The following is a 144179-nucleotide window of genomic DNA, read 5'->3' as shown; positions in this document are numbered from 1 at the left end:
ACACAGCATAGCAGTGAGAATAGCAGGCAGCACATTAATCCATTAAAGGGATAGTTCACCCCAAAAAAAAAAAATCTATCAAAATAGTCACCCCATGGAGACTAGAATTCATGAATATCTTTTTGTTTTTGTCACATTCCTAAGACAATAATTTGATGACCAGCGGACCGGTAGGCAGCGGTTCCGGTAGGAGAAACAAGGGAGACTCTTTGTGTCTCCTACCGGAACCGCTACCGTCATCAAATTATTGGCTTAGGAATGAGACAAAACAACAAAATATCCACAAATTCAAGTCTTCAGGGGTGACAAATCGTTAGAAAATAAGTTATTTTTGGGGTGAACTATCCCTTTAAGACCGGTAACGCATCTGTGTCATTGTAAGATTTCTTTGGCTATTCAAAAATAGCAGATATACAAGCGCTATGAGCTTGTACTGTAGATCTGCCATTTTTGAAAAATCTTGAAAATTTGAGCAAATCTTTGAATATATAATTTTTTTTAACATTTGTAACTCAAATCTTTGCTTCTAGGGGTCCCTGGAACAAAACATTCTGAGATGGGGGTCCGTGGCCAAATACATATCTAAAAATTACCCCTTAGCTGAGAAAGAGAGATAAAGCGGGGATCCCTTAGCTGAGAGAGATGAAGCAGGGACCCCTTAGCTGAGAGAGAGATGAAGCAGGGACCCCTTAGCTGAGAGAGAGATGAAGCAGGGACCCCTTAGTTGAGAGAAAGATGAAGCAGGGACCCCTTAGCTGAGAGAGAGAAATGAAGCGGGGACCCCTTAGCTGAGAGAGAGAGATGAAGCGGGGACCCCTTAGCTGAGAGAGAGAGAGATGAAGCGGGGACCCCTTAGCTGAGAGAGAGAGAGATGAAGCGGGGACCCCTTAGCTGAGAGAGAGAGAGAGAGAGATGAAGCGGGGATCCCTTAGCTGAGAGAGAGAGATGAAGCGGGGACCCATTAGCTGAGAGAGAGAGATGAAGCAGGGACCCCTTAGCTGAGAGATCGATGAAGCGGGGACCCCTTAGCTGAGATAGAGATGAAGCAGGGACCCCTTAGCTGAGAGAGGGATGAAGCATATTGTATAACATTGTGTTGCAGATTAACCCATTAAGACTGGGAACGTGTCTGAGTGTCATGTTTTTAGATTTCTTTGGGCTATTAAAAAATAACAGTTCTACAAGCTCATAGTGCGACACCGAGTGCCACGCTATGAGCTTGTATATCTGCTTTTTTTTTAGAAAAATCCTGAAAATGTGTGCAAATCTTTGAATTAGATTTTTTTTAAACTGCATTTTTAATTCAAATATTTGCTTATGGGGGTCCCTGGAACAAAAAATGTATATCAAAGACCCCCAAAATTATACGTATTTGGCTGCGGATCTCAAAATGCGTTGTTCCAGGGACCCTCAGAAGCAAAGATTTGAGTCATGTTCTGCTCCATTGACTTCCTGGTTAAGGTATTTGGGAAATATTCTATCTTGGCTCTTGTGTTCTACCATGTATTTTTGGCGAGACATGCTATTTTCAACGTATAACAAACTTTCGCGGAAGCACAATGAAACCCTCCGTGATTAGCAACTATCAGGGGATCAATCATAGAGGAGATACATATTCTGCGACTACTTGAAAAGGTAAGAAAATCGAAGTGTTTGCCCACTGGCAGTGGGCAAACACCAGAAATAAGTCTAGCACTGAATGAGTTAACTTGGCAATATGGCAGCTGTGTGAATATGGTCTATTGACACAGAGAGTCAATGAATCTATGAAAAAACTTTAATCTGCAACATAATTTTACACAATATGTAGTGGGGGTCCCTGCTGTGGGGGTCCCTGCTTCATCTCTCAGCTAAGGGGTCCTTGGCCTGAAAAACGTTGAAGACTCTTGGTGTAAGCTATGCCTAGGGCTGTGACAATTAAAACATTTAAGTTGACGCCTGTCATACAAATACATGTGATTAACCATTTAGTTGTGTTTTTTGGCATTGGAACATATGGACAGTGGTGTAAAGTAAGTAAGTACATTTACTCAAGTAGGCAAGGCAACTTTATTTATATAGCACTTTTCATACACAGGGCAATTCAAAGTGCTTTACAGAATAAAAGTATTGTACTTAAGTACAGTTGCGAGGTATCTTCACTTTACTGGAGTATTTCCAATTTTCAGTACTTTTACTCCAGTACATCTCAGAGGCAAATATTGTACTTTAACCCCACAACAATTATTTGAAAACTTTAGTTTACTAGTTACTTTGCATATATAAATTATTATGTCATAAAACATACATTAACTGCTTTATCCATATTTTATACCTAGGCTATTTAGAAAATAGCCGATCTACAAGCTGTAGTGAGCTTGTAGACCTGCTATTTTCAAACATTTTAGTACTTTTACTTTTGGTACTTTAAGTATATTTTGATGCCAATACTGTTGTACTTTTACTCAAGTACATTTTGAATTCCAGGACTTTTACTTGTAAGGGCGCGCTCCCACCGCACTTTTATTTTACCTCTGGGGCAGAATCTGCCAATGCTTTGTCAATGCAAATGCGTGGATTCACGCAAGAGCAGATTTTTCCGCTTATCGCGCAGACCTTGCGTTTATCCGCTCTACACGAAGAAGCATAAAACTGCTGGAGGCAGGAGCTGAATTTCCCCCTCTGTCCAATCGGGTGAGTCGAAGGCGGACCGTCCCAAGACTCAGGAAGCAACATGGTGCTCTCAGTGGACCAACTGGTTGTAGCTGTTGCATCTCACCCAGTACTTTATGATTTGTGCACTTGGGGTTCGTACATCTACATACACATTCAGATTTAAAATATAAAGTGCTTACCACATGGCCACGGATTTTACAATCATGTACGGGCCCTCAGAAGTACCCGTATCTTCCGTATTGTTCAATAAAAAGCATTTTAATCCGATTGGTGGCCATTTTCCCATAGAGTTATAATGTACCAACAGTGCAATACACCTCTTTAACCGCTAGGGTCGCGCAGTTGAAAGCATACGGAGAAAATGACCACTGATTGGATTAAAATGCTTTTTATTGAACAATACGGAAGATACAGATACTTACAGGGATACCTACAGGGATGGTCATGAATGTGAGTGACAGGTTCGTCACAGCGTTTTTCTAGAATCCGCTGGCAGCCAACTTTTGATGAGAGCGCGCCCCAAAAGTTGGCTGGCCGCTGTTAAACGCAGGTTGTGCGCGGCCACAGTTTTTTTGCAGCCAGCGGATTCTAAAAAAACTTTTTATTGAACAATACGGAAGATACGGGTACTTCTGAGGGCCCGTACATGATTGTAAAATCCGTGGCCATGGGGTAAGCACTTTATATTTTAAATCTGAATGTGTATGTAGATGTACGAACCCCAAGTGCAAAAGTGAAGACTTTACTGACAAGGCTATTAAATATATAGTTAGAGTAATATTATTACACTAAATATATTACTACACTAACTTGAAGCCTTTGCGACCGCACTGACTTGTAACCAGGCCAGTTCTTTAATGTCATATGGAACTCTTTCATGGTCAAATCATAAAGTACTGGGTGAGATGCAACAGCTACAACCAGTTGGTCCACTGAGAGCACCTTGTTGCTTCCTGAGTCTTGGGACGGTCCGCCTTCGACTCACCCGATTGGACAGAGGAGGAAAATCAGCTCCTGCCTCCAGCTGTTTAATGCTTCTTCGTGTAGAGCGGATAAACGCAAGGTCTACGCGACAAGCGGAAAAATCTGCTCTTGCGTGAATCCACGCATTTGCATTGACAAAGCATTGGCAGATTCTGCCCCAGAGGTAAAATAAAAGTGTGGTGGGAGCGCGCCCTAACAGCGTATTTCTATATTGCAGTATTGATACTTTTCCTTAAGTAAAACATTTGAGTACTTTTTCCCACCACTGCATATGGATAAAATGTCATGTCTGTTTGGCTTTCAGGCTTCGTAATAAAACAAATTGCACATGACAAATAACCGTAAGGGGATATTACACTTACAAACTTCTTTGAGCTCATCTTAACGTCCACTCTGCTTTTGTGATTCACCCCAGACACTTTAAATTGCTTGATTCGGTATTTAGATATTAATGATATTCATTGTATCAGACACACCCCCTTCCTTTACAAACCCATTGTAACTTCAAACTCCATTTCAATTACTGTTTTTTATGTATTTACAAAATCTTTTCTCAAAAAGAACAAAACTGTTAAAAAAAAGTAAATAAATGAAAAAACTTATTGCAAAAACCCGGTCTACTCGCACACTAGAAGGGGGGTTTATTTGGGCTGTCACAATACGCCTAATCCACAATTCGATTTTAAGCTCACGATTCGATATTCAAAATGAGAATCTAGAATAATAAATTTGTTAACATATTAATAATATTGTAACGTTGCGGGGCAGCTGGAAAGACGAGGCGAGGAGACGATGTGCAAGTTGCCAGCCCAGATTTATTCCCTTGCCGCGGCACAAAGCTAACCCGAGGTTGAGGGTCACTGAACATAAAACAAAAAGAGGGTGGCTAGCCCAAGGCTAGTAATAATGAGGACGTGTGCCGTCTCTCAGTTCACTCAGTCCCGCTTACAGCACCCCAGAACAGCCCAACTTAACTCTTTTCCCTCCCCGGCACACATGTAGCCAAAACCCAAATCAGTGACACCTCCCTCGATGGAGGGAGGTGTGTAATAGTACCCCCAGCGTTACAATATAAACTTTGGGTTTTATCAACTGTCCTTTTCTGATTATTCCTTAAGAAGATTAGTTAACATTCTTTGAAAAGTTAAGTTTTTTTCCCATTCCAAAGTTTGTGGGCCCTGGGTAGACAACCCGGCCTGGCGGAGATTGGCGAAAATCTCTGCTATGAGGAGGAGCATTCTAGTTAAGACAGTCCATTAATTCTACATGGCTCAGCCCTTTAGTAACTCTTGCCTTAATTTCTCATACATCGCAGGGAACACACTTTTGCTGAAATGCGAACTGCTGCCATGGCCCTTTATAACATTCTAGATACACTGTTTGAATATTCAAATCCAGCGTTCTCCATCACTGAAAAGGTTTGCATGTCACGAGACTGCGCTCGTTTCGTTATTTCTTGAGTAAGATCCGCGGGTCGAATTATGTGAGAGTATGGGAAGAAACACGCGGTTTCTCTCTCTGTCAACCCGGCTGTGAGGCTTCCCTTTGCCCCGTCGGAAGGAGGAATGAACAGAAAAAACAGCGAACGCATGGCTTCCCTTGAACCAGCGTTGCAAGATATTGTGAGAGAAACAAGCAACCAGGTCTATAAAGAGAAGTCCAAAATAAGCGAGCCCAAAGTAGCTTATAATAAGCAGACTTGGCAACACTGCCTTGGACGCAGGACAGTGAGAATCGCGATACGGCTTTCAATTTCGGTACGTATCGTGACACCCTTAAAAAAAAAAAAAAAATATATATATATATATATATATATATATATATATATATATATATATATACATATATATATATATATACATATATATATATATATATATATACATATATATATATACATATATATATATATATATATATATATATATATATATATATATATATATATATATATATATATACATACACACACATAATTTCCTCAGGTAGTCACAAAAATCTCACCTGCACATTGTAGCTTCACCAGATAGTGAGTCATTAGAGGTGGATGTACTGGGAGGGTGTTATACTGTAGGCGAGAACCTCAGTCTTCTGGTGTCTGGGAGGTTATACTGTAGGCGAAAACCTCAGTCTCCTGGTGTCTGGGAGGGTGTTATACTGTAGGTGAGAGCCTCAGTCTTCTAGGCATTTATGGCACAAGGACAACCTCGGCACAGTCCGTCTCCACTCTGAGAAAGAAAGAAAGAAAGAAACAAATATTAATTCAAGAGAGACGAGAGCCAGATATATACGTAGATTGTATCCTGTCACAACATACACAGCTCACAACGAGGCGTTGTGAGCTTGTAGACCGGCTATTTTCGGCAAAGGAAGAGGGGAAAAGAGCAGACTAAGTACAGAGTGAAAGTTTACTTAGTGTTGATGGTTTAAGTTGTTAAATGTCTGAAAATACACATTAACATGAAACATCTATGAAAAGCTTTAATCTGCAACACAAGTTTATGCTATATATAGAGGGGGTCCCTGCTCCATCCCTCTCTCTCAGAGAGGGGGTCCTTGGCCTGAAAACGTTGAAGACCCCTGCATTAGAAGATCCAGTGACATTAAAATCCAAAGATAATAGGTGGGTTTTCACCCATTAAGACCGGGAAAGCATCTGTGTCATTTTAGATTTCTTTGGCTATTCAAAAATAGCAGATATACATAGTGCGGCCACCCCTGGTCTTTTTGCTAGTCTTTGCCAACGCCCAGTAACGACTGAGCGGCAAGACCTCAGAGCCCTGGCTAAGGGTGTAATGGTTCCAGGAGCTCAGCGAGGTACAGCGGAGCTATTACTACTAACCTGTTTAAAGATCTAAAAGCAAATAAAAAGGACCTTAAAATCAATTCTAAAATTGACAGGGAGACAGTGAAGTGAGGCAATACGTATACTGTATCCTGTCACAACTTGGTTCTCAGCCCAGGTTGCACAAACTGGCCTCACCCAGTATCACTCTTGGGGCCTGTCCTTTCCAGCTAAACCCTCAGTCAGCTACCTTGGTTGTCAGCTAGATCGCAGGCTGGGTGGTGAAACAATGGCTCTTAAGACCATCAGTAAGGTAAATGGCAGAACCAAATTCTTAGCCAGGGAAGCGCAGTTTCTGGACGCGGCCAGTCTTCGCATATTAGCAAACTCACTGGTTTTATGTTGTTTCGACTATGCTATTGGCTCATGGTACAGTGGCCTAACCAAAGCCCTAAAAGAGAAGTTGCAGGTTTCTCAAAATAGGTTGGTCAGGCTTGTCTTGGGGCTGTCTGCAAGGGACCATGTTGGAAAACATAATTCCCACCAACATAATTTCCACCAGTTGGGTTGGCTCCCTCTGGCAGCCAGGTCAGTTCAACTACAGCTGAACCTGGTGCATAACATCTACATAAACAGCGCCCCTGTGTACCTATGTAAGCTCTTTCAGAAGCGTAGCGAAGCCCATTCCAACCTAACCAAAGCCAGCATAGCAGACCTGACCATGCCCACGTTCACCACTGAAATGGGAAAACGCTCATTTAGATTTGGAGGAGCAGTCAACTGGAACCCTCTACCCCTGACTATAAAGAGCACCAGCAGCCATCTCCTTTTTAAGATAAGGGTCAAAGCATGGCTTTTAGAAAATGTTGCCGAATAGTAGGGTCACCTATGTGTTAGCAATGCGATTATATGTATTTATGCTGTAGGTAGTGTAGCTTTTGATTGTTTTATTTATTACTGTACTGTCTAACTGTATGTATTCTGTTGCAGTGCTGTCTGTTTGTCTCAGACCAAGGACCACAATGAAAATACTTTTATGCGTCTGTATCCTTGACGTTTCTACGATGAACATGATGTAACATATGTTTTTCCTGTATAACGTCTAATAAAATAAAATAAAATCAAGGGATGGGGCGATAATCGTTATCATTAAAAACACACACAATAATCGTAGAGATTTTAATTTATTGTGAAATTGTCCTCCGTCATACACAAGGATGAATTAGCTTTTGTTGAGCGTCAAATCCAGTACCACTTAAACCCTCTGTACTTGATAACACAGACCTGTAAAGACTGCATTTTATTTGGTATGCTCTTCTTTCACTCTACACAAATCGAGTCGCCAAAAATGGCCAATCTACAAGGTCACAACACGCTGCGTGCATTGTGAGCTTGTACTTAGTTTACACCACTGCACACTTTGTCCTTCAACGGTCAAGTGACAGGGGTTTGCACAATCATGTTTCTTCCAGCTCAGGAACGTTGCTAAAATCAAGTCAAATTTGCATTCATGCCTTCATGTCATCACACTTAATACTGCAATTAGTCCATGAGACAAGATTTCATTATCGAAAGAGTGGGCAAAACCATACCTATATAAATTGTTTATAGGGTCAATATAAGTAAATACATATATGATAACCTTTCCACAGGAGCAGCTTTTTCATATTTATCACACATTTTGTTATTTTCCCCATACGTACATGACAGGTGAAAAAATGTCAAAATTTAAAACATAGTTATCATAATGAAACTTCCCCAGTTGATTACTTACATGAAGACAATGATTTATCGTATTACAAGTTATGCATTAGGAAAATATGCCCGAATTTGCATAACTTTCCAGAATCAACATTGGACAAAGCCAGAGTCAACATTCTTATTTAATTTTGTTAAGATGTTGGAGTCAAAGGTTTTTTTAACGAGGGAATATTCAATATCTGGCTACATTTTGGGGCTCTGGGTCATGGACTAAATGCCCAATTTGCATATTTAAATATACAAATTCAGAAAACTTGTAGTACAATAAATCATTGTCTTCATGTAAGTAATCAACTGGGGAAGTTTCATTATTATAATTATTTTTTAAATGTTGTAATTTTTTCACCTGTCATGTACGGATGGGGAAAATAACAAAATGTGTGATAAATATGAAAAAGCTGCTCCTGTGGAAAGGTTATCATATATTTATTTACTTGTATTGACCCTATAAACAATTTAATATAGGTATGGTTTTGCCCACTCTTTCGATAATCATTGCTCAATTTTGGGGCTCTGGCTCATGGACTAAATGTACAAGTTACAAGTAAATGTCATTTCCAAACTTAGGACCAAGTTCTGCGAGACTGGTGAAGTCAACAAGGAAGATAACAACCAAAGACCCCTTAATTGCTTCACTGAGGAACCATAGATTTACAGGCAAGATTTGCACAACGGTACCAAAGACAGATGTCAAAGTTGCAGGACCCATGCTCAGGTGCCAGTCACACACACACACACACACACACACACACACACACACACACACCTACACACACACACACACACACACCTGTGCCTAGCACAGACCTGTGACTGGCACACACCTGTGCCTGGCACACACCTGCCTGCAAATGGTACCAGGGCTGACACCAAATAATGCGTAATCTGCATAACGGAACACCAGCATCACTTGCCCTTACACACAGCACATCTAACCAATTGAAGCCTGAGGTTCCGATTCTGCCAAATGTCAAAGGTTCTCTGAAAAACGTATGTTTCTATATCATTGGTTTTCAAACCTTTTCATGTGAAGGACCCCCAAAATGACATGAATTTGGCCGCGGACCCCCCCCCCCCCCCCACACACACACACACACACACACACACACACACACACCTCAAAATATTTTGTTCCAGGGACCCCCCAGAAGCAAAGATTTGAGTTAATGTTTGCTTTAAAAGAAAAATACATACATATACATACATACATACATATTCACGATTTTTCTAAAATAGCAGATCTACAAGCTCATAGCGCGGCACTCGGTGCCACGCTATGAGCTTGTATATCTGCTATTTTTGAAAAGCCAAAGAGTAAAATTATGCTTTTTAAGCTCAAATGAAAAAGTGACACAGATGCGTTCCAGGTCTTAATGGGTTCAAAACATCAGAAGCTGTGCAAAGTGCCGTACAATGTTTAGGCAAACAGCATCAACAGGCATCCATCGGTGCACACATGTGTGCATATTTATAAACCCATTAGAGCAGAGGTCTTCAACAGGGGGTCCGGGACCCCTAGGGGGTCCTCAGAGTTACTACAGGGGGTCCGCCAAATCTTTGTGTGATAGGATTTTTTTTTTTTTGTACATTAACCACTTGAATATTATATCGCTATTCTGAGGGGAACATTAGCCGAAAATAGCCGATCTACAAGCTTTGTGAGCTTGTAGATATTTTCGGCAAAGAGAGGGGGAAAAGAGCACACTAAGTACAGAGTGAAAGTTTACTTAGTGTTGATGGTTTAAGTGGTTAAATGTCTGAAAATACACATTAACATGAAACCAATGAAAAGCAACACAAGTTTATGCAATATAAGGATGAATTAGCTTTTGTTGAGCGTCAAATACAGTACCACTGGACTTGTACTTTACTTGAGTATTTCCAATACTCCACTACATCTCATATGCAAATATTGTACTTTTACTCCACAATTCCTACAATTATTTGAAAACATTAGTATAACTTTACTTTAGCTTTCATTTTGATTATTATTATTATTGCAAAAAATACATCCACTTCAGCCCTATATACATTTCGGCCATTTGAAAATAGCCCATCTACAAGCTCACAATGTGTCACATCATTACGAATTGTGAGCTTGTAGATCTGCTATTTTCATATGTTATACATTTGAGAACTTGAAATGGGACATTGTGCACAATGAGTACTTTACTTTTGGTACTTTAATGCCAATACTTTTGTACTTTTTGCATAAGTACATTTTGAATTCTGGACTTTTACTTGTAACAGAATAAGTCTCAATACCACAATGTAGAAATACAAGTAAAAGTACTGTATTAAAACATGCTTGAGTCAAAGTACAAAAGTATAAGCATCAAAAATATACTCAAAGTACCAAAGTAAAAGTACTCATTCTGCAGAAATGTCTCTTAAAGTTTTCAAAATGTATTCAAATATTTTGAAAATATCAAGAATGCAAGCTCACACCAAAGCAACACGTTGTGAGCTTGTAGATCTGCTATTTTTACTATCTCTCACACACACACACACACACACACACACACACACACACACACACACACACACACACACACACACACACACTAGTGTTTAGGGCTGAAGTGGTTAGTCCATGTTTTGTAATAATCAAAAGCTACAAAATAACTACTAACTCAAGTTTTCATATAATTGTAGTGGAGTAAAAGTACAATATTTATCTCTGAGATATAGTGGAGTAGAAGTAAATGTATTGAAAATTGGATCTCCAGTTAAGTAAAAGTTTCTCAAAATTGTACTCAAGTACAGTACTTGAGTACATGTACTTAGTTACTTTACACCGTACTAGGCCTGCAAAGCTGGTGTCAGCATCACGACCATCATGGATTAACTTCAACCTTGTGTTTTCACCTTCCCCATTTACGGCCTGTACATCTACATAAACATTCAAATTTCAAATATAAAGTGCTTACTTCATGGCCACGGATGTTATAATTATGTACGAGCCCTCCAACGTACCTGCATCTTCCGTATTGTTCATTAAAAAGCATTTTAATCCGATCGGTGGCCATTTTCCTCATAGAGTTATAATGTAGCATAGTGCAATACACCTCCCAGCCGATAGGGTAGCGTAGTTTAAAGCATGTGGTGAATAGACGGAGAAAATGGCCACCCATCAGATTAAAATGCTTTTTATTGAAAAATACGGAGGATATAGGTACTTCTGAGGGCCCGTACACTAGAATAACATCCGTGGCCATGAAGTAAGCACTTTATATTTGAAATATGATCGTTAATGTAGATGTACGGACCGTAAATGGAGAAATTGCAAACACCAGGTTGAAGTTAATCCATGACTGTCATGATATGACAGTCAGTCATGTTTCAGGACTAAAATAAAGACGGTTCATATTCACTTCACACAGCAATGCTTCATCCTCACTAGTTGTTGCTTTTTTACCAAGTCAAATAACAGTGAAATTATACGCAATTCCATCAATTCCTTAATGCTAAGCAGTTAATTAGCTAAGCTAAGTAGCTAACACACACCTGCAGAACACTTACCTGTTTTGTGGTCTGGATGGAGATGTTTTCACAGTCTGGTCACAGTGTGTTTTAACAGCTTTTTTCACCAACCTGTTAAACACTGATAACTCTACTCGACGTCCCTGTGGAGTAACGTTACTTTAGGAGTTGTTTATTTCACTATAAGAGTCTTTTTCCTTGTAAACAGAGTGGGTCCTTTTAGCTCTATGAGTGGGTCACAAACATTTGTGATTGCTGGAAGGTGTGAGGGGGAGGGGCTGACAATTAAAGGACTCTAATAGCCCCGCCCCTCCCTGCTTCCTAGAGCAGTGGTTCTCAACCTGTGGGTCTGGACCCCACATGATTTTTTTTGAGGGGGGGGGGGGGGTTCCCTGACAGTGAAGTGACAAATAAAGGACTTTTAAGACCTTTTTAATACCAAAAACACAAGTACTACATCAAAAGTAATCAACAAACCCAACATCAACAAAATACTATAAAAACTGGTCAAACATTGGCCAAATTGTCAAATAATATAAAATAGCCCAAAAAAATAGCCAATCTGCAAGCTCACAACGCCTCGCGTTGTGAGGCGTTGTGAGCTTTTACATCTGTTATTTTCACAACATTTATCTGTGGAATCAAACTAAATGTAACGCCTCAACTCCTACTTTCCAAGTTCTTGTCAGGGTGGGGGGTCCCCAGTTCAAATATGATTATTTTGGGGCGTCCCCAGTTCAAATATGATTATTTTGGGGGGTCCCCAGTTCAAATATGATTATTTTGGAAGGTCACGGCCTGAAAAAGTTGAGAACCACTGTCCAAGGGCAGGGTTTCTCAAAGTAGGTGCCCCGGCCCCCGTTGCACCCTAGGGTGCCGTGACACAAGTCCAGGGCCCAGGGTGGGCGCAGAATACGTTGATAATATTTGCAAATCATCAATATATCACTTCAGTTTAACCACTTCACCTCACTGCGTTCTTTTTCCATCTACTGTAGGCTACACCAAATCTCTTTGCCAAAAATAGCCGATCTACAAGCTCACAACACGTGATGTTCCCCCCACACAGTGGTGGAAAAAGTACTCAAATGTTTTACTTAAGTAAAAGTATCAATACTGCAATCTAGAAGTACTCTGTTACAAGTAAAAGTCCGGAATTCAAAATGTTACTTGAGTAAAAGTACAAAAGTATTGGCATCAAAATATACTTGAAGTACCAAAAGTAAAAGTACTCGAATGTTTGAAAATAGCAGATCTACAAGCTCACAACGCGTCGCAGATCAGCTATTTTCAAATAGCCTATGTATAAAATAGAGCTAAAGTGGTTCATGTATGTTTCATAATATCATAATCTATGTCTGAAAAGTAACTAGTAACTAAAGTTTTCAAATAATTGTTGTGGAGTAAAAGTACAATATTTGCCTCTGAGATGTAGTGGAGTAGAAGTAAAAGTACTGAAAATTGGAAATACTCCAGTGAAGTAAAAATTCCTCAAAAGTGTACTTAAGTACAGTACTTGAGTAAATGTACTTAGTTACTTTACACCACTGCCCCCACAATAGGGATGCTGGGGTTCAGGTGGTTAAACGACGAGTATAAAGTCCTTTTCAATCTGTCCTAATTTAAAGGAAACTGATATTCTGATATGAAGTTTTCCCTGTGACATGCTGTATCTTTGGGGGAAAGACTGTAAGAATGTAAGGCGCTTTAAAGTAACATTGTCATTCAGGTGGTGCCGTGGATGGAAAAGTTATTTACAGGATGCAAACAGAGCTACAGTATAACTACAGCAGTGGTGGAAAAAGTACTCAAATGTTTTAATTAAGTAAAGGTATCAATACTGCAATGTAGAAGTAGCCTACTCTGTTACAAGTAAAAGTCAGGAATTCAAAATTTTACTTGAGTAAAAGTACAAAAGTATTGGCATCAAAATATACTTAAAGTACCAAAAGTAAAAGTACTCGAATGTTTGAAAATAGCAGATCTACAAGCTCACAACGTGTCGCACCGCAACGCGTTGTGAGCTTGTAGATCGTCTATTTTCAAATAGCCTAGGTATAAAGTGGTTCATGTATGTTTTATAATGTAATAATTTATATCTGTGTTAAGTCCCAGATGGTGGTCCAGGAGGAAGGGACGGTAACATATACCCAGATTATATACTTGAGACAGACATAGGATGAGGTTAAAGTAGGGTTGTTTATTAACCAACTGAAGTGAACAGAAATAAATGCCAAGTAACAAATACAGGGAGGGTCAGGTGGTGCCAAAGGAAAGAATGTAGTAAACTCAAGAGAAACAAAAATCCTTCCTACTCCAACAATAAACGGAAAATACAATGGGTGGCACTCACCTCTAGACTAGTGGGATTAAACACGGGAATTACCTACATGCAATATGTACAGGGTACCCCAGAGCTAAACTACCCCCCCTGTACTAAACGTTTGGCAAAAAGGTCAACAAGTCTTTAAGAGACTGGAGGTGAATTAGTTAGGACATGTGCATGGAGCAAACAAATTATCTGGTGGAAGCATGATGGGGAAAGAGAAAGATGGCCGCCGTCACAGGTGCTTTATATCTGATGACGATGGAGGTGATTGGTGGAGTGATGAGGGGAAGGACCAACCGGTGGTGAGAGGCGGAGTTGAGTTGAGTGAATGGGCTGGACCTGAGAGTGAGTGAACAGAGAAGTAGGCAGAGTGTAGCAGGGAGAAAAACAGCATACACAGTCTCCCCATAAACATACAGTCTCCCCTTAACCATACCCGTAACAATCTGCAAAGTGACTAGTAACTTCAAATAATTGTACTGGAGTAAAAGTACAATATTTGCCTCTGAGATATAGTGAAGTAGAAGTAAAAGTATAGACAACTGGAAATACTTCGGTAAAATAAAAGTACCTCAACATTTTACTTAATTACAGTACTTGAGTAAATGTACTTAGTCACTTTACACCACTGCAAACCAGGAAGTACAAAAATAAGCTTTGGAAAATGCTTATCACCACACAGGAAGTACAGGATGCACAGGAAGTCACCATCAAGTCAAGTAATCTTTATGTACAGTATATAGCATACTTGAGCATAAAGAAACGATAGGAGTTGACCCAAAGTTCTTTCCAATCGAGGATGGCCAAATGAAACACACGATAACCATAATAAATTGTAAAATCCACAAAAGCAAGACTAAAATGTAAAACACATACCAGTAAATCACAAGACTATTAAGAGTAACTAAACAAAACAAACAACTGATTAAAACGCTGTAAGGTATTACAAATAAATTAAATTAAATACATTCAGTGGACTCGAGAAAACATCAAAGGTGGGGCAACCTCAAACTGAGCTAAAACCACGAGAAAAGGGTGGGTCTTTAGATTTGATTTAAAATCGTCAACGGGGCAGAACTTAACAGTGGTACAGAATGTGGTAATTCATGTGTAAAAGGTTTCGTGCAAATTGCTCAAAAATCCCAGGATTCCATAGATTTTAACTATTGCAGTTTTATGAAAATTATTCATCTATGCCTAAAACATACACGCAGACTCACATTTCTTTGAAACTTTGCAGAAATGTACAGGGTCATTCCAAATATCACTGAAACCAATCTTACTCCAATTGGCCAAAGGGGGGCGCTATAGCAATTTTTTGAAAATGCAAACTTTAAACAGGCATAAGTCATGCCTCGTTTGGCCGAAAGTCGTGAAACTTGCTTACACTTGTGCCTTGACTCATGAGGAACACATGTATCGCTTTGACCAGTAAGCTCCGCCCTTAGATTGTCCGCAATTTTGAGCAGTTTAAAAAATACTTGTTTTTGGCAGTTCTGGCTTAACCGTGCATGTGCTTTTTACGAAACTCGGCCATATGGTAGATGCTCATGAAAAACTACCAAGAAATAATTCTCACACTCATTCGTCAAAGGGTGGCACTATAGCACTCAATTGAAAGTGCCAACTTTGAACAGGTACAACTCATGCCCTGTTTGACCTACAACCATGAAACTTCGATACACACATGCGTCTCTTCATGCCCGACAACTTTCGTGGTCTGACTTTTGACCTCTAACCTTTAGATCGCCCACCATTTTGAATTATATGAAAAACAGCCATTGGCTCATAACTTCTGCATTTTTTCACTTATGGAAAATCTGCCGCTTTTGTTTTGTCGGCAAAGGTCCTAAGTTCATGTGTAAAATGTTTCGTGCAGATTACTCAAAAATCCCAGGAGGAAATAGATTTTAACTATTGCAGTTTTATGAAAATTATTCATCTGCCCCTAACACATACATGCAAGACTCACATTTCTTTGAAACGTTGCAGTAATGTAGAGAGTCATTCCAAATATCACTGAAACCAATCTCACTCCAATTGGGGGCGCTATAGCAATTTTTTGAAAATGCAAACTTTAAACAGGCAAATGTCATGCCTCGTTTGGCCGAAAGTCGTGAAACTTGCTTACACTTGTGCCTTGACTCATGAGGAACACATCTATCGCTTTGACCAGTAAGCTCCGCCCTTAGATTGTCCGCAATTTTGAGCAGTTTGAAAAACACTTAAACCCAGGATTTTTCAGCTATTTGCGTGAAACTGTATCATCTGTGTGATCTCCTTTTTCACAGTTCCTTGTCTGTTGGTCCAATGGCGTCTCCCTGTAGAGAAGCTTAACATTTCCCAGTAACTGGTAGAGGGTGCCTCACAATCTCAAGGTCGCCAGTTCAAGCCTCACTTGGTGCAGACTTCAAGTTGAATTGCAAACAACATGACTGTATCAATGAATACATGTGCAAATGGTAAAGATAACCTGAAATGCTTATTTGAGAGTACGTTTGTTCAATGTATGACATACTTCATTCTGAAAATAGCCGATCTACAATCTCAAAACTTTTCAGATAGCAACGTGTTTCTGAGCTTGTAGATCGGCTGCTTTCACTTGGTTGCGAGGAGACATACAATTTCTCTATTGGTAAATGGTTTGTGAACGAGTGATCTTAGTGTTGGCTTGGTTCATGATGACAGAAGGCAAGAGTTTATGATCTTCAACAGACAACATCAGCCTGGACAATTCTATAGCACTATAGGTAGTGTTGCAGCCTATTAGTCCAAAGGTTGAGAGTTCGATTCCTGTTAATGGCAATAGTAATGTCTCTCTCTCTCTCTCTCTCTCTCTCTCTCTCTCTCTCTCTCTCTCTCTCTCTCTCTCTCTCTCTCTCTCTCTCTCTCTCTCTCTCTCTCTCTCTCTCTCTCTCTCTCTCTCTCTCTCTCTCTCTCTCTCTCTCTCTCTCTCTCTCTCTCTCTCTTCAGTTTCCATGTCTCTCTCCAATCTATTCCGTTTCCATGTCTCTCTCTCTCTCTCCTGGCCCTGTATTATCGCTGCTTGCAGCTATATTATTAGATTTGTTATTAAATGTAGTTTGAATACGTACAGAAGGAAGTAGGAAGGGCTGGAACTGTGATTCATCAGGTGAACATCAGCGACTGATGCTTCTGCTCTGGCTTCAAGACTACAGAGAGAGAAATGAAAATTGTACATTTACTTTAAACAAGTACATTGTAAATGTACATCCTGCTGGTGAATTCCTCTGCCTCAATCTTGGCCTCAAGCAGGTTCTTAACCAGCTCTTTTGAATTAGACACCAGCTTGATCACAGTGAAAAGTAAGTTCTTACACTTCAGAGTGTAAGAAGGCCCCACCCTTTGTGTTATGGATGCAGTTCGGGGATGCATGGCAGCAGGAGCCTGGATGAGCTTCGGATGCCCATTCCCGCTATGAATCAGGACCTTGTTTGTCGAGGGCCAAACTGTCTGGGTCATTTCTTCCTCTCAGGGCCGTTTCTTCACCTTCAGCCTTGGCTTCCTGTCCTCTCTTGTCAGCTCCGAAGACAAGGATGATGATGAAGATTAGTCAGGACAATTTAATTAGTTAGGTTAGTTATCCAATATAATTATATTTGTTATGATATGTGACTGCTATGAACTTAACACTGGGAAGAGGCAGGGTGAAGGAAGGCATCCTTGTTCTTTTAAAAGTATTTTAGTTGTGATTTGAATGTTATTAGTATAGTCTGATGGCTGCGCATCAAAGACACAGTGATGTTGTGATGCACTTTGAGTAGCAGAACAACATCCATTCTGAGGCTGTGGTTCAACAAGATACATTGCAGTGCTTTGTACCTTTTCAGCTTAGCATCATTCATTCTCTCACACTGTTTTATATTACAGTTCATACAGTTACATGGTGTTCTAGATCTAGTACAGGCCCAGGGGCAGATTTAGGCATCGGTGACATGGGCAGCTGGCCAGGGAACTAACATGTGAGAGGCAGGACAAATGAAACAATAATAATAATAATAATAATAATAATAGTGCAACTGGGAGTGCAGATCTCCGCCAGGCTGGTTTTCCTCCTCCTCCTCCTCCATGGTACCATGGTAATCTCAGGCTAATGATGGAATAATGTAATGTTAAACACTAAGACATGTACCTCAGTGTGTTTAATGTTAAACACTAAGACATGTACCTCAGTGTGTTTAATGTTAAACACTAAGACATGTGCCTCTGTGCTTTCCAGCTTTGATCTTTAGCAAACATGTAGACACTTTCAAACAGACCAGATAACATCTTCAACAGGTCAATAGCAGCAGCATCCTCAGCACTGTAAACAGACAACGATAATTATTTTAGTAATCACAGCTATCAGGTAAGGCTCTCTTGGATCCTACAACCCGCCTCGCAACTCAGGATGATCGGAGCTTTTGGGGCCCGGGCCCCTAGGCTGTGGAACGCCAGCTGCATGACGAAAATATGTATCTGTATGCAGGGCAGGAGCGGCTACACTTTGTGTTATTTCTTAAACCTATTCAACATACTAGTGCATGTGGAGATTGCTTATGAAGCGCAGCAATCCTAATCCGTTGTCAGGGTAGCTCTCCTTCTTGCCCTCCATCTTCTGAACCACATCAGGTGGCAACTGTAAAACCAAAGAACTTAAAGATCAAATATACTATATATATATATATATATATATATATATATATATATATATATATATATATAACCATGGGATCATAAAATACAGAGAGACAGTATAGTGTCAAGTATTGACAGTATTGTCAAGAATTTGCACCCATTTCAACCACAAGACAACCTCAAGCCCTTTGAGTTGAGTGTGTCTTTCCGTGGAAGTGTGTTGCTTTTTATTAGGAATCGAGGTACATCTTACTTGACCTCCAGAGTGTCACCTCACCACCTGCTCCTCCCTGTAGTCTTCATGCATACGGACCTCCTCATCCATCTGAGCCTGCAGGTCCTGTGGACAGAGAGGGGAGTGTGTCGACTCGGTTGACCATGTTCACACGTCAACATCATTCATGTTCAGGTCTGTAACTCTGAGAGTAAAAATGGAACCAAATGGACCCTTACAGGTCTGTAACTCTAAGAGAGCAAATACAACCAAATGGACCCTTACGGGTCTGTAACTCTGAGTGTACACATGGAACCATATATATGTATAGTATATATTCATATATATATATATATATATATATATATATATACTTAAAGTACCAATAGTAAAAGTACTAAAATGTTTGAAAATAACAGATCTACAAGCTCACAACGCGTCACATCGCGACGTGTTGTGAGATTGTAGATCGGCTATTTTCAAATAGCCTATGTATAAAACAGGGCTAAAGTGGTTAATGTATATTTTATAATATAGTAATTTATATCTGTAGATGTTACAGTACCATTACTGTTGTTAACCCACAAATCATTAGGCATTACATTTATTTATTCAGCTACATTCTATAGGGAGTGTAGTGTCTCAGTAAACTATAGGATCATAGAATACAGAGAGACAGTGTAGTGTCTCAGTAAACTATAGGATCATAGAATACAGAGAGACAGTGTAGTGTCTCAGTAAACTATAGGATCATAGAATACAGAGAGACAGTGTAGTGTCTCAGTAAACTATAGGATCATAGAATACAGAGAGACAGTGTAGTGTCTCAGTAAACTATAGGATCATAGAATGAGGAAGGCTACGGCCGAAACGCGTTAGCGTTCTCGCAATAAAATGAGAAACTGAGCCACTGTCTTGCAGTATTTATTTTGGAGTGCCGCTTTTTCCACTTAGGTGGTTTTTGATTTAAGAGATACAGTCACTTTGAACGTACCATATGCACAGCATACTTTCTCAGCCTGGTTCCCTCGTGCCCTGTGGTCACCGGTCACTGGCTGCATGTCCGTGGTCTTGTCTGGTCATGTGTCTCATTCGTAGTTCATAGGTCACAGAATCAGTCCCAGCAGCCATCAGCCAAAAATCTAAAGGCACCAAGCATGACACCCAATAACACTTTTAACAGATAATACTAGTTGCTGTTTCTCTGTACCTGAACCAGTCTTTTTTTGGGTGTCATTTTTCAATGATATAAAACATGACAACAGTACAGCTCTTGTGTTTAAAAAAAGTCAGGTTAGTTTACGCACACACACACACACACGCACACACGCACACACGCACGCACGCACGCACGCACGCACGCCTTGACAACAAGGGGGTCCTTGACAACAAAATGTTGTCTATAAATGCTCCAAGAGACAGCTGTGGGTAAATGGATAAAGAGACTGACTATTGAGCCGAAGGTCAAAGGTTCAAGACCCGATCACAGCTATATGTCAGGATGTACCTGAGCAAGACATTTCTAATTGCTCCTCTGATGGCAGGCATCAACTGGGTGAAGCGGAAAGATGCCATTCCCCCATAGGATCTAATAAGTATTATTATTAGGAGTGAAATGGTTCTGTTTTTTCACCCTAACTGCACAGGACAGCAGTTTTATGTCTGGTATGTTATTTTCAGTGATGGAGACAAACCGCACAGACATTCACTGTACTTTAGTACATTTTGTAAACTTATAGTACCGTAATTTCCGGACTATAAGCCGCTACTTTTTTCCCATGCTTTGAACCCTGCAACAATGGTGCGGCTAATCTATGGATTTTTACAGCTAACGGCCACTAGGGGACCTTCTAAATCTATGGATTTTACACCTGTGGTTTATAGTCCAGTACAGAGTACACATTTGTTTTTTTCCCTAAATTTGGCTGGTGCGAGTACAGAAGTCCTGACGTCACTTGTTCATCCCCTGGTTCGTAAAGTAATTTCTCTATGGAGAAATTACTTTACGAACATTGGGTCATCTTAGAATCGTTTCATATAAGAATTGTGTTCCAAAAATAAACAAACTGTCTCGGCGATATTGTCAGGGAGGTGGCTCTGTATCGTTTATGATAGTCAGTCACTTATATTTGATACAGTCTGTTTCTGGCGAAAATGTAACTAATTCGGTGGAAGTAACATTAGCGTTTTCTCACCTTCAGTTGATGCTTCATATCCATAAGAGTCAAACCGCCGGGGTCATTTGTTTATTTTTGCAACACAGTTCTTATTTGACGCGATATTGGGTGCCAAAACCGTATATATACTTCTTTTCAAAAACTGACGTCGAGTGCCAAAACCGTATATATACGTTTTTTGAAAAGAAAAAAATTAAAGAGATATGATTTTTCAAAGATTTAGACTTTAATCCACTTGGTTAACTGGTTAACTTATGACTTCAAAAGCCTGTAGCCTATCTCTGCTCCTGTGTACTTTTTTTTTTTACAATGTATTTTGACTATTTTCAACTGGCTGCAACTATGGAACGGATTACCGAATGTTTTTAATTTTTTTCCCCCGATTGTACGAGACCTCTATGTGTGTAATGAGGGGATCACCGTGAGGATGGTGATCACTGAAAATATTTTGTGACTACTTGAAAAAGGTTCAAAAATGGTTAAAAATCCAGGCACTCAACGTACACTTTTTTAATAAAACTCTGGCACCCCAAGTGTTAAATACGACTATGGGGATTCAGAACGGGGGTGAAAAACCGCGAACCAGGTAGTATGTGTAAATTACGTCAGACTTCGGTGCTCTTATTAGTCCGGTATTGTCCGGTATATTGTCTGACTTTAAAAAAAAAAACTTAGTATAGTTTGACTTTTTTAATTTATTTAAACAACTTAGTATAGTCAGGCTTCAAATTTTGTGTTTTTTTACAACTTACATTTTGTAAAGCTTGACTCTGACTTAGTATAGTCTGCCTTTTGTTTCCTTTCATTTTTTTGACAATATTTTAATCAGAGTGCCTTAGCTGAGTGGTTAGTGGGCCTGCTTGGTAAACCAGAGGCCCTGGATGTCCCAAGACTCGTGGTGTCAAATCCAAAATACTTGATAGTCACGTGACGCCATGTACTCCATGTTTTGATTAGAATTATTTTGGGCCTACTGTTATTTATTGCTTTAAATTATGCAACATGTAGCCCATTATGTTCTTCTATGGTAGTCCATAGCAATCATATGTTTATATAATATTGATAGATTTGGAGGGAAGGGAAGGAATGTTTTAACATTCAGTTAAATAATTATATACACTATTCTACAATTTCTTAATTCAGTTTAAGTAATCACCAGGTAACCTCTTTGTTTTACAGGTGTTTAAAAGGGGTATATTATTAAATCACATTCAGACAGGACACATTAAAACATAATATATACAGTATATTTATACACAATTTTTCCAGCTTTGATCTTTAGCAAACATGTAGACACTTTCAAACAGACCAGATAACATCTTCAACAGGTCAATAGCAGCAGCATCCTCAGCACTGTAAACAGACAACGATAATTATTTTAGTAATCACAGCTATCAGGTAAGGCTCTCTTGGATCCTACAACCCGCCTCGCAACTCAGGATGATCGGAGCTTTTGGGGCCCGGGCCCCTAGGCTGTGGAACGCCAGCTGCATGACGAAAATATGTATCTGTATGCAGGGCAGGAGCGGCTACACTTTGTGTTATTTCTTAAACCTATTCAACATACTAGTGCATGTGGAGATTGCTTATGAAGCGCAGCAATCCTAATCCGTTGTCAGGGTAGCTCTCCTTCTTGCCCTCCATCTTCTGAACCACATCAGGTGGCAACTGTAAAACCAAAGAACTTAAAGATCAAATATACTATATATATATATATATATATATATATATATATATATATATATATATATATATATATATATATATATATATATATATATATAACCATGGGATCATAAAATACAGAGAGACAGTATAGTGTCAAGTATTGACAGTATTGTCAAGAATTTGCACCCATTTCAACCACAAGACAACCTCAAGCCCTTTGAGTTGAGTGTGTCTTTCCGTGGAAGTGTGTTGCTTTTTATTAGGAATCGAGGTACATCTTACTTGACCTCCAGAGTGTCACCTCACCACCTGCTCCTCCCTGTAGTCTTCATGCATACGGACCTCCTCATCCATCTGAGCCTGCAGGTCCTGTGGACAGAGAGGGGAGTGTGTCGACTCGGTTGACCATGTTCACACGTCAACATCATTCATGTTCAGGTCTGTAACTCTGAGAGTAAAAATGGAACCAAATGGACCCTTACAGGTCTGTAACTCTAAGAGAGCAAATACAACCAAATGGACCCTTACGGGTCTGTAACTCTGAGTGTACACATGGAACCATATATATGTATAGTATATATTCATATATATATATATATATATATATATATATACTTAAAGTACCAATAGTAAAAGTACTAAAATGTTTGAAAATAACAGATCTACAAGCTCACAACGCGTCACATCGCGACGTGTTGTGAGATTGTAGATCGGCTATTTTCAAATAGCCTATGTATAAAACAGGGCTAAAGTGGTTAATGTATATTTTATAATATAGTAATTTATATCTGTAGATGTTACAGTACCATTACTGTTGTTAACCCACAAATCATTAGGCATTACATTTATTTATTCAGCTACATTCTATAGGGAGTGTAGTGTCTCAGTAAACTATAGGATCATAGAATACAGAGAGACAGTGTAGTGTCTCAGTAAACTATAGGATCATAGAATACAGAGAGACAGTGTAGTGTCTCAGTAAACTATAGGATCATAGAATACAGAGAGACAGTGTAGTGTCTCAGTAAACTATAGGATCATAGAATACAGAGAGACAGTGTAGTGTCTCAGTAAACTATAGGATCATAGAATGAGGAAGGCTACGGCCGAAACGCGTTAGCGTTCTCGCAATAAAATGAGAAACTGAGCCACTGTCTTGCAGTATTTATTTTGGAGTGCCGCTTTTTCCACTTAGGTGGTTTTTGATTTAAGAGATACAGTCACTTTGAACGTACCATATGCACAGCATACTTTCTCAGCCTGGTTCCCTCGTGCCCTGTGGTCACCGGTCACTGGCTGCATGTCCGTGGTCTTGTCTGGTCATGTGTCTCATTCGTAGTTCATAGGTCACAGAATCAGTCCCAGCAGCCATCAGCCAAAAATCTAAAGGCACCAAGCATGACACCCAATAACACTTTTAACAGATAATACTAGTTGCTGTTTCTCTGTACCTGAACCAGTCTTTTTTTGGGTGTCATTTTTCAATGATATAAAACATGACAACAGTACAGCTCTTGTGTTTAAAAAAAGTCAGGTTAGTTTACGCACACACACACACACACGCACACACGCACACACGCACGCACGCACGCACGCACGCCTTGACAACAAGGGGGTCCTTGACAACAAAATGTTGTCTATAAATGCTCCAAGAGACAGCTGTGGGTAAATGGATAAAGAGACTGACTATTGAGCCGAAGGTCAAAGGTTCAAGACCCGATCACAGCTATATGTCAGGATGTACCTGAGCAAGACATTTCTAATTGCTCCTCTGATGGCAGGCATCAACTGGGTGAAGCGGAAAGATGCCATTCCCCCATAGGATCTAATAAGTATTATTATTAGGAGTGAAATGGTTCTGTTTTTTCACCCTAACTGCACAGGACAGCAGTTTTATGTCTGGTATGTTATTTTCAGTGATGGAGACAAACCGCACAGACATTCACTGTACTTTAGTACATTTTGTAAACTTATAGTACCGTAATTTCCGGACTATAAGCCGCTACTTTTTTCCCATGCTTTGAACCCTGCAACAATGGTGCGGCTAATCTATGGATTTTTACAGCTAACGGCCACTAGGGGACCTTCTAAATCTATGGATTTTACACCTGTGGTTTATAGTCCAGTACAGAGTACACATTTGTTTTTTTCCCTAAATTTGGCTGGTGCGAGTACAGAAGTCCTGACGTCACTTGTTCATCCCCTGGTTCGTAAAGTAATTTCTCTATGGAGAAATTACTTTACGAACATTGGGTCATCTTAGAATCGTTTCATATAAGAATTGTGTTCCAAAAATAAACAAACTGTCTCGGCGATATTGTCAGGGAGGTGGCTCTGTATCGTTTATGATAGTCAGTCACTTATATTTGATACAGTCTGTTTCTGGCGAAAATGTAACTAATTCGGTGGAAGTAACATTAGCGTTTTCTCACCTTCAGTTGATGCTTCATATCCATAAGAGTCAAACCGCCGGGGTCATTTGTTTATTTTTGCAACACAGTTCTTATTTGACGCGATATTGGGTGCCAAAACCGTATATATACTTCTTTTCAAAAACTGACGTCGAGTGCCAAAACCGTATATATACGTTTTTTGAAAAGAAAAAAATTAAAGAGATATGATTTTTCAAAGATTTAGACTTTAATCCACTTGGTTAACTGGTTAACTTATGACTTCAAAAGCCTGTAGCCTATCTCTGCTCCTGTGTACTTTTTTTTTTTACAATGTATTTTGACTATTTTCAACTGGCTGCAACTATGGAACGGATTACCGAATGTTTTTAATTTTTTTCCCCCGATTGTACGAGACCTCTATGTGTGTAATGAGGGGATCACCGTGAGGATGGTGATCACTGAAAATATTTTGTGACTACTTGAAAAAGGTTCAAAAATGGTTAAAAATCCAGGCACTCAACGTACACTTTTTTAATAAAACTCTGGCACCCCAAGTGTTAAATACGACTATGGGGATTCAGAACGGGGGTGAAAAACCGCGAACCAGGTAGTATGTGTAAATTACGTCAGACTTCGGTGCTCTTATTAGTCCGGTATTGTCCGGTATATTGTCTGACTTTAAAAAAAAAAACTTAGTATAGTTTGACTTTTTTAATTTATTTAAACAACTTAGTATAGTCAGGCTTCAAATTTTGTGTTTTTTTACAACTTACATTTTGTAAAGCTTGACTCTGACTTAGTATAGTCTGCCTTTTGTTTCCTTTCATTTTTTTGACAATATTTTAATCAGAGTGCCTTAGCTGAGTGGTTAGTGGGCCTGCTTGGTAAACCAGAGGCCCTGGATGTCCCAAGACTCGTGGTGTCAAATCCAAAATACTTGATAGTCACGTGACGCCATGTACTCCATGTTTTGATTAGAATTATTTTGGGCCTACTGTTATTTATTGCTTTAAATTATGCAACATGTAGCCCATTATGTTCTTCTATGGTAGTCCATAGCAATCATATGTTTATATAATATTGATAGATTTGGAGGGAAGGGAAGGAATGTTTTAACATTCAGTTAAATAATTATATACACTATTCTACAATTTCTTAATTCAGTTTAAGTAATCACCAGGTAACCTCTTTGTTTTACAGGTGTTTAAAAGGGGTATATTATTAAATCACATTCAGACAGGACACATTAAAACATAATATATACAGTATATTTATACACAATTTGATTTTTTTTTTTACTATGCACTTCTTTACCACAATGAATTGAATAGAGCTCTAATAAACTCAGATACCTGAATGGCATGTTATCAAGTAGCCTGGTATCCAGCCTGCTTCGCTACGTTCGGCGGACTTTTTTTTCTCTCTTCGCTTCTCAGTCTGGAATGCCTCCTATCTCCAAGGGAGGCGGCAGGCGGGACATGGCAAACGTTTCGAGTCGTGCCGTGGCTTCTGATTGGTCTGTGGTGCGGGGCGGGACAAAAAAAACAGTGTGATCGTTGTGATTCGTCATTCGTTTGAACAACATCCAATCAGCAACGACGTTGCCTAACGTAACATATGTAGTTCCAGTGTAGTTCTGCAAAACGAGTCAATGGGGTGCATTCCAGACTGAGAAGCGAAGAGAGAAAAAAAAGTCCACCGAACGTAGCGAAGCAGGCTGGATACCAGGCTAGTTATCAAGTAGTTTATGCCTTTTTCCTGATGTCCTCCAGCTTTCTGCAACTACCACCAGAGGCCACTGCTGAGACAGCAGGGTTACCTAGCCTAGCGGTAATGTTTTATAAAACCATCTTTGCCATTCACCTCTATTATTCTTTATTACTGTGTATCATGTAACGTGCAACAACTAGATTATACTACATAACAATGTAGCTTTTAATTGGTCTACTGTCAAATACAGAAAATGTTATACTTGTGCTGTTAATACTTTAGTCACTGAACAGGTTCTGGTGAATTTCCGTCATAGTCAATCCATACCAAGAGAGCAGATGTGGCAGGCTTGTAAATGACAATCTTTTATTTTACATTTTAAAATGTATTCTGTACTGATTGTACTTGATCGTCATCATTTTGTAAATGAGGGAACAATGGGGAAAACAAACAAAACAAAAAAAACATTCGCAAAATAAAACATTTACAGATACGTTCATACGTAGAGTATAATGATGTGATAAAAGACAGTAGCCTATCATATGAAATTGGAAAAGGAGAGGGGGGAGGGGTTGGTCAGTGCCAATAGACCCCCCCCTTCCCCCCCCCCCCAAATAAAAAAAAAACTTGGCCAAAGGAATTTATAGGAGAATCCATTTTCAAAGATATGATAAAGCATTCACACAAATGACTGTAGACGACATGTAGGGTCATTAAACTTCACTATTGTCGCTAACAGTTTGGACAGTGGACATGAACAGAAAGACTTACAATTCAGTCTTCAAAATAATAAAAACAAGGGCAAAATAGAGTTGCAGGGGCTCTACCATATCTTTCTCTTGGACTTCTGCTATAAATTCCTAAACAAAGGTTGATCGAACAAGCGTTTGTTGCCTTGGATATGTGTGTTTGTGATAGAATGTACACAGATGGCATTACCAACAGGGTCAAAAATACATCAGCTCACAACGGATGAACAACCACGAACAACCATCTTTACCACTCTGTTGAAAGTGCAGGGCAAACATCCTAGGTTTGTTGAACTGGAGAAAAATATACATAGGAAAATAGGGTGCAAAAGGAATCAATCGTTCGCCTGTTTGCAATCAAGGAAAAACAACTTTTAAAGATAAAATAAAGCCCTTTGGAACTGACAGGAGTTAACTGATGTTTTTTTCACTTTCTGATATAAACTGGAATGTTATGATTTCAGGTATGACACTTCAATTGTTGGCAGTCCATATGAATAATTTATTCTGTCCAAAATGCCTCCATATTTTATATAAAGATATCCTGTAATCTATTTTTTAGATTTAGATTTTTCTACAGTGCAACAACCAAACACATGAGCCTATTATGCAAACAGCAGTGGTAAAAACACAACTGCGCTGTGATGTCCAAACAGGTTTCTTCCATCGTGCGTGCGTATGTACGCATGTGCTTGTGTGTGAGTGAGTTTTTAGACTGCGGGGACAATAAATGAATCACTGTAATGCAAACATGTAAACACACACACACACACACACACACACACGCGCGCACGCATTGACCCGAAAATACTGCCATAACACAATATACTGTAGACTTTCCACATACAATAATATTTTTTCTTTTCTTTTATTATTGCTTCTTCTTCATGGCACAAATGATAGAAACAATACAATGGTACTCATACTAGTATTATTATGTTTTCTTTTGCCATGCAAGCCTACTACAGTACTGCATCTAGATTAGCTTATATTACACAGAAGGGGGGGGGCTGATTACTATCTGTCTGGCTGTCAAATCGCCAGGTCTAGCAACTACAGCTGCTTGTACAAGTGAGATTAGTATGAGGATACAAAAAGGATTATATTATAATCATACAAAATAATGGTTATGATAGTAATTGCAATAGAAAAACAAAAAAAACTAAAACACATTCTCAGGGTGTCTCAGAAACGGTGAAAATAAAAGAGGGAAGCCAAACGTGTCGTTTGAAATAATTTAAATGTTTCTGACATTCATTCCTTCGGAGATTTTATATATATATACACACATATATATACATACATATGTATATATATAGTAGTGCCTTTTTTAGAAATAAAAATGACAAACACACAAGGGCTGCATTCTCTGAATGCTGTGCAAATAACAGGTATATATACCCCACCCCGACCCACCCCCCCACTACCATGCTGACATTGCTCACCTACGCCACCACATACACACGTCTGTGTGCATTATGTATGCACGCACACACACACATTCACAGAGCCTCTGTTCGCAGGCTCGTTCAGAGCATTTTTCAAAGCCAGAAATGTCATAAGCCACCATACACAAGACAATGGGCTGCTAGGTTCTCAATCTCCATGGAGTGTATCAACAAACTATCAAAGTTGTGACACATACTGGCCAGTCCATACCCATCTCCAGGGTTGGCCTGCCTCACATGGGATCATTCTCCCAGCCCCTTTCCTGAATGTAATCATCGCTGGACAAACAGTAAAAAGCCTTTTTACTTTTAGTGTTACCCTTCCCCAGCCAGGGCAGGAAACGGATGCTTTTTTTCGTCAACTGACCACAGAGACCAGGGTATCCCAAAATTCACAAGCCACTTAAAAATATAATAAGACCTACAAATTAGAACTGGGTACCCGCCAAAGTGCTTGGCAGAGTAAATATACCCGCCACAGCCAAACAATACCAGCATTTGGCTCTAGCTAACAACGGGTGGAATAAACACCAGAATAAAGAAAAAGGAGAAGGCAATATGGAAAAAAAACGAAACTCTTTCAGACGTTGGGGCAGAACAAATAATATGCGTCTCACCCTCAACAAGTTGAACTTTTTGAGGGCATGAAGTTATCTGCAGTTCTTAACTGTGTTGTACCTCCACTTTGACTGTGTGATCTGCCTCACTCATTCCTCAAACCATCTCCAACCAGGGAATAAAAGCTCACAGGGGTGAGGCGTCTTTCCATGGACAGGATAGCCTGAGTTATACTTAGTTGCAACTACTAGCTCACAACACACTGCGACGCCCGTGTCACCTTGTAGGTCTGCTATTTTTGGTGCGTGACACCGACGTGCAACCAAGTGTAAAATCAGGCATATCTCGCTCTCCACTGATTCCAAAGACTCTTACCAAACCTCCCACATTGACATTTCCCGAGCAGCCGCTGACATCATTCTAGCCCTGCTATCACGCTGATCATCATCATCCCCCCGGCACTGAATGGGAGTCAGTGTGGGGGCACTGATAGCTGTTTGCAGTATTGACAAGAGAGGGGTAAAGGAAAACACCAGGACACCTAACACTAGAAGATATCAATGTGTCTTTTGTCAAATGGTACTCTTATTGTGTGAGCTGTAATTTTCTGTTCAAACTACCTGCCTTCGTCGACTAATAACAAAGTACAACTCTGCATTGGGAGCATTTGGCAAGATGACTTTAGAAGCTATGATCAAGTACTGAATGATGGATCATCCACGGATGCACTTTGACCATAGCAATCTTCACTGGCAACCATGTTAGCACCTCTATCTCCGTCCACGGCTGTTGCTAAATAACCGCTTGAATCTACTCCAGCTAGATTCTAGAATACTGGGAAACACGCAGTGATGATGTCAGGTAAGTCCTTACAAATTGGCACTCATTTAACAATAAGCAGGATGTGGTGCAAGTATGACTTTATATCACATTCTGCATACTGGTAAATAGCTAGGTTTTGTAGCTTTCAAGATAGTGTCCTCTGGTTCAATGTATGGAAAATATATATTGACCGTGGCCAACCATGCTTTAGTTTCAAAACCAGCCAAGTGCACTCAATCTACAGCTATGCGGAACCCACCTATCACCTGCTGACCCACCTATGTACCTACTGACCCCATAAGTCCTCTGCAGATTGACCACACCCACACACACACACACACACACACACACACACGCACACTAAATGAACCAAGGAAGAGAACACAAGTAAAAATGTGTTTAAGGGGGAAAAGAAATCATACTCATGCTAGTGGTAGCAGTTGCACAAGTCTTTGCCCCACCCTGGTTCTATCTTAAATCTCGCGCTGCACCATATTCCAAAAGACTGTACCAGAATGGAGCCACATTGAAGCAGCAGAAAGCAGAAAACAAAACAATGGGACTGCATTTCCCATGACCGCATTCTCATTAGGATATTGTCATAGACAATAGGACTTCACAGAAAAACAGTCCAGACTTATTTTGCAGACAGAATTGGACAGTGAAGAGATGACAGGACACTACTGCATGTGAACCTATGCTATTGTTTTTTTCTTCCTGAGAAAATAAAAACAGAGAACAGTGAAAGAAAAATACGGAAGAATGAGTTGTGAATTGAGTGAGCTGTGCCTTCAAATCGGTTTCATGTCAGCATCACTCAAACATAAGACTGTCTTTATCGCAGAGTTACAAGTGCTTATCACCTATCTACTCAAATGTAATTTGAGTGAAACTCAAAAGTAATTTTTCATTCAAGAAATGTGGACATTACAGTGTCTCGCATACAAACGTGTGTATACAGATTTAACAAGAACACACACACACACACACACACACACACACACACACAAACTCTATCACTGCGGGCTAGTCATAAAACAAATCAGACGGTCTAACATCCAGGATGTCCCATCCACACCAGTCTCAAAATCTGACAGATAAAAACAACCAATCGTATCGCTCTCGAGGCCCAAAGGCATTGCTTGGAAGGTGGCTCGTTTGACTGGTGCTGTCTCCCAAAAGGAAGGGGAAGCGAATGGAAGGACTTTTCCCTCCACTCGCGGCCTCCCCAAAACAAAGAACAATGAGTCTGAGTGAAAAGCGTTTAAAATGCCAGTTCTCAGTATGTCAAAAACAAACAAAAGAACACACATGAAAAAGAACGCAGATAAGAGTTAAAGTTTGTGAAACAGAAATTCTGGGTTCTGAGGTTTTGTTTCTCCTTTCTCTGGTGGAAGGAAATGGGAGATGACAACCGACAACAATGATGACAAATATTCCTCTGTAAGACGTGAGGGCCTGCGGCTTAGAGAGCAGGTGAGGAAGCGTTGGGATTGTGGGGGGAAAACGGGGGTCACGTAGGATGTGATGTCATATATGGTCAGCGGTGTGACTCGCGCAGCCCTCTCAACGGCTAATCTCGGACGACGAAGGCCATCGGAGGAGGGTGCATTCTCTCAGTGGTGATGATGCTCTCTGATTGGGAGTGCGACACTAGATGGACTTGGAGGAATCCTGTTTGCTGATGAGGACTTCGAGCAGGCGGAGTTTGGCCTTGATTCTCTTGTACTCCCTGTACTCCTCCAACATGGGCACACGGTCCTCCTTCTGAACATTCCTAGAGCAGGAAGACAAGGAGGAGAGAGAAGTGGGAGTGTTATGGGGAGAGGAAGTGAGAGATTATATTCACATAATGAATGTGTGGAAAATAAGATGCTCTGCCCTTTGAACAAGGCATTTCATCCCTGACTGATAGGTAACAGTCCTGAGACAAATGTACTTAGCCAACTCAACGTGTGGGTAATTAAGGGTTTTCCGAAGTGTGTGTTTTGTGTGTGAGTGTGTGTCTATAGTTAGTTACAGTATCGTTTTCAGCAGTTACAGTACACACTAAATCAATGACGTTGCAGTGGTACAAACTGTGGTACAGTCTTCTCCACCTACCTGCCGTTGTGCTGGTAGAAATCTTCTTCAAACTCTTTGATGGTTTTCCTTACTTTCTTCTTCTCCGCTCGGGCCTTCCACAGCTGTTCTAGCAGCTCCGGCCTGGGGAAAGATGGAATACAGCAGAATTCAGTCTCATGTGCACAGCTAGCCCTATGACAATTCTAACACAACATTCAGTCTAAAGGTGAGTCCACCGAAAAAAATCAGCTCATTCAACTCATTCAAATGTTTTTTTTTTTTATTGATTCAATACTTTATTAGCAAGTTTGGCCATTTCTACACTTTCGCTCATTATTGTAAATATATATACATGATTGATCACGATCATGTGCATGTTCCTGTGTGCTTAAATGTGTATTTGTGCAAGTTAAGTCAACATTTGCGTTTTAAGATCATGCGGAAGTGCATGGATAATGGTTATGCATAAAGAATAATGCATATGTGAGGTGCATGTGTGTCTAAACCATGTACGTGTTTGTAGTGTGCATATCTCCTTACATGGACGAGGCGTTGGAACTAGACAGCCTCAGGTCCAAAGCCAGTTTCCCCGAGCCCTCCTCGGGTTTTGCTTTCATTGGACGCTCCGTCTGGCCCTTGTCCCCGATTGGACAATCGCTCTGTCCATCAGGCAGGTTCTGGCTGCTCACTGTACCGGCATCGGTCAGGGGGGACACGGGGTCAAAAGCCATGACGACCTCTGAGCTGTCTCTGGGCACCTCTCCTCCTCCTTCCTCCTCCACCTCATCCTTCTTCTCCTCCTCCACTCCCTGACCTCCTGCCTTCACCTCCTCCTCCTCTTCTTCCTGGATCTCCTCGCAGAAGTGGGCGGTCTCTCCTTCGATGATTGGCTGGAGGATCTGGCCCCGCCTCTTACTTGTGGGAGACGCCTGGGAGAGAGAGAAGAGAGTGAGGCGAGGCAATTCTTTCTATCTATGTGTGGAAATAAAAGTTCAAGCAGTGATCTGAAGGTGATGTAAAAGGAATTTCTCCATTATTTTAATGACATTTATTGAGGCGAACAAAAATAAGATTTTCCAATGTGCAATTTTTGCCAAATGTTCGCCACAGAATAGGGGTGCTCGGGCTCATGTGGTTAGTGTACATTTGATATACTTCAGGTCTGTATATGGATGTGTGTGTGTGTATGTGTGTGTAATAAACATACTATAACAGGTGTGATGCTGACTCTGGTGAGCATCTGTTTGACCAGTCTGTAACGATCATACAGAGGTTTGACCACCAAACGATCCTCTCTGGTCGCCTGGGAGATGGAGAGAGAGACAAGAGAGACAGACAGCGATGGAGAGAGAGAGATAGAGAGAGAAACAGAGCGAGAGAGACAGCCATGTCGTATGTCAATTTAAGCTGGAGACAAAAATACACCGAAGACGTCTGATCGATACAGTCATGTTTATATGATGCATGATATGAGAGGACAATTAACAGATATAAACACAAGACAGTCAGTGAAGGTCTCTGAAGGCTATCAAGAGAAGGTCTACCCATTCATCTAATTAGGTTTAGGGTTGACGAAGGCTCTACGCCATTGGTTCTCAAAGTGGGGTCCGGGAGGGGTACTTGAGGGGGTTCCAGGGGGTCCCCAGCTAAATGATGGATAGGAATCAAATGGACCCTTATGGGTCTGTAACTCTGAGTGTCCAAATGGAACCAAATGGACCCTAACGGGTCCATTTGGTTCCATTTGGACACTCTCAGAGTTACGTCAACATTGATTTTACTATATGAATTGGGGTCCCAGAGATAGAAATGCCATTAAATGGGGGTCCGTAGCCTTAATGCATGTCAAAGTGGGGGTCCTTGAAATTAAAATGGTTGAGAATCACTGCTAGAGCTGTAAAAAAAATCTTCGCTTGTGGGGGTCCCTGGCATATCTTTTGAAATGGGGGTCCGCGGGCTAATAAGTGTCAATTTGGGGGTCCTTGACATGAAAAAGTTTGAGAACCACTGCTCGTGACTGGCAGGTGAGTCAGTAGGATACAACAGCAGAAATGTGTGTGGGGAGGAATCAATTGGCATAACAACTATATTGGGGAGGGAAAAAAAAGGTAATAACTTACAGGTCTTCCATGCAGGCCTTCATAGTGCAGTAGGTTCTTCTGTAGGACCATCTTCTCACACGACAGCTGTTCCTTGGTCATTGTCTACATGGACAACATAGATTCTTACAATGAAACACTGTTATACTGTAGTCACTCAGTCCACCCAGCTCTTTATACAAACATACATGTTAACCACTACAGCATTTGGTTCTCAAAGTGGGGTCCGGGGACCCCCAGGGGTACTTGAGGGGGTTCCAGGGGGTACCAAGCAAAATGTGTAAATATAGCATCAGAATAATTATGACCTTTTATACTTTGGCTATTCAAAAATAGCAGATATACAAGCTCATAGCGCGGCACCGAGCTTGTAGATCTGCTATTTTTGAAAAATCTTGAAAATTTGTGCAAATCTTTGAATAGATATTTTTTAAAGCGAACATTTGTAACTCAAATCTTTGCTTCTGGGGGGTCCCTGGAACAAAATATTTTTAGATGGGGTCCGCGGCCAAATACATATCATTTTGGGGGTCCTTGACATGAAAAAGTTTGAGAACCACTGCACAGTATATACTTTGACGTATGCAGAATAGCAAAAGTAGATATCTACAAGATCACAACATATCGCACTGTGATGCTATATGAGCTTGTAGAGTTGCTATCATATTCAGTCAGTCTGTCTAATCCTCATTTTTCTCCCTCAATGGGTTGAGCAATTGATCTGAACTCCATCGTGGCTATTGACCATTAGCACATGAAGACCGTGGACACGCCAACAGGATGAAATCACTAGTTTTCTGTATTTTAAAAAGTAAAAAATAAGAATTTGCGAATAATTAATAGGCAATTGGTTTTTCGCCTATAATGAGATGGTCAAAATAATAATTTTGATAGTCAAATAGGTTGATAGTCGTAACAATGTTTTATCTGTCAAATATGGCATGTCTACAATCACACGTCTACAATCATTGCTCGTGGAGCTCAGAACTGTATCGTGGTATGAAAAAAAGTCTGACCCCAGAACAGTATAATGGCCCACGCAGGGTCACTCTGCTAACCTTGACATCATCGGGCCAGCCATCCTCCTGTCTCTTCCCTCTGACCCTCCGCTGGATCAGCTCCAGGGTCTCCTCTTTGGTGGGCCGCTGACCTCGGGCCTCCCCCGGTGCATCGTGGGTGGCGTGGTCCAGCGTGGAGCCGAAGCTCTTGGGCAGGGTGTTGCTGCGAGGGCGAGTCAGCGGGCCGAGCTCACTCTCTGCACGGTGTTTAGCATCTGGAGAGAGAGAGAGCGAAAAGGAGAAAAGGTAGAAGAGAAGTGAGGGAGCAAAAGATAGAGATTAAAGAGATCGGTGAAAAGAAAGAAAGAATAGTGCAAGACAGAAGGCAGAAAGAGATGGAGGAGAGAAAGGGAGAGAGAGAGAGAGAGAATAATTTGAGCCCATCTTTGTCAGAAAGGGTCTCACTTCACAACTGGACGGCTGAGGCATGCAGGAGGTTGATGGACAGCTGCCATGGTGACAATAAGCCAATCACAATGCAGGGATAGAGGGAATGCCGCCCTCAGAGCACGCATGCACACACACACACACACACGTACATACACACACACACACACACACACACACACACACAGTGAATGAAACCACAGCTACCACACAGCCACACAACACCAAGTCCAAACCTCACCACCACAACGCTAACAAATCAACCAAACGAAACAAATCGAAACAAAAACAAGACATTCTCCCCACGGTGGTCGGTAAAACAATCAAAACTACTTCACGGGTCAGTGGAAGCCCTTGAAGTAGCGTGCGTGTCACAGAGTTACCACTTGGTAAGTTGTGGGTGTAGCAACATTGTAAAATAAGGGTACATATATTTATGGATGTTTTCTACTTACTGAGGGTTGGGTACTTACTGAGGTGGTACGGTTTAGAGCACAGGCCAGAGTAGGGGTGAGGCTGGGGGACAAGCGTGTGATGGGGGGGTGTGTGGGGAGAGGAGAAGGAGGGGAAGGAGGGAGGGTGGTGGCGTCTGTGTGAATGGAGCAACGCCTGGTGCCTCAAGGTGCTTCGGGGCAATAGGTGGTGCTGGCGTCCTGGTTGGCCCAATCAGTCAATCAATCAACCGGCCGGTGGGCGGGAGTAGGAGGGAGGAAGCAGGAGAGTGGGTGTTGCCGTTATTGGTCTGGTTTATTGATTTGTTTGTTTGTTTGTTTTAAACAGAGAGAGAAGAGAAATAGAGAGAGAGAAGCGCTTCGGCTCACGGAGTTCTACTTGCAAGGAGAGCTGCCGCCATCACAAGAAGGACAGACTAACTTGTACACCAGGAGTCTCTGTTGGGAAGGTGAAACCGCATACATTCGATCCCACCAAGTGTAGATCAAGGGTATTAAATTTGCTCACACGTAGCTAAATTACTAGAAGTGTAGAACAGACGACCGTTTAATGAGAGCAGACATCTCTGTAACTTAGGTAGACTCTGGTTTTAGACTTGCATTATAAGACCATTTTCAGAGCCTATCTCTTCTCATAGACGGATGTCAAATTTGGTATCTGGGGGGGTGACCCGAGTGGCTAGGGCGCATGCCACATGGGCACAATGCTCTGATCAGCAAGTCCCTGGTTCGATTTCCGTCCGGCCGGACCATTTGCTGAATGTCATCCCCTACTTTCTCTCCGCATTTCCTGTCTCTCTCCACTGTTGCTGTCAATAAACGCAAGGGAAAAAAATGTCGAAAAGTTTTTTTAAGAAATAAATAATAATTTGGTTTCTGGGGGGGGGTGTCAGCATCTAATTTTTAAGGTAGCTTCAGATCTACCAGCAGCTAAACATGATGCTAAAATAAAGAATACCCACAATTTCCAAGGTATTGTGTGTTTCGTTTTCAAACTCAGCCCATTCAAATAGTTTATAATACAATAGGTACCATTATGGTTGAGCATGCTGAATGCACGCCTGTGGAAGCAGATGATGGATTCACAAGGAAGCACCGCGATGATGGGTCCACGAAATGGAGCGTGTGTTTGTGTTTGTGTGTGTGTGCGTGTGTGTGAGGCCAGCATGCATGCAGTGTTGTACCGTCACAAAAGTCAAGGGTTAGAAGTGAGGGGGTCAAGCTGCCCGATGAGGAACAGGATGCCACACAGACGATCAACCCAGGACACACACGCACGCACACACACACACACACACACACACACACACACACACACACGCACACACACAGTGCACATACCTTTGATCTGCCTGCGTATCTTGGTGAGGTCAGTCATCCACTTGAGAACTTTGGGGTTAGCTGCCTTGTCTCCATGAGAGGGCTGCGGAAAGACAGAGAGAGAGAGAGAGAGAGAGAGAGAGAGAGAGACAGAGAGACAGGACAGGGGTGAGGAGTGGAGAAGGGGTGAGGACAAAATGAATGCCATGTTGGAAAAAGAGGCAACAGGTGAGTATCGTGAAGTACAACTGTCCAAGACAACAAAATGTCTCATACTTAGTTTGTCCAAATGTCAATAAAAAAAGACATTCTGTAAGATCTGAAGATGTATATTGTATAATGACAATATTCTGTGGGAAAAAATGCTTTTCTTTGGTCAGCACGTCACAGTCCACATGTAAAACGACTTTTAGATAGTTGTCGTTTTCTTTACCTTGTAGTTCCTCTCCTTCTCAAACTGATCTTCAAACTGTTTGATCTTCTTCTTCAGGTGCTGCAGTTTCTTGGTGAGCTGGTGGGACACAGAGTCCCCTCCTCTCATCGCCTCTTTGGAGCCAAATGATGCTCGGCGGGGCCTGGAAGACAAACACACACATGAATTCTATCTATCTATCTATCTATCTAATGACATTCAGATGCGCACACTTATGAACAGCAGAGGGAGGGGTTTTGCACCAACACCTGAAATAAGAGCTCAGTCCTACATGTTTTCAACTACTACTAGTGTGTGTGTGTGTGTGTGTGTGTGTGTGTGTGTGTGTGTGTGTGTGTGTGTGTGTGTGTGTGTGTGTGTGTGTGTGTGTGTGTGTGTGTGTGTGTGTGTGTGTGTGTGTGCGTGTGTGTAAACCGCGAAAGATGCGTTTAATGTTACATAATATACCGTAGAATATCTATTAGTATTTAGAGCTGCATTACATTTTATATATAGGACAGTGTTAAAGGTAGATATATAAGACTTAGAACAGAACTAAAGGTCATATATACAATATTTAAGGTTTAGGACAGTGTTCAGACCCTACTGCTATAATTAGCAGTTTTTTTTAAAGTGCAACTCCCATATTTTGTTACAACAACTGCAATATGTAATAATTTATTACAACAAAATGTAAGTGTTGTTATCACATGATGCAGCGTCACACTGCTCACCTCTGTGTCTTGGTGGGCGAGATGGCGTCAGGGTCCTGATGCAGGAACCGCTGGGCGCCATGTGCCCCGAAGTCCAGGAAGCGCCGCGCCAGGAGGTGCTCCTCGTCTTCCTCGTCCAGGGGCAGGGGAGGCAGGGGCACCATGCGACCAGCCAGGGGAGACAGCTGAGCTTCCCCGCTCTCGCTGTCGTCCTGCCAGGACGCCCTGTAGGCTGGCACTGGGTCTGTGAGGGAGAGAGACAGAGGGAATGACTGACAGGCCGCATTAAGTAGCTTAACGTATACAAATAAACACACACACACACACACACACACACACACACACACACACACACACACACACACACACACACACACACACACACACACAGACAGAGGTTAGGAATAAAAGCCAATTGTCCAGGGAGGGGGATTTGAGTCGGAGCAGACGGTCAAAAACACATGCATGCTCCTGTTCTGACTCACTCTTCAAACTGCACTACTTTTTCCACTCCACTACAGAGAGGCAGTAGAATACAAAGAGAGGATGAGGAATGGAAGAAAGGGGTGCGAAAAGACGAGAAAGATGGAAAGATTGGAGGAGAGGTTGTGGCCTGAGAGGAACTGCTTTAATGGGATAGAGGGATGTTCAGATGGAAGGTTACAGATGACTAGAGGGGATGATGGATATACAGTATAGATGAACCTGGATGGATAGATCAGTGGGATACAGTGAGGGAAAGAGAGATGGATGGATGTCATCCTACTTACCGTGGCCTTCCCTCTGCAGGTGCATACATGAGAAATCTATTAGGTGGAGATGGGAGGGGGGTGATGCTGGTCGGATGGAGGGAGATACAGATAAGAAAAGAGGAAAAGAGAGGGACAGGAGTAGAGAGAAACAAAGAAAGAAAAAGAAAGAAAGGACAGAGAGATAGTGGAGAATATTTGCAGTGAGGTGTCAATCATCATTCATTCATGGACATTCACTCACTGTGTGCACAGGCTGTCTTCATTTAAAGACAAACCATCTGCTCCTCCACAAACACACACCAGAACTCTAGATATCTAACCAGGCTTTATCTCGAGATATTTATTTATACAGCTAAAAGAACGCAATTGAATAGCATCATATCATTTTGCTTTCCTCAATCTCAAAGTCTGGAATTCAAAACACATTAGCCTAAATCAGTGGTTTTCAACCAGTGGTCCGGGGACCACCAGTGGTCCTTGAGGGGGTTCCAGGGGGTCCCCAGACAAATTAATAGTTAGGAACCAAATGGACCCTTTATGTGTCTGTAACTCTGAGAGTGTACAAATGGAACCAAATGGACCCTAACGGGTCCATTTGGTTCCATTTGTACACTCTCAGAGTTAAATGAACACTAATGGTGTGATGATACAGTGTAGATTAAGACCCCCAAGAAACCTAAATGGTTGAGTCCCTGGCATATCTTTTCAAATGGGGGTCCGTGGGCTAATATGTGTCAATGTGGGGGTCTTTGACGCGAAAAAGGTTGAAAACCACTGGCCTAAATGACATTGCCATTCAGCTTCTTCTACCGAGGGCTGGGAATGACCAATATAAAGAGCACTTGTTCTACTGTATCTAGCATGTCTGTGTGTGTGTGTAGATAATGTAGTGTTAACCCATTCAATCCGGGAACGCGTGCGGTGTCATTTCAGATTCTTAGCTTGAGCAAGACATTGAACAAGACATTGAACCCCTAATTGCTCCCGATGAGCAGGTTGGTGCCTTGCATGGTTTCCTCTGCCATGGGTGTGTGAATGGGTGAATGTAATGCACAATCTATGTAAAGCGCTTTGGATAAAAGTGCTATATAAATGCACCATTTACCATTTTAACATTTAGCTATAACCATTATTTTATACTTTGGACTATTCAAAAATAGCAGATGTACAAGCTCATAGCGCAACACCAAGTGCTACGAGCTTGTAGATCTACAATTGTTTGGAAAATCATGAACATTTGTGCAAATCAGAGCTTTGAGTTAAAAATGTATATATATACTAACAAAGATTTGCACAAATGCTAGCTTGTATAACTGCTATTTCTGAATAGCCAAATAAATCTTAAAATGACACAGATGCGTTGCCGGTCTAAATGGGTTAAAGGGACATGCCGCCACGTTGGAGGAGAATGAGGCGGAGTTATATCACCTTATATATTCAAAGATTTGTCCCAAAAAATGTCACGATTTTTCAAAAGTAGCAGATCTACAAGCTCATAGCGAGCTTGTATATCTGCTATTTTTCAATAGCCAAATAAATCTAAAATGACACAGATGCGTTCCCGGTCTTAAAGGGTTAACGTACTTCTCCCATGAGCTCATCGTATTAACCCATTAAAACAGGGAAAGCATCTGTGTCATTTTAGATTTTAGTGTTGGCTATTCAAAAATAGCAGATGTACAAGCTCACAGCTTGTACATCTGATATTGTGTTCAGAAAAAAATTAAGACAAATCATCTCTTCTGGGGGTCCTGGGCACAAAACATTTTTCAGATGGGGGTCCGCGGCCAAATATATATATATCATTTTGGGGGTCCTTAGCCACAAAAAAGTTTGAGAACTGACTGATCTAGAAGGCATTTGCAGAATCGGCCTCAGGTCTTATTGGGTTAAACTTCTTATCTTACAATGTGACGTGTCTCCGGCTCAGTTTGCTTCAACAATTGCTAATTGTTACAGACATTCCAAGACAGGATGGAGGAGTATTATGTACCTTCCCACTGATTGTCAGGGAAGAGCTGAAGGTGAGGGGAGTAGCCGATGTTTGGTTGGCATGGTGGCAAATGGTTCCTATTGGCCTCGCTGGTGTTGGCATTCTGGTCACACAGACGAGACTCTGGGTCCTAGAATGGGAGAGAGAGAGAGAGGGAAGGACATAATGTGAAAATGATGGAATATTCCCGAACATTTTAAAAGCACTTATGTTATGATTTGTCATTCTCAAAAATGTTGGAAAAGGGTGTTTGAACAAATAAATCTGTAGGAGACTCAAAGTTGACACTTTGAGTCTCCTACCGAAAAAAATCTGAATTCAAGTCTCCATGGAGTGTGTAATCGATAGGAAAAAGTAGTAGAGGCTTTCAGATCTGGTTTTGAATGCTAGAATGTTTTCAGTTTTTTTTTTAAAGTATATTAGTATAATATCTATAGGCCAATATTATACTCAAAGTCCTGGTAATGCAGTACATCTAGCAGCTTCCTCAACCTGTGAAGTAATCACTGTGCAGTTCCATTCTGCTACCTGTAGGGTCATCTCTTTCCATTTTTTACATTTCCATGCAATCATATGTAAAAAGAAACTGATATTTTAGATATGGACTAGAGTGTGTAAATAATATCAGAAGTTGTCCCTTATCTGTTGTCCTAGCTTTAATAATGTCATGCCATTCATCACATTAAAGAATACATCCATGAATATACATGAGTCTGCTTTAATTAAAGAATACATCCATGAATATACATGAGTCTGCTTTAATTAATTAACAACAACAACAATAATAATAAATAATTATACGTTTCTACTTACACAGCTCATGATATCAGACTGTCCCATGTTATCACAGGGTTGACTGTCCTTCCTACAAACACAGAAGAGTAATGTCATCAGCATACATGCAAGATAATGACTTCTGAAATGTGTCACAGTTTTGGGGACCCGTTTAAACCTTTCCACAATATAGGCATTTCCTGGGACGAATTTAATACCAAGAACACATTTCTTGTATTGTGTGAATCCCCCGAGCAATGTCAGGCATCAATACAACACAAACAATTAGTTGATCATTTTGTTTTCACAAACTGGCATGAAAAGGCATAATAGTGAATGTAGTTGTTTATCCCATTCAATCCGGGAACGCATCATCTGCAAATATTTGATTTTTTTTGGTAACTCAAATCTTTGCTTCTGGGGGTCCCTGGAACCAAAACGTTTTCAAACGCTTAAAAAAAATACATATTCCAAGATTTGCACAGATTTTCACCATTAGAAAAAATAGCAGATCTACAAGTTCGAGCTTGTGTATCTGTTATTTTTGAATAGCCAAATAAATCTTAAAATAACACAAACGATGCTTTCCCGGTCTTAAAGGGTTAAGCGAACAGCAGAGTGCGTCATGGCTTACCATACTGTCTGTGGCATACTGGCAAGGGCATGGTAGAGTCAGTGTGTGTGTGTGTGTGTGTGTGTGTGTGTGTGTGTGTGTGCGCGCACACACATATGTGTCAATGTTTCATTTGATCCAACAGACTATGTTAAATTGATGAGCCAACATGACATTTTGTCAAGTGATCCATGCATCTGGTTGGACCCAAGGCAAAATGGCTGCCTCATGTTTGTGCTCGTTTTTGTGAGAGATTCTAAGATTATGCGTGCGTCTGGCAACTCTGACGCTGACTGAAGACAGAACCTCCTCCTGTCACCTCTACAAGAATAAAGCTGTCTGCATCACTCACTGCCCTTAACAGAAAAAAAGATAAATCAATAAACATGGTGCCCCAGGCTGTTCCTTTGACCTTTAAGACTTCTGCACAAATAATACTAAATTGTCTGTATTTGAAAAAGAAGAAAAGGCATATGTACTGTATATGTTCTTTCTATATTTGCCCTATCACCTGTGCTGAATAAAAAATCTAAAAGAAAAAAAAAAGACCTGAGCACATGTAACCCAACCTGTGAATTTTGTCTTCTCTTGTTTCACCTGAAGTTAAACAACCACAGCCCCTGAAGCTAAAGATGATACTCTGGCCACCTATGCTTACGATCAAATAATACATCATATCCACCCACCTGGCAGTGTTGATGTTGTTCTCAGCGTCGATGAGGGCCTCTGTGTCCATATCCATCCCTGAGCTGTCCTCTAGGGCGGCGCTAGAGCCCTCCACAGCCTGCCAGAAAAGTCATTGATTTATTGTAATGAAAGACCAGATCAGTTTAGTGACACACACAGATATGAGATACAATGAGAGCATACAAAGGAGAAGTAAAACAAACAATCCCTGAGAGGATTGTATAAACTTCTCATCTCAAAGCAAACAAAAGACAAGACAGGGAAAGAAGAAAGAACTAGACGAGTTTAAGAACGGCGTCGCCTCCCTGTCCACTCCTCGCCTATATGTGTGTGTGAACAAATCACATTGCAGTGTTCAGTGACGAAGCCACAATATACAGACTGGCAGCTTGTCAGTGTGGTGAAGGTTTACGTCTTGTTTGGCCAAAAGTTCTTCACAAAAAACGAATAGATTTGATGAAAATGTTTGTTCTTTACATGCTTAGTTTCACTTTCCCATCACTTCCTCAGGCAATTCATGGCCAGAGGTGGCTTTCATGACATCATGCATGAAGTGACATAAGTTGTACTTTTGAGGGCACAGACCTACATACAGACAGACAGACAAAGAGAGGCCATCTGTTCTAGATGGCTTGGCCTTTGGCCACGTCGTAAAAACACCCACACACCAGAAGTCACGCCAATAAATGTAATTTTCAAATTTCCCTGCTTGTTTGGAGTGAAAATGAGAAAGCTCTTTCTGTTGCTGCTTGGCAGAGGGTATTTTAACCATACGTACTTTCTATGGTGGCCCAGTAGAACAAGGGCATACTGTGTTTATCAAATAGCCGTGGAATGGGCCGACAGACTGACAATACAGACTGGGAAATATGCAGCTAAACGACACATTATGAGTGACTGTGTGTTAGAGATGCATCTGTCCTGGATGCATCTTCGACTGATTTAACATTGAACTTTTTGCCCTTAACTCTGTGGGTGAGTGAGGAAGTATCTGTATGTTATTCACTGAGAGTGTGAGATTGTACGTGTTTGAATGAAAGACTACATGCTTTCAGCATGCCTCAGTTTCTTTCTGCCTGTGTTTGTATGCATGTGTGTATATCCTGTATGCATGCGTGTATATCCTGTATTCATGTGTGTATATCCTGTATTCATGCGTGTATATCCTGACCTGTGTGTCTTGCTGGCTGTGCTCTGCATGCTGTTCAGTCTGTGTGACTGGGGTCTCCCCATCAGTGTAGCAGGGGCTGTCCTCAGGGTCTGTCTGCTGTTCATTATCTTCATGGCTACTTTGGGGCGGAGGATCATCGGGGGCCGTCCTAAGAGACACACAGATAAAACAAATCAATGAAAAGATTAAATGAAATACGGAACAAAAAAGTATAAACAGATGTAAGTATTCAAAAAAAGTATAAAAATGCCTGTGAATGAGTATACGATTAAAACCGTTTGAAGTCCATAAAGCTCTCTAGCGTGATTTACTATACACTGTAAACACATACTGTAGGTTACTATGAGAGGGTAGCTGTGTGCGTCAGTAAAGGCCAAAATAGAGTCAGCTGACAACGGCAGGGGTCACAGTGGCAAGGGTCGGGAGTCATCCCTTCAATAACAATTCCATTTCTCTGGGTTGCATCAACAACAACCCAATTAGAAAATACCACCGCCCCACATCCCTTCTACTCAACTGTACACCGGTTCAGAATGTCTGAGTATTTTTTTAAATTGACCAATTAAGTAAAATTAAGCTGAAAGTGTGTATCTAACACAAAAAAAAAGTTCTGTGTGTGTGTTTGTGTGTGTGGTTGGGGGGGGTGCTCTTACTCCTGGTTTTCATAGCTGCTGAGGTCTTGGTCGATGGAGGTCTTCAGGTCCAACAAGTGCTGCTCCACTGCCGCCCTGATGGTCCGCTCAATGATGCTGAAACAGGAACGAACACACACACAAACACATTAACATACTGGCAACTAGAATAAAATGCATTAGGCACCAATGATCAGGACACTAAATGCCTACCTCACTCACTATAACACAACAGGGACACCAAGGATTTTAACATACTGTATGTAAAATAATGTTACTTTCCACTTTCATGGCAGCACCATCTATTTAAGTCCATTCATCTCGTGCTTTGGCTCTTAAAGCTCTTATCTCTGCTGAAGCTGCTGGTTTAAGTTGTACTTGTTATCTGTAGGTGTTTGCTGGCCACAGCAGCGAGAAGTTAAGTTTTGATGGATTTGTCAGGGCCAGGCGAACAAATACTACAGGAGCGCGCACACACACACACACACACACACACACACATACATACATACAGAGTGCTTGAGCCACGTGCCCATTTAGGACAGCAGCAGCTGTTTGGGCTCCTGCTGTTCAATGCGCAACAATTAATCATTATTATGCACTCAACACACTCATAGTGCATGCATTGCACGCACACACACCGACTCTAAACCAAGCTGTGGAGAGTTTTTGAACACAGCCTAGTAGCCGGAGGAAAGTGCAGACATTAATCACACACACACACACACACACACACACACACACACACACACACACACAGACCCGCGTGAACACATAATGCACCAAACGGTCTCCTACAGTAAGCTGGGAAATCAAGCCCTGCTTTTAATTTATTTATGAATAAACATCACTTATGTGCCATGCTTACCTCCAGGCTAATTAATTTCTAGCTGCAAACTAGCCAGCAGATCAACGTAGCTCCCACCACCACAAACTAATGTTGAACTGATATACCGTGTGGTAGTTCAATCATTTTTTAAATGGCATTATTTTAGTGCATTACCTTGTGTATTAACCAATGGACAGTATTCTAAGTACACAATAATAATGTGTATACCGTAATATAATATAGTACTGAATATAAATTCCTTAATACATAAAGCATACCACAAAAACATAAAACGGATCTGCTACTTTTGTGTGACGCTGCAGTATGATCAAGTAGGGTATTTATTTACGAAAAAGCACAAAAAGTTAGAATATGGAGAGGTTTCTGCCCGACAGCAACAATATACTAGTTATTTGAGAGGTTTTCATCAGTCATTTCTGTGTACTATTTGTACTATTATGACGTAAGTCAACAAAATGGCTGCCGCGTGAATATGGTCAGTTCATCTTAACACACAGGGATAAGGCCATTGTAAACAGACTGTTACCTTTAGTTTAACTACAAGCATTGACTTCTATGAAGGGCTGTCAGGAGAGGGAACCATGTGATGCTGAGCTCATGTCCTTGGATGAAAAAACAAGCCAGCTGTGCAAAAACGTTGCATTTTAGCGACGTCATCAAATTACCAAGAGCATGCATGCTCGCTTCCCTTGTTCCCTGCTTCTGTGTGTTTCCTGATTCCTTTAACTCTCTCTCTCCTTCACTGTATGTCCTCAATGTGTCCCGTTTCCCTCCATGTCCCTGTTAGACGTATTTTGCGTCCTTTGGTGTTGTGTAAAAATTGAGTGTGTGTGTGGAACGTTTTGTGTGTGTGTGTGTACTTACTTAGCAGAGCCAGCAGGCAGGATGGAGATGGGTGGGAGGTGGGAGCTAAAGGAACAGAAGAAAAGAGAGAATCAAGAAATGTGGTTAGAACATCACCAACTACTATCCACCAATTGCTGGCACACTATGACCTTGGGATCAGGTGTGTGTGTGAGTGAGAGAAATGAGGACAATTGTAATTGTATACGTGCATATGTACTGTAAGTGTGTGTGTGTATACAGTATATCAGGTTGAGCCACGAGTTCACTGGACTCCTAGGCACGTGCATGCACACACTTTGTGCACTGTCGACAGATGAGCTACAGAACCCTGTGTACTCCAATAATCACAAGTGTGTGTCTTGACATATGCTTTTTAACTATGTGCAACAATGTGTATATACTATGAGCATACATACATGCCTGCATACGTGTGAGCGGCTGTGTGTGTCCAATCCTCTTTATTTATAGAGCACATTTAAAACCACAGCATTAAACCAAAGTGCTGTACACTCAGTAAAACACAGTAAGTACTAAGAGTAAAACAATAAACAACAAACAGGGGTAAGGGCGCCTGAATCATCGAAAGCCAACATTTGTAACTCAAATCTTTGCTTCTGGGGGTCCCTGGAATAACATATTTTGAGATGGGGTCCACGGCCAGTAATTGTTTTGTGTGGTCCTTGACATGAAACCTTTTGAGAACCACTGATATTATAGCAATATACTTTTTCTTTTTTTTTCTAAAAACTGTTATGATTTAGATGACTTTTGTAGAATCTCCAGAAGCTACAAATGTTCGCATAAAAAAACATAACACAGACAAGGTTTGAGACGCTCCAACATGGGGTGGAAGATCGTTCCAGGGTTTGGGCGCTAAAGCGGAAAATGATCCGTCTCCCCTGGTCTTCAGCCTCGTTTGTGGGACCAAGAAATGACTGGTTGGTAGACCTCAAGACCCTTGAAGGGTTATTGGGAGGTAGAAGCTCAGATATGTACATTGGTGCCATGCCATGCATGTGTATGTATGCATAGTGCATACAGGTATGTGTTCGAATTGGTGGTGTGCCGCTGGCCTCATAAACACACACTCCAGGGCCCTCCAGGGACCTAGCCTTATGAAACAGTCACTTTCTCAAACTCTCTCTCGCACACACACACACACACACACACACAGTATGTGAGCACACCAACACAAAAAAATACACAAAGAATGTGTTTGTGAGTGTAAATGTGTGACTCTCCCTCGGACGGAAGTAGGTGGAACTGTTCAACTACTGTATGTTACTGCAGACACGGAGTCAAACACATCCCCACAATTGGCAGCTAAAGTTATGCACTGTCTGTGTGTGTGTGTGTGTGTGTGTGTGTGTGTGTGTGTGTGTGTGTGTGTGTGTGTGTGTGTGTGTGTGTGTGTGTGTGTGTTTTTGAGTGGGCAGCAACAAGGGCAACAAATGTGCTCTTTTTCATGCACACCCACATGCACATAAGGAGAGACGCCATCATCAGGTAGGTCGATAAAGACTGCATTATTAATGCCTGATAGCAAACCACGCTGCCTCCCTCATACCTCTCTCCTTATGACTGTTTTCTCCTCTCTCATTCCGACTTGTAATGTTCTGTCTCTCTCTCTAAATACCAGTACGTAGTCCTTCTTTCATTGTGTGCAAACCAGTGCTTTGAAATGTATTTTTTTGGTGGGACGCACCTATTCTAGTCCTGAGCCCAGCGTTTCCAGCTGATATTGTTTACATACGTTAATCTCATGCGATCTCAGATTCCCTTGTGCCACTGTGATCTTGAGACGTTTCTGTGCGTATGAGGATGTGCGTGTTTTGTAGAGATCAAACACTGAGCCTTGGACTATCTCGAATAAAAAGACACACACACACACCCCTACACGTTGAGAAATGCCCACGCCTGAGATATGTGTTCATAAACTCACGTGGGCACCCTCCCTTTGCCTCTATAGGCTGACCATAAATCCAGAGAAAGTGAGAGTAAAGGTTAGTCAAGCATGGGAATAAAAAAAGTAGAGGTCACTGAGGTCCCAGCCCCCCCTCTTCCCTCCAATGTGCTCTCCTTGTCCTTCTCTCTCGTTTCCTTTGAGATTACATAACAGCTGGGTCATTTCAGCATTTGATTTATACTCCATCGGGAAAAAAATAAACATAAACAGATTTTCAGGCAAACAATCGATGGGACGCTGTTTGGAGGTTATATCACATAGTATACATTAGAGCATTGGTTTTCAAAGTGGGGTCAGGGGACCCCCAGGGGTCCTTGGGGGGGCTCCAGGGGGTCCTGGGGAAAAGCAGTTAATATAGCGTCACAATCACAAACCACTTTATCCATTTATACCGTGGCTATTCAAAAATAGCAGATCCTATGGTGACTAGTGTCCCTCAGTACCACAGATAATATCTGTGGCAGGGCCTTCATAAGACATTTTGTGGACTGTGTTTTTATAGGTCCCTTTAGAGTTGGTGGCTACAATACCTTAACCTAGCTAAATGGAGGCTTGACATTATGTACATTATGCCCTTCTCTTTGGCTAACCACACCCACATTCAGCTGGCTGGTCTGAGGATTTGCCCTGGCAAAAGGCCTTATTCATGAACCTCAAATCTACCACCATGTAGCTATGTTATATTTACCATAAGGTTATTTTTTATGTGTAACCCATCATGTGGTTAAACAGCATCAACCATCTTCATCATAGAGGCTATAATATTGCCTCCGGCTACAAACACATCTTCCAAATATGCTGTTGTTGTACTCTCTTTCATGGAGAAGTCTGCATCTAAAGGAGTCATTCCTGGTGGAGGCCTAAAGCGGCACAAGGTGGCGGGTAGAGTATAAGCCTTTGACATTACTCTAAGCAGGCCAGGTAACATCGCACTGTTTTCCTACAGTAGCAGTGGCTAAGGGAGATAAGACCTTGATAAAGACTTAGTGAGTCACACCTTTAGCTAGCTGTTAACTGGCAGACACAGATTAAGTGCTCAGAGGTAGAGATTGTATTAATCTATAGGAATCTAGAGGAAATTTGTGTTATATTATTGGTCTTATTATTATTATTGTCTGACACGTCATGGCAGACCAATAATTTACGAGTCAATGTACCAATTTTGTCAATAAGACAATATTGTTACAGCCAGTGTTGGGCTTGTAACTTTACAAAAGTAATATACTACACAATACTTTTTTACTAAGTCGATAACGATAAGTAACTCATCAGATCGATCAGAAGTTACAATACTTTTGTGTTAACCGCCGTAAACGATCCTTGATAAACAGACAAGAACCCACAAATATTAGTATTAGAACAACAGAACAACATTACATTCATGATTATTTGACAGTATTCAGTCATCAGAATGAGCAGGTCCTATTGAGCCAAGGTGGGCAGTAGAGTTAATCTAGTGCTTGATGCCCTCATGAGTAATTCCCTCATGGCTAATTCTATCAGATCACAGTACGATAATCTGATGTGTGCTTAATGCTTACCAGATCCCTGAGATCACAACAGGAAGAGCTCTATTGAACAGCTTATTGTGGGAAGCCCGAGTTATCAAATGTAATAAACAAAAAAAGATTTCTTCCCGTTACCGATTCTGATTCCCATAACTTGTGTATCGGTCGATACCGAGTGCCGATCCGATAACAGTGTGTAATTTAAACAAATCTAGGACAGTGGTTCTTAAAGTGGGGGTCCAGGGACCACCTGGGTTCCTTGAGGGGTTTCCAAAAGGACCCTTACAGGTCTGTAACTCTGAGTTATGGGGCTCCTCTTGAAATTAAGGTTTGAGAACCACTGATCTAGGAGTAAGTACGAATCCCATTAATAATTGTTAATGTGCAGCTACAAGTTCGTAAAATTATAACGTAAACAGTTGCGCAACTTCAATTGAAGCAATCAAAATATGACTGTAGATGAAATATCATCATGTGATAAATAACGTGGTTTCAGACTGGCATACTCACCGATACCAGCATTTTAGGCAGTATCGGTACCTTTTCCGATACTAGTATCGGTATCGGAACAACTCTAAAAGAACTGCAGAAAAAGTTATCCCTTACAAGCTCAGTCAAGTGTTACGTTCAATTTCTTTCTTTGACATAGCATTCATTTGTGAATGCCTATTTCTAGTGCTTGTGCTGTTGCATAATATCTACGTATATATACACAGTTCACACACACACACCAGCATGGATGGTAGTAATATATCACATATATAGGTCAGACATATCACTGCCACATAGCTAAGGCAGAGTGAAACAGAACCCATAACAGAGACTGAGAGTGAAGTATCAGTGTGAGAGTGAGCTGACCTGTATTCACGGCAGTGGTGCAAAGTAACTAAGTACATTTACTCAAGTACTGTACTTCAGTACAACTTTGAAGTACTTTTACTTTACTGGAGGATTTCCAATTGTCTATACTTTTACTTCTACTCCACTACTCCATGAGGCAAATGTATGTTGTACTTTTACTCCACTAAAATGATTTGAAAACTTTAGTTACTAGTTACTTAAACATACATTAACCACTTTAGCCCTATTTTATACCTAGGCTATTTGAAAACAGCCAATCTAGCTCACAACGCAGTGTGAGCTTGTAGATCTGCTATTTTCAAACATTTTAGTACTTTTACTTTTGGTACTTTTAGTACATTTTGGTACCAATACTTTTGTACTTTTACTCAAGTCAATTTTGAATTCTGGACTTTCACTTGTAAAAGTATTTCTACATTGCAGTATACTTAAGTAAAACATTTGTGTACTTTTTCCACCACTAATTCACGGTATACGTTATCATCATGCCCCTAGTCAGCTGACTCGCAAGCCAGTACCAAATAGCAATGACTGAGCATTTTCTCTCTGCACTGAGAAAAGGACACAAGTACAAACGGCAGCTTTGATCTCAATGAGGTCAGATGGTCATGAGGAACATAAAAATGGATCCCATGTACTCCAATATTAGCTGGTGGTATTATTATTATTATAACATTTGTGCAAATCTTTGAATATGTAATTTTTAAAGCCAACATTTGTAAAATATTTTGTTCCAGGGACCCCTAGACTCAAAGATTTGAGTTACAAATGTTCACATAAAAACATTTTCACGATTTAAAAAAAAAGAAATCGATAATGACAGAGATGCGTTCCCAAATTGAACGGGTTAATGACAGCATACAATTCTACTACCTTAAAATATATACAAATTACTGCTTTTTTTCACTTTTTTAAACCATTTTTATAATCCAAAGATGCTTTACAACAGTAATACTTGTCAATATTGCTCGACCCCATCAACACACACCTCCCAGTATTATTAAGGCAATGGCTCAGGAGGTGGAGCAGATGCCTGGGATTCGGTTCGATCCCAGCTCCCAAGCTGGCATCATATATCGTTGCTGTCTGGCAGAAACCTCCTATCTCCATATCGCATTGGTTAAATGCAGAAGACAATATGTACTTGGCCAATGAAGGTTTGCCACTAGATAAAGGCCCAAGGCCTTCACTAACTAGACAGCTGGCATGTATACCTCCAGCTAGACTAGATACACATGCAAACACTCCCTTTCTGTAACACAGAGACGTACAGTATAAGGTCAGTGTGTGTGTGTGTGTGTGTGTGTGTGTGTGTGTGTGTGTGTGTGTGTGTGTGTGTGTGTGTGTGTGTGTGTGTGTGTGTGTCTGTGTACATGCCTTCCCTGTGTGACAGACCATGATTTGACACAGGTGCTGTAGTAAGCAATCCTTACTCTGGTACTATACGCATTACACACACACACACATTTTAACAATTTATTTGCCCATATAAAAAGGAGAGCACACACACACACACACACACACACACCACACACACCACACACACACACAGTCACACACACACACACACAAATCAATGTTTCAGCAGGTAATCTATTTTACACATCGTCCCCCTCCCTGACACACATACACGATGTATATATCACTGGTTGAGTATGTACCACCCCCGGAGTTCCACTACCAAACACATACTGACACTCTCCTGAGTATCATCTTACATCTTGTAAACAGCCGTACTGAACTCAGCCTTTAAGACAGTAAACATTTATAAACACTATCCTTCAGGCTTAAAAGTGGCTATCACACTGTTGACGTGCATTTCAGTTAATTGTTGTTGGCTTATCATAGTCTACACACAGAAAACAATGGTTAGGATTCAACCCGTAATGGCAGAAAACATTCCAATGTCTGTAAGTTTTGGCCTTTCTCAGGGTTCCTATAATCCCCATGATGCATTGATCCATGGGCACGCATTGACGTTCATTACATCAGCATGATTAACGTTTTCTGAAGTCAAGTTCGCTATGTCCGTAAGCACAATAAACAAGGACAATGTCACGGCCACTGTTAAAAAACAAAGTAAAGGACAAGGACGAGGTTGTAGTTGACATTCAGTCAACTTCAATGGAGATTCAGGCAACACACTAGTAGGGTGCAACAGTAAAACTAATAGATTATTTAAAAACAACCGATAATCAATAACATAATTAATAATCGATTCCTATTTTGTCATTTTAGTTGAAGTGAAAACAAAATAAATCAAAAATCAAAAACACTGAAAACAGCCAAGACTACAAGCTCACACAAAGTGTTGTGAACTTGTAGATCTGCTGTTATGAAATAACGCTTAAATGGTTCATCGATTTGTTGATATATTAAAAATGCCCTTCTCGATTATTCGAATGATCAAAAAAGTAATTGATAGAATAAGAAATCCATTCAGGTCATCCATTCCCTAATGCCTCTGTCCAATCCATCTACCAACTCATCCACTTTTTCCATTCATACATTAATAGATGCACATATTTTTTCTCATCCATACATTCATTCTTAAGATTTCATTCACTCATTTTGTCACATCAATCAAATTTGTATTCCATTCATTCATCATCCTTCATTCATCCCCGGCAGCGTGGAGAGATTGCATAACTCTGCAAAATCCTGAGTGTTAACTTAATCCATTAAGAATGGACCCAGCAAGGCTCCATTTTGATACTCATGAGAGTTTAATTCACACACAGGCTTTTATAGTGTACCTCTGGCCCCCAGCCCTCCCTGGTGCTGTTTACCTCTGCAGCAGAACGTCGCAATACATCCTCATCTTGGCTTGATTCAGTCAGCTGTGGTGCTTGGCGGGGTGGATCACTCGGTCCGTAGCTGTGTCAGTGCCGTCAGCAGGCTTAATGTCCCGGAGCTTCTTTCCACTGGTTTCTCTGTAGGTTATTACAGTTCTGTAAGTCTTTCAAGTTCCTTTTGTTGTCCTGTAGGATGTGTGTGCCAGTTCTGCAGTTATTTTCCCTACTCTCTCTGTCTGTAGCCAGTGAGCTTTTATTGCAGTTGCGTAGGGGTCTTGTGGTCCGTACACATCCAGCAGGTAGGTAGCCTGTCTGTCTGTCTCTCTTCTTTCTGTTGCTAGGCCACAGTACGACATAGAGCCTATAGGCTGCAGTAATCAGAATCAGATCCAGCTGGTAGATTACAGATGTAGGTCTTCAGGTGATAGGCTATCCACAGCAGTACTGTAGGTTATCCTAGTTGAGCACTTTGCAGCGTTTAAGTCTGTACCAGAAGGTCTAGCAGCAGAGCCAGGGTACTGTTGGGGTATGTCTGTATGTAATAGTGCATATGTGTGTGCATGTGTATGTATGTATGTATGTATGTGTGTGTGTGGGGGTGTGTGTGAGTGTGTGAGAGTGAGTGAGACAGCAATCTCACTCCTGCACTCTCTGTAAAAGTGCTGCAGTAAACATCCAGAGCTCTGCTCAAATATACAAGCCCCAGACAATTCCAGGCAACCACCCCCAGAGGGCCAATCGGATTGAAGGGGTTGAAGATGACAGCCAATCATATGCAGGGGCTGAGTTCTGAGAGCCAATCATGGGGCAGCAAGTGGGAGGGGGTTTGTGCTCAGCACTGACTATAACTCAGCAGTTATCCAGCGAGCCAGTCGGCCAGACAAACACACACGGCTGCAGATATACACTAAGGGGCACAAGCACAAAGGGATTCACAGGCAATACACGGACACGTGCACGCATACATAGACCTGTCTCTTTTATGTAAGACCATAAGCCCTTTGGTATGACAGTCAGAACAGAACAGAATCTCACTCTTATTAGTGTGAAAGACCGACTGGAGCCCTCAGCCACGGAGGGAAGGAGAGAGGACAGAGGAAGCTAACGCAGCGAGAAAGTGAGAGAAGAGCATGAGGGAAACAAGGAATTAGGGCTAGAGGCAGAGATCGGGCCAAAGAGGGAAAGGCAAAACTGACAAAGAGATACGAAGACAGAAGAAGGGGAGAGAAACGGGGCGCAAATGGAACTCATATTATGATGAATCTCACTGTCTGTTCCGTTTGATAACCTTGATCTCTGTTTGTAGATCTGTGATGAGGTTTTTATGCACACTGATAAACATGGCTGTGCATCTAATGACTCACTAAATATAATAATGACTCAATGAGTCAAGCAGCGTGTTCTCCAGTGGATCAACATCACTACAACCCGAGTTAAAAAGTTACACAAGAGCTTATGAGATCATAGCGGAGTTCTGCGGTATAATCTGGGTTCTCTGGGAGGGACATTAAATCTGCCATGCTACCGTTGGCTTAACAATAACATATTTGTTCGATAATTGACTGGACTGACCAGTACTGACCACTCGCCAGTACATCCTCTGGCGAGTGGTTATAGGGGATGACTGTTGGTGCTTTCAGAAATTATTGACACAAAAGAACGGTTTCAGGTAGTGGTGGAAAGCCACATTTACTCAAGTATTGTACTTTTGAGATATATTTAACTTTCTTTAGTATTTAAAATGTTCTATACTTTTACTTCTACTCCACTACATCTCAGAGGAAAATATTGTACTTTTACTTAACTACAATTATATGAAAACTTTAGTTACTAGTTACTTTGTAGATTTTGATTATTATTACAACACGCACTAACCACTTCAGACCTATATGTATTTCGGCCATTTGAAAATAGGAAAATCATCCAAGATGATATCTAATCTCATATCACAATGTGAGTGTCAACACAAGGAGAGACTGTGACGCTATTTCTGCACATACTGTATGCATACTTCCTTTTCTTCTGCAATGTTAATCACATGTGCAACAGAAGTAATCCGTCTTATTATTTGCATGTTATCATGGTTATCACTTTCCTTGTACATCATATACCACTTTTAGAAATAAAACAAGATAATAATAAGATAGCAAGTCAGAGAGAGAGAGATGGGGGGGGGGGTTCATAGCCCAGGGACCCATCTGAGAGATGTTTGTCTAGTATCTACAATTCAAAAGTCAAAAAGTGTTCAAAAGTGTTCAAGTTTGTCTATTCTTCTTCCAATTTTAGTAGATGGTCAGAAAACTTTTCTTTTTTTATTATTTATTTTACTATTTAGGATAGTGTCAGTCAACAACTGGTGATCTCTCCCATTACAAACTAGATCATATTTCAAATAGAAACAAATTCCCAAACAATGATTGATTGCGCTTAACATTTTGATTACTATACTGGCACGGCCTATTTTCAGGCTTTTGCTAGGCCTACATAATGACAGCAACAGCTTCACAAACTCCTCAGTGACAGTCAAAGGTGCATCAGTAAACAAATAAATAGTCTGGAACAAAGCCACCATTTATACTTTGCCACATGAATAATTGCTATGAGATGCAAAACCAGGGCAAATTGCACTCAGCTGCAAAACGTTATGGGAGTGTTATCATTAGCGCAATAGTTTTGGGAATCAGACCTTAAAACAGGGCAGATAGCAGTTCATGGTGCAATCAGCAGACGCAATACGTTCTCCTTCTTTTCCTTAACCGTCTTGAGAACAAACATTTGGGTACGCCTTCCATATTCAAGGTAAAATAGCAGTGCCAGTACTGTGGGTGACAACTGATAAGGTGTGAGTGTGTGTGTGTGTGTGTGTGTGTGTGTGTGTGTGTGTGTGTGTGTGTGTGTGTGTGTGTGTGTGTGTGTGTGTGTGTTATCTAGACTGGCTGGTATATCATATTCTGTAACTGTACCAGGTATCAGAGCCTTGGCATAATCTGAAGCCAGGGGGATGAGAGATGGGAGAGGGAAGAAGAAACATTGAAAGAAGAGGTCTGTCTACTGCTAGTGAGGAGTTATTGACACGCATAATCTGATGGGAGTCAACTAGCGCACTTGGTCAATCCCCACTCAGTGAGTGTACTAACTTCACTGCTGTGGCAACCTACTGAACTCACTAGTGATGCACAGGCCGACCCATAAACGGTGGGTAATGTTTACACATACTGCAAGTCAGGACGAACTTCTTCTTTAAAAAACAAAATAGGATATAACAATACATGAGCGCTCCAATTGTCCTCTACCTCCTGTGGGTGATGCAGCCGCAGGAAGGGGTTTTGCTCCTAAGCATACAGTATACTGTACTATATATATGCACTAGTCTGACACTGTGTGTGTGTGTGTGCGTATACTAGATTTTCAGCGTAGCCTGAAAATCTACTGTAGTAGCACTGACACAGTACTACATCACGCCAAGCTTGAATCTGGGTGTTCAATATAGGACACACGTCACTCACACACACACACACACACACACACACACACACACACACGATTGACGATTAATGGTCACTCAAATATTGCAATTAACGACTTAATTGTGTTTCTGTCGTTGAACATTATAGGAATATTATGAATAAAAAATACATTTCTGTTTGGCTTTTAGGCTTTGTAAACAAATGCAGCACTAGGCAGATATGACAAATAACACATATTTAATTACTTTATACTTAAGCTCAAAACGCGTTGCGCTGCAACACGTTTTCAGCTTGTAGATATGCTATTTCCACATTTTGGGATTTTTTGGGAAAATATGAAACATGTAAATTATTATGACGATTATGCAACAAATTATCACGATTATCTCTTATAACTGTGTTTAGGCGATTATGTAATAATTGTGACAGGCCTACCAGTTTGGCGCCCAAACTGGCTCTGTATACTTATAGGCATCTCAGCTGCAGTAAACAAGCAGGTGGGCTCAATGTAGACGGAAGAATTTGAGGGTCAGGACACTGCTATCTATAAACTGTACATAAGCAGATACACACACATGATAGATGTGTACACTGTAGGTCAGGACACAGCTATCTATAGGCCTGGGTACAATTCCCAGTACATGAATGTTTGCCCATGAACACACATTACAAGGAGGGCTGACCCAATTACTTCTAACCTTCAGAGCTTCGTTCGATGCCATGGGAAGGCATTTCAACCATGCACCTCCCTCTCCTTTAGTACAGGCTTGCGCCATATGGACGGAGAAGAGAGATGCGGTTGCACGTACTTGAGTGTTGTACTTGAGTACAATTTTGAGGTATTTTTTACTTTACTGGAGTATTTCCAATTTTCAGCAGCGTCGTAACGCAGCTCGCTTTAATCCATTAAATCCGGGAACACATCTGTCATTTTAGATTACTTTGGCTATTCAAAAATAGCAGATCTACAAGCTCATAGCGCGGCATATTTTTGAATAGCCCAAAGAAAGAAGAAAATGACAGATGCGTCCCCGGATTTAATGCGTTACAGTATAAGCTTTGTCGTCTAATGCATAAAATGTATATATTTTGTGCTTTACAGTCTGAGGCTGCAACTCATGTTTTATTTAACTTCTGCAGTTTCAAGCAGTTTAGAGCAGCAGACAAGCAAAGTGAGCTGGGACTCATTAATTCCTAAACTTATTAAGTTATAGAATTAGAATTTTGGGCCAATAGCTCAAACACCCCTAAAAAGCTATGAAGGTCAGCCCTACACTACAGACATAACACATACATGCATGCATTGCAAACTAGACAAAAAGCTTTGAAGGTCAGCCTTACATAATTATAGTCACTGTCGGGCAGAAACCTTGTATCTCCATGTCAACATTTTATGTTTTTTTTCATAAATGAAGGCCCCACTTCATCATACAAGAGTGTCGCACTAAAGTAGTAGCGATGCGTTGTGAGCTTGTAGATCTGCTACTACTATAACACTACAGTATATGTATATATAGCGCATGCATGCAGGCAAACAAGACACGCATAGGACGGGGAATGTACTGAGGTGTGAAAACAAGTGGGTGTGACCACATGTAATGTCGAGGTCAAGTCTGACACATTAGACGTAGATCTGCTGTCATGGAATGTTTAGAGTGACCCATGGTTACCCACGGTTACAAGGAGCATGGCACCATGTTGTAGAAGTGAGTGACCAAAATGAGTTACAGTGACAAGGAAGTCTTTTTTGCATGGTGGCAAAAACATGCAAATTACACTGTAAAATCATGGCGTAAGATCACCCAGGAAAGAGGAACTGCAGTATGTCCAGGGTGTTTTACTAAGTGTATTCAATGTCAAGCTGCTGAGTGGAAACATACATACAGTTTACATGCATTACTGTTATGTAAACTGACTTGACCCGCACCTCCTCCCACACTTGGGTCTGGATGTGCACATGCTTTTTTCTCGTACAGTATATTATTTGGTGTGTGTGTGTGTGTGTGTGTGTGTGTGTGTGTGTGTGTGTGTGTGTGTGTGTGTGTGTGTGTGTGTGTGTGTGTGTGTGTGTGTGTGTGTTTTAGTGAGTGACTGATGGATGGATCAGGTTCTGTCACAATAGGCCTATTATGTGTAAGACTTACTGTAGATTTTAAATAATCATATATAATTGTGTTTTTCTTAAATTAATGCCGTACTTCATCGTGGGTCTTGCAAAAGAAGCGAAAATAGCTGATCAAAAAGCTCACAACGCAGACATAATTAGTTAGATAATTAGATAGATAAATAGATACGATAGATGGATAGATAGATAGTTAGTTGCCTTTATTGATCCCGCAGAGGAAATTCAGGCACCAGAGTCAGCACAGCGGTAAAAGTTACAGATACAGGGCATTGTATCTGTAAGATTTTGAAAGTGAAAAGTGGTTACGTCTGCCTGTGGGTTTTCTAAATATTGAACCAATGAAAAATTATTAACAAGAGCTTGTGACTGAGTAATAAGTAAATTGCATCCTGCAACACAGCTTTTTATATATTTCCTGAAAAGTAACAGTTTGGACATACGGTATGTATAAGGTTTCAGCCAGACAGCAACGATATTCTACACAGCTGGGGCTCTTAGCTTTTTGAATACAAGGGGAGCACCAACATAGTTGGTGGCTGGACAAATGTGTCTGATAAGCGCACATAACTAGCAGTGAATTCTTTCGTTTTTGTGATATCGATGGGATGATCAGTCAATGTAGTTTTTGTGTTCGGCCATCCAGCCGGTGGCCGGCACTTGTGGGACACCCTGAATGTCACAACAACCCTTTTCTCTCTCTCTCTCATTGGTAACAACTCCCCAAACAGTCCATGTCCCTCTTGCTAACCCCCCTTCCTCCCTTACACAACCCCATCTGACCCCCCATCCCCAAAACAAACACACAAACACCTATTTATGTGCCCTCATGAGAAATAGTTTCCATGGAGAGAGACTACAGTCAATAGCCACAGACAGAGATGGATGGAGAATGGCAGAGAGAGCGAGACTAGAAAAAGTTGGAAATCCAGTGCCATGGTATTATATAAAGAACTGAGGTGAGCAATGACTGTCGAAATCTATGGTGTGTGTGTGTGTGTGTGTGTGTGTGTGTGTGTGTGTGTGTGTGTGTGTGTGTGTGTGTGTGTGTGTGTGTGTGCACGCACGCGCCCGTGCATGCGGCGGCTGTCAGAGTCTATTAAAGGAGCACAGCAATGGCCGTCAAGGGCACACTCCCCTGTCTGTCAAACACTGGACAAACAACATGAGCAGTTACTGCTGAGTGACTGAATGAGGTTTCTCTCCCGCTCTCCCAGAGCTGTCACAACCAGCTAAGCATAAAAACAAACAAACAAATATGTTCAAAGAACCACTTCACTTCCCCAACACATGCCTTTTGGGAGAGACAGACAAATTAAACACTAACCGGTTTTAAACACCCATACCAGTTGAGAGTGAATTAAAGAAAGTGCAGTTTTATAGGTTCAAGTCCATTCAATACAGATGAGAGCGCGTGCGCACACGGCTCTGGTTCTGGGCAGGGATTGGCATCTCAGTGACGCAGAGTGGGTGGGAAATATTGCCAGGAAATATTGTGGTGAGTAATAATGCAACAAATAAGACATCTCAGTCTGGCACATAGTGAGCTAGGCTCACTGCTGTATGAAATCTGTGGGGCTGCATGTAATACGGGGAGAGGGGTCACCATTAATAATCACAGTCTTTAAATCAGGATTATTCCAGAACCCATCTCCACTGTTATTGCTTAAAAAAATAGCAAGAATGGTCAATCTATGTGTCATACATATGTAACGCATTGTGACCTTGTACATTTTTTGGTAGGTTTTTTTAACATCCTTGAAAGTATAAAATAGGGCTTAAGTGGTTAAAGGTTTCAATATTGCCAATAAAATATGACTAATAGTGGACGAAAGATTATGCACAATGAATCACGCTGCATCCAAAATATCAATTGTCAAGAAAAACTCAGACTTTCTCTCAGTTTCAGAGTGCGAGAGAAGACCTGTGTTTTTTAAACACATCACGTTGTTGTGCCTGTTTGTCCATAATGACTCCATGAATATGCACAACTTTACAAGCGGTTAAGTTGTAAGTGTACATTACTTCAGTAAAACCTTTTTTGCATATACAAGATAAACCTCCATTCTTTATTTGCCAGAGTGTCAATCATCATTCAAATTATACAATGGGCTTTAACACGATAACATTTTTAAATTGCATATAAAAGAGGCTTCATTCACAAAACCATAGCAGCATTAGTAATACAGTATAGGTCAGTTGCAGAGGTGAGGTGTAGGCATAAGGTGGTTTCTGATACGTAAACATGGATTGCCACCTGGGGTTTTCCCCACCCACCTGTGTGTTTGAGTGCATATCAGTGCATACTGCAAAGTGACTTCTGGATGTGGGCAGACGCCAGACGGTTAAGTTTTATGGCACCGAGTAGTGCTCGAGTGGCGCAGAGGTAAAGTCCCTGCCCACCACAACGGAGGTTGTGGGTTCGAATCCACCGTGGTGCATCCGGCTTTGTCAAGCATCTACAACACGAACACAATTGGCCCGTGTTCGGAGGAGGGAAGCCGGGCAGGGAGGGTGATATTGGTCATTACACATAATCCTACGGGCTGGAGTGGCACCTGTCAGCAGGGAGTGTTGGGCGGGAGAAGTAAGACGAAGGTTCTACGTTCTCACTGACAGGTGAGTCAGTAGGATACGACAGCAGTGACAACACAGAAAATGTGTGTGGGGAGGAATCACTTGCCATAACGACTAAATTGGGGAGAACAAGGGTCCTCCCAGACTAGACAGTGCGGTACGGACTACTTTTACTGTAGATACCACATTAATAATACTGAATGATACTACATACAATTACCCACATGGTGGACCTCACACGACAAGTAATTGCTACAACACTTCTCCACTTCTATATACAACAATAAAAGTGTGTGTGTGTGTGTGTGTGTGTGTGTGTGTGTGTGTGTGTGTGTGTGTGTGTGTGTGTGTGTGTGTGTGTGTGTGTGTGTGTGTGTGTGTGTGTGTGTGTGTGTGTGTGTGTGTGTGTGTGTGTGTGTGTGTGTGTGTGTGTGTGTGTGTGTGTTTTATCTAAGCCCCAACTGGGCAGCAGCTACCTAAAGCTCACACACAAATGTACACATTCCATAACAGAAGTTGTTAAACCCAGGCCTGGTTTGGCAAATAAACATGTTCAGTGTTGTCTTATAAATAAGAAGCATGCATGAGGTTTGTGCGGATGTATGTTTGGGAGCTTTAGTGAGTGACTGCAGTACATGGATCCAAGAGGTTTGGGCTTATGCGTGTGTATGCAGTGATGTATGTGTACAAGCATGCTTTTAGCTCAGCTGGCCATGTACTTGGAGAGCCACAAAATTAGTGAGTGAGTGAGAGAGAGTGTCTACGTGAGACCTCAACGTTTATGGGGGTCAAAAGTATCTTTCATGCAAGCAGTGTTCTGCCAACTGTGCCAAGGCAAGCCTACGTGACTCTTGTGGGTACGTACGTGTATGCGCCTGTGGATTATGGATTAGTGCATGTAATCATCTTAAGGCCAGTGGAACATGGCTGGCAGCATGACCCTGACCTAATAAACCCCCCAGTGAAGCGCACGCACGCACACACACACACACGCACGGCTGTGATCAGACTCCTGCTCTAAAACAGACCCAATATTGCGATATAGAAAAACCACAGAGCAGTTCTAACTTCAAAGTGCTGCGTTTATAACTGTGTTTATCTTACAGGAAACTAGGTATTGAGTAACTAGAAATCAATGGCCATGTCAATGTGATTAATATGTATACTGTGCATGGTAAAGACAATACAATCCTTCATTTCTAATAGTTCGGTTTCTTCAGCTACGAGTAATATATGTATTTACTTATTTATTCATGTATATATCAATGAATCGATTAACCACTTGAGGTCTATTTTATACTTTGTCGCATAACGGTGTCGTGCAAAAACTGTGAAAATAGCAGATCTAAATGCTCACAATGCGTGGCAGTGAGCTTGTAGATCTGCCATTGTCACTACTTTAAAAATGTTTTGAAAATGTTTGCCTAAAACAGGGATAAATTATTTTTTTAATTGATTAACTGTTGCACCGCTACAAAGCCATGACCTACTTCAAAGGACAAGGAGACTAAATGTAATCTATGCCATGCCATTCTTTGAACAAGACAACCCACTTGTTACTGTCATTCAATCCAAATTAAGCACATAAAACCATCACCCTTGAGGTCAAAGTGGCAATAATAAAGTCGTTTTCATGATGGCATGTTTGTAATGAAAAGCCAACGCAGCTGTGAAGCCTGAAAGGATCTGTTTGGAATTTTGGGGAGGGAGGTGGTGACCATGCGCACTAGCTACAACAATGGCTACCCTAACTTTGTCCATAGATGTCGGGTGGAGGATTGGTGTAACATTCTAGAGCAGGGGTTTTCAAAAACTGCGACGAGTTTACATATTGCAGGGGAGGCGTATGGAGAAGTGAGGGTGAAAGAGACAGGCGGTTGGAATGATGGTGAAAGAGACAGGCGGTTGGAATGATGGTAAATGGACTGCATTTATATAGCAGCGCCTTTTTCCAAAGTACGTTACAATGTATTTCACATTCACACACCATGAAATGTCATTCTGGATGTGGTGTGGTGGTCTGTAGCCATTTAAAGCAGATCATCAAGGTCAGGAGAGCAGAGAGGATCAGCATATTTTTCCTGGGAGATTGAACCATGACCCTAGGACCCTCAGTCTGGAAGAATATACTCTTTATCCTATGTATGAGTCTGTGTAAGCTTGTCAGACTAGACAGTAGCCGTATGTCAACAGTTCGCAGCTCAGGTTTTCAGAATGTCTGCTTAACCCTAGCGTCCCTATTCTTGGCATGTTAAAGTAGGCATACATTTTGGCACAAATTGGCGGACAAACATTTGGCGAAAATGGGGCAAACATTCAGAACTAAAACCTCTCAACGCATCGCAACGTTGTGTTGTGAGGTTGTAGATTGGCTATTTTCAGTATCTGCCTGGCAACAATGAAGTATAAAGGGATTAAGTGGTGAACTAGGAAGACATTAACAGGAGCCGCAGCCTTTTCTGGAATAAAAAGCTGTCCTAAGTGTGCGTAGTTAGGGTGGTAATGATACAAAACAAATTTCAAGTATTACACCAAAAATAAGTGTTTAATGCATATTTCTCTCCATTTGGTTACAATTGAACTCTCTCTGAATACATTTAACACTGAGGATTTTACTGTGTGCATGTGGTGTCTGAGATGACCTGTCAAGTCAGTGGCCAAATTCTCAAACCAAGTCTGCCACTGGTTAACGATGCCAGAACATTATGTTGTCGGATTCTCTGGTGTTCTCAACTGTGCTTGACTTGCACATAATGAAACTGGGAAAATAATAGACCATAAGATTTGCACATGAAAACTAAAAAAACAATTAAGGTGATGGGTAAGGATGCAACAGTTAATTGAACTTAAAAGCTTTACAAATAATCAATTTAAATACAATTATCAATTAAAAAAAATACAGAAAATGGACGATTTACAAGCTAAAAATGCCTTGTGATGTGTTGTGAGCTTGTAGATCGGCTATATCTGTATTTCTGTGCAACATTTCTTGTACGATAAAGTATAAAATAGGGATATACAAAAGATATATCAATAGATTGATCAAACAAATTGATTAAGTCAATTATAAATAATCCATTATATTTTGTGTTGGATTGTTGATGAAAAATACACAATAAAAAAAGCACGCTTCTCGATAAGCGAAAGAATCATTGCTAAGAAGATAGTCGATAGTTGCATCCCTAGTGGTGGGTTCTGGATTCGGAACATGAGATAGCAATTTACTAGGTGTTGAATAGATTTATTATAGTTGTTCCAATTAAACAGTCCCATCAACTCCAACAGTACCAAGAAGTCTGCCTGTACAGTATGTAACTCAACCTCTAGGCTCTAGGCTCAGCAGAGACTGTACTGGCTCCGCCGCCTGAATAAGCTTGGAGTAGGACAGCGCATCCTCAAGCTGTACTACAACAGTTCGGTTGAAGGCGTCCTAACAGGCTGCATCACGGCCTGGTACGGGAACTGCACTGCCCGAGAGAAGATCAACCTACAGCGAGTAGTGCGATCGGCAGAGCGAATAATGGGAAGCGAGCTCCCAGCGCTTCAGGATCTGTACAAGAAGCGGTGCGTGGTCAAAGCCAAGCGCATCATCAAGGACAAGTACCACCCAAGTCACAGACTGTTCAGAACCCTACAACGACCGCGACCGGGCAAGGGGACCTACCACAGTATCAAGAGTTCCACCACCAGGTTCTGGAATAGTTTTAACCCGGCTGCTGTCAGAATGCTGAATGAAGCATGAGCCCTTTTCAGCAGCCTGACAACAGGCGGTACTGCCCAGCTGGTTGCAGACTTTTCTGGCTCTTCCTGAACACACCTGTGGATTATTATACCAGGAAAATGACTTGGACTTATGAGGAATCATACCAGCGAAAAAAAAAAAAAAAAAAAACCTTCAGCTGTACAGTTTGTGACAAAAGCTTTAGTCAAAATGCTAATCTTAAGAAACACATGTTGATACACACAGGAGAAAGGGCTTTAATTGTACTCTTTGTGGCAAAAGCTTTAGTCAAAATGCTAAAGATTACTTTTTGTTGCTCTCCTTCATGGAGCTACTTGCGGATTATACCAGGGTCAGTCCACCCTTTAGGTGAACACGCACTGACCCTCTGCACCTTAATCCCCATGTATAACGCACAAACTTTTTTTGATTTTTTATTATTGCGCTATTTTTCTCTCTAAGCACCTTAGCGTCTATAAGTATATCATGCACAGTATACATACATTGCTGCTATGCTCAGGCACCTTAGTTTGTCTCTTATCTCAGGTACTTTGTAAATATGTAGATAACTTGTTTTTGGCCTTCTATTGTTCTCTGTTGATCTCCTTCCCACTTAACCCCCTACCCCTCTTCTTTTTCTCTCTCCCCACTCTTCTTTCTACGGAATTTAACGTTGCGATGGGAGTGTTATACAAAAACGAATTTCACCCACTTTTTTACCTTGTAAACCTGTGATGTGACAATAAACCTGATTCTGATTCTGATTCTGATTTACCGGACCCTGAGCCAAAGAACTGTGGTTGAAGCACCCAGTAAAACACAGGCCTGTTTTGTTTTTGTTGTTCCTTTACTTGACTGACAGTAACATGTGTCCCCTCCTCAAGGTTAAGAAATGTTTTTACAGCTATGCACGAAAGCAAAAGCTTATCACACCTACATAATACTGTATGCATCTTAAGCTTGTAAGCTTACATATAAAAATGTGGTAAACTATTCCCACACTTGCTGACAAATTAAATCAATGAAAATGTCCTCGCCTCAGATGCCCACCATAGCCCCAAAGACAGCAGTTGTAGCCCTTTACACTTGTTCTCAACAGAATCCAATGGTTGCATAACTAAATTAGTGGCTGCCTTTGGCAGAGGGGACTTAACCTACAGTAAATTGAGAGGAACGTAACGCATAATCAGAGTGTTATGAACATGAATGCCTGGCCTGACAGGGCCTTGTCTGACAGGATTTAACTAATAATTGACAGCATAAATTACTACGGCGGATGGTTTACATTGCTTTGATGCTAATCGGAACGGTGGATGAGCACTGAGACCCAGAGGTGTTTGATGTGTGTGTGTGTGTGTGTGTGTGTGTGTGTGTGTGTGTGTGTGTGTGTGTGTGTGTGTGTGTGTGTGTGTGTGTGTGTGTGTGTGTGTGTGTGTGTGTGTGTGTGTGTGTGTGTGTGCGCGAGCGAGCGTGTGCGCTACCTGTCTGATGGGCTGCCGGTATCATGTGATTGGGAAGGGGCAGGGCCCTCCTCTCCGTCCTGAGGCAGCTCCTCGCACTCCGTCTCACCCTTCTCATCATCCAGCTCTGTGATCTACAGAGAGAGATAGAAAGAAACACCCTGGAGGTTAGCATCAAAAGGCATTATAATATTCATTACACTTAAATGCACTTGTGTCTCACTTTGGCTATGCAAGTTTAGAAATGTACAATTTCATGCACCAGTCAATTTATACCACTGATCTGTTGCTGGTTATTTAAAAACAATGATTTACCACTACTTCCACTTGCATAAGGTTTAACATATACCGTAGTTAAATTGTCTAGGACAAAGAAACAAAGTCACAAGCTGCGCCTGCCCGTACTGTATGTGCACACCTGTATGCTAACCTACAGAATAAAAATTAAGCCCAAAGTTGTCTCCAGAAATGGTACAGCGCTTAAGAGCCCAATCTGTGGAGCTACATGTAGCATTGATTGCTTGCCTGAGATCGATTCCCGCCAGGACCATCTAATTTCCTGGTCTCCATTTTTATGGCCCATCTCAGCTACTGGCTTGTAGAAACTAAAAGAGAAAATGGAGTGACCACTTCACCTTTAATAGAAGCACTGAAAGGTGCTTTCCATTCAGAATGTCAGGGACTTCCAAAACTACGGTTATTAACTGTATGGTGTGTGTGTGTATAATTACAGTTTTTCACGGAAGTGCATTCCTTCCTGTTTAATCCCTTTCCGGGGATTTATACAGTTTTAAAACAGGATTTAATAAGCTTTGTTGTTGAGGGAAAAATTCAGCACAAGCCAAACCGCTTATTGACACAGTTATTTAATAGTCTCAACATAAGTGTTGCCCAGTGGAGATGGTTTCATTTCCTGCTCGAGGACATTAGTTCTCTGAATTGGCAGCAAAATATCACAAGACCTCTGAAAACTAACTGGGCTCCATTGTTGCCAACCATGCCAAAATCCAAATCCTTAAGATATTATCTGATAATAATTGAGAAAGAAATGGACACAGTGGTGATGATTTTGTTTTCAACAAAACGCGTTCATCTTGGACGTGAAGTAATTGAGTGGTACGGAGGTGATGGGAGAGGATAATGTTTCCAGTTGGGGGATTTCTGCTCCCCTGAATTCATGAGTTGAAGGTGTTGATACACCCACGAATACTGATAGCTGGTAGAAGCTGTGCGTGTGTGTGTGTGTGTGTGTGTGTGTGTGTGTGTGTGTGTGTGTGTGTGTGTGTGTGTGTGTGTGTGTGTGTGTGTGTGTGTGGTAAGCGTTTTTGCATACGTGTTGGTCTAGGGATGTCTAAATATAGAAAAGCTAATGGCCAACACCAGTGTTGTGTTCTACTTTTTTTTTGAAGGTATACTATGATTATTCCCTGCCTCCCACAAAATGTGAACATTTTCGTGGCCCACAAAAATATTGAATGTGAAAACAAGAGCAACGCTGGAATCGACAGGCTGGTTTTCCTTATTGAGTGTAGTGTCAGCAGATGAGAGTAGCTCCAATCGGAACCTCACCCTCCGCTGTATAGCTCCGATATGAGGTTCCATATCGTTCTCTGCCGTTCGGCTGAAAAATGTCCGCACATTTGCCACTTTACATGTTTCTTACCCCTTTCTGCACATCGTATCCAAAAAGTAAAGGTATTCTGAAATGATCACAGATGTTTGAAAATTTAACTCACCATAAAATCCAACAAACGAGTTGAAAAAAGCACTTTATTCGCCTCTCTCCTCCGCCGGTTACATGTTTTTAAGACATTGCGCAAGAGTTGCGCCCATAGAGATAACATTACTGATTGCCCTACTGGTCAAATGTTGAATTGCATCTTCTAATGCATAATATTATTGAACCGGCTCAGGAGAGAAGCGATTTAAACACTTTTTTCAACTCGTTTGTTAGATTTTATGGTGAGTTAAAATTTCAAACATCTGTGATCATTTCAGAATACATTTACTTTTTGGATACGATGTGCAGAAAGGGGTAAGAAACATGTAAAGTGGCAAATGTGCGGACATTTTTCAGCCGAACGGCAGAGAACGATATAGGACCTCATCTCGGAGCTACATAGCGGAGGGAGAGGTACTATATGGGGCTACAGATGAGAGCAGAGAGAGCGATTCTGTCCGGGACAGTGGCCGTGTCTCTGCCTCTGGTGCAGCAGACGGAGGCTGTTCTGGAGACGCATCAGACGCGCCTGATTAAAGTACTTCATTAGTATTCGCGTCGTTGTTAATGTGTGAATTCCGTCGCAGCCATTACTTATCACCTCAAGAACAATAGCTTCACACTTGATAAGCCATCAACTCAGAGTTAGCCCACATTCTTGCTGCCCCCCCTGCCTTGGGCAGTTAGCGTATCACAGCGTATCACAGCGTATCAGATGCGCTGTTTTGAACAGTTTTTGAAGGTATACGATGGCGACGAAAAATAATCTCAAGGTGTACGCCGTACACAGCATCTGACGGTAGAACACACCACTGGCCAACACATTTACAACATAAGACAGACAGACATAAGATACATAGATAAGATAGACGTGAAATAAAATAGATAAGACCGTCAAGATACATAAGGTAGACATACGATAAAATAGACATGAGATACTGTAGATAAGTTAGACTAGATAGTTAGATAGACAGACAGACAGACAAAGAGGCAGACATTTAGACAGCTAGATAACAGACAAGATAGTTCAATAAGATAGATCAGGTAGACATAAGACAGATAAGATAGACATACGATAGGTCAGAGAGAACAGAGAGAACAGAGACAGAGGGGTGGTCGAGGATGAAGGTGACCAGAAAGGACAAGACAGAAAGCAAAGGTGGTAGAAGGAGCGAGCGAGGAAAGGAGGCAAGAAGGAAAGAGAAGGAGGGGGGAGGACAGAAGGGTAAAGCAGGGAGTGGCCGGGCCGGGCTGGGGAAGGGAGGGAGGGAAAGGAAGGTGGGACACAGTGAGTGATAGAGTGGAAGGGAAGCGAACAGCCTTTTTGCATGTAGTTGAAGCGCAAGGGGGTGGGGGGCGGGTGGGGAGAGAGCCTGGCAACGCGAGCTATGTTAGTGCACTGAGTGGCAGTTTGGGCAAACGCAGTCCCCACAACATCATTTACGATTCTGTGCCTATCGGTACATAACTCGGACAGCGCTTAGTCGACTAGCAGACCATCGGCCGGTCATCGCGGGCACTCGCGCGCGACTCATCGGCCTCAAGGTCTGCTGAGTCGGAGCGCCTCCGTCATTGTCCAAAACGATACTTTATCTGCGAAAAAAAGTAGTCTGCGGTTGTTTGAAAAAGTATTATCCCAAGCGGGAGTCGAACCCAGACTCCCAGTGGAAGTGGATTTAGAGTCTAATGATTAGCGAGGTGCGCCACTGAGGCCGGTGCTGAGATTGGGTATTCGCGCTGTATTAGAATGTGGCCGCGCCCCTGCTGTCCAGGCTCTGAGGCGAAGTCTCCCAGACTACCGCCCGCCCAATAGGGGAAACTACATGCAAACAGGCTGTTCACGGAAGGGAAGGAGGGATAGAAGCAGTGAGAAACAAATGGAGATGAAAAGTGGTACGTCCTTTTGTTTTGCGTTAGCGTTTCACAACAGGGCACACACACACACAATAGGTCCAAAACTGTTAAAAATATCAGATCTACAAGTTCAAAACGTTGTGCGAAGCAACACTTTTTGAGCTTGTAGATCTGCTATGTTTGATGCTATTGTGTGATGCTCTAGTATGATACTACTGGATCATTTATGAAAAAAAATATGGAGATAAGAGGTTTCTGTCTGACAGCAACGGTATTTTAGTTTAGTCAACATTAGAGAGATGATTAGGAAATAAATGAAAAGAGAGAGACAGACAGACAGAGAGGGAGAGAGAGAGAGTGGATGCGAGTGGGCTGAGGCAGAGAGAAACAGAGAGAACCCACAACACTAAAAATATAAGGGTCACCCAACAGATTTATCTCTATCTAACTCCTCTACTCTGGTCTAGTTCTGTCCTTCTTCCTTCTCTCAATGCCAACCCCAGCTGCTGCCCGTCACTGCCCCCATGTTGCTACGGCAACATCTTCATTCCCATTGGCTGATGGAGAATTCTTCTCGCACCGTGGCGCATGCAGATCTGTGGATGACTCATACTTCTGTGTGTGTGTGTGTGTGTGTGTGTGTGTGTGTGTGTGTGTGTGTGTGTGTGTGTGTGTGTGTGTGTGTGTGTGTGTGTGTGTGTGTGTGTGTGTGTGTGTGTGTGTGTGTGTGTGTGTGTGTGTGTGTGTAGTACAGAGAGAGGGCAAATGAACAAGCAGAATGTTGAGCATTTATGTGTTCATGGAATACAACCAAAATTACTCTTTTATTGGTTTACAAAATTAACAGCCCACAAAGCAGGCACTTATAGGCCAAATATGTATATCCATGTGTAGCTAACACACACACACACACACACACACACACACACACACACAGCTTACTTGATGCTACTTCTTCAACAACATTAATATGACCTTAAATTATTCAATGACCGCCTCGTTGTTGCCAAAACTGCTACTCGGGCGTAGTAAAAACTGGCTATAAATATCACTTTGAAATACATAATAGTCCCCTAGAGTGCATTTCTTCTTCTTCTTATAAGTGATTCATATTGACACAATGAATATCACCTTGAGTACATAAACGTCTGCTGGACCAGAGGGACTTTTTTCTTTGTAAATTGAGTGTCAGTCACATGGAGTGAATAGATAATCACCTTCACAAAGCCTTTCAGATGATGTAAAGATAAGAGAGCTTATGAGCAGGTTAACGATGTAAATTCCTATTTAGGATATTATATCATATAATATTATGATATCATATCATATTAGGAATGCCTGATGCAATGACAGAAAGAGAGAGGGGGGGGACTAAAGAGAGAACATTTTAAGATTCACATTTGTAAACGAGCAGACCTGACCAGAAACATCTAACACAATGAGAGTTTTATTAAGTGTGAGTGAGTGAGTGTGTGAGGCACGGATGCGGGTAGTATGAGCATGCAAGTGTGTTTTATCCGTGTGCACACTTGTGTGCGAGCACAACCCTATTTTAATTCTGCAAATGAGTGTGGTGCAAATGAGTGTGCATTTGTTTGTGTGCATTTGTGCGCCCACAGTGCAGTCACATGAGAGGGCAGGGAATGTAGTGTAGGAACAGAAGGTCGTAGCCTTGGCGCCAGTACTGTGGTCCAGTTCAGTGGTTCCGAGTTAAGGAAGATGAAAACAACATCCCCTGCTGATGCAAACCAGCTTGCCTATTGCCTACTGTCAGAGGTGGAAGTACTATAATGCCACAAGGTAGAAATACTTTGTTACAAGTAAAAGTCCTGTTTTCAAAATGAACTGTAAACATTTTATCCAGCCTGTATTTCATCATGAGGACATGGGCAAGCTATTTGGATCTCAATCAGTCAGTCCTCCTCCCCCCCAACAAAAGCAAAAACAAATAAAAAACTCCTCAGTGTTGCCTCATTCCAGCCCTCATGGGTGTGCCGTTTATTTCCTCAATAGCGATCAACCTGCTAGCCTTACGCTCCAGCAGGTTGTACACTGGGTGACTGGTCGGAAAAATGTTGTTCTACCTCTTTCGTCGCTCGCTCTGTGTGAGCCAGGCTCTCCGTTGGACACGTGACCAAGTTGCAAGACTTTGATCAACAGTTACACCTGGTAAATTCATCACAGGGTATAATGCTGTTTCTGACCCAAAAGATGCAGGTGTGACACGTTATCTGGACACGTTATAAAGTGCATAACAGATTACAGCGTGACTGCAGCTCGTGACCTGACACTGAACTATAGCATTCATATGGTCCCTTTACCACCCTGGATCCAGTCCAACTAGGCCGTCACACAGCCTTCAGCAAATGCCTGCACGTTCTCATTCTAAATTGATATACAATGCTGCTGCATAGTATTACACTGTGTTCCAGCAGTATGTAGTTCATTGGGTTCCAGCCTAGAATATATAGGACATCAACACCTTGCTTTACAAAAGTGATTATCAAAAAAAAAAATGTTTTAATGATCATAAGAGAAAAAAAAATATATATATGTAAAAGAAAAACTACAATGGTTTCTTTCTTTCTTGAAAAGTATGTTTTCATTGTGATTGTGATACAGATAAATAATAACGTAAATTGATCCAAGCCGGAACACAATTGATTGATTGATTATTAAAATAAAATGCATCTGGCCCACCCATCTGACCACTTAACACGGCTCAGATGGATGGGCCGGCAACGCTTTTGAGATTTTCAAGTGGGTCTGATCCAGAAAAGGTTGAGAACCACTGCTTTACAATGTGTTGTGATATTATGGAATTGTCCTAGTTCAAACCTAGCCGTGTAGGCCATGCCTGGTTTTGGATAACTGCTGTGGTAAAGTAGCAGACATACAGTAGTTAGTTCAAGGTTGTTTTTTTGTTACTATTAATGCACAGACTGAGTATAATAATTTTCCATTAACTCCAGCAACACATGATCTTGGCCAGCACAGTCCAACTCAGCTCAAGCCAAATAGCCAAACCAAGATTAGCAGTCACCCTGGATACAGAGAGGCAGGGTATTATTTCAATGGCACAGACAGAGCAAGCTTTCCACATTGGTTGCCATACTGGTGGCACACTGCCAAGAGGCGTGGTTCAGGGGGTCCCTCAGCCCATTTAGACCTGAGGCCGACTCAAAAAACAGTGGTTGTAATGGGGCCGACTCACAGGTGTGAACGTGGTTGATAGTGGAAAAACAATACATTTTCTGTCAACTTTACTTGATTAAACATTCTTTCACGGTGTATTTTTTAAATGTATTTTGATGCATCCACTTCACAGAAAAGTAAAAAGAAAAATAACATACTCAAAACAAATCCACTGATGTTACTGCTCTTACAACAAGCATAGCCTCAGCCACACACATGAACCTTGGCAGCAATACAGCTAACCCATTTTGTCAAACATAAACAAAACAAAAGCTCACTTCCTCATGTCAGTTAATACCAAAGCCTTTTGGAGTTTATAAAGCTTTCTTAACCACTCAAACCGTATATACTTAATTGACCCGAGTCCCCCAAAGGTCTATAACAGGCCCCTTTTTTCCCTTCACATCAAATCTCTTGGCTGACATTGCATCGCAACGTGATGCGTTGTGAGCTTGTAGATCAGCTATTTTCACAGGACGCTTGTCCCAGAATAGGGACAAATAGGGTTCATCTGGATGTATCGACATGTAGCAAAAGCATGGGAAAGGACTGTCCAATCACAGTTATGCAAAAATGACTCCATCTACCTCCTCTTTCCTAGCAAGTTGTGGGTCTTTGTGCTGCATAGCTTATTTACAGATTGCTTCATGCGTGTTAATCTCCTTCTCAAGGGTCTGTTCTGACAGGGAGCTGATCCCAGTGGAAAAGCTGGAGGTGTCAGTTCCATGGTTACATCATCATCACCTCAAAGACCCCCCTCTCTTTCTCCTTCTCACATCGTTGCTGTCTGGCAGAAACCTTGTATATTCAACTTTATTCGTCTTGTTTTTTCGTCAATATGCCCCGCCTTTCGTCATACTACAGTTTCACACAATAGTAGCAAAAATAGCCGATCTACAAGGCTAAATAATAACCACGTTGGATGCATCGGAACACAGGGTCCTTTTTCCATTTCCTAAAAAAGTAAACGTTTTTTTTAGAACATACAAGGTTTCCACCCGACAGCGACGATATCGTTCTCCATCTCCCTCCCTCCTCCTGGTTTCCCTGCCCCCCCCCTCTCTCCTTCCCCTCCATTACTCTCTCTGCCTCTCTCTTATGTAACACACATGGAGGCATTTTCTTTCCGAATGACTGCTCTCATTCATATTGTCTGCTTTCTTCTTCAACTCTCTCCCTCTCTGTTAACATTAAGTGAAAGACAGAAAAAGGAGTAACATGGATGGACTGTAATGGATTACTATATTATACTGGGCTCTATTTAAGCTCAACTGTCTTTTCCCCACTGAAATAACAGAGCAAAGCCGCCCTCCACAGGGGAGATTGGAGAATAAAATAAAAACTCAGTTAATTAAAATATAATGTCAACGTATGATTTACAATTACCATTCAAGCAGAAAGAAAGACAGGAAGAGAGGGACAGAGAGAGAAAGAGAGAGAGAGAAAGAGAGAGAGAAGATGAATGCAATTTATGGAAACGAGTGTCAATGACGAGGAAAAGCCAAAATGAGCCAGGGACCCATAAGTTTGTACTCAGCACATTACATCACATAGGCTGGAGGGATGATTGATCTGCATCCAGCTAGTTACTGTAGTGTTAGGCCAAATGAGGAAAGACTACATCCCAAAGTCTGGAAGTATGATTGCTCTGCTATTCTGCTATTGACTAGTCTGTTGTTGAGCCAACTGGACAACCAATATTCTAACTCCATCACTCTTTGAGTCAGTCAGTCAGTAAAAGACATGCTTGTCTCTAGTGCTGGCCTGGGACTAATGGGGAAGGACGGAAGACATCCATAATTTTTCACTATACTCTCTCTACATATACTGTACACATACAGTATAGTGTATATACAGTATGTACTGTATGTGTATTAAACATAGTGTACATACATACACCATATTGTTAAAAAATATGATATATTCTTGCTTTGTTATGGCCTTTGTGCATTAAGTTAAAAGGGTGTATGCATGATTCAATTGACAGTTGGACATACAAACTGTACTTTCTTTTCAGGAATTCAGGGGACACTTAAAGTCACTTAATGTGTCTTTATAATTATTAATCACATATAAGCAAATAATATTGCGTGAACAGAAACATTATGTTTCTAATGATTATAATAACTTAAGAGTTCTAAGGACATAATGCAACTTCAGCTTAGTGTACAATAGAATCACTTGCACTTACAAATCGTGAGGGGGATTTCCATTAGGTAATTCCATAGTATTACTGTGTACTTACCATAGTGCCCCAAAAGGTTAATACACCGATTAATACACAGCGATAATAATCTATTTTATTTTATGAGTAGCCCACTGTATGGATTTCAAAGCCTATGGCAGACATGGATTTCAAAGGCTATGGCAGATAAGGCTTTTGTGTGATGCCCACAAAAACATGTCATCAACTAATGGTTTTCTAATGGCTGTGCTAGTGCTCATTAAAAGGCAAGGAGTGTCAATTTGCCAGCCTCCCACCATCTAAATCAATGGTCTTCAAATGCCTTTGTTGCTGCTCTTTACGGTATGCAGAGAAACCAGTCATTAACCCATTCAATCCGGGAATGCATCTCTGTCATTTTAGATTTCTTTGGCTATTCAAAAATAACAGATCTACAAGCTCGCGCTATGAGCTGAAAATGTGTGCAAATCTTTGAATATGTTTTTTAAGCAAACATTTGTAACTGTCACATGTCTCAACAAATGTCTTCATATTTCTTAAAAACTATTGTTACTATATAATATATCAGTGGTGCTCAAACTTTTTCTTGTCAAGGACCACCCAAAATTATATTTTTTGGCCGCCGATCCCCATCAAAATATGTTGTTCCAGGGACCCCCCAAAAGCAAAGATTTGAGTTAAAAAATGTTTAAAAAACGATGTATTCAAAGATTTGCACAAATGTTCCAAGATTTTTCAAAAATAGCAGTCATTCGTAGCGGTATGAGCTTGTAGATCTGCTACTTTTCAATAGCCAAAGTATAAAAATAATGGTTATAGCTAAATATGCGTTCCCGGATTGAATGGGTTAAACTGTATAGACACAACACTAGGTGGGGAATCACATCACTCAGCACTAAGTGAATGCTTTTGTATTTGTTTAGTCTGGCACTTACATTCCTTAGACACAATGTAGGTTTCTAGAACAATGCACAGACCTAAAATGCATATGGAAACAACTGTAACCTGTAACGAAAGACGTGTGTCAGCAAAAGGGTTTGGGAAAATAATCATGTCACCACATGTTCATTATTTACCTGGCAACGCATTAGGCTATATCTTCATCTAAAATCAGTGGCCCACTTGAACATCATCATGAAAGCGTTCGCGGGCCCACCCATCTGGGCCACTTAACACGGCAGCCGTTAAGTGGTCAGATGGGTGCAATTTTAGAGTTCAGTTTATTTTAATGTTCAATCAAATCGATTGCGTTTCGGGCTTGGAGTATACTTTACGTTTCTTATTTATTGGTACCACTTCTTAATATTAATGTTATATTATTGTTAAAATCTTAAGTGTTTTGCCATTTCTTTAGGGGCCCACATGCAATACCCTTGCGGCACACCAGTATGAGAGCCACTGACGTGCTGTGTGCTGTCATATAGAGCAGGGATCTTCAACGTTTTTCAGCCCAAGGACCCCCTAGCTGAAAGAGAGATGAAGCAAGGAACCCCACTACATACTGTATAAAATTGTATTTTCATAGATTTCATAGACCAACACCAAACCTCTTTGCCGAAAATAGCCGATCTACAAGCTCACAACGCCTCGCAGCGCGAGGCGTTGTGAGCTTGTAGACCTACTATTTTTTGGCTTAAATTCTCCTCAGAATAGGGATAATAGGGCTCAAGTGGTTAATGTAAAAAAAAAATCCAATCACACAAACATTTGGCAGACCCCCTGTGGTAACTCTAAGGACCCCCTAGGGGTCCCGGACCCTTTGCTGAAGACCCCTGATATGGATCCCTCTCCATCCAGCAGGAGCGAGTGTTACTGGGGAACTGCATGTGTTTACTTAGTTGAGCCACCACATTCCACACATAGCGTGTGAGTACGTACCACACGCTGTAGCACAATGCAGGGATCATGCATGATGATTGTGCACATACTGGGACACACTGAACTATGTGTCAGAGGCACCGTTACATAATTTCAGGTTATTTTCAGGTTCTCCGCTTTTTTTTTCTGTGGGAAGGTCAACTTCAGAGAAATGGGCCCAGGCGTAGCAAAGTTACAGAGTTACCTCGCAAATGTCACGCAAAGCACTGTACGATTATATAAGGGCAGCACAGGAAATCCCAACGACCTGCTGGACCAAGTAACACGAAATGTTAACCCTTGATAGGAAGGTCCTTAAAACTGAATTTCAACCACTTGAGCCTGGCATTGCGAGCTTGTAGATTTTCCGATATTGCCGAATGATCGTCTCCAAACGTATATATGTCGGCGCTGTCGGGTGGAAACCTCATACGTCACACGTGTAACAGTATGTCCAAAACTGTTACTTTTCACGTTTTCAGGATTCACACGCAATGTTTGACCGCAAATGATTACCGTCTTATCTCATCTCATCACTGTGAGTAATACTAACACAGAGTGCAACTAGACACGGTCACATCCTCCAACCAGTACACAGGATGTGATGTAACATTCAATGTCCTTGTACAATCAAAGTCTCTCATGTACCCGGCTTGAATGTTGGACAAATGGTGTGCGCGTGTGTGTGTGTGTGAATTGGTGTAGATCAATCACTGGAACGAAGGATGAACGGAGGAGAGAAAGATGGTTGATTCGTCAAATGACTTTTGCCATTTTTGCGTGACACCGTTCTACATAAGTATAACATAGGGCTTAAGTGGTTAATCAATCTATTTAGTCGATTATATTGTACTGTATATTTGCGTCAATTTGTTGATGTATAGAACCCCCCAAAAAAAGATCTAAAAGTTGTACCTGTTCGTTGATGGAGCTGTAGTCGTTGGTGGTGGAGACGTCGTCCTCCTCGGAGTCAAACAGCTCCTCCTGGTTGTCCAGCAGCTCGGCCAGCACCCTGCTCACCGCCTCCTCCCGCAGGTCCTCGCCCTCCAGCGACAGACTGGTGGACACACACATACACACACACGGACACACACTTTAAACCAGGTGTTCTCAACCTGTGGGCTGGGGCCCACTGGTGGGCCGCAAGGGTATTGCAAGTGCCCCCCAAATAAATGGCAACTAATTAACTAACTATTTTAACAATAATATAATGGTGGTTAGGCCTGTCACAATTATTACATAATCGTATAAATCGCAATCATTTGAGATCATCGCAATTATTTTTGCATAGTCATTATAATCGTTTCTATGTAGAATTTTTTTTTCACACTTTCAAACATTAAAAATAGCAGAAATAGCAGATCTACAAGCTTATGACGCTTGTAAGCTTGTAGATCTGCTATTTCTGCAATTTTTACATGTATAAAATTATTAAATATGTCAATAACGTCTTTGCATATTTAAGTTATTTGTCATATCTGCCTTGTGGATTTTTTTTTTATGAAGCCTAAAAGACAAACAGAAATGTAATTTGTATTCATAATGTTCAACGCCAAACACACAATTAAATCATTAATCGCAATTATTTTAGTGACAATTAACACATTACCCAGCATTGACGCAGTCCGTCATAAAAAAAAAAAAAAAAATCCAGTTTTTCACACAGAACCAAGAGATAACGCGATCCAAAGATTTACTACTCCACTCACTTCCTGGTTAAAGTATTTGGGAAATATTCTGTATCTCGGCTCCTGTGTTTTACTATGTATTTTTGGTGAAACATGCTATTTTCAACTGCGTATAACGAGCGAACATGGGAGGTCGCGATGACATTTTTATCTTCTTCATAGGAAGCACAGTGAAACCCTCCGTGATAAGCAACCATCATGGGATCGATCATACTGGAGATAAATATTCTGTGGTTCTTGAAAGATTAGTCAGAATGCTAAAAAAAATACTGGCAGAAGCTACAGCCCGTTTTAGAAAACCCCTGGCAGTGAATGTGTTAATCATCAACTTAAATTTGTAATTGTGACAGCCCTAAAAGTGGTACAAATAAATAAGAACTTAACCCTTTAAGACCTGAAGCCGGTTCTACATGTCTCCTAAATACCAACAGTATTCTGAAAAACGTATCAGTGGTGCTCAATTTTTTTCATGTCAAGGACCCCCAAAATCATATGTATTTGGCCGCGGACCCCCATCAAAATATGTTGTTCCAGGGACCCCCAGAAGCAAAGATTTGAGTAAAAATGTTCGCTTTAAAAAAATATATATTCAAAGATTTGCACACATTTCCCTGATTTTTCAAAAATAGCAGATGTACAAGCTCGTAGCGCGGCAGTCGGTGCCGCGCTATGAGCTTGTATATCTGCTATTTTTGAAAAGCCCAAAGTGTAAAATAATGTTTTTTTTTGTCTCAAATCAAAAAGCTGCGTTCCAGGTCTCAATGGGTTAAAGGTCCACCCCCCCCACGCCCCACACCGCTCTGGTGGCGGCGTGAGAACGGGGCGAAGAAGGGGAGGACGGGGTGGTGTGCCCCGTCGTGCGCGGCGTCAACTCACTGGAATATGTCTGGTCCGAAGACGGCGGCCAGCGCCCCGACGGTCCAGCTGTCGGGCTGCAGAGACGCCACGCTGGCCAGGAAGCGACAGAGGAAGCGCAGCAGGCCGTAGTTCTGCTGGGGCAGCTGCTGCAGCACGTAGCGCATGCTCCTCTTCACCTCCTCCTCGCCGCTGTCTTCTGCAAGCGTACAAAGCATTAGGGATGGGACGATAGTCGTTATCGTTTATCGTGAAGAAGAAAAAGAACAGGCTCTATGCACAGCAGCCATATTGGGAATGAATTGGGCCCCTGCCTTACTTCCTTTACAGGTGTTACCAATAATACTAATTAAGGCTCTGTTCCATTTAGTGTAGCACAGTGGTTCTCAAACTTTTACATTTCAAGGACTCCCGTAACTCTGAGAGTGTACAAATGGAACCAAATGGACCCGGGAGGGTCCATTTGGTTCCATTTGTACACTCTCAGAGTTACACCCCCTCAAGGAACCATGAGGGTCCCTGGACCACACTTTGAGACCCACTAGTATTTCTAGTGAGCCAACATGCACAATATCAGCACCCTGCCTCTGTTTGACCAGAATGGAACAGAGCCTTCATTAGTATCATTGGTAATACCTGTGAAGGAAGTAAGAAGAGGCCCAATTTCTCTCCAAAATGGCTGCTGTGCATAGAACCTATTACACTCCAAGATTATTGGCCCTTCCCACACACACACACTTTCTGACATGAATGGTAAAGCCAGCACACGCTTAGCACTAACACCAATGAAAATGATCATCCCCTCAACCTTCACTTTAGAATCATGCCATCAGGACAGAGATACAGAACTTTTGAGATGGGAAAACGTTCGTTTTGGTAGGAATTTTGTCCACTGCAGGCCATTGCAGCGCTAAACATTTCGCTGCTTGCCTTGTACCTGTATCAGTGGTGACAAATAAACCTTCTTGTTTATTTTCCAATATTGGAAGTACCTTGCATTGCATCATCGCTTATTTATGCTCAGCAATAAATTATAAACAGAGGGGCGTTGGCAGCACAATTATCAATTCTGCACGTACAACTTTGTTTGGCTCCCACACAGCTCCTTTCTTGTTATGTAGACAAACACATAAGATTAAGAGACACACATAAGATCCATGAGACTATGACGTGATGTGAATTAGGTGAACGGAGGAGGAGTTAAAGAGAGACAACAAGTCAGGTGACGGATTACCAGATAGATTAGAGAGACGTGAGATGTTCACCGAGACAGACAAACACACAAACAAACAGTCCAATCCTCCGTCACTCTTAATCAAGGTGTCAGACAACAGGAAAAACCATCACGCTGGAAAGGAGATCATTAGAGAATGATCAACAATAGATGAGTGTGAGGGAGACGTGTAGAGGAGTAATCTACACTTTTCACGTGTAGTAAATTAATACATACAATACTCTTGATAGCATATTAAACCATCACGAAATAATAGCTATTGAAAAATATGAAATCGAGCCTTTTCCCAAATGGAGACATGGCAAAGTGAATGGCACCGCAACACTATAAATGTACATTTTGTTAATTTAAAGTCTGCTCAACATTAAAAATGAGGCAGTGGGAAAACAGGGAGAGACATCGCAAGGACCAGGTAACAACACGGTTTAACCCATTAAGACCGGGAACGCATCTGTGGTCATTTTAAGATTTCTTTGGCTATTGAAAAAATAGCAGATCCACAAGCTCATAGCGCTATGAGCTTGTATATCTGCTATTTTTTGAAAAATCGTGGAAAATCTCTGCAAATCTTTGAATATATATATATTTTTAAAGCGAATATTTTTAAAATATTTTGTTCCATGAACCTCCAGAAGCAAAGATTTGAGTTCAAAATGTTTGCTTAAAAAAATATAATACTCAAAACACGATTTTTCAAAAATAGCAGATCTACAAGCGCGGCACTATGAGCTTGTAGATCTGTGAAGATCCGGTTCCCGGAAACGGTTCCAAATGTGACGGAACCGATTCCGGCTCCTTAATGTGGGATCCGGTTCCTTCAGGTTCCGGATCCCACCCCTACACTGGAGAGAGAGGACTCTCAGTCACTCACCCTGGAGGAGCTGCAGTATGTGTCCCTGGATGGCCGTGGGGACGACGGGTTCAGGGAGCTCCTGCAGGAAGAGGCGGAGCAAACTGACGGCAGAGGCCAGGTCCGCCTCCTTCTGCAGCTCCACCTCCTCGCCGCTGTCATAGCGCTGCCGCAGCCAGTCAACACGCTCCGCATTGCCGTTGACCAGGAAGAGGCCCTCCAGGTCCAGGCCGCCTGTCAGAACACACACACACACACACACACACACACACACAATCAATAAAAACTTCTGATCAATAAAGTTCACCAAGTTCAGACATGGGTTACGGTTAATAAGCAAACATCCTCGGTTTACACAACCCAGCATCCTGTCCTCCACTGCCAATTAATTGTTCTTTGCAGGCCAGCATCCAATTCCAAACAAACAGTTGTTTAAGAGTGACTTGAGAATTACTGATTTTTAATAACTCTTCAGTATTGGCTTGATATTCAAATTACTATACCATTCATCTCAACAGAGATGCTGCGCCAGCTATTGTACTGTACTTGTGGTTATAAGGTTGCCCTACAAATCCTGAATGTAAACATCCACTTATTTCTACAGAGCACACTCAAAAAGAACAGACTCTCAAAGAATAGCTAAAATTCACAGCAACCTATTGTTGCTTTGAGGTATTAAGGAACAACTAAAAACATGGCAGTAGTGGCCTGATGGCGTAGTGAATAAGACTTTTACAAAACCCTGTCTGTCTATTGGTGGGATGGAATTCTACCAAGAGTCTTCCCCTACATGGTCTCCTTCTCTCCTCTTAATAAGGAATTAATCACTGTCCACAGTCTGCTTTTAAGGAGAAAAAACATGCCAGTGTTGACGTGTTCTGTAGTTCAAGCTAATGTACCCACCCCGGTACACACCGGCTGTGAGGCTGGAAACCAACATCAACCAAACACTGGCAAACCTTGGCTGTCTGTTAAGGATGCCAATTCCTAGTTAGAGTGGCATGGTCCCAAACTGAGTATAATCAATCCTTATTTTGTTTAAAGCCGACTTTAGCTGCAAAACAAAATCAAAATCTGAACTGGCACATAAATATTGAGACTTCAAAAGGCATCCTAGCAGCTCAGCCAGTAAGCATGCATGGCACACAGACCGAATCACCACGTTGTGGATTCAAATCCGGCTCATGACCTGTGCAGGAAGTCATCTCTTTGTTCTACCGTGACTTCGTTATTTTCTTCAAAACAAAGCTGAAATGCTTCAAACGCCAGCCAGTGGCGGCCACTTGACAACTCTGCATGTGCCGTGTGTCTGGCGGCTCAGCCAGCCGGTGTAAGGACCACATTATGATCCCTGTGAGTGCGAAGACCCAAGTCTGAACCTGACCGTCTTGTCTCCTGCATCTCTCCTCTCTCTACCCTTGGTTTCCTGTCTTTATACACTGACCTATGTGTATCTGAAATAAAAATAAAAAATATATATATGAAAACTCAAAAGTAACCTTGTATCTCCATACTTTTTTGATAAATTAATGTCATCATGGTAATGGTAATGGTGCATTTATATAGCGCTTCTACCCGAAGCGCTTTACATTGATTGTGCCATTAACCCATTCACACACACATTCATACACCGATGGCGGAGGAAACCATGCAAGGCACCAACCTGCTCATCGGGAGCAATTAGGGGTTCAGCGTCTTGCTCAAGGACACTTCGACACTAACTCTAGGGGAGCGCCCCAGCCCGGGATCAAACTGGGAACCTTGCGGTTTTCCAGTTCACTCTACCCGGCCACTCTACCCCTGAGCCACTGCCGCCCCCGTGACATCAAACAAAAATGTCACACAAAAGCAATGAAAATAGGGCCCCGGGCCTATTTTCATTGCTTTTGTGTGACATTTTTGTCACCCAGGCTCCAAAGTAGCCTGACAGCGCATTACAGGTTCAAGTACCGATCCCGATGATATTTTCTGCATGTCTCTCCCCATCTCTCTCTCCCTGTTTCCTGTCGGTCTCTACTGAAAACTATGAATAAAGGCAAAAAAGCCCCCAAAAATATATTTTTCTTTTTTTTAAAGTAGTGAAAATAGCAGATCTACAAGCCCACGACTGTAGATTGGCTATTCACTATTTCATAAATGAAATTGAAAAAGGAGCATACAAGGTTTCCACCCAACACGATATACTGTATTATATACTATATGCATGTGTGTGTGTGTGTGTGTGTGTATTGCCATGGATGTTTTCTACAGCAGCCTAATCCGTGGGAAGCATTGGAAGCCAAGCATGCCTCTATTGATAATCATCATCATTCCTTACTCCACTTACATCACTACCATGTGATGATAAGATACATGGATAACATACCGATTGAATCAGCCAACTAGTAAGGGTTCGACAACAACATGCCTTCATGTTAATGACATAACCATGCTCTCTATAATGTTTTTTTATTGCTATTGTACTCATTGTCAGTTGCTCAGGAAAAGGGCGTTGTTGTATAGAAGGTCATGCTTCTGTTATGTGTTGTATTGTGTCCATATAATAAAAAAGCAATTTCTCCCACAATTATGTAATCATTAGCCTTTACTTATATTGAGTAGGTTGAGAACAAATGCTCTTTTACAGCAATGACTTGTATTGTTCCTATAATGTATTTTTGCCCTTTAAGATTTTAACGGTCTGATTACTTAACGGTTCCCCTTAACGATTCCTATATTTAAAATATATATACACATTTGTGCCTAAAATGTGTGATAAAACACAAATTCAACCATACAGTATTGCATACATTTTATTGCAGTGGTTCTCAAAGTGAGGTCCAGGGGACCTCTGGGTTACTGGAGGCGAGGGGAGCACCCGGAGTAAACGCACATGAACAGGGGGAGAACATTGGAGTCAAACACATAACCTTCTTGCTTTGAGGCAACGGTGCTAACCACTGAGCCACCATGTTATCAAAATATAATAAAGACCGCAACAACTGCTGCTGTAATGCAGTGGTTCTCAAACTTTTTCATGTCAAGGACCCCCAAATTGACACTTATTAGCCCGCGGACCCCCATTCGAAAAGATAAGCCAGGGACCCCCATAAGAGAAGTTTTTACGGCTCTCTAGCAGTGATTCTCAACCATTTTAATTTCAAGGACCCCCAGTTTGACATGCATTAGGCTACGGACCCTCATTTAATGGCATTTCTATCCCTGGCTGGGACCCCAATTTATATTGTAAAATCAATGTTAATTTAACTCTGAGAGTGTACAAATGGAACCAAATGGACCCGTTAGGGTCCATTTGGTTCCATTTGTACACTCTCAGAGTTACAGACCCATAAGGGTCCATTTGGTTCCTGTCCATCATTTAGCTGGAGACCCCCTGGAACCCCCTCAAGTACCCCTGGGGGTCCCCGGACCCCACTTTGAGAACCGACGCTGTAATGTGACTGACTGCTGGTAGACAGTACGACCACTGCTACTGTTGGGACAGCAATGCTCACAGTTGTGAACATGAAAGATGCTTTAATTATACACAGAGGCAGAGCACTCTCCCAAGTGCCTTCAGTACCAGGGTGTGGGTGAGCTTGCACTAGACAATTTCCTATTGATCCTGGAATGTGATAAACATCTAGAATCTCAACAGTGGGAGTGCAATTACATAACACTCTACAGTAGACCCCCACCCTCTACCCTCAGAAGAGACGACGATTCAAAGCAGGGTTTCCTCTGTATACTAGGGGTGTGCCGATATATCGTCCCGCGATATATCGCGATACATTTTCGCGACGATATGTATCGTTTTGGGGGAAAAAAATATCGTTTTTGAAAAGATTTTTTTTTTTTTTTTTTTTTTTTACAATCATAATAATCAGGCATGCAAACGGCCCCGAAGTGAAAAGAGTGACAACATGTTTTTTTTTCGGGTCAGGTGTCATACTATTTGGATTCAAAACGGCTATTGTAGCTGAAAAGCTACAAGTTTGCATGTCTGAATAATGCAAAAACAGAATTATTTGTTTGCATTTTCTTTTTTTCTCCTCCATATATTTTCATAATAAAAAAAGTGCGTATCGTATCGTATCGAAATCGTATCGAAGTTGTGAGCCAAATATCGTATCGTATCGTTTCGTGAAATTAGTGTATCGGCACACCCCTAGTGTATACAGATGACAGTGGTCAGTGGAGGGGTAAAACGTTGTGGTTGGGGGAACTGGATACACTGTAGCATTATTTAGCCTAACGGTAAAGCCTTGCTGAGCCCATAGGGCAGGAGCATATCTCCCGTTTCAACAGCGTGACAAGTACATCTCCCAGCCATGATGTACAAGTACACCCCCTGGACATAATGCTAGTATGTCGCAGGGAATTACCCACAATCCAACCATTGAAGCCTCTTGAAGCAGCCAACCACAGTGCTCTAGGATGCATTACTGGCGATGATTGTCACACCCATCATTGTATGTGATATGAAAAAGTGGGATGTCATCTCTTGCAGTTCGTGGAGAGCAACATTGTATTTTATTTATTTAGAAGGCCTTGTGTGACAAGCTTTCTTTGTATCTATCCTCGCTTTTAAAACCAAATGTTACTGGACTTTCAACACGTTCACAGACACACATTAGATGTACCAGTCCACGTATGAACAGTGAACAAGGAAAGACTGCTTTCATTTATTATGCTCCACACACTTCGGGACTCTCTAGAAACTGGTTTGATTGGTCTCAATAGAGACATTTAGGGTGCTTCTTGAGGACACACTACGTAGTGACTGCACCGGTTTCATGTAGCACTATGTTTATTTGCATTCATGGCGTTGTAATGCCCGGCCGGGGAATACCTAACTGAGGACAGACATAATATTTATAAAAAATAATTATATAGTTTGTATATTAATATATGCCTTGAGCAAAATGCTTTGTTTCGTTTTTAAATCAGATTTTATATTTCATATTTCTTTATTAACTCTGAACACCAAATGCCAATGAACACCTGCCTAGTAGTAGTAAGTACTACAGACCGATGCTGTTTTTAGCTCCAGTATGCAAGTGTACTGTCATGTACGGCTCTGAATTTACAGGCCTGGTATGTTATGCAACAGGCTAACAGATGGCTGACCACATTTCTAGACAAGCACATTAACAGTCATTAAGTGTGTGCTGTTGACACCCTTGTAATTATAGCCCTATTTACTTTGACAAAAATAGCCAATCTACAAGCTCACAATGCATCGCAGCATGATGCACTGCAAGCTTGTAGATCTGCCATTTTCGAAAATTTAATAAAAGAAAATGAAACATTTTGGAAAGTTTTCCCAAAATAGAGATGCCAGGATTAAAGTCATAGTGTGTAATATTTTCAATTAAAGAAAAGTTTTCCACCACTGGCATGTTTTTCACAATAACTATTTCACACACAGTGTATATTGAAAACCTCTCTAAAGACTATTTTTGGTAGTGAGTGTATAACAGAAATACCTTTTGTATTTCAAAGTTAATACTATCGTTTCTGACAATGTTGTTGTTGTTATTGCTTTCTAAAATATCCCCAGCACTAGGATCCTGCAGCATTAGTTTTGGAGCAGTACTTCGGTTTCGAAATGAATTCTGGGAATCACAGTTCTACCAGACCATAGACAGACGCTGTAATGACATCGGAGCTACCAGAGGTGTCGTCAAAAACACTGCTAAAATGAATGTTACACAGTATGACTTTAATGTGAATAGAAACAGCTAGAACAATCAAGTAAGTTCCGAAAATTGCATTACTTTACTGTAATACAGCCTTTCAAAACAGTAAATGACAACACTTTATGCAAACACATGGATATTATGATATCCAAAATCCCAGACGATATCTAGTCTTACATCATGATATCGATTCTATAAAATATCGATATATTGCCAGATTTGCCACGCCCTGAGAACATCATTAATAAGTCAGTAGAGGCCCTGGAGGGATAACGTTATGAGTGTTACATGACCTTGTGTGGTGTGCCACAGTACACAAACTCAAACGTTGAAAGCCTAATTCATACTTTGTTGTATGCATCATGTTTTTAGCTACGACCATGCAGTTAGTACTGTAGAAGCCGGTGAAAGCCAAGAGCTGGTCACAGCTAAGCACAGATTACATGCTGGTTGAAAAGGTATTTTCAGCAAGTGACATGGTCGTACAACAAAGTATAAATTAGCTACGCTAGCTTAATGTCCAATTCTGAATGCTGTGGCTTGACCTATTGTAGTCTTTACTACTGGTCAATACTTGTCATGTTGGATGCGCCCAAGTCAGACAGACTTTTCACTGGCCAGCTGAGTTGCCCTGGAGTAAAAAACGAAAAAAACACCTGACTCAGCAGGTTCTTCCACCAAGCTTCCCTCCTTTGGGTCCATCCCAAGTTTACAGCCACTCGTCGGACAGCCACTCGTCGGACAGCAATTTAAGAGTACGTAGGTGTCCAAAGGTCACAATAAACATGCGTTTGATTTAAATGTTCGTTCTCCGTTTTTTACAAGCAAATAAAAAGGACTCTGTGTACAAGTCTTTCATTCGTTTAGTGGGATTCAAAAGCCAGGGGCCCATGAAATGTGTTTGTCAAAATCCCCTTGGTATTATTTCAAACCACATGACAACAGAGTTGTCAAGAGGCTGCGCTACCGGAGGTATGCGGGCAATGCCCGAAAAGTCACATAGCGTTAAGGAGAACTCCTTCTAACGCTATGGACCAGAGCTATCCCCAGACCTAATGTTGAGAACCAGTGTATTTTTTGTCATTCTTAAAGGTCCTGTTCAATAAAACCTCATGAGGAACACATCATCAAGACATACTGGATTTGAACATCTGCGTCACCAATCATTGCCCATTACACTAAACCAGTAATGACATCACGATATGTTCTACATATGGTGGCTGAACAGAAGATTAAATGCTCTTGAAAAAATATGATACATTTGACAAATACGTTTTCGTCCAGAGTATCAGTTTATTGCTGATGGTGTGCAACTTGATTGAGTAGAAACGGTTAAACTGTAATTCACTTTGACCTTTATTCTTTTTATGCCATTTATTTTCTAATCTTTTTTTAATCTTTATGCACATTTGTGATGCATTTAAATGTTGAATAGCCTCTGTGTATGAAATGAACTATACCTTGTCTTCTCAAACCTCTCTTTGTCGTCTTTCTCCATTGTAATGAAACACATCAAAAAACTAAAGATGCAAGAACGGTTTCACAAATGTGTGCATGACACCGGTGTCTTTTCAAAAAAGAAAATACTTATTTTTTGAAAATGTCGGGAAAAAAATTATAATGTATATACAAAACGTAAGCAAGGGATAATGCATGGGGAGGTAGTCATTATTGAAATTTAAAGCCCGACAGGGCGATTAACCACCGAGGCGCAGCCGAGGTCGTTAATCGCCCTACTTACACGGCTACTTAATAAATACATAAATACATTTACCCAAAAGTAACAACAAAACGAAGTATTTCCTTGCTTACGGCAATGAAAGTATTCCATAAGTATTGGGCTGGGCGGACAAGTTCGCCTCGCAAAAACAAATGACGAAATGGAAAAAAACTCGCCCCAAAACACACTCGCCCCCCATTCTATTTACTGCCGATTTGCCTGTAATACCGCCGGATTTGCCCCGGGGCGACTGTGTTTTGGGGCGAGCGTTTTGGTATTCCCCCGTTGTTGTGCCACGATAAACAAGGAAGCGCAGTGGATCAAATAGAATGACTTCTCGGTTATTGCATCGTCTATTTCTCACTTCAAATGTTTTCAAAAACATTCTTGAGAGCAACGTTTAGTTGTAAATGACATTGTTTGTTTGTTTACATGGCTGTCATGTTGGATAAAGCATATAACCAAGCAGCACAGGTTGACATGAGCAGGTGTTCTGAGTCTCTGATTACACAGCGGTCCGTTATAGAGCTCATCGGTCATTATCCAGAAATAATGACCGATGACTGACCAATCAGAATCGAGCATTCAACCAAGCTGTGTAATAAAAGGGGATATTTGCTCGTGATAAAAATGGGTGCTGCCTGACCCATTGTTTGTGAACCACTGGTTTAATCACAAAGAACACCTGAAGCATCTTTACTTTCAAGGTCAAGGTTCTGTTTATTTGTCGCCCATAGGAGAAATCTGTCTCATAGTAAAAGACCAAGACACATTTCTTAGTCTTGAATTTAGCTAATTTTTTCCAGTCTGTCTCTTCTGATGTGCAATCTGAATGTCTGAAATATCGCCACGGCTCACAATGTTTCGGTTGAAAGAATACAATCTTACCAAATACAACACCATGTGGGCTGCGATCCATGTGATACAACCTGACATACACAGACCAGACCAAAAATGGAATTAGCCTAACATCAAAACAACACTGGACCAAATACACAAAAACACACTACAGAACTCACTCCCGAAAGTCTAACCCAGAGGCATCACCCTGAGGATTCACAGTAAAATCCTCAGTGTGCTACGTTGTGAGCCTTTAGACAGATACACTGTTGTGTGGTTAAGTGGTTAAAGTCCAGTTGAGTTTCCCCGCTGACCTGACATTTGGTTAAATCATTCTCAACACAAACAAAGGTCATCTCTTTTGTGTAAGCAGTCCCATTTCCACAAATATTTGAAGAAGTATAGCATTAGAACACTCATCAGTACAGGAATGTCATTCTTCCAAATCTATTCCTGTTCTACAATTTGAACCACTGACAGAGTGAAAAGGCTAATGATGGATAACCTTAACAAACACTGTGGGTAATCTGTCGTTAACATGACCCGAAATTATAAAAAGTTTAAGGCCTGTTGCCTCAGAGAACTGCACTGTTTTTATTTGTGCACTGGACGTGTTCAGAAACTCTTGACCATTATTTACCAGGACATATTTCTTGACAATTTAGCCAGATTCAGCAAGGATGTTTCTTGAAATCTTGAGGATATGTCTGGAATGAGGCATTTAAGTGGAAGCAGGAAGACTCAGGGCCCTACCCAGTGCAAGCGGCACTGGGTGCAGTGCAACTGTGAGTGCTATTTTACAACCGACGCAGTTGTCATTTTTACAGCCAGCGCCCACGTTGTCTAAATCAGTGGTTCTCAAACTTTTTCATGTCAAGGACCCCCAAAATGACGTGTATTTGGCCACAGACCCCCATCTCAAAATATTTTGTTCCAGGGACTACCAGAAGCAAAGATTTGAGTTACAAATGTTCGCTTAAAAAAATACATATATCAATTTGCTACATTTTTCAAAAATAGCAGATCTACAAGCTCATAGCACTTGGTGCCACGCTATGAGCTTCAATATCTGCTATTTTTGAAAAGCAAAAACTATAAAATATGGTTAAAGTGGTTAAAATGTTTGTGACACTATATTACCTAATTTTGCTGGGGACCCCCTGGTACCCCTCCAAGGACTCCTGGGGGTCCCCGGACCCCACTTTGAGGAACCAATGGTCTAAATAGCGAATGATCTTGTGCCTATTCAACACCCACAGGCATGTTGATCTTAAAATTAGCCGTGGTCTGATGCAATCAGGACTCACCGCTATGTTACGAGCAGATATGCTCTTATTATTTTAACCGGTCACCATCAAATTTGGGGCTCCTGATGCATGTAGCGTGCAGGCATCCATCCTGATTTAAGTGTGAGAGTGAGCATATGTGTATTAAGTTCATACTTGAAGATAACACTGCTCTCTCTTGGATATGAGAGCAGTGTGGAAGACTACAGGTGGAAGACGTGAATTTTGACAAGCCGCATGGCATCTGGTCTGTTTCAACCAAAATCCATTTGAATTCAACAGAATAACACCCATGTTCAACGGATAACATGACTGAGGGACTCCACATTGAGTCTAAAAAAATAATAAATGACCTGGGCCTATTATCAATATATTGCATTAGATACTGTAAGTGTTTTCTTTGCACCGAGACGAGTGGTGAGGAGAGGGGGAGGGAGAGAGAAGGGATAAAACATACCCATGATGACTAATTCAGAGGTTTAATACATCCCCAACCTCAGCAACTAGATAACGCACTAACTATAGGATAAATAGCGTTATCTGGCTAAATTGGCCTAGATCGTCTAAAAAGGGCCCTCAGTGTCACTGGCTGTTTTGACAGAAATCCCTAGACAGGAATTTGTTTAAAGTACAGAAACATTTGTGTCAGCGCTGGATTGATACAGTCAGAAACTCATCATTGGCCACGATATTTGTCCACTTTGTCATAGTAGTCCAATATCGGTTGATTTCGATCCACAGTTATAAATGCGAGTCCCCCCCCCCCCCGCAAAAAAAAAAGTTTCGCTATGATAAATGATTCTTAAACGATATTGTTCAAATGCCACCACATCAGAGTCACTCTGTCATAATCTTAAAATAAACTAACCATGACTGAGTTAAGCGGCTAGCACAAGAACATCTGTAATATCACTGTTTAAGACACTTCATTAGTGTGTGTGCGTGCGTGACGTACCGTGCTCGTCAATGTAGTCGACGATGTGTTTGACCAGCACAGGGACCTCGTGCCCACTCAGGGTGTGCGCGTGGGTCACCTCCTCCAACGGAACGCCAAACACCCGTGTGCTGCCGGCTGAGCTCCTGCCCTCGTTGCCTGGCAATGGAGACACGCTCTTCCTCATGGCCTCCTCCTCCTCCTCCTCACCACAGCCCCACCAAGACCTCACGTCTACAGGGAGCGAAAGAGAGGGGGAGAGAGAGAGAGGGGCGAGAAAGAAAGAGAGAAGGAAAAAAGAAAAAAAGTTGACAAGATTAACATCATAAGCGAAAGAGACAGATGGAGAGTGTGACGGAGTGAAGAGAGAAAAACAATAGTGACGGTTAGTATTGTTGTGAGTGGAGAAAAGGACAGAGAGTGCCCGAGTCTATAACTAACAACAACATCCCATTCCCCTTCGGTCATACTCACACTGCAAGTCACACAACCTCATCCCTGAGCTCAGAGTCACACTGAAGACAACACAGAGAGAAGCATGTAACTAATGGCACACTGGCAGAGAGAGAGAGAGAGAGAGAGAGAGAGAGAGAGAGAGAGAGACGGAGATAAGAGCTAGTCCCCTCCTCTTATGTCCACAAACAAAAACAACCACAACCACACACACACTCTCATAACATCAAGGAAGGGCGGATCTAACAATTGACCGCCCCCTGCAGTCATGTGACACAGAGATTGTGGGAGGAGGAGAAGAGAGAGAAGCTGCTAAAAGCTTACAGGTGAGCAGCACCTGACCAGGCTAGGAGGCGGATGAAAGGCAGAACGAGGAATTTGCAATTAGCCAACTGGATCTCAACGTCTGGTCTGTTACTCTGAGAAATTTGTTACACCGTGTGAGTTACAGACCCATAAGGGTCTATTTGGACCCCTGGTGGTCCCCGTAACCGACGTGCAACTGCTGTCATGTGTAGTTGGTCATGATCAACAGGTGCACAGTCAGACCCCTAACCTCTGTGTTTGTTAACCACATCAATCTGGTGTCACTATTTTGACCATGTCATTAGACGAACTGTCTCTAAAATAACATAGCTTATAAGTATTATAGAAAAAAACAGATTCATGTGTGTCATATATATACATTACTGTATGTCAAAAAGCTCTCTAGTCTAGGCAAATTGACACATTCATGCAACATATCTGAATTGAACTGGCAGAACTGTGCTTGCATTATGAGACTTTTCTGATGAGTTTTACCTGGCTCTCCTCTCCCCCACAGTAAAAATACAGAGTTATACATTTAACCACTTAAAACTCTTTATCGTTGCTGTCGGGCAGAAACCTCTTATCTCCATATTATAACTTGTTGTGTTTTTTCGTAAATTAACGCCCTACTTGATCATACTACATCGTCACACAAAAGTATCAAAAGTAGCAGATCCACAAGCTTGAAACGCGGCTCGAAGCGACGCGCTTTGAGCTTGTAGATCTGCTACTTTTGCCATTTTTTTATTTAAATCGTGAAAAGTAATAGTTTTGGACATATGAGGTTTCCACCCGACAGACGATACACTTCGTTCACCAGGGTCCACCAGGGGTCTATACTTGGCCCCCCTCCCTTTCATCCCTCTACACCACCAAATCTCGTTGGCGAAAATAGCAGATCTACAAGCTCACAATGCAGAATGCATCAAGGCGGGTTGTGAGCTTGTAGACCTTCCAATTTCTCTAAATATACTGTATGCCTATTATTATGACATGCCCAGAATAGGATGCTAGGATTTATATGGTCAACTCTGAGAGTGTTAAACTCTGAGTTAAAAGTGACACCTGCGGAACCATTTTGACACTCTAAAAGTGTAAAAGAGCTGCATCAGTCCGTAAATAATCTCTCAAAAGACACATTCAGAGCTCCGCAGCTGAATCTGTCGGCAACTCCAATTACAACGTGTAGAGTTGTTGTTATTAGGAATTAAAACAAAAGGAGCACCACCAGAAGAGGAGGGCTGAAGCAGTGTTAATTATGTTGACTAAAACTAGACTAAGACTTTCAGATGACTAAATTAGGACTAAAACTAAATGGTGTGTTATTCAAAAGACTAAGACTGAATTTGCTCTCAAAATTAACACTGGGCTGAAGGAGAGTGAACGGGCCGACATCCGGTCTCAATTATTATCATAATTTTTCTCGATTGGTTCCCAGATTGGTACCCAGATTGCTCCATAAGTATCACAGAAATCAAAGATCCGACCATTTCATTCTTTTGAGTCGAATTCAACAAAGGAGATTTTAGTTTGTAATATAAGAGAGTTAAAATGCTTCAACACTCTGGTCTCACTCTCAGTGGTCATCAGTCACACTTGATGGTATGCGGTATGACAGGACTGTAACTTCTCTGCTCTCGTCACGTGAAAAGTGTCACCTTCTTCACAGCGGCGCAAAACCAGTTTAAACCGGTTGAGTTTGTCCAACAGCAGCCGGACAGAATTAACTTTTAAAACATGGATGTCAGACAGTCATGTACTTGCCACCAGTGCTTGTGGTTTTACACGTTTGTGCGCATCATCTGAAAACACACTGGACAGTTGGAGGCCTAAGCCAGTACTTACTGTAAACCTACTAGTCTGTAGTGATGACTTTCAAAAGCTGTCACGTAAAACATTCAGAGAAGAGTACCATCATTTAAAAGGTGCAGTAAGTGATATAGTTTGTGTTAAATGAAGAGTTAAATAGTAATCATTGCTATAGTGTGTGTTCAGTAATAAGAGTCTCCCAGTCTCTCTAGGTATTTGTTAAACAGAAAAGGCATTTTCAGGTCGGTACACCAATTTGATCCAATCTGGAGAGAGAACTCATACAGAATACAGGATAAACAATGAACGTGGAAGTAATTACACAAAGAAATGAGCTGACAAAATTGGAACTCTAACACAATAACATTGAAGCTCATGAATGGGTACTCTCTCCTGATTGGATGACATTGGCGACCCCCTGAAATGTATTTTCTGATATAGAGAGAGAGCTAGAGAGACAGGGAGAGCCCTGTTATTGACCTATCAGATTATAGCTTTTAAACAAAGAACATTTTGTTTTAACTATAAAATATCACTTACACTTCCTTTAACCACATTCAACCCGGTCTCCCTGTTTTGGGAATGTCATTTAAGGTGAAGAAAGAAAGTGTTGTGAGCTTGTACATCTGCTGTCTTTGAACATTTTTGAAAAATCTCACTAAGTACTGATTTAGAAGGCATTTGTAGAATCGGCCTCAGGTCTTAATGGGTTACGGTGATGAAAGAAAGTGCAGTGAGCTCATAGATCGGCTATTTTTGTGCAAAAACAGAGCATAAAACAGGGCTGTGGTTACGCTGTTCTGCATGAAGATGAGTGACCCAACAGGACTGATCTCTCCCTCTTTGTGTGTGTGTGTGTGTGTGTGTGTGTGTGTGTGTGTGTGTGTGTGTGTGTGTGTGTGTGTGTGTGGGAAGAGAGGGAGTGAGCAGTTGTTGGCATGTACATTTGTGAGAATGAATAATGTTTTGTTTCATGACAACGTCCAGTGTTGAGTGCACCTGTCTGTTTCATAATGCACAGTGTCTCAACAGGATCTTCTGTTCTATTATGTGTCATTTTTAGAGCTGTACAAAATAATTAAAAGTTTAAAAGTTTCATTCATAATGTTGATGTTGCATCTATTAATGTTTAACCCATTGAGACCTGAGGCTGATTCTAAATCTAAATCCTGACCTAAGTTTTCTGAAAAACAAAAACCCCAAAAGGGGTTCCCGTCTTGAAAGGTATAGTTACAAATAGGGGTTCCCGCCCTAAATGGGTTAAAGTATTACTTCATCTCAGGCTGATGGTAGGATTGGCAGATTCTAGCCCACATCTACTCCACGACGTGTGACGCCTGTGGGAGTGTCGCAGATGAGCTTAGTGGGTGTGTCACAAACTCGCAAATAAGATAAATAGAAATTAAAATGACTTCTGTATGGAAACAGTAGAGAATATTAATAACGTTTGTAGGTTGTAGGCGTGAAATTAAGAATGACTTGTTCTGTAAAAGGTCAACATTTTCAAGTGTTAGGCCTGTAGGGCTGCAACTATCGATTCTTATTCTTTATAATCGACAATCAATTCGATTGGATGTGTTACCATGGTTATATATGTTACAGAATGATTGGAAAACCAGTCAAATTGAAAAAGGAGTGCTCGTTTTCTTCAAGTTCACCACCCGGGGGGCGGGGCCCGTAAACGCGTGCGAGGCGGTGTTGACGTCTCGGAGGTACCGAGACTAGGGGGGACGATGATTCTGTCCCTATCGGGGCATAAGTCCGGCGGTGCTTTGCTCTGCGGTGCCTCTCGTGGCTCAAGTTGCCTTCAGACGGTGCGCCTCCGTCGGTGAAAGCGAGTGCACCTTTTTCAATCTAACTGGTTTTCCAATCGTACTGTAGCATATACACTGTTGTGTGTGTGTGTTTGCATGTGCACGTCATCATGGTCATATTCTTACTCACCGTGTAGCAGTGAAAGTGTGTCCTATCCTCTCCTCCCCTAGCCAGTGAACCAGTCAGTCATCTATGGCTGCTTCAGGTTGTGGCAGAAGATGAGCCTATAATTCCTCATTGACGGACTGCTAATCCCTCGAGCAGGATCCTTCACCAGGCTACACTGAAAAAAAATGTAGAGAAACAGAGAGAGGGGAGGGGGGGGACAGGAAGGTAAAAATTAGCCTCACACAATTTATTGACGTGACAAAACGACGACATAGCAACCCAATACAAAACCAAAGTTTACATGAACCAAATGAAGGAAACAGACTAGGGTGCATTGGACAGTACAGTATGTACACATGACACCCCAACAACAGTACAGCGAAGCAGCAGGTAACCATCAGGCATACAAATCAACAAGTCCTCTTGAAAAGGACTGTGTGTGTCCTTTAGAAGAATAGTACAAAGGGGAGCTGGAGCCAGGTGTATACTGTAGCCCGGCCTCTCTGGCCTCCTCGCTTCACTTCGTTTTACTGCCAAGAACTACAAAAATGACAAGGGTAACTTTCTCCTCTCCATCCTAACCTCCCTCCATCTCCTCCAGTCTCTACTTTGCTCCTCCTCTACCTCCCTCCCTCTACTTCTCCCCTTTCCTCCTTCCCTCTCCCCCTTTCTTTACCTCCTCTCCCGCTGCTCAGCCACACTCTTCAGTCCATTACTGCTCTCTGGTACGTTTCACCATTACTGCTCTCTGGTACGCTTCACCTCCGTCTTCCACTCTGCCCTCACTCTTTTTCACCTCCTCGTCTCTCCTCAATTTCCCCCTCCTCCTCTACTCTGAAATCCCTCCCTTCTTGCCCCCCTCGCCATGATACTTGAGCCATTCAGGCTGTCCTGGAGTCAGCTGGAGGTGAGGGCACGATACAATAATTAAACTGACAGAGTCAGCTAAGAAACTTTGTGTGCGCACGTTGCATGTGGCCTCCCTGTGTGCGTGTGTTATGTGTGCCCACACTGTCACTTCGAATCTGTATTCTGTATCCCGCCTTCGGTGCGGGTGCGTACGTGCATCAGCTTGAGACAGTGTGTTCTGCGGTTGTCAGTGCAGTTATGTCATCCTTTCCAGAAACGAGCCTACGGCAAAATATCTTTCTATAGAGATCGAAGGAGAAAGTCAATGTTTCAAAGTCAAAGAGAAGAGGTGGTCCAATTGACATACTTCAAACAAATGTAATCTGTGTAATCTAATCAAACCAAAAATAATAAAGGATAAGATTAGTCTGTCAAATAAATGGTGAGGTGTATTGGATTCAACCTGGACTGGAGACATTGCTAGTATGGGTCCACACACACTTTAGCCCCCCAAGGCTACTGAAGCAGTGCAAATCTGATGTGTTTGTTGTGCTCTCCGCCTGTGGACCCGGAGCTCTGCTTCCTCAATGCCCAAGGATGGTTTATAATTTAACATCACCATGGAAATAGACCATTTAAAAACATCACTATAACCTTGTTTCCTCTCTCTGCTTCAGTTTTACCCTCGCTTCTCTGCCACATTCTCTCTTTCCTTTTAATTGAATGGAAGTTGCGAAGATGTTCCATTCATGCATGTGTATACCACTAATGCAAATAGATGCAAACACCAATCTCAAGTCAATTTGGGTCAATTTGTTTCACTCCCAGAGTTAACGGAGGATTTATGCGCTTATATGCATGTGGATCTGCTTGTGTGTTTTTCAGTGCCTGGACAGTGGCGTACATTTGATGCTGCCCTTCCATTGCACCCTTAGTATCAGTAGTCTAGATGTTAATAATTAGTGTGTGACTTTTCTGCTCTTCCGTTCTCCTTTTTGAGCCTCTTCTCTTCCTTCCTGCCGCTGGTTCATCATTCTTGCATGCATTACGTAAGTCACCTGACCTAGTTCGGCAGTGTCTGTCTGCATCACCTCCACCATGTCAAGAGGAGAGACATAGACTGGCCTAGAGCTTTTGAGGACAGAAAAAAAAGGGCAGAATCTTTCCATTTTCTATCCAACTTTCTTGCTCTCCTTTTATGTCTCTGTCTGCCCGCTTCTCTACAAGTTCATCCCTCTCGCTCTCACACTATTCTTTTTCTTCTAACAAAGGGTGCTTTCTAACTCCCAATCAGGAGTCAAGAGGCTGTTGTGTTGTCCAGCTAACTGCTAATTAAGCACTCACTACCAACGATACAATAAGGCAGATTGTCTACGTCCCAGACATCTTCAATGACCCGTCATTTTTGTTATAATCAGAGGCCTGAGGCAGAGTAACCAGCATGAATGGCACCTTGCTGGTGGAGTGCCAACACATTAAGTGACTAGAATAAAAAAATATCAACCATGGTGGTGATCAGTTGTGGAACTGTATCCTGTAATAATATTATCATTTTAGCATCCATAGTCTTACAAATGCAGCCAGTCAGGCTTTTACAGAGGCAATTGCACATTATATAGTGTATGAGGGACCTCTTAAGATTCCCCATTTATTATTTTAGAATGTTTAATTTTTTATTTTATTTTCTGCAGCCTTTTATGATTTTATGATTAATATTTATTACCATATGAGAAGAGCCCCAACCAGGCGTCATAGGTGTAATGGGTGCATCTGTATGTGCAAACATACTTTCTTACTGCAGACAATACTGAACTGAAGCAAATCTAAACTACTAATGCTGACAGATAAGGGAAACTCCCCCTACACACACACACACACACACACACACACACTTCTCACCCTTTTAAGGACTAATGCATTAATCCTCGTCTGTGAACTCAAGGGAAGCTCAGTATATTATCTGTATATGGCCTTTTAGGGACAGGATTAATTCTTCAGTGAAGTAAGGATATTATGTCCAAATCCACCAGACAACTTTCTCATTGCTCAAGACAACTAGGCAGATAGAATGTGGTATATCTTTAGTTGTATTGTGAATCACTAATAGAAGCATCTGTTAAGGCTTACAGACCTCTTAGGGATCCCACCAAGGAGTCCTTCAGAATAACACTAAAGGGAATATTCTCACTGTATTTTGGATCTGGTCTGTCTAACTTCAAATAAACTTTACTTACAGGTTATTGAAAAGGTATTGTTTCGGTTGCGTAATCTTTAAGACAAAATCCTGGCAAAACCTGTTAACGGTTAAGGCTTGTGCATAAGCCTCTTTGAAAGGCAAATCCTGATATTGGAACTCAAATTCTACTAAACAAATCCAAAGCACAACATTGACTTGCAATTAAAAAAATCACAGGACGCTGCACTTTTTCCTAAGAGGTAAATGTGTACTAAACTCCTCAAACCTGGTTCAGAGTCAGACCAAGGATTCACCACTTTAAGCCCGATTAATACTTCATTGTATGAGGCTGTTGTGCACCTAGTAGCTGACCTACAACCTCACAACAACGCGTCGTGGATGCAGCCGATTGTGAGCTAATACAGGTATGCTATATCGCAGCGGTCTGAATTACCCTTAATTAGCATGTACTGTGCAGTTCTGTACAGAAACTCTCATCTATGAATTTCAACAATGAAAATAGTTGAAATGGTTACGAGTTGTATTTGCATGTAATGTGCTATAAAAAACATTCTGCCAATGCAACACAGCCCTAAATATTTTCCCCTCAAATTCCGCCCTGTGCTGGATGAAAACTGACCCTTAAATGTCTCAGAATCAGCGGATTTGCCCGCTAACGAAACGTTTTAGAATGGCTGTGTGTTTCTGTCTGTCTAGGCGGTGCCTTAATCCCACATATCATGCGCGACAACCTTCTGCTACACAATGAGAAGCACTGTTAGAGAGAGACTAAAGAGAAGAAGCTGGGAAGAGAAATAAGAGGAGAAAGAAAAGGAAAGGAGAGAGGGGAGGGGGGAGAGAAATGAGTCATTGGCAGATAAAAAGGGAAAACCGAAATAAGAGTGGTGAGCGAACAGAGAACTAGAGTGTGAAAACCATTTAGTTATTATTGTTTTGATGTTTTCCTTCCTGTTCTTCCTAGTAGGTCCACTTTGCCCTTTATGTGTTGCGAATGTGAAGAACAACCACCATGTGTGTCCATCCAAATGCATCACAAATCAGACTTGATTTCCCTGTGTGATAGCAGACACCTGTGCATCTGCTCTCTCGTTGCACACTGAAGAATTCCTGTGTGCAAAGAATCACATTATTTTAAGGACTTGCATCGTTCCCGACTTGCATGGCCCCAAGCAGGCAATATGTAGTATGTAGTTATTTATCAGTTAGTTATGACTTATAACTAACTGATAAATAACTACATACTACATATTGCCTGATCGGTAGATCCATTACCACTGGGAGTCTGGGTTCGTCTCCCGCTTGGGACAATACTTTTTCAAACAACCGCAGACTTTTTTCGCCGATAAAGTATAGTTTTGGACCATGACGGAGGCGCGCCGACTCAGCAGACCTTGAGGCCGAGGAGGCGCACCCAAGCGCGCGTGTCCGCGCCGACGTTCTGCTAGTCGACTAAGCGCCGTCCGAGTTATGTACCGATGGGCATAGAATCGTAAATGATGTTGTGGGGACTGCGTTTGCCCCAACTGCCACTCACTGCACTAACATAGCCCGCCAGCCCTGCCCCCTCGCCCCCTTGTGCTTCAACTGCATGGAAAAAGGCTGTTCGCGGCTGTGACATAGCCACATAACCTAGGTCAAGCTATAGATATGTAGCTTTTGTACTATGTGATAATGAACGGCTGAAGCAGAACCACAGAATGTTGAATGAATTGGTCAATTTAACCAAGTAATTCTTTTAAGGCAATTAATCAATAGCCGTTTCCTTTTTAACATCCATACAATGTACATTACAGCCACTCATTCACACACCGACGGCAGGGGTACCTAAGTAAGGCCCTAATAGGTCGCGGCTTTAAGTGTCTTGCTGAAGGATACTGTCTTAAACACAAAGCCAGGTGGAGTCAGAGATCAAACCGGGAACCTTCCAATTAAGGCCGCTGTCTCTGGACATACGTGGCCCTGTTGGACTGAGAACAAACGTCTTCCTCTCAGCTTTCCAACTCTGTCTCAAAATTGAAAACATGCTCTGAATATGAGCACAGTCCACTGTCATCTGTGTCTGTCCAAATCTGTAATCCTGCACCATTTTATCTTTACTTCTTTTTAAAAGGGGATATGGTGGTGAGCCAGCAAAATGGTAAAGCACGATTAAGTCTAATAATTCAAAAGACAACACATGGAAATCCTTCCTACTTTGATGAGCAAATATCTGGGGTGATGAATGTGCACAGGCAAATGCTGATGCCAATGGCTAAACCCTCTACAGTCAACTGGCCTGGGCCACAAGTCTCTGACCCAGAAACAAACAAGCCCTGTGAACTTTAACCTCCTGGCTAAGCAAACCAACAGGAAGGGAATTAATGCCTGGCATTTGTGTGTTTTTGTGTGTGAGAGGGGTCATTATTTCGAGAGGTAAAAACATGTGCATGACCTCACACAAAAACATGTGTGCGTGCGTGTGTGTGCGCGGTCAAAAAGAATTAAGTTACCACTGATTTCCAAAATATACATGCAAAATGCAGGATCTTTCCATTTCCATCGACAACATCCTGGTGGCTCCTGTTCCAACTGGAACTGTTACTTAGATAACATGGTGTCTAGATGTTAGGCTTCATGTTTACCTGGTATCCTAGTTACTTTTTAGCACTCAGGAGTAATTGTTTTCTTTGCACTCTACCTGACCAGTTACCCTGTCATTTGTGACGACTTTGTAAATGGCCAACAGTCTAATAATTGCCTAATTTGTAATTGTACACACGCGCACACACACACGTTTACACGCACACAGCAAATCATGGTGTTTAATTAACCACTTGAACCCCAGCGTCTATATCCTGGGTGGAACACAAGCCAAAAATAGCAGCTCAACAAGCTCACAACGCGTCGCGACGTGTTGTGAGCTTGTAGATCAGCTAGTTTTGGCACTGACATTTGGTGAATACTGAAAGAAGCGGTCCGAGTACAGTTGCAACTCTGGTCCGTTTTACTAGTAATAGAGGGTTTAAGTGGTTAAAGCTTGTTGTCCAAGAACTAGTTTGTGCACATATCCCACTGTCTGTCACTGCCTCTCTCATACCAGCTACATACTAAGTAGAATAATAACGTACCTACAGCAGCTAGGGGTCAAGAGTCAACGAGCAGATGTGGTAGGGACTAAAGCTCACTACATACTTCCAACCGACATCCAACGTTTGTTCGTCTGGGTAGGCAATAAATACAAAATGACGTCATTCAGAACATCGGCAGTGACTGAGACTATCAGAACTTTGTTTGGCTGTTCTTGCGCCTTCAAAATGTTCAGACTAGCTGAGGAAAGTTCAGCTACTGTGATTGGTCAGAACTTGGCCAGCACAGCAGCAGTGATAGTTTTGAAGAGAAGGTTAGGAGGTTCTAGTCTCATGAGCCAACCTTCAGGAGGTACAAACACCTCTGTAATCCCTCTCTGAGTCACAATGCATAAACACAACCTATCGCAAGAAATGGCAGAAATTCTGTACATTTGAGACAGAATTTCCACAGCATGTAGGAGGGAGATCCAGCGCTGGCTGTAGTGTACACTGCTTCACTGGCTCGAGACGTGCTGTGGTGTTGCTAGGCAGATTCATTGAGCTATATGTGCCTCAGAGCTGAGTTCTGAGGCCTCTCCGAACATAATTTGGTATGGCAAACTGAAAAAGGTTCTTGTTCAGTTGGACTCTTGCCGCTTTAACCCTGACACTAGCTGAGGTCAACATCAAAGAAACCCAGCAAAGCTTTCACTATTACCCAAATAGTAATAGTATTACACAAATCCAAAGATTGTGCAAAGCTCGACATGTGTCTGCTTGTTTTGTCCATCTATCTGCCAATCCAGTTGTCTATATTTGTGTTTCTGTCACATCCACCACTCTTGTTTGCAAGCATTGGAGAAGTCTTAACATCTCTTAGGAGAACATCAATTATAGGACACGGCAGTTGACTTTTCTCACCAGCATATTCTAATACCACATAATCTTTATTCTTACCAATCTTGACCTTGCTGCACAGTAGCCTCAACAGAATCTATTTTGTTCTCCTACACGCACACAAGATAAAGACAGAACACTACACAAACGCTTGTTAAATTTCAACATTTAGCATAGCAAAAGAAGTATACAATCCTTTTGTGTCTGTCTACTCGTTTATCTACCAGTCAACCTATTTTTGCCAATAACCTTTTGTCTGTCTGCATGGTCAAAAATCTCATTACTGCTCTTATTTGTATTTAATCGGCTGCCTCTGCTATCTGTTGCAAACAAAGCTACCTCTGATAGGGGCTTATGAACACATACTGTAATCGGAGCACAAAGACTACCAGACAGACAGACTAATGGCTCAAGGTTTATTTACAGTGCAGGAGCGATAGAGAGAGAGAGAATGAGAGGGGAGAAACCTGTGGTATTTATCTGATCGAGAGAAGCCAATAGAGGTAAAAGAAGAGGCCAGAAGGTGAGAGGCATGCAGCCATGTAAAGAAACTAGTTGTAGGGGTGGAGATAGATAATGCAACGGGGGAATCCATAGCACACATGCATGTTGTAATACAATATCAATATTTTGCCATCGTTGTATTGATTATTTACCACGATTATTTAGCACGGTTGATTTTGAAATGGTTTTGAGTTGTAATTTTTTGTACCATCCTTAGATGACAGAATGACTAACAGGGTGCCCGGTGTCCTCCAGTGAGAGCATGGTGCTCTTCCAAACCCAGGTTAACACCTTGATGACTTACCACTGCAGGAGAGAAGCCTCTGGCAGGATGCCAGAGGCTTCTCTCCTGAAGCCCTTCGTGTCCCTTTCACCTTTCCTTTGTTCTATTTCAATAAAGACAAAATACAAAAGGGGAGTGGACTGCCCACTCTGCAGAAGAGAGGAAAAAAGACTAATACGGCAAGATACTAAAGTGTATTTTGTCCTTGACTAGCAGCAGCAGCATCAGCATCCTGCCCTAGCCTAGTTTGGCTGCTGCACCCAGCCTCTCCCGTCAGTGATAAATTAATAAGCACATGTCTTCAGGGGATGGGAACTTTACGAGGCCGCCTTATCTCCAGCCTTCGCCTGGCAACCACACTACCTTCCTTTCTTGTACTTTTTTAAAAACAATTATGAGAGAATCCAATCAAAGAAAGGGATATTCCTGTGTCATCACAAAGTACAGTATAGCGCAAAAAGACTGATGGGTAGAAAAGAGAAGTCACAAACAGGTGGGAGGGGCCTTGTGTGCTGGCGGAGCACATTTCAAACTCACAGCTTCTTCAGGATGTTACAGAATTGAGCATTCCCATTATTTATATATAGAAGCATAGTAGCAAAGGCTATTCTAATCTAGCCATAGTAGCTCAGCATGCTAAAGCCTCACATCCTGGCCAGGTTTCCCCCAGGAACAGTATGTACTGGTTGGTGCCGGTGCTAAGAGAGATTCTGAGGGGAAAGCCTGACCCTGTCCAATATGGCTCACATGCCCTGTCACATGATTTCGCTTCTCTCTGATAGTTCTGGTCTCACATATTCCATATCTACTATGCAAATGTGGCACACAACTAATCTTTGATGCACTGAAATAAATAAATGCTGTCGTTTTGCCTACTCTGGTGGTGCGTCACGCTGGACGTGGCACCTGCAAATGTGGGAGTGGAATCATAGTGCATTTTGAATTTGACGTTTGCGTACAATTTGCCTGTCTTCCTGTTCTTGCTATCTGGGTGAAGGGTCACATACGCTGCTGCGCCGCCTGAGGGTTGATTTGCAATCAAAGATTTCTTCATCTTTCCCGAGCACCACAAGGAAACCCATCCTGTGTGTTCCTATGTTTACACCTAAGGCACAATATTTTATTTATTTTGTGTCAAGGACACATTTTATAACCAGGGTTCGCTTTTGGCCCTATTCACAGCCTTATTTGTATTTATATTGTAGTTTAAACACGACTGAATTTGGATAGTACATTGTGATATTACTGACCAGCTTGTTTGTTTATTTTGGATGAAATGACATAGGGTGGTGTGGTTCCACTGCTGCTAAAATAATGAAGACAATTTCTTTGAGTTGATTACCCTTAGCAGAGCTCAGCCACCCTGTCTGAGACAATGACATTCAACCTTATTGATTCAGTATTGACTCCATCTCTCGCTCTCTCACACGAATGGAAATTTCCACACACCCGGCAAGCTCAATACCAGCCAATACCCTTTGCCGGGCTGCAGGAGCTATTGCTCTGTCTCGCTTGTTTTATTTCAGATGCAAAGCAGCATAATGAGGTGACACAATGATGAAATAAGACTATAATACAGGCACATGAATTGTCATGTCTGTAATTGAAAAAGAAGAAATAAAGACTTACTTCAATACACAGAAAAATACCTTGGACTCAATTAACATGGGAGCAAATAGCTTACACAGGACAGAACGTGTCAAGTCACATCCATCTGTGTGTGTGTGTGTGTGTGTGTGTGTGTGTGTGTGTGTGTGTGTGTGTGTGTGTGTGTGTGTGTGTGTGTGTGTGTGTGTGTGTGTGTGTGTGTGTGTGTGTGTGTGTGTGTGTGTGTGTGTGTGTGTGTTCAAACAGCAGCTGTGAGACAATAAGCTGACAACTGAGCGCAGCGAGCTCCATGTAAACAGTGACAAAGCAAACAGTGACAGTGCACATCCAGGGCTTGGCTGACAGCACATACAGGAAGTATAAGCGGCTTAACAAGAGAACACCCAAGCCTCAAGACCACGCTACATGATCTACACTAAGTTACAGAAGGTGCAGCTTCTGGTGTAGGCCTATGCTCAGCATGATGCCAATTTCCACTACTACTTATGTGCTGGCTGTACTCTGACCTGGTTGGTTTCAGAGCCAACTTATTGGAGACAGGCAACTGTGCCTGTAAAGTAATATATAGTTATTTATGACCGCGTCGGGCGCCGCAACGGGACCTGCGGGGGGGGGGGGGGGGGGGGGGGGGGGTGACGACCTCAAAACAGGACGTGCAATAACCCCAAGTTTGCAACTACTTTCGCCTGCGCCCTTCACCGGGTATGGTCTAGTGCATGTAATGCATGCAACCCCAAGCTGCTTAAATGGAGCTGTGCTGTTGCCAGGGAGAGGACTGAATGTGGTTGTACAGGGCAGACACCTTGTGTGAATGGTTTTAACAATATAACCAGCAGGTCATGTTTTTTTTCCCCACATCATTTGCTCAACCAATACCCAAATCCAGAAATAGAGGTAAAAATAAATAATCATAATAAACTTGACGTGACACATTACACAGTAACAACACAAAAAATGGTTGTATTCACAGTCTGTAAACAGTAAACAGCCATCACCAAGCGTGTGACCTGATGTGTTCAGTGGTTCTCTCAACTTGGGAGGCTGGGAGTGTGTTCCACCCACATCTCATGGTAGTAGGCTTTTTTTTGGTGATTTAAATCGATTGAAGGGAAGGTCGCAGATGTTTTTTTCCTACGCCAAGAAAAATGTCTGACTGGTTCCTGCATAGCTTATCTGTCCCTCTATGTGTGTGCATCTCTCTCTATCTTTGGTCTTTGGATAGCTTTCAGCAGATGCTAGCAGGTTGCAGGCCAGCCATTTAAAACCTGCTGAGTCTTCTGTTAAGATTGCCGCTAACTACAGTAACCAACCAACCAGCTGCCCCAGCAGGGCACTTTTCAATCTGCTCTAGATCCTCGGCCTGACAACAGTGAGTTGGTGCAACAGCCTGAAAAGGTACATTTTTAAAAAGCTTTTCACCCAAGTGGAACTTTAACGCACTAGCTAGGTATTCTGCACGACACAAAGCTACTTTTTCTTTTTTAAGAGGCCTAAAACACCATTCCCTCAAAAAGGAGGAAAAAAGTGCAGTCTCTTGCTATATGGAAATTGCAGTAGTCAATACTGTAACATCAATATTTTTTCAATTAACTGTGCAACCCAACACCAATAAATAAGAATCTTCCTAGCATTCTCGATTATTTCAGCTGCCACATCTCCATTTACTGAACCTTTGGGCTGGGTCAGCACCATGCCGCTGTGAAACTCTGCAGCTTCCAGGGCCCCTTTGTGCCTCCTTATTCAGTCCTATCTGGCTTAACACACACTGTAAGTTGAAGTTCATGCTCTAGGTTTCAACAGCAAACATATTGATAAAGCACTATCAGTATCCACCTCTAGTCTTCAGCACATTTGCCGCACAACTGCCCCTTGCCTTGCACTTAAATTATATTAAAGATCCTGGAGGGTATTGTGCTCAAAACACCCTGACAAGAGGTGCGGCCTAAAACAACTTGAGTAAGAGAGGTGCAGTCTAAAACAACATGCCAAGATGTGCTGCCTAAAACAACTTGACAAGATGTGCTGCCTAAAATAAAAGTAGAAGAACAAGACGCTACACAGTCCTAGTAGCATTAAATATGCATGTTAGGGCAGGGCTGCATGATTATGGCGATCCAGATTATTTTGCTTAGTATTGTAATCATGATTATTAATCATGAGTGATGATTTTGGGTGTCATATTTTTCTTAATTTATTTGTTGCTCATCGTTACTGTACATATCACATTGCTGTCCAAGAAACATTGTTGTTGTTGTTGGACAGGGAAGAACTAATAAGCAGGGGATAAATTCGATACAAATCTGGTAATGTGGGTCTAGCCATAAGAGATGTTTGGACAACATTTGATTTAGCTTGGCCCCTGTTCTGCACAGTGTACAACCACACACTGGCCCAGCAACAACAATCCCACACAGCAGGAGCCTGGTTAGTTATGACACTGCTCTCTCTCTCTATGTGCGTGCGTGTGCGTGTGTGTGTCAAAAGTCATTGCAATGCATGTTCTTTCAGTTGAAAAACTATAGATTTGTCTTAGTCACACACACTGCAGGACAAGTGTATACTAATGAAACTGCCTTGGCTCTTGATTAATATTCTTGCTGATCAAGCCAACTTCCCACAGACCGCAGGTCCCACTGACCTAAACGTAGGTCTTGAAATACCCAAATAGCGGGATTCCATTCTGCTGACTGGTTTTACCTTGCTCATATTTCTCTTTAACTGTATTTCTAACCAATGGAACAGGGCCCAGTACGGAAATAATAAAATCATTAGCTTCTATTAGTCAGTTCATTTGGCTTATAGGAGAACAAATATTACATTTGAGTCCCAGGCAGAAAATGCTAGAGAAATGAGAACCTGAACAGTTTTACTCTACGCTGCAATCAACAAGGTTAACTTCATGTCCTACCCGGGATTCGAACCCTATTCCCCAAGTAACTTTTACTGTGAGAGTGTACCTATAGAGAGCAACCAGTAGTGGTCCGCCCAACAAAATAACATCATTCACCAAAATGTTATGTGAATTGCAGCTTTAAGGCCGAGTGACACAGAGTAGTCTTTCAGGCGTCTGTGATGGGTGACAATATAAAAAAGCAACTACTATCTTGTATATTTAAATCACATAAACCTCCTCTCTAGACTATGACAGGAATAATCAGAATAGATTCTTAAATCTTACTTTAATCGTTTGTTTCTGGGAAGGTTGCCCATTTTAGCCTAATTCAGTTGAATAAAATAACTGATTTTCAACCAATTGCATCACGTTTTATGTGTTGAAAATCAGTTATTCTCACCGATAACATGTCTGTACGACAAAGTATAAATCAGCCCTCAAATGGGCCCAATAATTGCCTAATTTATCACCACCTTAATGCAGGCTCCCAGCACTACAAGGTTATTACACCTTATTACATCAGATTCAAAGCTTTTACAGTTGACAACAAACAACAGTCTAGATAACATGTTTTCCAACATCAGCACCGCAGCTACAGCTGACCTTTGCTACAAGTACCTTGACTCTCTTTTTGTTTTGTCTTACACAACAACCAAGTCAACCAATCTAGTTAACCTTTATTGAGCTGTGGGCATGTTTTAGACCTTAAAACATGCCTCAGACTTTATATCATCTTCACGAAATCCAGCACTTTTCATCACTGGTTTTGCCGCTGTTGTAACCATATTGTTGTAACCATATATACTACAGCATACAGTAGCCTAGTATTACAATGGCCCTAGTACACCATATGAACAGACCCTCCAATCATGTCCCCGGATCCGATTATACAACGAGCGGTCAGAACTCAAAACTGAGTCAGATTAAGAACAGACATCACCAGTCACTTCCCACTTGTTACATGTAATGCTCAAACACACATTTTTGTTAACAAACCGGGCCGGGCTCCATTTCATACAAAATGCCTACATTTTGACCTCGGCTACATATGTTGTGTGTCATCAAGACAGCAAAACTGTCAACAGCACACTAGAACATTCCAAAGCACCCCGCCTGCAGACTCCCAGGCAGCAAAGCAGAGCAAATGGTACCAAGAAGCATCATCGCATCCAAACTGCCAGGACAGAAAATGAAACTATGGAAACACGTCTACTCCAAAGAAACGAAACCATTGCCGTTTCTGAATCATATCCAAAACGGTGATTAAAAGGGTTTTGTTTTTTGTATATATAAATTATTTTTTTTCTCCATCTCAAGCCTTCAAGACCTTGGAGTATAAATACAAAAGTACTAATGTGAACATATATTATGCAACATATTCATCATGTTGGATGGAAACGTGTTGAACGTGTGCAGCATTTTTGTTTTAAATAGTCGCTTAAAAAAATATATACAATAATAATCCCCCCCCCCCTCCATTTCTGTCTATAGGTAAACCCACTCTGTCAGTACAGGGAAGGAGCACAGATGTGACGGCTTCTCTAAGCTAGCTAGTAGCCACCGTTAGCTCCAAGTTGAAAACAATGAACCCTTCTTGAGGACCTTCACTCGATAAAGAAGGGGGAGAAAGGCAATTAAGTTGGTTAGGGTCTGCAAATTAACGGCGTAAACTCCACAATTACACTCATAAACACAGTTTAAACACAAGTCAAAATAAATAAAACGACACGCTCACTGGCGTTAGCCTAGCTGGCTAACAGACAGTAGCTGGTCAGTTGAAGCCGTTACTTGTTATGTCGTCGCACGACGGTGTCGCTCAACCACCCCCAGAAAAATAGCAGACGTTCTGAGCTTGTACTGTACATCTGCTATTTTCGGGGCTGCTAGCAAAGAGAGCACACAAGATAGTCGGGGTACTGTAACCTACCAGGGTTCAACGGAACAGCGACGGACGAGGCAGCGAGCAGCACAAGATGCAGGAATTCTCCTGCTTGGTTCTTATGGCTGACCGTTGAGACGTCTCTGCAGGCGGACGACGGTTAACTTCGGCGAAGATCAATGTAGACGCCGTGGGCAGAATACCGTTGAAAGCATAATCACACACGGAGGGTTGGAAATAGAAAGAAAGTGGTCGATGTGTGTGTGTGGTTCCTGTTATTTTCGATCCGATGCCGTTCGTTTCGTTTGCTTTGCTTTGCAGCAGGTCGCTCCTCTTGCTCTACTCTCACACACACACCCACTAGAGATGGAGCTGCCAAAGTCTGTCTGTCCCCGCCTCCCCGTGGAAACACACACGCGCTCACTAACACTGCGCGCGCGCACACACGCAAGAGCCCAAGAGCAGGCATTCATTTCATTATGTATGTGTGTAGGCTATCCTGCACGCGCGCGCACACAATTTGACATTTTCTTTCTGTCAGAGATATACAATGCAAACCATTGACCATATTACATTATGTAATATGGTCAAAAAAGTACACTGCATTCATAATGTAGGCTATGTAATTTACACTTTTTTTTTACTGGGCAGTGTCGTATTTGTCTAAAAGCTAGGGTAAGTGATTTTCTTTGGTTAAAATAAGTGTTAAATAGGTCTATATTCTGATAGTACTCATTGCTATAGAGTGTTTGTTCAGTAAAATGAGTCTCCTTGTCTCTCCAGCTCTTTATAAAACATGAGTCTCCCAGTTTAGTAGACCTTATATTGTGAATTTGTACTTCCATGTACTGTTGTTCTCATGTCTTACTAAATAAAGTACATCAATCAATCAATCAAAAAGTAGGCTTAGTGTTTAAGCTGCATGTGTTTTTTTTTAAACTTATCCTAGAGAGAACGTGACGTCACACCACTGATGGTGGACATGTCATGACATGTCCACAATTGTCTGAAATGTACTTGTAATGACTGGAATAGTGGCTTTTTGTAGCTTAGATTCTGTGCTGATTGTGTTTTGTTGATACGCCATACTTTGTAGGCTGCTTGGCCTCAATGTACAAACTATTTTTAGCTGCCTTATTATTTAATATGATTTGAATTATTGATCTGATAGTGTACTACACTATATCAGATCAATAATGGTGTACTGCGCTATCAGATCAATAATTCAAATCATATTAAATAATAAAGCAGCTAAAAATAGTTTGTACATGGAGGCCAAGCAGCCTACAAAGGAGTAATGAGTATCAACAAAACACAGAATATGCTACAACAAACCACTATTCAAGTCACTACAAATACATTGATTTAGAGTTCAGACAATTGTATCCTGGTGTAGCCTAGGGTGTAGGTAATTAACTAAATTGATATTTATTAGAATGAGCTGATCCATTATGTAACATGAAAATGGCCATGAGTGTGGCCTATAATGTCTTTACCGGGGGACACAGGTGGCACCTGACCTAATCCATCATTTATCTCACTCATCATCTCTCTTGAGCTGCTGCGCTTCTTGCCTCATCTTTCGTCTCTAATGTAAAAGTATTGTTGTCCAAAAAAATTATCTCATTGAGCAAGTCCATCCTTTCATATCAAGTCACATTTATTTGTATAGCTCTTAATCGCTGTGTTACAATCTCAAAATGTTTTATGCATTTACTTTCTCTCTCTCTCTTTGCACACACACTCCCCGGATGCCAATTCCGAACCTCTGCCCCAAAACTTTCAAAATTTTCACATGGGCCTGCAGCGCAACCAGGTGGCCGATTCTACCTGACCTGGCGGAGACCTGTGCTCCGAGGAGCACTTTTTCTAGTTTTATCTTAATCTATAATAATGCATCTTAATTTATTTGTTGATTATAGTTTAGATATTGTTAATCTCAATCGGCAACTATATATCCAATAAATGTAGAGTAAACTTGAGTACGTATTACCAGTGGTGGAAAGTAACTACATTTACTCAAGTAGCCTACTACTATCGGCTAAGTGGTCGCCTACAACTTAGAGGTAGACTATTTTTACTTTACTGGAGTATTTCCACATTTCTGTAGGCTACTTCTACTCCATACATCTCAGAGACACATATTGTAATTTTATTCCACTACAATTATTTGAAAACTTTAGTTACAAGTTACTTTGTAGATTTTTATTATTATTACAAAACGTCAGCCCAATTTAAACGTTGGCTGTTTGAAATTAGCCGATCTACAAGCTCACAGCCCGTCACAATGCGACATGTTGTGAGCTTGTAGATATGCTATTTTCAAAAGATTTTGTAAATTTTTTAGACATAATGATAACTTGTGAAACGGGCATTCAGCACAGAGCCATTCGATTCAGCAATGAGTACTTTTACTTTTGGTACCTACATTTTGATGCCAATTCTTGGCATACCGAAGTATATACTACCACCTAGTGGCGAACCTCAGAATAAGGCGGATCACCTGTCTCTCACTGCTCTCACACACAAAGTATTCACATTTTTTACTTAAGTAAAGGTATCAATACTGCAATGTAGAAATACTCTTTTACAAAAAATCTGGAATTCATGCATAATGCAATGTGTTCAATTTCACAAGTTTTCAAAATGTATAAAAATCTCTGAAAATAGCTGATCTTCAAGTTCACAATGCGTTGCATCGCGACGCATTGTGAGCTTGTAGATCGGCTTGTAGATCCCCCAATCAGGAGAGAGAACCCATTTATCAACAAAATAATTATGGTGTTACAGTTCTAATGTTGTGTACTTATTTATTTGTGTCATCACTTCCAAATGCAGTTGTTTATCCTGTATAAGTTCTCTCTCCTGATTTGATGAAATTGGTATCCCTACCTGAAGATTAGTTTTCTGTTTACCAAAGAGCTGAAGAGACACGGAGACTCCTGTTACTGAACAAACACTCTATAGTATATACAGCAATGAGTACTATATAGAGCTAATTAACACTTTTTAAACAAAAGAATATCACTTACCCTACCTTTAAGTTAAGGTTATTAAATGTCTTATCTTACATTGACAAAGCCTGTAAAGGAATGGAAGGAAGTGATGTAGGCTGAGATGTTCTAGACAGTTTATTGCTTGTTTATGGTTTTACACTCAGTGGAATGTTTTACTGCGTGCTGATGGTGGGTCCATCCAAACAACTATACCCTCCAAATACAGTATTTGTTACCAAATCCAAATTTAAATAGCAAAACAACTCTAACCCAGTAATACAATATACATTACACTAGAAAGTCATAAGATGAATCCATCCTCACTAACATATAGGCTATATTGGTCTATTTACAAAAGAAATGTTTATTTATATATTTATATAAGATATAAAACAAGAGTAATGCACATTCTTGGAAAGAAAAGTAAAGAAAATGTGGTATGGATTCTGTTTGGTGACAACAAAACAATCAGAACTGTCATGATTACAATGTCTATGCATAGTGTACAAAATAACACATTTGAAAATATTGTTGATTCGATATACAACAGGATAAGTAATATTATAAAACTCGTCAACCACTTAGTTTCCATACAACACAACTCAGTCAGGAGGACAGATAGACTTGCCACTCATATTCACTACACCTGAATTGACATGATAATCTATTCAGGTGGAGTGAATTATGATTGGCAAGTCTATCGTGTGAGCTAAAATGGTGCACAGCAATGTGCATTGTTTTGTACAGTGCCATACAGTAGGGACAGCAAGTAAGGCTTAATTTATACTTAATCACACAACAGTGACGTTTGACAAAGTGTGCCACCATCGTACTATGGAGTATAAATTAGGCTTAAGATTGATTTCTTTTTTTACACAACAAATGTTGGAATGCTTAGCCATAACGGTTCCATTTACCAAGGTACAAAGGCTTTCTGAGCTTCACATATTGAACTTAACACTCGTTTTGGGGTCAACGGTAGTTCCATGTCTATCCCTTCCATTTCTGTGGTTTCTGCCATTTCATCAGTGATCATATAGGCATTATTACTATAACAAAATAATAATAATAATAATAATAATAATAATTCTCATGTCTAAACTATGCCCTGCAATTTGAAAGTGACAGAATTTTACAAGATGGTTGCTGAAGACTGATAAACCTGGCTGAATAGTATAGTTTGTTTGACACATCTGCCTAACACACGCACGCATGCACGCACAGACATCATATAACCCCTGGATTATATGTAACAAGACGCTGACTGACTAAAATAGAATGTTGCCCCCAATTCACAAGGCCCTTTTATTGTGTTCTGTGTTCACCTCCTGCCTCTCTAAAACCAGTAAACAGATGTGTGGCTGTTCAAATTGCTGTGGCTGTTGGCGATGAACAAATATCATAACTGTCATCATTATCATATTTAACAGACTTACAATATCAACAGAGCATTTTAAAGGGATAGTTTGTTTGTTCCTTCAAACATTAAAGATTTACCTTGAGAGAAGTACAAAAGACTAGATGAAACGGCAAATGTGAACACAGAGGCTATGTCGTGTCTCCATCTGCTATTTGACAGGTAACTACAGTACAGTTGAAAAGAGTGGAGTGGTGAGTGACAGTAACTAGTGTGGCGTGATGGCCACCTATAGTACAATAGGTCCCACTGGCTATTATGAGTTACAGATATCTCTTAAATTGTGTGATAGATCTCAGACAGAAGAGATAGAAGTACGGCTTCTTGTAGGTTATGTCTTGTACGTCACCAATAAAAAACAAAACAAAAACACAGTCCCGGGGGTGGTGTCACTTTTCTCAGTCAGTCCGCATGTGCTGGAAAGCCAAGGTTTTAGGCTTCGTAAACCCTGCAAAAGAAGTGTGTTCATTTCTCTGTGACTGCAAATATTGCATGCTCTGGTAATCAAAACAGAAACATTGTAGCTCCATTTAGGTAGTTCAAGATTATTAATGCAGGACAGCCAATACAGTATAGTGAACATGACAAATCCTGTATCGTGCAACAGGAGTTTGTAGAACTAACATTCAGACAGCATACAATACTGTAACTGTCATCTGTTTTTGTCATCATTTAATCATAAAATATTATTTTCTCCCCATATACCCCACATCCATCTGCTGTATAATTCAGATTAGCTTTCCTTAGCATTGCTGTGATCTGCTGTATTCATTGTTATTTATTATTTTTTTGTACCTGTATTAATACAGATGAATCCCATTGGGATACAAGAAATTAAATGACATTAAAAGTATACTGATGTATTTTGGATTACCTGTGTTTGTCCTTCCAGATGCGAAACCATTTGACCAGGTTCTTGGTGCTCTGAAGCTTGGGGTGAAGACAGTACTCCTGACCTTTGAACCGTGACACATTCTCCATTGTTACGCTGGGGAAATGAGAGAGAAGAGACAGAAAGAGGTTTTAATAAAGTAATGTCAGTCAATGTTACATAAAAACAAAAAAACAAAAAATAAACTAAAACACTTAAAAAACGAAGAAAAAAAAAAGAAACCAACATTCTTTGACTTTCATTATAAAACAATGTGGTTTAATATCCAAAAATATATTTTTGGTTTTGGTCCTACAGAGCCGCCTGTAAAAATGCGCCGCATAGCATCACACCATGTTTTTGGCTTGACACAAAAAAAAAGAACGTTTGAAATGTGAAGCCAAAATTAGACTTCAACGTCCAAGCTCTATGAGTCTTTTGAGTCTGGCTGTAGCCAACCTGGCTGTATGGGAGTGTTGGGTGCACAGGGCAGCAGTAGAGACAGGCTGCCTGCATGTGGCATATTCAGGCAGAGCAACAGAAATGTGGGAAAAACACCAGCCACTCCACGGTGCCTTGACATTTAGAGAAACAGTCAATGGCTGGCCAAAACATAAGATATGAGTTGAGAGAAGGCTTGACTTGTGTTAAAAGATGCATTCAATACTAGCGAGTAGCGAGTAGATTTGATTGAAGGGGCTTTTGCACTTGTTTTGCTGCCCATTCAACTGTCATTTCATCTGGTTATTGAGCTTTTATTTACCCACTTCTGTGTGCTTTCTAATGAAGAATTATTCCATGCTGTGTAAGTGGGGGTGTTCTGAGAAAAAGAGCGATTGGGAATGTCATTGTGTGTGTGCGTATAAAGTGAGTGTGTGTATGTGGGCACCCATTATTGCGATGTGATTGCGCTAAACGCACACTGAATTTGTGTGTGAATTTGAGTTTGCCCATAGCTGCTTGGGAATCTGGGTGAAATCTAACCTAATTAGTGTGTTAATTTACGCTTTAGTTTCTCCTCATTATTAAGAGTTAAATAATCGCCGTGATTTTACTGTGTAGGGACAGAGAGAAAAGGAGGGACAGAGAAAAATGGGTGAGGCAAATTATTAGTGAGAAGAAAGAAAGAAAAAATGTAAAAGTGGAACAGAGAGAGAAAAAGAAAGGGGAGAAGAGAAAGATGGTGCATGATGAGAAAGAGGACGAAAGTGAAGTAAACGAAGTAGTGACAGCTAGAAAAAAGAAAGAAAGAAAGAGTGAGCGAGTGAGAAACAAAAGATGGAGACAAAGAGAGAGGTTTGGGGGCTCCCAGTGTGTGTGTAGGAGTGGCCCCTCTGAATGTTAAACTGAGTGCCATAAGCCAGTGGCTTCAACTAAAGAGAGAGAGAGAGAGAGAGGGAGAGAGGGGGGGCTCTCTCTCTCTCTCTATTTCTCTCTCCTTTTCTTTCTGTCTTTCCGGAGCCTGCTGGGGCTCATTTTTCATTGGGGGCCAGTGGCTGGTGGCCACCATCTAATGCTAATGGCCAGCCTTAAATAAGAGTTGTGTGGCGAATGCTGTGTGTGTGTTCACACAGTAAAATCCTCAGTGTTCATTTAACTCAAACTTGGTGCAAAAATGAAACCAAGTGAGTCCATTTTGACACTCTCTCAGAGTTGTGTGAGTGTGTGTGTGTGTGTGTGTGTGTGTGTGTGTGTGTGTGTGTGTGTGTGTATGTGTGTGCTTGCACACGTACGTGCCTGCGTGTATACACGTGCATGTATGCGTGCATGTGTGTGTTGTCCATCACAGGGAAGTGTGTGTGTACAAACTGACCCAAATTGAATGTTAATTCAACTCTCAGGGTTGAATTAACCCTGAGGGTTTTACAGTGTGTGTGTGTGTGTGTGTGTGTGTGTGTGTGTGTGTGTGTGTGTGTGTGTGTGTGTGTGTGTGTGTGTGTGTGTGTGTGTGTGTGTGTGTGTGTGTGTGTGTGTGTGTGTGTGTGTGTGTGTGTGTGTGTGTGCGTGCGTTTGCGTGCAGTTTGTTGAAGAATGATGTATTTCATCAGGGTTTTTAATATAATTTGATATGTAATTGCTAATATGTTAGTAATATTGGTATCATAAATATGTATAAGTGTAATACACGTATAAGTTATTACTTTGTTCATTCATTTGTATTTAATGTTTTTAATTGGGAAGGTAGTCAAGGTACCAAAATGACCAAAATCGATTCTGGGGCCTTCCATGTCTCAGCCCAGGTTACTCTGTACTGGGTGCAGAAGCTGAAAGCACATTTGCATTCAAACATTGCACAGAAAATCTGTCTTCTCTGTCTTTGCCCACTGGGTTCTCTGTGTAAGTACTCTGGGATACCAGTAGGAGGCAGCATCGTTTATTAATAATTACAGACGAAAAGAGCTGACTTGAACACCAAAAATGACTCCAGATTAGATGACATAACCCTAACATCTGCTGTACAGTGATCTAGGCTTAAAACGAAAACCAACCTAAAAGCACATTCATCTACATCTATATAGACCTGGTCGATTTCTCTTTCACAGTTAAATTAAGACGGAGGGTTTTATGGTGCAAACTAGAAACTGATCTTCAAACAGGATACATTAGGAATAGAGGTGTCAAATGAAAATACTTGTTTTTGTTTTATTACTCAGGCTTTTATATGACATAGCAACAATTATTCATATATAATGTATATGCGACATGTGTACTAGATATCCTCTGTCCTGTATTATATGTAAATATATGATCATGTAATTAATGTGGCATTAGTAATGCATTAATCTCTCAAGTCAAGACAGAGAATCTGCTCTAAACATATAATGTTGTTAGTAGGAATAAACACACAAGCACCCAGGAGAAATTGGACTAAGAAAGGTGAGGAGACAAATTGAGTTCCTGTTTCTACACATAAAAGGCAGTGGTGCCCCAAAACACAGCAAAAGGCAAAAACCATTACCGAATGGGTTCCCAGATTGGTAATGCATTGATGCATCAATAAACACCCATAAAACATGTAGAAAGCTATAGCACCCTCCCGAATAGCAGGAACAACATTAAACAGTACCCAGACTGAGCAGAACCCCCCCCCCCCAATCATTGCCCCAGCTGCCCCTAAACAAAGCCAACCTCTGATTGAGGCATATAATTATGTGTGATACTATGAATCATCTTAAGTGTTGACAGTAGGATGTTTGGATACAGCTCCTCTGTAGCAGCCAAATTGTTCAATGGGTGGGGGTGTTTCAAACACAACTGGTTGAAAAGAAAACCTGTTACTGATATGATGACTTGGTCACACGCATGCACGCACACACCACATGCACAAGGAGATGGAGTAGGACAGAAGGAGCAGTGACGAATGAGGAGAGAGAGAGAACTGAAAAAACAAGAAAAAACTGAAAGAGAGGCAGAGAGACAGAAAGAGAGTGATACAAAGAGAGAGGGTGGATAATGATAGAGAATGAAGAGCAATTAACAATAATGACTCACAATATCATCTTCTCCTGACAGAACGGGTGTTTGGGTTTGATCTCCAGCTTCTGAACATCCTTGTACCTGATCTTTGGTCCTTTTCTGGTGCACCTGCACTTGTAGGCTGCTGACAAATCAAATGCATCCGTTAGACCGACTTTCACAATCACATAAGTAAATTGCATTGACCTAAAGGTTCATGTGCATGTTTTGACAATAAATCGGTCTTTGCCAAAACACCACAAAAGAGTCTAAAACTTACATTGACATGTGATGATGGTCATAACTATTGTCAGAAGAACTGAAGTTGGGCAAGTCATTGACAAAACATCAAACACAAAGTGTATCTGCTCATCAGCTATGCATTCCGATCTTATGACTACCTGCCGACTTTAAAAGACGTATAGTGTGTCCCTGCCATAAAATCCAGAATGTCAATTTACTCTCAGAGTAACACTCAAGATTTGACTGCAGGAGCCAGGAGGAAATCCATTTCATTAAAAAAAGTCAGCCAAAGGCATTTGATATCATAAGTTAATTGAAGGAACTGTAATTTAATTACGACAATTACTGTTCTAAACTAACAATTTATTTGCTTAAAACATTTATTTTCCTGCAATGTCGAAAAAACATCCATGTATTTTTACCATTTTGAGATGTGTAACCAGTAGAATACAGGTAATAGATTTTGATATAAACTATACAACTTTGGTTGAATTTATATTCAACCAGTGGAGCAAGTGAGAAACTGTAACTTTTAATGTAATGCAGACATGTTTCAATTCCCACCAAGGAGTCTTTACTCCACCCTCATGAGGACAGTGGTTTTGGCAGCAGTTATACCCACTTCTTTTTGTGGTTATTTCATTCAGAGAATACACACCCTTTTCTCAGGTGGATTGCACTTGCATGTCAACTGTGGAGCTATTTTTAAATAGCTTGGCTATATACAGGTATGCGACTCCCTTACCTTCAGTCACAGAGGAATTCTGTAATGGCTACAACAAGGCTTCGATTTGAAAATGTCTTGCATTTTCAACAAATTATCATGAGAGAAACTGATTTTACAGAACGAGTTCTGCCCTTTGTTTACATTGAAAAGAAAAGCCTTATGTATGTACTAATGTTCTATGTATATTCCCTGGGGTCTGTTCTCTTTCTGTGGCATGGGTCCTACTGCTCGCTGCCTGAGTTGCAAGGGTGATTGACTTGCTTGTGCTGCATGTGAGCAGTGGTGGAAAGTAACTGTAGTTACTTTTACATTTACTTACGTACTGTACTTAAGTACAATTTTGAGGTATTTGTACTTTACTTGAGTATTTCCAATACTTTTACTTCTACTCCACTACATCTCAGAGGCAAATATTGTACTTTTACTCCACTACATTTATTTGAAAACTTTTGTTACTAGTTACTTTTCAGATATAAATTATGATATAATGAAACATACATTAACCACTTTAACCCTATTCTATACATACGCTATTTGAAAATAGCCGATCTACAAGCTCACATTGCGCGTTGTGAGCTTGTAGATCTGCTATTTTCAAATATTTAGTACTTTCACTTTTGGTACTTTAAGTACATTTTGATACCAATACTTTTGTACTTTTACTCAAGTAAATTTTGAATTCTGGACTTTTACTTGTAACAGAGTATTTTTATATTGCAGTATTGGTACTTTTACTTAAGTAAAGAATTTTAGTACCTTTTCCACCACCGCATGTGAGCCAGTTTATGTACTGTATGTATGTGAACCAGTTTATGTACTGTAGGCCTGTGTGAACCAGTTTATGTACTGTTGGTGATAGAAGATCAAAGACTTCCTTCATTCAGCACCTGCTACCTCATCTCAGCATCTCATCAGTGGGGGAAACTAAGTAACTAAGTACATTTGCTCAAGCACTGCACTTAAGTGCAATTTTGAGGTACTTTTACTTTACTTTACTTCCAATGTTCAATACTTGTACCCCACTACATCTCAGAGGCAAATATTGTACTTTTTACTCCACTGCAATTATTTGAAAACGTTAGTTAGCAGTTACTTTGTAGATTTGGATTATTACAAAACATACATTAACCACTTCAGCCCTATGTACTTTGGCTATTTTCTAAATATTTTTATACATTTGAAAATGTGTGAAATGGGGACATTCTACAGCATGTTGAGTTTTACTTTTGGTAGCCTACTTTAAGTATATTTTAATGCCAATACTTTTGTACTTTTACCCAAGAAAAATTTAGAATACCAAACTTTTACTTGTAACAGAGTATTTCTACGTTGTGTTATTGATACTTTACTTGAGTAAAGAATGTGAGTACTTCTTCCACCACTGCATGCTCAAATCTGTCAATGGGTCTCAAAACAAACCTGCTAATGAAGATACTAAAGATGCTAAACAATAACCAATAACACTGGGACAACAATGCCATAGTATAGCCTATAAAATGTAGGGACTCTTTAGTTTTTAGGGTCTGGGATAGCCTTGGATCAAGACTATGTGTATTTTATCGAGTCTTATAGATATGCAAATGTCAAAATCGATAAAATACATCTAGTCTTGATCCAAGGCTAGGTCTGGGCAGGGTGTTGAGAAAACAAAAAGCGGTTTCATAATGTTGTGATCAGGCCTACTGAATATTCAAACATTTGTCCCCCCCCCCCCCCCCCCCACCTTACCCCTATTGCAGAGTTTGCCCAAGAAGCGCTGTAGGCTACTGCAATGTAAGCCAAAATGGAAGATTATGACTGCCAAACTGACAATATTATTAATGAATTATTATCAGCTAGTTAAGGTCAGTGGGAGGTGTAACTGAATAGATTTAATCTCAATTAAGTACTAAACTGACCTATTAAAAGCAGATTACCAAAGTGCCAGATGAATAAAACTATTATTTTTACATAGACTACATTACATTTTTTAGGCTAAATTGTGGAAAGGCATAGCCACCAGCCCTAGTGTTTCCGTTAAGTCAAAGTGCCACTTTGCATTTTCTTAACTTAAAAGTTAAAGTTGAAGTTAAAATAACAACCTGCGGATTTACCTTCTGCGCTCAGGAAAAACACAGCAACACTTAACAACAGTAAGGCTACTGTACACCGGTGCATCTCTGACGATTGGTAGAAAAACAAAAAAATAAAAATAAAACTTCTTCAAACGTTGACCACCCAACCGCACTCTCCGAGGAAAATGTCACAAAATGTTAATATATCCACTTGCAAAAGTAAGCGAACAACTTGGATTTTCTTTTTTTTTTGCCTTCGAATTCCGCTGGAGATCGTTGATCGACGCGTCCTGTCCAGAGAGCTTAGAGTGGAAACGTTTCTCGCGTCTCTGTGTGTGTGTGTGTGTGTGTTTGTGTGTGTCTGTGTTTGTGTGTGTGTGTGTGTGTCTCTCTCTCCTCTTCACTCCGTGCTGTTTGGATGTCTCTCTTTCTTTCTCTCTCTCTCTCTCTCTCTCTCTCCCTCTCTCTCTCTCCTCTTCACTCTGTGCAGTGTGTGGAGAGACTCTGGAGAGGCAGGCCAGGCAGCAGCTTTTAAAAAGCAGCTCGCTGTCCCCCTCCTCATTAATATGCACGGCCAGGCAGCGAATCAAACACTTTAGCCTGGCTGCGAGAGAGAAAGTAGGAGAATATGAAAAAGGAAGGAGGGGTGGATGGAAATATACAAAACACAGAGAGGGGGGGGGGGGGGGGGGGGCGAGCGAGCGAGAGAGAGAGAACAAGCATGTGTGTGTGTGTGTGTGTGTGTGTGTGTGTGTGTGTGTGTGTGTGTGTGTGTGTGTGTGTGTGTTCATTTCATCTTTATTTATTTCATTATGGTTTACATGATTACATTACATTTTCTTTTTTTACTTTTTACATATTCCATAAATGAAAAGGAGCAGGAAGAAGATACATCTTATTTATACCTGCCCCTATCTACAATTAAAAGTTATCAAATAATAGATGCTCTGTCCAATGGCTACTAACTAGTACATCACCGTGATTCATCAAAAAATAAAAAGGAGAAAAAACTAAACAGAAACAAAGAAATGAGAGAACAAAGAACAAAAGTACAAGGAAATAAAACACATTTCAAATGTGTGTGTGTGTGTGTGTGTGTGTGTGTGTGTGTGTGTGTGTGTGTGTGTGTGTGTGTGTGTGTGTGTGTGTGTGTGTGTGTGTGTGTGTGTGTGTGTGTGCGTGCGTGCGCACATGTGCACGAGTGCATGTGTGTGTGTTTTCTTGTTATCCGTTTTAGTGATGTGACCAGAGAGACAAATCTCTTGAAATCTTGGCTGGGCTGGACAATAAAGTTCAAATCTATTCCGATCTAATCTTTTTTCACTGCCACTCTTGGGTCTTTTTTTTTTGCTCATGCCAAAGCCTTTCACCTCTTAAACACACCCATATGGTGCTGATGGGTGGAGGGTTCATGGTTTGAGCTGTGGCAGTGGGCAGGTGCTAAACCGGCGCTTCGTGTGCCAGCCTAAGGGCAAGTGACTCATGTTAAACATGAGTTCCTCCTTGATTGGCCCTTAGAGTAAGGACCAATCAAGGCATCATCAGCATTGTTTTTTAATCTGCACTGGGCATCGTTGTGGGAAGGGGAGACTTGTGTTATTCCGGTGTAGGAAATTCAGTTTCAGCTTCACCTAGCTGATGGTTCACATGGTCATGATGAGCACAGGGGGAGGGGAGGAGGGGCGATAGGGGTTAAGTGCCTTGCTCCGGGACAAGTAGACATGGGTGGGCCAGGAGGCGTCAGGCGACCTTCTCATTATGAGACGGCCTCTCTACCCGCTCAGCTATGGCGACCCCCACACTTCAAGACCGCAAGACCTGGAAATGTCCCGAGGTTCTATAAAGTATTGCTTTGTATTGGTCACAAATTAAAAGGGTGGACAACTGCAAGTTAAAGGGACAACATCTGCATTCTATTTCATTCTATTTTGTCATGCCATGCAAAATGCAATCCATGTAACCTTTGCTTCTGTTCATTTATTCTGTTCTTCGATTCCATCCTTTTTTCCACTGTGTTCTATTAAATTCATGAATAAAAGCCATTGTTGTTCAGAGGATGCCAACAGACTGAACCTTTGGCCTGTAAAAGATAGCCCTGAGAAGAGGGCCTGACCCTTCCCACCTGGGACGCACTGATCACAGGATCAAGCAACATTCATCACCATCTTGCATCATCAGGGCGTTCTGTGTGTGTGTGTGCGTGTGTGTGTGTGTGTGTGTGTGTGTGTTTGTTTGTGTATTCACCTCTCTGCCCTGGACACTGAGGCAATCAGCTCCTGTCATCAGTCAAACCAGTGGCCATGAAATGTCTCTCACACCCACTGTGTGTGTGTGTGTGTGTGTGTGTGTGTGTGTGTGTGTGTGTGTGTGTGTGTGTGTGTGTGTGTGTGTGTGTGTGTGTGTGTGTGTGTGTGTGCGCGCGCGCGTGCGTATGTGTGTATGGACCTCAGTGACCAAATCAACTGTGACGTTCACTTTACGTCATATACATTTACGTCATATACATTTTGTAACCCCCCCCCCCCCCCCGTGGCGTGAATGCAACAATGTAAACATCATAACGTTAACCACTTTACATTACAGTGAACAAAACTGTATTTCCATTTCCATCTCAGGTTGCAGGTTTCATTTGCTAATCCAAAAATCCCAAATCTGGACCGTTAAATAGAATTGATTCCTAACAGCTGTGTGGGACCTGACGTGGTATGTTTTATGAGTAACTTCCTTTTTCCTGATCATTACCGCCCTGTGGGAACCTTGTATCTCCTAAATCATAAATTAAATTGCCGATAGCGATACAGGCCCGCATGGAATGCTAAGAGCGCCGTTACCAGTAGTTACCGGGGAAACACCACCGTGCAGGATGAGGGACAACAAAGGTACACAAGGAAAGACTTCGGTCTTATCGACTGGTCCTACCATTCTTTATTTTGTCAGGGCGGAAGAATTGATAGTATTACAATCTGTCTTTCTGCTGTCCCTCCTCCAACAACAACATATAGGTGCGTGTCTCCCTTAAGAATTGGAAATGTCTCTCCAAGCATTTAATAAGGAGGCTTCTATTACCAAGAATAGTAAATTCAATAGATTTTGCCTTTAAGATATTTGCACCAGAGAGAGACATAGTGATGTAGAGCTCAGGACAGCAGATGGAAGCACACATGATACAAGAGTCACAGGAACTCACATAGTGAAAATGTACAATGAAACATGCACACAGTGCACCAATGGAGAGCCAATCATTGTTAAATAATTGGTTATTGGTCCAAAGCCCATAGATTTTTTTTCCCAAAGACGTGTGGGTGGTCCACTTTGCTTGGTAGACTTAGCAACAACTTGGGGCATTTAGAGAAAGACAATGTAGGCGCAACAGCGACAAGAGCTTTCGACTAATGCATTCCATTTTTACCTTCAATCTCCAAAAGCATTTGAAAACTCGATTTGAAAAAATATATAGTGTTTTTAAAATAGTAGATTGAGCTGATCCTGATATGATTTGAACTACCGTTCAATTCACGAATTCCTGACTGCCAGAACCCAGGTTGTTATTCATGTGGGCAGACACGCCTTCTACACTACGCGGAGCCCCACCTGGGTTGCGTGATGAGCCTCCTGCTGTGCTCACTGTGTGGCCAGGAATAGCGCCAACACCATTATCAGGTTTCTGACGACACAGTGGTGGTGGGCCCACTCACGAACAGCAACGAGGGCACCTATTTGGAGGAGGTGGCAGACCTATGACTGTGGTGCCAGGACAGCCTCTTCTTGAATGTCAGTAAAACCAAGGAGATGATGATAGTTGATTTCTGTACGCACTGGCAGAGGTCCATCTGATCAATAGGTTACCAATGGCCAGTGGGCATTTTCAATCGCCTTGGTGTGTACTTCACTGAGGACTTGTCATGGACATTGCACACAGACACTGGCGAGGATATAGGGCAGGCAGTGCCTGTACCACCTCAGACAGCTGAAAAATGACATCCTTCTACTCGGCTACCATTCCGACGGGGCTATCTTCATTCGCATGGGAATAGCTCCTCCCGGGACCAGCAAGCTCTGCAGATGGTGATGCGTTTGACCGAGCGCACCATGACTTCCCTCAGGACTCATACTCCAGAAGGTGTTTGAGTTCTAAAAGGATTTTGAAGGAGTCACATTAATTTAATGATTTCTCAGTCAAATAGACATGAGTCATCTGCACCTCTCTTTATTAAATATTAATTATTGTCCATAGATAAGGTAAATGTTTTTCAATCCTGTTTAATTATGTTCAAATAAAAAAAAATGCAAACAAGACATTCCCTAGGAACCCAAGGAAGATGCAATTCTTTGTCTGTATATATGAAGTAATTTGTCTGTATATATTTATGTCTTTTTGCAAACATACTGTATAAGGTTATTTTAGAATTTGTCTACACTTACAGTAATACTGCTACATTATTTATTTATTATGGGGCCAGGCTTCCAGCATGGACCCATATTGTTATTCGCATTATTCCGTTTCTTCTTCTTCTGCCACTTTTGGCAGTTCTGGCTGAACCGTGCAGTCGCTTTTTATGAAACTCGGCCATATGATAGATGGTCATGAAAAACGATCAAGAAATAATTCTCACAATCTTTCGTCAAAAGGTGGCGCTATAGCACTCAATTGAAAAATGCCAACTTTGAACAGGTACAACTCATGCCGTGTTTGACCTACAGCCATGAAACTTCGATGCACACATGCGTCTCCTCATGCTGAACAACTTTCACCCTCTGACTTTTGACCTCTGACATTTAGATCTCCCACCATTTGGAATTATATGAAAAACAGTTAAAACCTATCTCCTCCTGGGATTTTTGAGTAATCTGCACGAAACTTTTTACACATGAACTTTGGACCTATACCAAAAAACGTTTGCAAAATATCTTCCATAAGTGAAAAAATGAAGCTTTAATGAGCCAATGAATATTGCAGTTTTATGACAATTATTCATCTGCCCCTAACACATACATGCAGACTTACCATTCTTTGAAACTTTGCAGAAATGTAAAGGGCCATTCCAAATATCACTGAAACCAATCTTACTCCAATTGGTCAAACGGGGGCGCTATAGCAATTTTTTGAAAATTGAAACTTTAAACAGGCAAAAGTCATGCCTCGTTTGGCCGACAGCCATTAGACCTGCTTACACATGTGCCTTGACTAATGAGGAACACATCTATCACGTTGACCAGTAAGCACCGCCCTTAGATTGTCCGCAATCTTGAGCAGTTTGAAAAACACTTAAACCCAGGATTTTTCAGCTATTTGCGTGAAACTGTATCATCTGTGTGATCTCCTTTCACAGGCTCTTGTCTGTTGGTGGCTTCTCGCTTAAATGTGTGCCCCACAACCTGAAGGTCACCAGTTCAAGCCTCACTTGGTGCAGACTTCATCTAAGTTGCATTTCACACAACATGACTATCAATGAATACATCTGTAATCGTTAAAGATAACATGAAATACTTAATTGAGTGTTTTTTACATACAGCTGATCTACAATCTCACAACTTTTCAGATAGCAATGAGAGTATGTTTTTTCAATGTATAACATACTTCATTGTGAAAATAGCCAATGTACAATCTGACAACTTTTAATGGTTTGTGAGCTTGTAGATCGGCTACTTTCACTAATTTTGGTTCTGAGGAGATGTACAATTTCTTCATTGGTAAATGGTTTGTGAACGAGTGATCTTAGTGTTAGTGAAACAGGGGCTTGGGTCATGACAGAAGGCAAGAGTTTGTGATCCTCAACAGACAATATCAGCCTTGACAAAGATATAGCACTATAGGTAGTGTTGCAGCTACCTAAGAGTGCTTCATGACCGTAAGGTTGCCGGTTCAAGCCTCACTTGATGCAGACTCATTTAAGTTGAAATGCAAAAAACATGACTCAATCTATTCCGTTTCCATGGCGCTCTCTCTCTCTCTTCAATCTATTCCATGTCTTTCTCTTCAATCTATTCCGTTTCCATGTCTCTCTCTATGTCTCTTCAATCTATTCCATTTGTCTCTCTCTATGTCTCTTCTATCTATCTATCTATCTATCTATCTATCTATCTATCTATCTATCTATCTATCTATCTATCTATCTATCTATCTATCTATCTATCTCTCTCTCTCTCTCTCTCTCTCTCTCTCTCTCTCTCTCTCTCTCTCTCTCTCTCTCTCTCTCTCTCTCTCTCTCTCTCTCTCTCTCTCTCTCTCTCTCTCTCTCTCTCTCTCTCTCTCTCTCTCTCTCTCTCTCTCTCTCTCTCTCTCTCTCTCTCTCTCTCTCTCTCTCTCTCTCTCTCTCTCTCTCTCTCTCTCTCTCTCTCTCTCTCTCTCTCTCTCTCTCAGGGGTGGCCATAGCTGAGTGGTTAGTGAGCCCGCCTAGGGAGCCAGAGACTCTGGTTGCCCCAGGTACGATTCCAGGCCAGGTCAGCAAATGTGTCGATGAAATGAAATTTGTCCCTGAGCAAGACTCTTAACCCCTAATTGCTCACAGGCACTCATTGGAAACAAGACCGCAAGGACTTTCATGAACTGACCTGTTAAAGGAATTATCATTTCTCTTTCTCTCTCCTGGCCCCATATTATCGCTGCTTGCAGCTATATTTTTTACTTGTATTTTACCTTGTTTTTATTTTGTCTTGTTTTGTTTTTATTACGTATGGACTTGGCACAGTCTGTGGAGCATGTCACCAATATTTAATTGCATTTACTTATATGAGTGAGTGACACACAAACCTTGAATCATGAATCAGTATCACATAAAGCGGGATAGATACAGGAGAGAGTCTGCAGACCAATGATTTCCAAGTAATCCTTTTCATCTTAGGATAAAAGACACCATCTGCCAGACTCACCTTCTTACCAATTTTGGTCTTGAACTTAAATTGCACAGAATGAGTTGAACCTTTGCTGTCTTAGTTCGTTAGGTCTGATGCTTTACTGAATGACAAGAGGAGAACAATGAAAGGAGAAAATTAATTGACTGGACAGGAAATAGAGAGAATGAAAGAGAAATACTTGTGGTTTCAGTTAAAAACTTAAAAGGCAATTTCAGCTGAAATGATGTTTGATGAGATAATTTCCCCATCTATTAAAACAGATGGTTTGCCTTTTGTCCTTCTGACCACAAATCAAAGAAGTTAAAACATGAATGTTGCTCACTTCACATACAAATACAGGTACATGTTGTAGGCCTACTGTGAAGGCAGTGTTCCTCCAACTTTTTCCACACAGCAGCACACACACACAGACAGGCACTCTGGCCAGCTCTCACATTCTCTCCACTCCACTGAGTTCGGCTGCAAGGAAAAGGCTTTGAACGGCGAACCAGACACGTAACATTCACTGCTTGCACAAACCTGGACGTCTGGCCAGATTGTAAAACTTCACTTGTTTCAGAGAGCCAACCTGCTCTGTGTCTAATGGCTTTTAATGGACTTGGCAACTGTGCAACTACAGAGTAAATTCATAGAGGACTGGACAGTTTATTACTTAGTCAAACACGGTGCATATGTTGTGGAGATGGAGGTGTGTGTGTGTGTGTGTGTGTGTGTGTGTGTGTGTGTGTGTGTGTGTGTGTGTGTGTGTGTGTGTGTGTGTGTGTGTGTGTGTGTGTGATGCAAAAAGAGACAGGGGCGCAGGGGGAATACTGTGTGGAAGACAAAGAAATGTAGAGAAAGGGCAAGACAGGGTGCAACAACGAAAAGAAAGATCATGTGAGGGATGATGTGGGTTGGCAGGCCAGTAGTGTCTGGGTATCTAAATACAGGCTGCAGTGTAAAACCAAAACACTGTGAAAATTAGCATCCACTTATCATCAAGCCTTCAACTTGCAACTATGCATCTAAAAGCTGAGAACTTTATTTCCTGCCTGTATGAGGTCATTTGCATGTTCTGGATCGTATTTTTACTTTTTAATTTTTTTTTTACTCAAGCCCTTAGTTGACCAGATTCCCAAGGGCTCTAGATTGGCCTGCACTAATTCTCTTTGCTGAAAATAGTCGATCTACTCAAGCACACTATGCGTCAAGCTTGCAGATCTGCTATTTTCGCCAAATGTTATAGCCCCAGAATAAGGATGCTAGGGTTCAAGTGGTTAAAGAAACAAAAGTTGTTTGACACCAGCTGGACAAACAACATATAATCTTAAAATAAAGCTGCACTATGTAACTTTCCTCTTCCACCCCGGATTTGAACCCGGTTTGCTGACATTTTTACCATTGAGCTAATAGAACCTACTTGCTTGCTCAGGGGATAAATTGAACCTTGACCATCAGGTCAAAATTCTTATTATTTGTAAGACAAGCAGACCAATGTAGATTGCTACAACCACAGGTAATCCGATAGAGGCAGGTGAAACAGATAGATATACTGTACATACTGTAATCAAATCAGCAACAAGTGCGTGGGTGATTGGGGTACTTACTTTGTGTGCATGTTGATTATACTCACACAGTGACTAATCAAGTCAGGCAGCCAGACGCCGAAGCCAAATAATTTTCCTCTGTTCTATAATTAGTTTCTAATGTTTTGTTTGTATGTGGTGTCTTTTCCGACACACACACACACACACACACACACACACACACACACACACACACACACACACACACACACACACACACACACACACACACACACACACACACGTCACACACACACTGTGCCAGAGATTAGTTGTCCACAGATGGACGGACGGACGGACAGACAGACAGACAGGGTGCAAAACATAGTCTCGGCCACGCATTCGGCCTGGCGGAGACAAAAAGAGAGAATCAGTCCATCAGATGCATCAGTCAAGCAGGTGCAGGGTAAGAGCTAGTTGCCCTAGGTGCAGTTCTTTCTACTGTGCTTAGTTGTTGCTTAAAGTTATTGCTGCTTAAAAGCTGTCCCAGTCAGACCACATCCTAGCATCATTTTAAATAGCAGGGAGGCTTTGATGTGAGGGGAGTCTGAGATAAGTCTGAAAGGACTGACAGCATTTATTTTCCCAAATAAAATGTGTGCATGTATTATGTCCCTTGAAGAAGGTACGTTTATGGCAGAGGCTTACGTAATTTACACTAGCTGAAAAGATCAGATTTTCTATTTCAGTGTCTGTGGCATATCTGAACTTTTCACAGCTGCGGTAACAGGCACAAACCACATGAGATAGGATTATTCTGCCTTGTTTATACAACCATAAGAAAGATTAGATCTCTGTGTTGCAAAAGCTCAAGAATCGTCTTGTGCATGTGCGTGTGCGTGTGCGTGTGCGTGTGCGTGTGCGTGTGCGTGTGCGTATGAGTGCTGTATTGGGTTTTTTAACCTGTACATTTGGAACTATTTCTTAGCATAGTATCCCGGTCGTAGCCAATAGCCTCTCCTCTAAATTCAAAGTGCATATGGAATGCATGTTTTACTATTAACTGCATGTGAACTTGAGCATAACAAATGAGTGATTGATGATTTAACTTTTGAGTTTCATCTTTACACTGGTACTGTATTATTACTGGCTCTACTTTGGTTACAAAGCAAGCTTTGGTTTTCCACTGGTACAGTTATGGTCTTTTTTGTGTAAGAGAAGAGTGTGCATATACTGTAGTGTACAAGATACCGCTTCAAGTAACTTACTTGGAAGCATACTAGAAAACCATATTGGGCATAAATATAATGGATCAGTATGAGTAGAGCAGGGACACTACACTTATTTTTGCTTGATTACAGTATATGTTAAGGTAATTTTTCTAGCGTTATTTTCAATATCTATATTCATTATTATTGTTACTGTATGTGTCTATTTTATTTATGTAACTTATTTACCTACTCATGACTACTTTCAATATTTTTGTTGTTGACGTACATTTTAACTGGGTTGTGTTAACTAGGTTTGGTGATGGGTCTGGCCAGTGTTGCAATGCTGAATTGGTACGTGGTTGCACTCTATTTTAATGACGTGTGAACACCTACACTACAGGTCACACAATGCTGGACAATTGATATGCATCCAAGCTCATTCCTATGTTCATCCACCTGAGTCGGGAGCCTTTGTAAAATTTGTTGAGGTGTGAATTTAAAGTCGTTTTAAATCTATGTGTGTGCCTGCGCGTGCTCCTGGTCAAACAGGTTCCTGCACGGCATGCAAGGCCGTCCCATGAGCAATGCAACCTTGGGTCTGGCTGGCACCTAGCGACCTACACCCTATGAGAGGTGTTTTCAATAAATATTTGGAGGTCATAATTGTGCTTTCGATGTTGGTCCTGATGCAGGCCTAAGGAGCACAGCATTGTTCTTGAAGTATCTTTTTGCAAGTTCCAGACAGTGTGCAGGATCACTCTTTTTTACGCTTGGACCTTCCTATATTATCCTATGGACCTGTTGGGAAATATTTTACGGTGCGCATCGGCCTTTAGTCAAGTTACAAACAACGGTTAAAAAATATATATTTTCGGGCAAATTAATCAAATGCAGAAAAAGAAAACAGCAACATTGTGGAAGGACATTTAATCTTATACCTGAACCTGTGTTTCATTCTTACAGCTGTTGCTGCCACTGTATAACACCCGCAATTCCCTCCAGGGATGACTAAAGGTATCTTATCTCATCTTATCATTAAGTTATTGTTTCAGATTTTATACTTGAATATATTTTGCCAAAAAGTAATTTAATCAATGAAACCAAATGGTAAACAACACTGGTGGTATTTTTAAGCAAGCATCTTATGACTGTGTCACAGACAAAAAAACTGCTTGTTGGAATCCCTGTTAAATGTCAAATGTAATTCATGCCTGTTGTTTCTTCACACACTCCAGAGCCTCTGCATTGCCTTTGATGGGGATAATGGTTTGGAGTGGGTGGCACTTACAGCTAACATTGACTGACAGGCAGATCAAAGCATTACTGTGTCTTTGTCAATTTCAGGTGTGTGTGTGTGCCTTAACCATGAGCACATACGTCAATGCATTGTTACGCGTGTGTGTGTGTGTGTGTGTGTGTGTGTGTGTGTGTGTGTGTGTGTGTGTGTGTGTGTGCGCGCGTGCGTGTGCGTGTGCGTGTGTGTGTGTGTGCGTGTGTGTGTGACTGAGTGTACAGTATATGTACAATATGCCCTCTCTATGCACTCTGCTAACAATCACTAACAACCAATCACTCATCACAAACAACATGTCCTCTCTATCAGCCAGCATCGACCAACACACGTAGTAAATTCCAGTGTATTAATTTAAGTCAGAGTCAAATGACAACAACAATTATACCAGAAATACTTCTAAACAATAGACCATGCACTCATGTTCAGTTCCAGTAACACTTTTGGCATGACAGGAGATGAACTGAAGTAATTTCTCTCAGATGCAGCACTTAGATCTGCTCTTTGTCAGACAGAGCTGCTGTTGTGACAGCTGAAGAGATGATGAGACCCCCATTTTGGCCGTTGATTCTAGAAAGAGAGAAAATGAAAACGTTTTCCAACCAGTTAATGTCGCCTCAGTGAGATTAGTTTCTAATCAGGAATAATTGCTTTGTTATGGTGAATCATAGCTTAAACAAACTCGGTGCCAACCAGAAACCGGGACAGAAAAATAATAACGCACATGGGTCTCACAGGAAGGAAGGGGGTCGGGAGAAAGTGAATTGGTCACAACGACCGTTGAGAATGATAGGTATAATTGAGATGAAAAATTAGAAACGTAAATTTGAATGTTGAGGGATGTCGAATTTCTTTGGCTGACTGTCTATTTATCAATTCGTCAAACCAAGCAGTTGGAGAGGAAAGAAGAGGAGAGAGAAGAGCGGCTGTAGGGCCAAGAATGGAAATGGAATGGAGCTAATAATATGCCATTGTTTGATGCAGCTGTTTGTCATACAACAGTGTCACATAAGCAAGTACGTAAGTGTGAAGAACCAATGAAAATAATCAACAAGAGCTTGTGTTCTAAGAGCCATTGGAACAGGTTCCTTTTTTCCATTCCCTGAACAGTTTTGGACATACAAAGTTTCCACACTACAGCGACGATATGCACGACCATTTCTCCATCTACCATTTGAAAATGTTTTCGAGCTAACCAAGCCCAGGACAGAAGATAAGTTAAGGACCTAATAACTCCAGGATCTGCAGCTCAATCAAGGGCCGTTTGTTTTAGATTCAATCCAAGCAGAGCGCTTTTTCAATGTTTAGATTCTGTCATTCTAGGGGACATTAGTGTAATTGCAGCTAGCTCTGTTACAGTGGCCACTATCGTTAGGCTCCAGCTGCTGTTTATTTCGAAAGGAGCTGGGCTGTGATGTCCTGGCCTGCATCAGGCACACTCTGACAGATGTTAGCGTGCGTGCTTGCGTCTGTGCGTGTGTGCGCGCGCGCGTGTGTGTGTGCGTGTGTGTGTGCATTTGTGCGTGAGAGTCCTTATTTTCCCACGGGCGGCCGTGTTAATCTCATCATGATGCAATCTGGATTACTGCTGGCCACTTCTACTTTTGCTTCATCCAGTACATTCTTACATTCTAGCATGCATCACGTTTTCTCCTCCTGTCTTCCTGTTTTTCTGGCTCATTCTCTCTCTCTCAGCCTCTCTTGACCTCTCCTCCTCTTACTTTCTCCGTCCTCATCACCAACTGGATCCCTTTTTTTCTCTCTCTCACCCGCTCTGTCTCTTCTGTCACTTTATCTCTCTCATCTCTGCCGCCCTTATCGGTCGCTCTCTTTCTCTCCCTCCTGTTCTCTGTCTCTCTTTCTCTCGCACTGCACTTCATCTTTCCTCCTGTGGATAGCAGAGCTGTCCGAAGGTAGTAGTACAAACACCTTTAAATATTTGGACAAGCTTACGTGCACTCAGTTTCTCTTGCCAGATGTTTTACTAGCTTTAAATGTGGAAACCTGACTTACAGGGTGAAATAAATCAAGCCGTTGATTTTTTTTGTAACAGAGTACCAGTGCCTGAGGACCAAAACCTAATACTGTGTAATCTCTTGGTCAAAGGAGGTGGACCCCCCTATGGCTAGATGAATCCAGGAGGTTAAACTTGTACAACAATGTAAGGCCTATGTGACAAGGGTGAAATGAGGGGTTCTTAAAACTTTTGTAATTTGTTTTTATTGGTGCTTAATGTGTATAATTGCCTCATTTAACCCCACCATCTTATTATTTTTGTACCAATTATTATTACGCACTGTATTGTTTATAATTGTTTTCCCCATGATCCCCTGGTCACATGTATTGAGAGACATTGAGTGGCAGAGCGGCAGTCACGCGGTCACGCCCAAGGCCACGGTCATGGCCAATGTCCCCAGACAGACTGTCACCACGGACAAATGAAAGAAGAGGGAGGTGTGGTTTGGCAGGTACAAAAGCGGAGGCGGGACCGTTTGAAAGAGAGAACAGAGCACCCAAGTGACAGAGGCGTCAGTGAGGAGAAGGACAGCAGAGGGGAAGGTTGTGCCGAGACACGGAGTAGAGGAGTGCATAGATGAAGTAGACATACCAGCCACCTAGGAGTTTGGAAGCCGAGGTGTGCCTACATTCAAAGGAGAAACCAAGAGGAGAAAGCGATCGAACCGAAGGGGAGGAAGAGGCGAGTGAGACCAGACCATATGAGAGACGAGTGAGACCAGACCATATAAGGAGCGCTGAGACTGGAAAGTGGCGATAACGTTGCATACGCAACCAACTCAGCGCCAGGTGTAAAAACCTGGCTGGCGAGTGAGTATTCGAACAAGCAACGTTGAATCCCTGTATAACCACTGCCTGAGACAACGCAAATGTATCGTGTAAATGCACAGTGAACTGGTCTAGATCTCTATAATTGCAGGCGGAGAGAAAGAAGAGAGAAGACGAAGACGACTGGCCTCAAACCCTTTCCCATCTTACCCCCATATATGGACATGCAGCATTACCCCTGAACAAACCGTGTTGAGTATCCTGAAGCACTTTATTGACACAGCACTTTACTTGAAAAGTATTTGTTGCACAGAAACCCCCCATGCTAAGGAACCCTTGTGATTAAGCCCCGCGTAATTTGCACAACTTTATAATTTATTTTATAGTTGTTGTGTAGATTAATTGTGTTTTGTATGTTTATATAGGTTTTATTAGTATAGTGTTTATTTGATTGTTTTTAAGGCACAGAAGCCAATGTATTAGGGACCCAATAAATATGACTTACTTTTTTTGATACACTGTATTCGTGTCCAGTTTCTTAAAGGGATATTCTCATGCCAGTGTTGTATTCTCAAAAACCAAAAGTATTGAAACTTACCAGTTAACCTCGAACCTGTGAAAGCCTGAAGAAGAAGTTAAAGTGTATTCAAAGGGGACTTCCCTCTATAACAAAAGTGGCGTAGTCGACAAACAATTAGTTCAGATAGGACTCACAGTAATTACGCACCCAGCACTTTATTGTGCATTTATATTTTATTGTTGTGAGTTTTATTCTGGATTATTTATTGAGGGAGAAGAGTGCAATAGTACAAACAAATTGCAAGTCAAATGTGATACAATTTCGGCCCTGTTCACATATTTGGCGTTGGCGGCAGGACTGGTTGAGAACAAACACATGAGAATACCCTTAAGAGAAACTGTACTGTTTGGTTGTTTTTGTTGCTTTTTGTTTTTTGCTTTACGGATTCAGAATGATGATGATGGCGGTGTATCCCGGTGCCCCATGGTTACCCACCTTTGGTGGAACAGAAGGCGAGAGTAAATATAGGGAATGGAAAGACCAGATTAGAGGATTATTAAGTACCCAGGAACTACCAGAAATCAGGAAAGTTGCTATTATAATTAAAACGCTAACCAACGAAGCTAAACGGCAGATTAGTGTGGTTGAGGAGGGCGAACGCGACACAGTGGCAAAAGTTTTTAACTACTTAGATGCTTTATATAAAGAAACTGTCTCTGTCGCAGAAATGCGCTCACTGTTCTATCGGTGCGCACAGCGCGCAGGAGAGAATGTACAAACTTACACCCTGAGACTTAGAGAGCTGTTTTGTGGGCTGCGGCAGCACGACCCAAGCACCGCTCCCTCCGAAGCCATTCTTCGTGATCAGTTTGTTATGGGTTTAGCTGAGGGCCCCCTGGGCCAAGCCTTAAAAATATATGCTCGACGACACCCAGATGAAGATTTTGCTGCTTTACGCGAAGAAGCCTACCTGTTAGCTGCTGAACATGGAACTACTGAAATAACGTGCCACGCTGTTAATCCTATTTCTGTCCCCTACCCTTCTCAGGACCCTGCTTGGAGAGAAAAAATAAAACAGGAAATCATGGACGACGTAAAAACTCAAATGCAAGGATTCACGCAGGAACTCATGAAGGAAATCAGACCGCTCCTCCGCACTGGCACCAATGACGCACGAGCGCGCACTCCACCGCCACCTGAGCGACGGTATACGGCCTCTCAGCGCTACGAATGGGATGAAGGAGGTAGGCCGATATGTAGCCAGTGTAGACAGGCGGGTCATATAGCGAGATTCTGTAGATCCGACCGAAGTCAGTTAAACTAGTACGCCCTGTCGCCGAGGTCCGGGGGGCAGAGGTGCAACGTTCACAAAAAAAGTTAAGGGCCAATGAAGTGTTTGTGGGGGAATGTCCGACAATTGGGATAACAATGGGGGGAGTCCAAATGAGGGGTTTATTAGATACGGGGTCTCAAGTCACATTGATGCAGCAGAGTTTGTTTAACGAAAAGTTCTCGCAAGATAAAATGGAAAATGGGCCTCTGGTGTTTAGCCTACGGGCAGCAAACGGCCTTGATCTACCCTATTCTGGCTATGCCATATTCGATTTAGAATTAGAAGGACTGAAAATACCGGGAAGAGGAATCGTAATTGTAAAAGATGAACATTGTATTGAGCCGCTGATCATTGGGATGAACGTAGTCCACGCAGTGTGGCATGCATTATTTAAACTCTCTGGGAGGTCTGTGTTTCCATGCCAACAGGAGAGGACACCATGGAAAAAAGCATTCGCCGCCTGTAGGAGAGTGGAGGCAGTGACCCACGAAGACGGAGCATTGGGCTATGTGTGGCCTGTCGGCCGACGGAGAATCCGAGTCCCCGCCCGCAGTGAGTTAGTAGTATGGGGCCGTGCCTGGAAAGGTCCAAATGGAGCCGAATACGAGGCCCTGATGGAGGCCATGCCGGAAGGAACTGATCTGGGAGTGGCCCGAGCGTTGGTCACCGTGCGTAATGGCCGAGTCCCCGTGCGCATCTGCAACCCCCACGCGTATAGCGTGACCGTGGGCAGACACCAAAAGTTAGGGAAGCTATATCCAGTGGAGGAGGCCGACGTCCGTGGACGACGAGACCTGAACCTGTCCCTAGGAACCGACGGAGCCGTGGAAGTGTCCCTGGTGAGCATCGAAGACGAGGGACCCGTGAAGACCTTACCTGAGGAGATGGAGGCGTTGACCCGGCGAGATGACCTACCTGACCAGCAGAGAGAAGAGCTGCATGCGATGATGTGTAAATGGAAGAAGGTGTTTGCAGTCCATAATGAAGATTTTGGGCAGACGGACGTGGTGCAACACCAAATACCAACTGGAGACGCGGCACCCATCCGCGAGAGGCACCGACCGCTGCCGCCCTCCATGTATAGAGAAATGAAGACCTTATTGAGTGACATGCTGGACAAGGGAGTGATAAAAGAGAGTTGCAGTCCCTGGGCAGCGCCCATTGTCCTGGTGAAGAAGAAAGATGGCAGCTGGCGTTTCTTTGTCGACTACCGTAAACTGAATGCCGTGACGCACAAAGATGCCTTCCCTTTACCTCGGATTGAAGAGACTTTAACAAGCCTGACCAAGGCTCAGTGGTTCTCCACACTCGACCTGGCCAGCGGTTATTGGCAGGTGGGTATGGACCCTCGGGATCGAGAAAAGACAGCGTTTACCACCCCTTTAGGACTGTTCGAGTTCCAACGTATGCCGTTCGGTTTATGTAACGCCCCCGCGACCTTCCAAAGATTAATGCAGCGATGCTTGAGTGGCCAGGTGACAGAGTCATTATTAGTGTACCTCGATGACATTATTGTATATTCACCTGACTTTTCCTCTCACATGCAGCACCTTGACCAGGTTTTCGAGCGGCTGTGGAGACACGGATTGAAACTGCGCCTCGATAAATGCAAGCTTCTCCAACCGGAGGTAAAGTTCTTGGGCCACGTTGTAGACAAAGAGGGAGTGCGCCCGGACCCTGAAAAGTTGGCTGCGGTAAGAGACTGGAACCCACCCTCGACTGTCCGCGAGGTCCGCGCTTTTCTAGGTCTGGCTGGTTATTATCGCCGCTTCGTGTCCTCATTTGCTGCCATAGCTAGGCCGTTAAATAGTTTGTTGATCGGAGTCCCGAATGATGTGAAGTCCCATCAGTGTAAAATAGAGTGGTCCCCTGAATGCCAAAACTCGTTTGATGCTCTTAAAACTGCCCTTACGCAGGCTCCAATACTGGCTTATGCAGATTATGACCGACCGTTTGTAGTGTATACTGATGCGAGTGGCCGCGGGCTCGGCGCCGTTCTGGCACAGGTCCAAGATGGCCAGGAGCGAGTAATCGCCTACGCCAGCCGAAGTCTACACCCTACCGAACAAAATGATGCAAATTATAGCTCCTTTAAATTAGAACTCTTGGCACTTAAATGGGCAGTGACCGAAAAATTTAAAGATTACTTAACTGGCGCTCATTTTACGATTTATACAGATAACAATCCTGTTGCGCATCTTCAAACAGCTCGACTAGGCGCGGTGGAACAGCGCTGGGCAGCCCAGCTAGCATCATTCACCTATGATATAAAGTACCGACCTGGAAAAAGCAATGCGAACGCAGATGCCCTGTCTAGGTTCCCTGTTCAACCTGTAGGAGTGGCCGTAGTGGAGTTGGCACCGGTGGAGAGAGAGGACGGTTGGGCTGGAGCTGAGTGGCGGGGAACACAGGATCGAGATCCGGACATCCAGATGGTGAAGAGTTGCGTAGAGCGGAGGAAACTGCCTACCCTTATGGAGAAGAGGAGTTGGTCACGGGAAGCCAGGCAAATGTTACGACAGTGGGACCGGTTGCGCATCAGAGACAATGTGTTGTATAGGCAAGTGATTGATCAGCATACACAAGAATGTTACTTACAGCTTGTTTGTCCAGGGGCGCGACGAGAGGAGGTGTGGAAAGGACTCCATGAGGCCTCGGCACACGCCGGAGTGGACCGGACTTTGGCGCAGCTTCGGCGCCGGTTCTACTGGCCGGGCATGGAGGGGGCGGTGCGACAGTTCCAGCGAGGTTGTGTTGCCTGCAGCCTACTGAAAGACAGGATAGAGCCCAGGGCCCCCTTACAGCCATTCGAAGTATCGTATCCTATGGAGGTAGTGGCTATTGATTTTCTCACATTAGGTAGGCCGAATGACGCATGGCAGAATATTCTTGTAGCAACCGATTTATTCACCAGGTACAGTTGGGCTATTCCAACGCGTGACCAAACTGCGCCCACGACTGTCCGTGCGCTTTGGACACATATTATTCAGCCATTCGGTTGCCCGGCTCGTTTCCATTCGGACCGAGGCCCGAATTTTGAATCCGAATTAATGCAGCAATTGTGTCATACATACGGTATTACTAAGAGTCGCACCACCCCTTACCACCCAGCTGGTAATGGGGGGGTGGAGAGGTTTAATCAAACACTGTTAAACATGTTGCGCTCTCTAGATACTGATCGCCAAGGCAGATGGAATGAACACTTACCTGAGTTAGTACACGCTTATAACAATACTGAACATGGTGCGACAGGTTATGCGCCTGCGTACTTAATGTTTGGTCGCCACCTGAGGCGTCCGGTAGATGTAGCATTAGGAGTACCGTTGTCACAAAATCGAATGGGAGTGGGAGATTGGGTGCAAGATCACCAGAAACGAATGGCCACAGCGTATAGGACAGCCGAGAAAAAAATGGTGCATATAGCAGGACAGCGTAAACAGGTCTATGACCGCCGAGCCGGTATGCCACCATTGTTACCTGGAGAGAGGGTGTGGGTACGAAACCGGAACCGACAGGGACAAGGTAAACTGGGCCCATGGTGGGACCCAGAACCTTTTGTGGTATTGGAGAGGGTGGGGGATGCGGGCCTAGTATACAGGATCCGACCTGAAAAAGGAGGGCGAGATAGAACGATCCATAGGAATGCATTAAAAGTGTGTATAGCCCCCAGGTCACCGATGGAGAGCCCCGAACCTGCCCCAGTAGCCGAACCGGTGGGACCAATATGGCCGCCTTATGTAGGGTTTTTCCCCGGTCCTAGGGAACCTGAAGGTCCGCGGCGCTCTGGAAGAGCGAACCAAGGACAGCCACCTGAGAGGTACGGGCATGACGTTTAGAACCAGTTGCCAGGGACTGCCAACGAAAAAGTAGGGGGGAATGTGACAAGGGTGAAATGAGGGGTTCTTAAAACTTTTGTAATTTGTTTTTATTGGTGCTTAATGTGTATAATTGCCTCATTTAACCCCACCATCTTATTATTTTTGTACCAATTATTATTACGCACTGTATTGTTTATAATTGTTTTCCCCATGATCCCCTGGTCACATGTATTGAGAGACATTGAGTGGCAGAGCGGCAGTCACGCGGTCACGCCCAAGGCCACGGTCATGGCCAATGTCCCCAGACAGACTGTCACCACGGACAAATGAAAGAAGAGGGAGGTGTGGTTTGGCAGGTACAAAAGCGGAGGCGGGACCGTTTGAAAGAGAGAACAGAGCACCCAAGTGACAGAGGCGTCAGTGAGGAGAAGGACAGCAGAGGGGAAGGTTGTGCCGAGACACGGAGTAGAGGAGTGCATAGATGAAGTAGACATACCAGCCACCTAGGAGTTTGGAAGCCGAGGTGTGCCTACATTCAAAGGAGAAACCAAGAGGAGAAAGCGATCGAACCGAAGGGGAGGAAGAGGCGAGTGAGACCAGACCATATGAGAGACGAGTGAGACCAGACCATATAAGGAGCGCTGAGACTGGAAAGTGGCGATAACGTTGCATACGCAACCAACTCAGCGCCAGGTGTAAAAACCTGGCTGGCGAGTGAGTATTCGAACAAGCAACGTTGAATCCCTGTATAACCACTGCCTGAGACAACGCAAATGTATCGTGTAAATGCACAGTGAACTGGTCTAGATCTCTATAATTGCAGGCGGAGAGAAAGAAGAGAGAAGACGAAGACGACTGGCCTCAAACCCTTTCC

General features: G+C 41.8%; 2 protein-coding genes across 9 annotated transcripts; both read right to left on the bottom strand.

Moving 5' to 3' along the window:
• Positions 1-28969: 28969 nt before the first annotated feature.
• Positions 28970-112567, bottom strand: fam13b (family with sequence similarity 13 member B). 5 transcript variants are annotated; one of them, XM_084042007.1, is made up of 24 exons: positions 112273-112567; positions 98089-98242; positions 93595-93807; positions 83134-83346; positions 81050-81227; positions 79401-79542; positions 67696-67808; positions 47216-47260; positions 45523-45618; positions 44870-45017; positions 43698-43795; positions 42438-42489; positions 41625-41754; positions 39650-39715; positions 38901-39123; positions 38188-38329; positions 37776-37857; positions 36456-36635; positions 35596-35810; positions 34559-34642; positions 33646-33741; positions 32979-33367; positions 32478-32579; positions 28970-32151 (listed from the first exon to the last, which is right to left on the bottom strand). In XM_084042007.1, the coding sequence occupies exons 3-24, from the start codon at positions 93758-93760 to the stop codon at positions 32028-32030; spliced, it is 3084 nt and encodes a 1027-aa protein (XP_083898133.1). In that variant the 5' UTR covers positions 93761-93807; positions 98089-98242; positions 112273-112567; the 3' UTR covers positions 28970-32027. The 5 variants fall into 5 exon arrangements, with proteins under 5 accessions (XP_083898133.1, XP_083898134.1, XP_083898131.1 ...); XM_084042008.1 differs by having other exon boundaries at positions 98089-98237; XM_084042005.1 differs by lacking the exons at positions 98089-98242; positions 112273-112567 and adding an exon at positions 94048-94093.
• A 2775-nt stretch (positions 112568-115342) lies between these two features.
• cxcl14 (chemokine (C-X-C motif) ligand 14) lies at positions 115343-124491 on the bottom strand. 4 transcript variants are annotated; one of them, XM_084086052.1, is made up of 4 exons: positions 124016-124491; positions 121001-121109; positions 117512-117625; positions 115343-117085 (listed from the first exon to the last, which is right to left on the bottom strand). In XM_084086052.1, the coding sequence occupies exons 1-4, from the start codon at positions 124089-124091 to the stop codon at positions 117070-117072; spliced, it is 315 nt and encodes a 104-aa protein (XP_083942178.1). In that variant the 5' UTR covers positions 124092-124491; the 3' UTR covers positions 115343-117069. The 4 variants fall into 4 exon arrangements, with proteins under 4 accessions (XP_083942178.1, XP_083942179.1, XP_083942180.1 ...); XM_084086053.1 differs by having other exon boundaries at positions 121001-121106; XM_084086054.1 differs by having other exon boundaries at positions 124028-124491.
• Between the last annotated feature and the right edge of the window lie 19688 nt (positions 124492-144179).

The sequence above is a fragment of the Gymnoscopelus microlampas genome, assembly GCF_963454915.1.
Source record: "Gymnoscopelus microlampas genome assembly, chromosome: 18".
In the NCBI taxonomy this organism is placed as follows: domain Eukaryota; kingdom Metazoa; phylum Chordata; class Actinopteri; order Myctophiformes; family Myctophidae; genus Gymnoscopelus; species Gymnoscopelus microlampas.
This window is presented reverse-complemented; position numbering and strand designations above follow the sequence as displayed.

Excerpts from the sequence above, each read along its gene's own strand:
- fam13b (XM_084042005.1), bottom strand. The coding sequence starts at position 94,069 with ATGAGGTTGTGTGACTTGCAGT. Across the intron at positions 43,796-44,869 it reads ACAGCCAGCAAGACACACAG|GCTGTGGAGGGCTCTAGCGC; the intron begins GTCAGGATATAC and ends CTTTTCTGGCAG. Across the intron at positions 39,716-41,624 it reads CCCTGACAATCAGTGGGAAG|CATCACCCCCCTCCCATCTC; the intron begins GTACATAATACT and ends CCATCCGACCAG.
- cxcl14 (XM_084086052.1), bottom strand. The coding sequence starts at position 124,091 with ATGCACCGGTGTACAGTAGCCTTACTGTTGTTAAGTGTTGCTGTGTTT. Across the intron at positions 121,110-124,015 it reads CGCAGAAGGTAAATCCGCAG|CAGCCTACAAGTGCAGGTGC; the intron begins GTTGTTATTTTA and ends TTGATTTGTCAG. Across the intron at positions 117,626-121,000 it reads TGTCAGGAGAAGATGATATT|CGTAACAATGGAGAATGTGT; the intron begins GTGAGTCATTAT and ends TCATTTCCCCAG.